This window comes from Numenius arquata, chromosome 3, assembly GCF_964106895.1.
Source record: "Numenius arquata chromosome 3, bNumArq3.hap1.1, whole genome shotgun sequence".
Taxonomy (NCBI): Eukaryota; Metazoa; Chordata; class Aves; order Charadriiformes; family Scolopacidae; genus Numenius; species Numenius arquata.
In genome coordinates this window covers 14,437,111-14,581,289 of record NC_133578.1, presented here as the reverse complement: position 1 = coordinate 14,581,289, position 144,179 = coordinate 14,437,111, and the positions used below count along the sequence as shown (strand labels likewise).

The following is a 144,179-nucleotide window of genomic DNA, read 5'->3' as shown; positions in this document are numbered from 1 at the left end:
AATATAAATAGTCGATCTTAAACAGGTAGATAAGAAAGTAATGACAGGCTGAGTGCATTCAGGAATTAAAAGAGGGAAAGGGCAGGGAAAGATCAAAAGCAATCTAAGGAGTGACAGTCAGTGGAGTTAAAGACATATCAACCAATATATAACCAGTGATTTCATATTTCTAATCTTTGACTCATTTTTTTTTCTCAGTTTCCTGTTTCTGTTATCTCCATTTTGATCCCAGAAATATTGTGGTAGTGTAGAAACCTACTTGTGTGCAAGAGCTTGCATGTCTGAAGCTAAGACTGTAAGTATTTCACTATGCTTGTTTATTAGCCTAGACAGAACCAAGCTCAATGAATAAATAACAATAGTTTATCCTAAGGAAATTGATTTTGAAATAATTATTCAATGGAGGAAAGTGCCAGTATTTCAGTCCAGCATTTGCATGACATATCATTTGCAGAGTATCATTCAAACATATATTGAGGCTTTGAATAAGGAAAACATTTATCCATAATAAGTATTTGATAAAAATATTGCTCAGATTTGCAATGAATAATTCAATCTGCGTTAGTAACGTGCATGACTGTGCACGTTATTCATACCTTTATAAATGCTGTGGTAAATTGCTACAGGTTAATGGGTACTTATATCCTTTTCTGTGTAGAACAGCTGTTAGGTCCAATTTTTCAGAGATGCTGAGACACACAGAAGTTTAAATATGGTAATGAGTTGCAGATACTAAATGTGTCTGTAAATTAGGCCATGGCAACGTTAGTCACAGGGAGGCTGTTTGGGACTGGCACAGAGGGATAACGCAGCAGCCTGAACTAGGGGCATATTCTGTAGGGCTCTGTGGAATTACCCATGTATTAATTGCACCCGAAATATTCTTTTCTCTGCAATGCAAAAGACATATTTAGAATGGATACAATTAAGTTTTTAAAGGCTGATTAGAAACCAAACAGATTGCTGGTAGAAATACCTAAAAGATGGACAAGACTGATTACCGGACACTGCAATGAAAGATGACAAACCCTTGTGAAAAACAAGACACAGTAATCTAGAAAGCTCACTGCAAAATATCTCCCTACCATGTTTCTACTCCTGTTTCCTTATAATTCACATTTAGGCAGGCAGTGGGAGTCAAGCAACGTAAATAGCTGTGAATCTGGCATCCCGTTGTTAAGCTCTGGATGGGCATTGAAAAAACCCATGCTCCAAGTTGCGGAGTTGTATATGAGGCATGTATAAAAGAAGAGAGAAAAATACAATGTGAAGCAATAATAACATTTTCTTTAGCTTTAGCTTTGTGCACTGATCCAAAAAGCTCATCATTTTAAAGCAAACCAGAGTTGTTTAAGAAAATGTGTGGTTTCTCAGAGGATTTAAATCAATTATTCACCCTTTGACTTCAAAGAGCTCTCCAGACTGTATCAACCCATATGTCTGGTTAAAAGTTCACATATGTTGTAAAGCAGTTTTGATAACACAGCAGTAATATTGCCATAACCAACAGATATTAATAACAGACCGTTATTAGCATTGCATATACAGAAAGCATTGTATGTATTTATATCACACTCTCTCTCTGTTTATCTTTATACACATCCTAACGGACCCTTATTTCTGAACATTGAGCTAGCCAGTGACCCTAGAGCAGGGATGTACGATTGTGCTAATAAAAACATTGGTTATTTTATCAGGAAGCCATGCCTTGAAGTCTGTTGAAGAAAAGCAGGGGATTATAGCGCAGGGCACCAAGAGCAGAAGAACATGATGATAGCGGAGGCCTTGAAGGTACTGGCACAGGATGTTACCAGAAGCCTTAAGCGCAAATCGCAAGTAGTAAATTACTGATCACAAGAGAAACGCAACGTTGAGAGCTGGGTAGAACCAGTTTTAGGGCCGAATTGGGACATGTGTTGAGTTGTGTAACAGCCTGTTGCAGCTGGCTGGCAGCACAGGTGGGGACGTCGTCAGATGGTACACAAGATTGCAACAAAACCAACTAGTTGCACAGGAATCTTATTTCAGAATTGGGTATGAGAATTGATCGCTCTGATATCCTGTATTGATACATATGTAAAATTATTCATCATCATATTTCCTCTAGAGTTGTATTGCTTGTGTTTGGTTTGAGGCTTTTGTTGTAATTTGGGTGCAACACACAGAAAGTGACACATTTTGGGTTTCCTGGAAAAGAAACATCAACACTAACAACGGCTCTCTTTCTTAAAACACCTTTGTTTTAAACAAAGCTTGCAGACCTTTATCATCCCAGATGATGTCGTTCCATATGTCCAATTCTAGCATAATCTGGCATTGTAAATCTCTGAAAATGACTTCAAGAAACAGATATGTATAGACAGAAAATATGAGCTTAGAGCCCGTACTGTCTTTACAGCAACAAGATTATGATCTTGTGACTGATTTTTAAGCTAAAGAAAACTGATTTGCCTTGTCTGCCTGCTATTATTTTGTGCTGCTCTAGGCCGGTAGAACAAAATCAATAAGTAATGTTTACACAAAGCTGTACTAGAATCATGTAGGTTTTATAACATGGTCACACCTCAACAGCTTGATGATGTTGAGTATGTAAATTAAAGATGTTCCTGGTGCATAAAATGATGCTGCATGCTGTAAGTGAAAGAGCTGAAATACTGGTTTACAAATTAGCTGTACCATCCGGTGAGCTCGTTGAACAGCATCCCTCCAGAAGACAGCGGTAAATGTGAGTGATCAGCCATGAATCCACTTAGTAATATCCTGTAAGAATAGATTTTTGAGCCCACATTTTTTATCTGCAGACAGTTCCGAAAAACAGTATTTGTGAGATGATTCTTAGTGCCCACATTTGGTACAGGGCTGGTGTTACAGGTCCAGGACCCCCTTTTTCTCATAAGAATAATAAAGCATTTGACTAGAAAATAATGTCAGTGGGATTATCATCCACCATACGTTAACAGTGCATGTCAGCTGGGTGTCACGGGCAGTGAACCTCCCTTGGAATCACACAGGACCCTGAAGGTTAAGGCAAATCCACTTTCCTCCTCCTCTGGGACAGAAGTTTCAACCTGCAGAAACAGCATAACTTCATTCTTCAGCTCATATTCACACCTCATTGCTAGAGGCATTACTCTTTTGTTTTGAAACCTTCTTATCTCTTTTCCAGATTGACCTGCTTTTCTTTTTCTTTCTTTTTTTTTCATTTTTGAGAGCTAGTGTTACAGTGCTGTCCTAAAGGTGAGAGAATTACCCTTAAACAGTCTCTGAGAGATGCCTTTCCAGGTGGTTCTTTCCAGCGTTATCCCTGATGTTGTCTTCACCAGCTCTCTGCATTTCTAGGAAATCGTTGATCTTCGCTATGTCAAATCTTGGCATCTCCCTTAAGGACCAAGAGTTTCAAACAGGCAGAATCCTCTCCACTTCCCTTTTTTGTTGATGTCCTTGGTATGTGGCCTCCAGCTGATGTATTCAGGCTCCCCACGCTGCCTCCCCTCAGCATGCTTCATTCTGCAAAGCGTCATTTCGTAAGTACCTGGCTTCCTCTGAGGTGCAGGAGTGCTTTGCTTTTCCCCTCACTCTAGGAGAAAACGAGGTGCCATTGGCAGCTCTCGGGAATAAACAGCTGCAGCCTCCAGGCTGAGATGGAAGGATGCAGTGCCTTCAGACCAAGCTCTGGAGCAGCTCACGCTATGGACCTGAGCAGGTCTAACCACCCGACACGGGCTGACGTGGGCCCAGTCACGGTTCTTGCATGCAGTTTTACTATTAACGCTTCAGTACCTGATGGTTTAAGTTGGTCACTTCAGATGTAACAGCTGTAGGTTGCACGATGTAAAAGCACAAACGCATCTGTTTTGCTGAATGTCTGCGTGGTGGTATTTTAGATATATTTTTTCCATTTATATTTTCTCTCGAGAGGGTATTCATGCAAGAATTACCTGGATCGGTTTTTAATGAAAAGACCTAACTTAATGCCATTTTTCAGCTTCAGAAAAGATGTTTAAACTTTATTCTAGCAGGATATAATTCTTTATTTCACTAAAGCAAACCCAAGCTGTTCAGGCTGTTGAAAAAAAACCCCAAACCCCAGCCTGGCAGTTTCAGCAAAAATTTAACAGCATTAAATGATGCATTAGCCAAGACTTCATTACTTTTACCAGATGCAGCATGCTGCATTATAAGTGTTATTAAAACTGGCCTTCAGTTGTTGAATTAAGTTAATAGATCGGAGGCCCGTTTGGCCAGACCCTTACACCGAGTTTGGCAGGACAGAGCCCTGGGCTTCTCCGAGACACGCAGCCCCTTGGCAGCGCTGCCGGCCTGTCAGAGCTGATTGCCCAGAACTGGGCTGGCACCTCCTGCTCCTATGGAGGGAGGTGAAGTTAGAAATCACAAGTGATGGGCTCTGGGCATCTCTCTGCATGGAGCTTGTGCCAGGATTAGTGGATTTAGGGCCGGAGGAGGCCACAGGGAGCAGTCAGTTTGACTGTCCACCTAGAGAATTTCACCCACTGTAGCTGATAAATTTGTGTTGTACAGCTCAGATTACTGCATATGCATTGCATTTAGTTGAGCACTGTATTAAAAAATAAAAATCCCTTTTTGTTTGAGGCTTAGCTTTTGCAAATCACTAATATACAATGACAAAAAGCTTCAGGAAAAATGTTGTGAGCCTTGGGTTAGAAGCCGAGAACTAATTACTGATGCGCTCAACAAGCTATTGCACGTGTGGTGAAAGTGTGATCCTGGCATTGATTTTTCCATTACTCTATCAAACTCCATGTGTGAGGCGTTATCAGCGCTTCAGTGGGTGTATATAAAAATCTGTCATTTGCTAGAGCTGCCTCGGTGCCTGCCCTCTAACAGCCCAAAACCTGCCCCGTGCCCCCCACCGGGTATTTCAGCTGTGTGAGAAATGATCACTCATGACACCCGAGAACGAGACGGAGAGAGGGGACATGGCAGCGCATCCCCTCTGCGAGATCACACCTGCCGCAGCGCCCTGAACGATGCAGGAAGGGGAGTCGGGCTTCTGCAAAGAGAGCAGAAATTAGAGGAGTAATTTATCCCCCGAGAACAGGAGCTGCTGGTGCGTGTGTGCCAACGCGCCCCAGCGCTGCGGTGCGAGCCAGCACCCAGGGAGCGACCTCCTTCGCTCGGGGCTGGGTGAAGCACTCTGTCTTGTCCTCTTATGAAGCCACTGATCCAAAGCCGATGTGAAGAAGAGCCTTTCTGATTTGAGACTTCCCACAGTTCCAAATTTTGTGTAAGGACATATTCCAAATCCCCAAGATACAACTGCTGTGTTACCCACTTGATCCACCAGCCAGCAAATTTGGTTTTCAAATGCAATTGTTAAAATGGTTGCCCTGTGTGGTGTAGCCATCCTGCGCAAAGCCTTACTTCCCTCTCTGCCCCACCGTCAGAGATTCTTTACTTTCCCTAAAATGTGGGTGAGGTACCTTACTAGGTCCTCAGGGCCACACGAAAGGACAGCAAAAGGAGTCAGAAATGGCACATAGGAACCGCCACCTTTTAAAAGGTGGAAATTTTGGGAGGGAGCAAAGTATAACAAGGGCTAGGGAGGTGGTGTCAGATGCTGTGGTTGGAGGGAGAGTGAGTGGAGGCAGGGGGATGCATCAGGATCGATGCAGTGTTTGGATGAATCCAGTAATAATGATCTTGTACCAGCCCTACATCTGCTCAGTCTGGAAAAACTGATCTGAGTTCAAGAGGTTACAGGCGAGAAGACAGTAAGTGAAAGATAGAGTGGAATTGGGAGAGAAAGACAGGATCAGAGGAGCGCGAGGGGATAATGAGATAAGTTGTCACAAAAGCAGTGCAGTGTTTCTCTAATGTGTTACATAGAAAAGACAGTGAAAGCCTGGTGAGATTTTATATTGTAGGGTCAGGCTCTCTGGTTTTGTTGCTGCGTCGTGTGGTTAACTGGTGCAAAAAGGCCTACAGAAGATTTGGGGTCTCTCCTCACAACTAGCGAGAACAAGCTCCAGTCCAGAGACCTGGGAAAACTAAATACCTCCTCTCTGGTTTTCCTTAGCAAGTAAAATTTCTCCACCCACAAATGCTCTGACACTGCCCAAAGAAAGAAGTCGTCAGTAGAGGAAAGGGAACATGGGAATATTTTTTACTTTGTTTTGGAGTACTTGCATATAAAGACTAACATTTCTCTGCACCCTGAAGCTTCTTTTAACTTTTACAATACTCCGTCAGACTCATACTCCTCGCACCTGCCCCCTTGGCAATAACGAGCCACAAAATTAATTCTGTAAGAGTCACCCTGTCAATTGAACCCCCTTCCCACTCTGGTCAGGGAGCATAGTGTCTCTCTGTCAGTCTGGCTCCACGGGAGCCATCTCTCTGGTTCTGCTTGCAGTTCCCCACAGCTTTACCGAGGCACTGGGCAGGCAGGGCTGTGGGGGAGGCAGCCTGGCTCTGTGCTCTTTGCCATCTCTTGCAATCACAGTGTCTCTCTGGGCTGTTCACTTGCCAGGAATGGTGTTTTACAGGGGAGACCTTGGAGCCTTTCTTGTACCCACAGATGGTGCTGCTCCCCCAGCATCTGGAAGACTGAAGTCCTCTGCCTGACCACCAAAGGTGTGTATTTTGAAAAGCAGACGTGAAAACCACCTGCGGCCCTGCCGCATTCGCCTTTCCCCATGGTCTGTGCCCCCAGTACACCTCCAGCTTGGCCGGGAGGTATTCCCGTCTTTAAGGCTGCTTCCCAGCCTGACCTCTCTGTTGGAAAGCTGACAGCAAAATTAGAAATTAATTTCAGGTCTAGTGGTGGTTTTATTTGATGCGGCTGCTTGTCCGCTGGGAACACGATTCGATCCCAAGATAAAGTCGCTGGGCACTGAAAAGACTGTGCAGAATAACAGTTTTCAATCAATGCTGAGCTGAAGACGAACCCATCCATGAGAGACAAGCAGCTCTGCAGAGCTCCCGTTTACAGTTCCCTTCAGCACGCTGAATCCCTACCAACACCAGATCCCTTCTTGCCCTGGTTCATTATGAAGCAAATTCCATTTCATTTAGGTCATGACACGTTGTTTGATTTTTCAGAGAATTAGGACCTACTTGGTGGCACAGCTTTGTGCTTGTTTTTAGCTCTTCAGAGAAACTAATAAGTAAGCAAAGTACCAGAGCACAAGCGTTTATTTTTAATACTGGACTCTCAGTGTAACCAGCCATAAAATATTTAGGGTTCTTCCTTGTAAATCTAACAGCTACTAGTTCTGAATCTGCTGCTTTTTCTCCTGACCTTGATGAAGTCTCTGATACCTCACTGCAAAGTATTACGTGAAATTCTGACAAAGTGAAATCTCTGGCCTGAAACACAGTAAAGAGTCCATAGCTTAGAATCACGCCAGCTAAACTGATCTATGCATTACCGTATCTTCTAGAATAAAGATAAAAAAAACTGAGATTCCCCCACACACTTTCTTAACCTACCTTTCTCTATACTAATCTGAAGATGAGCTTGTGAATGGTCAATAAGGAGGCCAGGGCTCAATGATAGTTTCTTGATCATCTGGTCTAGATCCTCAGCTGATGTAGATCACGTATATTTTGAAACTCATCACACCAGCAGCAGATTGGGTTCCTGAACAGTAAATATTTACTTCTGTAAGGCCCTATTCAACTTTAACAAGACATCGTTTTCTATTCCAGCTCTTGTCCCAGATTAATTCCAGATAAGCAAATTTTATAAAGCATGTTACAGCAAGACAGGGAAACATAGCAGTGTTTTGAAGCCATGTTTTGATTTTTGCTGGAAAGGAAGCATGTCAGTGATGCTGTACCTTAACCAGGTGATACTGAAGTTTCCCCAAATCAGATTTGCTCCCTTCCTGAAACAATAAAAGTGCTAGCAGTTGGGCTGTAGCACACAGTGCATTTCTGAATAGTGTGACAAATGGCAAGGTACATCTAATAAGCAGACCTCTAGGAACAGGGGGTAACCAGCGACTTGGTAGAGACACAGCCCTGAAGCCCTTACTTTGCTAAAACAGTCTGCGAACTTTGCTTTTCTTTGTCCAAGTGTAGACTCCAAGACAGGCTGTAATGCGTTTATCCGATAAACTTGTCACACAAGAAAGGCTGTGCAGAAGTGCTTGGTCAGGTCCGCCTTCGCTGAAAGGTAAGAGGATCCCAGGTTGTTTACTAGAAGGTGTTGCACAATTGGCAATGCAAGTTAAAAACCAGGCTGGCAGGCTCTGTGGGAGCCATGCGGGAGAGCACTTCCCCAGCTGCCTGGGTCAAAGGCTTGCATAACGTCAGGAAAAATAATGTTTATCTATCTGTGATATTATTTGAAGTGTAAGCTTCATTAAAAAATATCATCTGTTGTAATTTTCTTCCCATTAATTATGTGATTTGGGATTTCTAAGATACAAAGGGGAAAAAAGGGACTACCTCATTGTATTGACGAATATTGTTCAGTTAATTTTAGATTTTGTGGCACTCTCTTGGTAAACCATGTCACACTTCAGGTAATTACCTGACCCAATTGCATGTGAGTAATAACGCCAGGATGCACAGACTTGCTTTATCCCTCTTCCACGCAGCGCTAAGTAAGAAGCTCGGGTGAAGTCGGTGCCGTTACTCCAGTGTGAGATGCATTAGTCTCATCTTCACACCACACAGACACGTAAACAGAGCGATGCTGTCGCTGTTTTGTTTTAAACACTTTATTCCGTGCTGAGTCTTCAAATTTATCTTATTTGACTCGATAAATGTTTGATGGTCTCAGTGTAGCATCTAGTGGAGAAAGGGTAAATAACAGAAAAAAACCCCAAAGCAGAGATGTGCTGTTAACCCTTGCGCAGGGCAGGGATGAAAACGTGAACTGTTGGGCAGAGGGAACGCTCCCTTCCCTGGATCCTTCAGCGAAACGCTTCAAGGGTTACTCGAAGCGGCCGCTGTTAAATGGGTACAATGTGGGGCTTGCAATCCTGGCAGAGCAGGATGGTATCGCTGGCTTGAGTTCAGCTCAGGAAGGTCTCTGTGTCTGAGGTGCACAATTGCTGGGAAGACAAATCGTCCTTTAGAAACTTCCCTACTTAGTTTAAATTTGCTCTCGCTCCGGCAGTGGCGTCTATGTCCTGGCTTACTGTCAGTTTTGCATTTCTTCCGTTGTCTCAACTACAGAGCCAGAGCCACGGTTCCCCAAATTCCGCCCTGTCTCATTCCCTTCACAACTCAAATGATGCTGGTGTTGCTGCAGCGGCTGTTGCACTGGAAACAGCGCAGCCAGGTCTGGCTCAGAGTGGACTTGGCTCAGGACTAGCCCTGGACCCAGGGTGCAGCCAGCCCTGGTGGGGCTCGGGGAAGTTGTGAATGCGCAAGCAAAGCAGGAATTGTTCCTGCAGCCTTTCCGCAGATTTAATCTGGGATTCAAGTGCTTAGCTTTTGAGATATACCAAATCTCAGCAGGTCCTGAAAAATGGGGTCCTCTGTGTAATTATTTAAAAACAGCAAAAAAAAAAGCTTAGAGTTACATTTTAAACATTTTTTTTCTGAATGTCATTACTATATCCTGTTTATAAACAAATTACAGTAGAATATCCACAGCAAAGGAGAAGAAAGCTCAATTTTCAATAACTATGAACTTAACAGAGTAAAGAATGGAAGGCTTATTTTATAATTATTTTCTTCAAACTTTATTGGCACTTTTTCATGTGCATGATGTCTTTAGCATTTTATGGGGAGGTGAACAAAGCAGCACAAATCCGTATGCCAGACTCTGCCTCTAGGCACAGTTCATAGTGGAGAGTCCTCCAGAAGCACCACTGTTAGAGGAGGGAGACAGCTATGAAATTAATGATGGGGCTGCAGAGCCAGTTCCTCATGATACGGCATGGAAATGTGCTGCCTTGGGCAGGAATACAAAGTAGAAGGTAAGTATGTCCCTCGTTAAGAGCACCTCTAGAGAACACTGTGATTAATCCAGAATTATCTGAGATAAAATTTTTTTGCAATTCATGAGGACTCTGTATATTGCCACATACATGTAGCAAGCAATTACAGAAGCATCCGCATTAGCCTGGTGGCACCGACCAATAAGTAGCAGGAGACTCAAGAGTTACCCAATTCTGTATTTGTCCTTGCTAAATCTTCTAAGCAAGATAGAGATCTTGTTCAGATCTTAAATATCTTAAATAACTTACTCGATGTTTTCCCATTCCTCTGAACCACTGGGGATCCCATCCGGTGATCCCAGAACAGAAGCCCAGTGGAATCAGGATAACGACCCTGTTTTCTGAGAACTTAAGAAAGGGCAGCAGACATCACTGAAAAACTCTCTCACAGCAGTCCAGTAAGTGACTGAGCCTGGAGCTGGAGAGAGCGAGCTACAGATTTTTACCTTTTTTAAGTGGAGGGGAATCACTTTATGAACGCTTTCCTCTGTCCTAAAGGTAACTTGGGAGTATCAGTAGCAACTCTATTGGTAAAGGCAAGCGTTCAAAAAAGAGTTTGTTTCCAAGATTGTGAAATACAAAATATAGTTGCAAATACAAAATATATACAAAATACAAAATATAAAATATTTTAATTTGCATTCTGTTTTTTTCTGGCTTTTTCAACTTTCATTTTTCCAAGTCCCCACAACTATTATGACTGGCAACATCATCATTATCATTGTTACCATCAGTACTATGGCTGCTTATAACAGCAGTACATGAAAGCTGAGATTCTTAGATAATAAGGAAGTCTCATGAGCTGTGGGCAATGTTACAGACCTGCTATAGATCAGATAAAAGCCACATTAAATCTGCAAGTAATTGGTAGCCTTGGTGGCGGTGTCACCAGAGAGATGAAGCCATCCTGTCCTCAGTGTGTGGTCCCTTTGCGGTTGGATAAGATAGTGCAGGTAGAATAGCGATGTCAGTGCAATCCAAATGCTTCATTATTTTCAATGCAGTCCATAGGGCTGACACTTCACCCTTGATTGGTTTCTCTGTTCTTCTACATCCCTGCTAACCCACAAGCCAGTATCGTGTCTCTGAAAGCATCTTTTCAGGGCTCTATCCACGTAACAGCAATAAAATAGTTTGAAAACTTCCATTGGCTCTCTGGTCCTCTTGTCTTTGCTGGTTTTTACGAAGTATGTCACCTGGTGTGCTCCAGCCACACTATGTGTATTTTACACGTACCACCTTTTTGCAGTCTTGATCTGAAAATAATTTTTTTCACCCTATTAGAAAATGCACTGAGCTGAATTTTGTGTAAAAGGTGATGCTTTTTCTGACAATTAACCTGGCTAATTTCTATACAATCAAGCCCAAGCCTTCTAATCATTTTTGCTATTTATAACATGAACTTTGGAACTACTTCAGGAAGCCAGAACGTGAACATTCTATGAATCAAGAATTCAGAACGAGTTGTACAGTTCCTGGAAGAACTTAACCGGTCAAAAATCTCTCTTGACAATTTTAATTACTTTGCAGGGAGGCCAGAATGTGGGTGTACCAGGAAGTAGTTTGCACATATGTTTTGTTTAGCTGAGTCGCTGCTCTGCTGCCTTTTGTCTTTTTCTTAGGAAAGGAAAATTTGGCAGTTTTCTGTACTGCGCACTCAAATAGATTGTTAATCCAAGGTAAAAGCAAACCACAACAGTCAATAAACACTCTTTTATTTTTCTCTTTAGAGATACTTGCGAAGAACGTCTGCTTCTGAAACACATCACGTTATATTGCAACGAAGAAAGATGTTCTTAGGACTGGAGTTGCATTTCTGGCTATGGCTTACCAGCGGGGGAGAAGCCTTTCACTGGTGCTTGCTGTTGGCAGACAATGTCAACCTCAAAAACCTCAACTGTGAAGCTGTGGAGCGGTGAGAGGTGACATTCGGCCTCCTCTGTGTTTCAGATGAGTGAGTAGTTCTGTGCAAACTTTTGTAAAGAACCCTGTGAAAGGCCAAAGTAACCAAACACAACAGTATTTTTTTAAATGCCCAGCAACAAGACGGGAAGGGATGACAGAGCAGCCATTTTCTCCTCCCTTCTTTTATATGTATTTGTGTTTTTCAAAAGGTTTCCTGATGTTTTACTTGACATGGACCTGAAATATGAAAACTGCCCATCTGAAAGCCTGAGCTCATTCCAGTGCTTGCCTTGCAGATCAAGGAAACAAAACCAACAAAAGCAACTTCTTTACAGAAGTGGAATGTGTATTGCTTATCTACACAGGCTGCGTCAACTTAAAGAGAATAAAATCTCGTGGCCTTTGCTCACAAGGGGAGATCTTAGCAACAGAAATGTCAATAGCATTGAGTACAGAATGCAGCAACCTGTGCACATACGGCATCCGTATTGGAATCACTGCTGTCTGACTTTTAGCTTTGAAAGAAAACTCTCTACCTTCCTGAAAGTTACCTAGAATTCAGCCAGATACAGGTCAATGTAAAGTTAGAGTGATTTCTCAGTATAGATATTTACAGAAGGAAAAAAAAGTAAAGCCTGCAGACCTGGAATCTGCATGCCTGAGCTACTCATTTCAAAATACTCATTGGATTTTAATTTTTTTTTTCTTTTCATTACAGAAAGAAATCACTTGTTCAGCAGAGTTGAACAAGTTCCTTACAAATTGAGCCCACCAGTACTCTCTTGTTTTTTTGAATGTTACTTTTTCTTCTCTCAAATACTCCAGAAATTTTCTGTCAAGTTGCAAAGCCAGGCTGGCTTTGGTGGCAGTTCTTAGCTGGATTGCTTAATGATGGACCTAGAAAAGGCAAAAACTATTTTAAAACATGCAACAGTTCAAACCAAAGTTATAGGCTTGCTGCAGAAATTACTGGGTGAGGTTCTTTGGGCTAAGTCAAAGTGAAAGTCTAATTAAGTGGTCATTTTTGGCTTTATATCTATGCAAGTGGTTTGTCTAAAATAAGATCACTATGGATCTCATCTCAAAAGTTTGATTGAATCCCTTTTAAGTTTCTAAAAATGTTCATTAGATGTTTCATTCGTTAAAATGTTTCTCATGATTTCTCATGCTCAGTACCCACAGGTTATGATAGGAAGCAACTAGTCTGAGACAGACGTCTTTCTGCTCCAGCTGTAATGTAAAAGACTGAATCAAGTCACACCAAAGGTCTAGATAACCTGGCGCCCTGCAGTTGCCTATAGCAGAAATAGAAGGACAGAGCAGTTACAGCTCCATTTCTTCTCCTATTTACCATCTCAGTTTCTGGCAATCTAAGAACAGAATCGGAGCCTCTGCCCTTCTCTCTCAGATCAGTCTTTTCTTCCATTAATTTCTCTAGTTAATTCTTGCAGCCCATAGTATTTTTGGCATCTAAAATATCTTATGACAATGAATTACCCAAATTAAGCAGATGTTGTTTAAATAGTACTCCCTTTTGTTTGTTTTACACCTCCATCTGAAAAAATGTTATTAGATTCATCCTAGTTCTTGTAAGAAATGAGTAATTGCTCCCATTTGTGGTCTATCTTCCAGATAGTCCCAGAGCAGTTGATCTGTCGTACTTAGAAGGCGCTCTATCTTTCTGATCAATCTGGTCACTCTTTTTTCTGTCTTTTCCTATCTTATTCTGATGCTTAAGATGCTACCATGTGTCCAAGTGCTATAATTAGAATTTTGTGTTGTATTAAAGGAAAGAACATGATTTCTGAGAATTTATACAGTAGCATTATGTTTTATGTTTGCTTTTTCATTATCTTCTTTCCTTATCAATCCCAACTGCCTCACTGAGCACTGAGATAACAATTTCAGAGAACTGTCCATAGTGACTCCAAAATATCTTTGCTGACTGATACGAACAAGTTTACAGCCTACTATATGGCACAAGTAGAGAGGATTTTTGTTTTCCTCTCATGGACATCTGTGATCATTGCATTGTAGCTGCTATTTTATTGCCTATTCAGTCTTTATTGTGAATTTTTTTGCTATTTTGTGCCAGAATTTTTGGGTTTGGATTTCCTGAATAATTGTGAATCACTGGAAAACACTGTCGTCTCACTGTTCAGTCCTGTTTCACTTACCACTGGAGAGCATGTTTTAAAGCATAGGTCCTTTTGGAATCTCACTGGTTACTCCCTTCTTTGTGATGATTTACCCATCCATCTTCCTTTCAAAGCAGGAACTAATCACAAAAGGAACTCCCCTCTTGTGCTTTGTAAACTGTGTCCAGTTCTAGGCTCCACAGTTCAAGGACAGGGAACTGCTGGAGAGGGTGCAGCAGAGGGACTACAAAGATGATTAAGGGCCTGGAGCATCTCTCTTATGAGGAAAGGCTGAGGGACTTGGGTCTTTTTAGTCTGGAGAAGACTGAGGGAGGACCTGATCAATGCCTATAAATACTTAAAGGGTGGGTGTCAAGAGGATGGGGCCAGTCTTTTTTCAGTGGTGCCCAGTGACGGGACAAGAGGTAACGGGCACAAGCTTGAACATAAGAAGTTCCATCTAAACATGAGGAGGAACTTATTTACTTTGAGGGTGGCAGAGCCCAGGCTGCCCAGAGAGGTGGTGGAGTCTCCGTCTCTGGAGACATTCAAAACCCACCTGGACATGTTCCTGTGCAACCTGCTCTGGGTGGACCTGCTTTGACAGGGGGGTTGGACTAGATGATCTCCAGAGGTCCCTTCCAACCCCATATCATTCTGTGATTCTGTAAAAATGTTTGGGGAAATCTGTGTACACGATTGCTTAATCTAGGCTGCATGTTAAATGGTCTTCATGTCGTGCCTCCAGTCCCCTTACTGTTCAGACTGGGAAGATACCGAACACGCTCTGTCTCCCTCTGGCCCGTACATTTGGATTTCCTTTTTGTGGAAATCAGACTAAGAGTAAAGGCAAGCTGGGAACAGAAAGAGAGGAGGCAGGAGATAGCAGAAGATGGTACATACTTGGTCTTCTTCCAACAGGGAGTTGGATTAGGGCTGAGAAGGACTCCAATGTCCCAATGTTTATAGAAAGTCTGTATGAGCCAGCTCCTCTCTGTCCATGTTTGCTGACATTGCTGGCGTTTTTAAAGTGCTTCCAGATTTGCAGTTTAAATCTCTTCCCATTATATGGTGATGAGCCATGTGTTAGACCGACTGGTCTGTCTTTTCTAGGTTTCCCCTGAAGTCTCTTCTAAAAACTGGAATGTCATATGCCACTTTTCATTCCTCCAGAACGGAGGTCACTCCAAACCATAAATTACAAAGTACAGTTAATAGTTTGGCGATTTCAGATCCGAGTTCCTTTAGAACCCTGGGGTGAGAAACAATTCGTCCTGGCAAGCAGGTACCGTACAATTTACTGACTGGCTCCAAAACCCTACATACTAGGTTTTGTGAATGTGTTTTTTTCTGACTGTGCCCCTAAAAAAGATTTTGTTGTGGCAATCACCTCAAAATCTGCCATAAGGAACAGTGGTAGAAAAAAAGTACTTAGCTTTTCTCCTGTGGTTTCCTTGAATACTTCTGATGCACCTCTGTTGCCTGCTAGTTCCTCATGTTCTCTGGCAGATCTCCTGTTCTTGATGTATTTGGAAGAGTTGTTATGCTTCAAAATTGTTTTTTTGGCCTTCTTTATTATGGTTTTATATTTAACTTGCCAGAGTTTTTTCCCATTCCTCTTTTGGACAGAAGCAGAAAATAACAGTATTGCACAAGTGTGAAGGCACAGATGGCATTCACAAAAGGCTCAGGTATTTGCAGTGGGTATCTAAAAATGTTACCTTGTGCTACTTTGATGCGTGTTAAAGGCAAAGGAGTTTGTTGAAGGCTGGCTGGAGAAAAAAGGACTTGTCACAGCGTGGTCTAGCGGCTGTAGGTACTGATGTTTCCATCAGCTTTCATTCTTAGTGTATTCCTAGAGGGTTATCTTTTAAATATATTTTTAAAAGAAATGCAGCCAGCCTCCGAACTGGATAATAGCTGCAGCAAGCTTATTAACGCAAATTATTTCACAGTATTCTAACAACTAGTATTGTGGAGCCCTATTGCAGCTGGTGTTGCAGCTGATATTGCAAGTTAGTCCCTGCCCCAAACAGCAACGATTCTGTCCCCGTAGCTCACCTAGGACATTGCTGAACAAGCACGCTCGGTATTTATGTCAATACTACATTTTAACAGTGATCCCAAAGCCATGTTCAAGCACAAACTTGCCTGCCATTCACACTGCTCGGTGGCATGCTCCGAGCCAATCTCACTTTAAGGTTGTGCCTGTGCCCCTGAGGTTTCCCTGCACAAGGCGTGTATGCCTAAGTGTTTTGTTTAATCAGGAGCCCCACTCGATAGAAAATGTATCTGCTATTAAACATACATTATGCTTGATCTTAGTGTTAAGTGCCTTGTCTCCAGCCCCTTTCCCAGCTAAACTCCACCTGTGGTGAGAGTCATTCATCCTGAATTGCTTTAATGCAGTGTTTAAGTGTGTCATCTTGGCAACAAAGCAGTTTGCATGGCATTTCAGTGAGAGGTTTAAAATCCCATTCACATTTTTAATATACATTTCTCTCACATAAATTATCGCAGCTTGGTTGGCAGGTCTTGCATGAGTAATAAGGTTGTTGGCACAAACACATACTTCTAAGTAAAGGAGAAGCTTTTGTTTATTCCTATGTTTATATGAGAGCTGTGAGGTTTAATTTGTACAAAACGGTTTAAGATACTGGCATTTTACTAGCAGGACATTACTAGTCATGAGACAACCTATCCTCCCCAAAATGCATCAGCGGCAGTACAGATAAATCCCCATGCACGGGTTTGAAAATTAAGCTCTTGCTATGGGAAATATCTATGCAAAAGGCAGCTTTTGTTGCTTATGCGCACAGGCAGACTGTAGCTCAAAATTTGCTCTTATATAAAAGACCCACCCTACTGAAAGAGAAGTGAGCTGAATGCACTTTTTACATATGAAAGGAATGTGCTCTCCTTCGAGTAAATAATGACAGAGTCACATTTCACTTTGCTTTCTCTCATTCATAATTTTGGGAAGCGATCACTCAGGGTATATAACACGTAACTCATAAATCAGAATTCTGCAAACTAAGTTCTCTGCTGAACTCCACATTATAAGGTCTGAGCAAAGTCTGTACACAAACATCCTGCAGTGCAGTTTCGCTCCATTGATGTTGTAAGAGCATGAGCTGGAGAACTTTGTCTCAATATCTATTTTTAAAACATTTAGTGCTCTGCAATGTGGGCCTGACCTGAAGTACTTTGCACACGGTGGGAATCTTTCACTGCCTTTATTTAGGGCTGTGAATCAAGCCTTCTGTTAACAACGAATTATAGGAATAATAATGTATTGTGAGGAAATAACTTTGGAACCTTTGGTATCTGTATGTGTCACCAATTTTGTGTTAGATTAGCAAAACATATCCTTTTATAACAGCTTAAGGTTATCTTTGCCAAACGTTGTGTAGTTCTGCAGTCACATTGAGTGGTTTGGATTGCTTCTCTATTACATGCTTTGTATAAAGTAATGTATTAATTATTGTTATTCTCAGATTGAACATAACTGTATGTTTGGTACAAACCAGGCACAAGCAAAGAAAATGATATGAAAGTGCGAGAGGCAGACTTTGAAGCTTATGTGCAAATGGATTAAAATGCATCTGTGCAATTTGAGAATAAATATGCCATGATCTGAAAGAGAATCATCAGGAAACGGAGACAAACTCTGCAGCTAAGGATCCCTTTAATGCACAAAAGAATGTACCTTGTCGGGTGCTTGAGACGCTGGCAGTAGTTCAGAATTGCAGTTACTGGATGTCTCTAGGTGGACCGCAGTCAGTTTGTCAATATAACTATGGAAATGTTCGAGAAGACCCGAAGCAATAACAAGTGGCATTACCGATACAGTGTGTGTTATTTTGGGGCTTTATGAAATCATCAGCCTAGGAATTGTTCAATCCAGGAGAAATGTTCACATTTCAAACTTTGTCATCTTTTTTATAGACTTTCATTAATAAAGTTTAAATAACAGCAATTTATGGGTGTTTTCTAGTCGTAATCATTTAGAAGTCTATTATTTAAAATTGCTCCAGAGATTGTCCATTGTCAAAAATGCTTGCTTGACTGCCTGCCCCAAATTCAGTCTTCCAACCCCTGATTCAAGAAACAAGAGACAACTGGAGAATCCTGTGTGTCCTAATACTCACTCTGGAAAAGGGAGAGGAGGCTGAAAGAGCTTGGATTATTTAGCCTAGTAAAATAAAGGGGGTATTACTGCTTTCTTAAAAATAATTGGGGGTAAACACTGCTAAAAGGGAAGAGCTATTTAAGCCAAAGAACATAATTGGCACAAGAAAAATTTATGCTGGAAATGTACAGAAGGTTTCCAAACATCAAAAGAATGACATTTTAGAAAGCTTCCTAATTAGAAGAGGACACGCAACCTCCCTTAGTAGTATGCAAACTCCCTTAGTAGTATTCTGCATCTTGCTATGGTTAGGAATTTAATTGTGAAATCCAAGAACACATTCCCAACCACATATTCTATGTGTCTGTTATTTGGTAAAGAGCTCATTGTGAGATGTTGTCTTTTAATAAATGGACATTAAAGACATTTTAAACCAAACCCTTTCGAACACAGTGTAAATACACAAAAGCACCAAGTTGTGTTAAACCAAGTCTTGCAAAGCCCACCTTCCTACACGCCACGTATGGAAATCTTTACGCCTCATACCTTGGAGAACTCTGGCAAGGACTCACAGACAGAAATGACTCTTTAGGACATTTGCAGGGTGAGGCTGGCTGGACATGTGAACAAGACCGAGGACTCCTCAGACAGCCCCATTCCCCCTCTCTGGCTCATTTCCTTTTGCCATAGGGATTTTGGCTACCTGGCAGCCTTGTTGTCAATGCAAACTTAGCTGCCATTTGAGGAACATTGCCCTGGCCTGGCTGTTGTGAGCCAGCCCGGTGAAATCGAGAGGCACCAGTTAGCTGCCTGTCGCTGAGGCCCATTACTGTTGCCGTTCGGGTGAGCAGTAGCTCACCGCCCCTGTTCAATGTTTCCCTCAGCTCTGCTTTCTCACTACACTCCTGAGTCCCTCCGGGCCCGACCTGCTGCGGCCCTGGGCCTGCCCTCCAGGGCAGCTCCGACCCTGTGCACCCCGACAGAGGGTTCCCAGGCTGCACCCGCGTCAGGGCCGCGGTTACACCCCGCCGTCCCGCAGCCCCGCTGCTGAAAAAGAAGGCGGGGGGGAAGGGAGGAGATGCCCACTCTCCCCGGGCTTCGCCGTCCGCGGGCACGCCGCAGGCCCCAGAGGCTGCCTGCGCTGAGGGCGGTGGGACCGGGAAAGCCGCCCGGGGCTCTTACAGCCACAACATCCCTCAGGAACCACCCCTCCTCCCTCCGAGAAAGGGGAAAGCGGTAGAAGGCGGCGGTGGCCGCCGCTGCGCACGGAGCAGCTGAGCGCACCGGAGCACTACCGCAGCCGCGACCGGGGCCTCAGGTGACCAATCCATGCTCCCGGACGGAGGTGGAGCACCGCCCCCTTGATTGATGGTAGACCCACCCAATCACGCCGCGGGGTGGACTCTCAGCCCCGCCTTCTCTCTTTTACGGACAAGCAGCTGGGCCAATCAAAATGGAGATCACACTTCTCTTTAAACTCTCGCGAGCTTTCCTGGCCTGGCTCCCGTCCCCCGTTCCCCCCCCAGGTGACTGCGCAGCCGCCATGTTGGTTGCTATGCTGCCAGTGCTGCCCGTATGAGGCGGGAGGGCGGCTGCGAGGGGAGGAGGCTGCTGTTCCGCCCCCCTTCTCCCCCGCAGACGCTCGCTCACTCGCCGGCAGGGAGGGCGCCTCTGCAGAGCCCCGCCGCCTCTCTTCTCCTCTCCCCGGTCCCCTCCGCCACCCGGCCGGGGCTCCGCGCTGCTGTGTGTGAAGCGGCGCCGTGCCCCGTGAGGGGAGCCCCGGCCCGCGCGGCACCCGCCCGCCCCGCCGCCCCCTCGCTGTGAGGAGAGGGGGGAAGGAGAGGCCGGAGGAGGGGGTCCGCCGCCGCCTTCCCCCCCGCAACACGCACCGGGGCTTCCCCGTCCCTTCCTCCCCCAGATCTCCCCCCGGCTCCCTGTCCCTCGGCCCAGCAGCCGCAGTACGATGTGGCCCTCGCCGCTGCGGCCGGGCGCGGGGCGGCCGCTGTCGCTGCTCCCGGGGCTGCGGCCGGACCGGTCGCTGCGGGGGAACTGAGAGCGGCGCGCGGGGCTGCGGTGCTGCGCGCGCGCGCCCGCCCCTCAGCGCGTGCCCGAGTGTCTGCGGCGCGTGCCCGCGAGAGCGCGCGCTGGTTTTTTTTTTTTTTTGGAGGGGGGGGGGTCGCGGGGCGGCAGCGGCGAGCGCAGCCCCCGCGCCTCTTCCCTCCGCCGTCCCCGCTCCATCTGGAAGGACGTGGCTGTTTTATGAAGGTAAGGCGGCCGCCGGGGCGCCCGGGTCTCCGTGGTGGGGGAGGGGGGAGAAGGGAGAGGGGCGGCAGCGGGAGGGGGGTGCTGCGCGCCGCGTTCCTCTGCTGTGGACCCTCACCACCCCCCCCACCACCCCCCCCCGGCCGGCTGTGGGGGCCGAGGCGCCACCGCTCCCCCGGTTCACCCCGGCTCTCCCCCTTTCAGCCCAACTCTCCCCCCCCCCCCAGCTTTGGCCCGGCTATCGTCACCCCCCGCTTTTCCCCCGCTTCAGCCCCGCTCCCCGCCCCGATCTGCCCCCCCCCCCCCGTCCTCAGCTCCGCTTCCCCCCCCCCCCCCCCCCCAACTTCGCGCACAGGTCGCCGCTGGCGGAGAGCGGCTCTGCCGAGAGCCCTTTTGGTGGAGGGGGGCCGTGTCTGTGGGCCCCCCTTCTGCCCCCTCCTCCGAAAAGAGAGGAGATCCGGCTGTGCTCTGGCGAAGGGTTATTGGGGGGGTGGGGGGGGGTGGGGGTGAAAGCGATCCCTGGCCCGCGGAGAGGGCTCGTAGACAGCCTTTGGGGGAGCGAGGGGGCTGTTTGGGGTCTGTGAAAATGTGGTAAACTCAGCTGAACGCCCCAAAGGGATATTTTTAATTTTTTAATTTTTTTTTTTTTTTTTTTAGTATGTTTAATGTGAAAGTTTGCGTTCCTGTGCTTTCTAGGCACATGTGCTCGTTGCCCTGGTTATGGGCAGGGAAAATGGGTTTGAGTGCTGTCGCTGCATTCCTCTGGTACATTTTTAGTATCTCCCGCAAGCAGAAGGCTTGTATAATCGCATGTGTCTATATGCGACAGAGGCTTTGGGTGTACCTGGTGATGGGTTAACGCGTGTATACTGTTGCAGCACCAGCTGGAAGAGGAATAACGTCTTTTTCCTTTCAAAAATCTCCAAGAGCTAGTTGGTAAAACTAGGTAGCTGCCCGCGTAGGTGAAATGTTCCCACCACTTGCCTATTCAAAGAATATATGTCGTTCAGATGTAAAATATATGTGAATGAACTTTTTGCTGCTATTTATACCCCTCCGGGACTTCAGTGTGGCCAAGCTGTTACAATTTTTTTTTTAACTGTGAGATAGAAAATATTTGTGCGATTTGTGTATTACAGAAGTGCTAATGGATCTCAGCTGAAGAATAATTGTTAGACTACAGTATGCACATACATTTTCTCACCCACAGGGCATTTCTCTTGCCCTGGGCTAAACTCTGTGTGAATGGTAAGGGGGTTTTGTGAGTGCACACGTTTGCCTGCTTGTTGTTGGCAAATAACTGCCCTGTAATGTTGGGAGCCGCTGGTGTGTTCACACACATGCAGACATTTATGAGCTTGTCACTTCGTAGACGGGTTGCAGGAATACAAGAACGAGTTAGATGAGAATTCGTAAAACTATTTTCTTATTAGATATGTATATCATAGAAAAGTTTTCCAGTTCATTGCCTAAACATAAAATATTCAGTATCGTAATCTTATGGATGCCATTTTCCTGACAATGGATTTCTTGCTTCACTGACCTAAAAAGTTGTTTTTGCATATTGGCATGACTCTGGCTTGCACCATGTTGATAAAATATGATTCTGGGTGATAAGCTTACAAACACGTAAGTGTATGTCTATATGTTTCCCAGGCGCGTTTATGCTTTATAAACTCAGAAATGTAACCAGTGGTCTGATTTTTTTTGAGGTAATTTTGTTGTCGTTACAGTTTCTGGATATTTTTAGATTGTGTTCATGTTTTTATTTGTAGGTTTTTTAAGTTAGATTGAACACTGAAATACAAATGCATTTTCCTCAAAAGCAGAAATGTATGACTGTTTTACCTTTTGGTACATTTTTCTTCTGTTTGCAGTTAAGTTTGGAATCAGGTTCAGCTACTTAGGGTTTAGTTTGATGTTTCTTTCTTGTTCAGTAAAATTTCCCAGGAAAAGTATTGTTTGTTGCCATGCTTTACAATTTTGTTGTCCTGCTAATGTCTAATTTGGGTTGTACATAGCAGTATTGATTGAACACCCTTGCTAAAAATACTTTCAGGGCTGGGTATACTTACAGTGTAGCAGCAGGAAAGCTAAACCTACACGGTTTTTCTGTGGCTAGAATTAATTTATTATTAGCTGCTACATTTGTAAAACATGAATAAAAGCAAAATCCTGTAGTCTTAGAAGTAGTGCTAATTGCTCTGTGGAGTGGACGAGCTCTATTAATGAACAGAGTTTGTGGAGCACTGTTTACATGTTATTGCCATTGGCATATTGGGAATATATGGTAAGTTAATACCCAGCATACATCATTTTGGCTCTGATCCTGCGGTGACCCCTGTTTGGGCAGAGGGATCCACCTACACAAAACTCTGCAGGAACTGGAGCTCAAACATTCCTTCTGTAGACACTGGGCCAATGTTTATCATGAGCATTTGCTGCGTGTGAATGTTTTGTACGTTTTGTTGTCGGCCTTTGTGTTTGTGTGGCGTGTCATATAGGCTGTGAGTGCAAAGAGCTGCAGGGTTGATGCCCAGAGTAACAGCCTAATAAAATAGTGTGTGACATGATTATTTTGTGAAAAAGAGGGGATTTCTTGAAATTGCTTTCATATTGTAACTTAGTGCTGCCGAAAGGTCCTGATAAGCATTTGGGGGTTTTGTGTCACTAGGATCTTGTTATCCTTGGTGGGTTATTTTATGAATGTTTTGTTGAACATACATGGAAGTTTTGTACATTGATTTATGCTCATATATAAAAAGTGGAGTGCATGCTCTACAAGCATGTTCTGTAGAACTGGGTGGAAGTTACAAGTTTGAATGTGCTGGAGGGGAAGATACTCAGATGGTTCATTTAGTCCCGTAAGCTAACCTGTACAGGGGAAGACGGAATGGCTTCCTTGTGGCAGTTTAGATCTTTGGACGAGGTAAATGGTTTGGGTTAAGTGTCTTCTGAAAATTATGGATTAAAAATTCTGACAAAAACTTAATTAAAAGAGGTAGTAGGCATGTGCATGCTTTTTCGTTGTTGAAGTCAATGTTAGATTATTTTTGTAAAACTGATAAATAGCACGTTTCAGTGGTCTGTCTTCTTAGGTTTTCGTACTACCATTAGTTAGATCCTCTGATACATCATGATTCTGCCTTGTCCCTCCCTGCCCCCGCCTCAGTTTGGGTTTAAATTGGGTACAAGATCACATGAATCCCATGCCTTCACATCCTGTTTTTGTGTCACCTCGCTTCCATTCTCACCAATTATAAAAATGGTCAAACAAGAGAATCTTTCAGCAGATGGTTGACTGTGCTTTTTTTTTTTTTTAATACCACACTTTCACTCTTGTGCTGTCACTTTTCGTAAAATGGCCAGACAAAATTCTCATGGGTTTTATTGTGCTCCAGCCTAAACAACTGTAAAAATGGTTTGTGTGTGCATATAATATGGAATTGTTTGGAGTGGAAAGAGGGAACTGTGAAGGTGGAAGAAAAAGGGGAGGGGAGGATGGCCCAAGCAGGAGGCAAAACCGAAAGAGCTGAAGAGTAGCCTGGTAATACAACAGCAGGTCTTTGCCGTCTGGGCCAGCTGTTCATATACGCTTGTTTGGGAACAGAGGCTGTTTTTCCTTGAGGTCTTGTAATCCATTGAATTAGCACAAAAATAGTTTTATGTAGGCTTTTGAAAGCCTACACAGAATAACATATGTGCGGGTACATATTCAAAATCTCCATTCTTATTTTGGAGAATTTCAGAATTATTAGAAAACTATTTCTCTTTGTCACGTACAAAATAAATTACTTCCAAGTTTGCAGTAGCTAATGTGTTCACAGAAGTTTTATTGACGTGTCGACATACCAGAATTAGATGTCCAGATGTAGGTTACAAGAATATGGTCTTTTTATGGTCATCTGGGTTACAGCGTACTAAAGTCTGTGCTGATTGTACACATGGTGTCCCAGTACATGCTGCAGAACATTACAGCTGATATTCACATAGTTACTCGGGTAGATCAGATGGGCATAAATAGATGAATTTTTGTTTGAAATGCGAGAGTTGAACCAGCTTCTCCTTTCTCAGCTTATGCACCTTCAAAAAAGACTTAGTAGGGTGATGCAGTTAGACCTCTCTTGGCACACTTCTTTGTCTCACACTGCAGTTACTTCTTGGACAAGTTATAGGGCGACTGTTGGATGATAAATGCAATTCCATTTGTGTGGTTTATGAGATACTGCCATGTCTACAGTTACATGAGGAAGGGGGAAATGGCTAATATCCATTTAAAAATAAACAGTCTTTTAATTATGAGTACTTAGGATCTGTAATGAAGAATGCTCTGGGAAATATTTTCACTGAGTGGGGAATGAAGTTGCCACTTAAGAGCTTTCAGACCATCCATAAGATTTAAGAGGGAAAAATTGATAATCCACTTCCTGTGGCATGTGTGTTCTTACATTGCCTTCCTGGGTATTCCTTGTCTTCTGAAGGGTAACTAGCTGAGAGAATAATGACTGAATTATTCTGCACAACCAAAAGCCCAAATCTTCAAATGAAAATCGAGTGTAGTGCTGCTAGAGATTAACATTTTCATACTTGGATTTTTTTTTAATTAGAATGGTGTAGACCAGATTGAAGGAGGATGTATTCAGTTCTCTTATCAATTTGGCATTTATACTTTAAACTAAAATTCGTTAAATATCTGGTATTAAATGCTAAAAACCGTGTTCCAACTGGTGATTTTTTGGGGTTGATGTTCCAGCCTGGACACCTTAGTTGCATATAATTTTGCTACTTTTTTATCAGTTAAATGAATTTTGATAATTTTTCATAAAGTGTAAGCTCTTTTTTGGTATTTGTTATGAGTAACGGTGTAAATTGTTTTGGGTTTATGCCCATTAACTGTGTTTGGGTTAAACAAATGATCCTCACTTATTTTGTCTCTAAAAGGATGTTAACTTTGAAGACAGTTGAGTGTGCTTTAGCTTTTCCTGAGTCCTTTGGCCAGTTTGTTGCATTTGTGCCCTATGAAAAAAAAAAAACTCCACCAGCCAACCCCCCCAAACAGTATTCTGTGTGTGTTGCAAAAGACAGAAATGAGTAACAAATTATATCAGTACTGCACTGAAACTGTCTGTTGAATGCAATGAAAGTTGCATAAAAAATGTTTTCTCAGATGAGAAAATTATCTAAGTCTTAAAATTTTTTCAGTTTGTTATTTTTTTTCTTTTTTTTTTTTTTTTCCTAAATGGCGTCAGTCAGGTTTAAAACCAGAAACTGAAGCTGTAGCTGCAGCAGATAGCTCTCCATGTAAACCAAAGCAGCAGCTGGTAAAAGATAAGAGCCTGCTGTGGCTCCTTTGTCTCAGAGAGATGTGCTAACATACTTTGTCTTGGAAGAAGGTTAACAAGCAAGATTTCTGTGTTTTCTTTTCGCAGTGGAAGGTGGTATTTGCAAGAGAGTCAAGCAAGTGGATTTGGTACACTGAAAAGATGTGTTTTTAAAAGAAGAGAATCAAGTGTGACATACCAGAGACTTGTGCTCCCTCTTGTCTGTGCCAACAGAGATACAATGCTGAACTAACTTCACAGTTTGCTCAGCTTTAAATAGAAATATTGTTAATTTCCCTGTCCTCTGGGTAGAGAAACAAACACCTTTTCAATAAGAGCACTTAGAAATATACCGGTCAGTGGAAGGACAGTTATTGCTAATAATGCACTCTGGACTCCCAGGTTAGCACAGTTTTGCCTGGATGAACAGATAATTTTTTGATGATGCTTTGCCATGTATTTTCCTGAGCCATGTCAAATAGTTGTAAGTTGAGAAACATGTTCTTTGTAACTCAAAGCTCTTATCTTAACTGATTTGAACAAAGGAAAGAAAGAATCCAAAAGGGGGATGTATTTCACTCGGGATAGAAAAAGATGATTCCTATGTCTTAAAACTGTGATTCGGTGCCTTTGCTTAAAAACAAACCCACCCAACCCCCCAGCCCCTCAAAAAAACCCCCTACCTAAAAAACCAAACAAAAAAAACTCCAACAAACCCAAACAAAAAAAAAAATGACAAAATTATTTTGGAGGAAAATCACATGGTAAAACTGTGGATTTGGTTTTTTTTTACCACAAACCTTGTCAGTGAATTCAGAAGTGTTTTGGGAAAAAAAAACCTGGAGAGAGTTAAAATTAACACGTCACTTAGCATTTGTCTGTCTTGATACTTGCAGCAAGCTTTTAGTGGCATCTGAAAATGTAAGGAGACATATTTTTTGTCTTCTGATGTGCGAATAGGGTTAAAGATGACCAGTGCTGATGACCAACGTGCTGCATTGTAAGTTGTTTTTTTCCATGTGGATTGTATATATGCATTGTATATGCCAGCTTTGTGTTGTGTCTCTAAACCGCATATAGCCTCAGTACTGTTCTTGATGTTTTACTCAGTTTTATATAATGACCCTATTTAGAAAAGGTATGCTTCAGGAGAAGGGATGTGTACCAAGTAGATTGACTTCTTAAAAATAAAATTTTATAGAACTTGGCATTTGAGTTTTAAATCACTGTGGCCTGTAACCTCCAAACTGTGAGCTGCTATTAAGGCTTTCCTTGGAAGAGGTTCTTGGCTTTTTTTGGGAGGCAGGCTGCTGTTACGATTGATGCCACAGTCTGTTTTTAGTACTTGAGTGCAAATGAGGCTACGGGTGAGTCTTGGGAACCCTAATCTGCAAGTAATTCCCTACTTACTATGTTTTAGACCTGTGTGTTGACTCTGTAAGAAGATACTGCATCCTGTTAGCTCATCTGAATGCACCTGCTTTCTGTGGAGCCGATCTCTTTAAATCTAATGTTTGGAAGGACCTTTCCAGATGTACTGTCTATGAAAAAGGGGTTATTTGGAAGATTAAAATGTGGCTACCTCTTTAAAACTGAAGGGATGCGTCACCTTTGTCTGAGTCTGGATGGAGAATAGGGGAAAGAAGAAAAGGACAGCTGCCCTGTAGTGATTATAGAACATACAAGGTTTTGAGAAACATAATTAAGAAGCAAAGGTGAATATGGTGTTTGGTGGGGTTTTTTTTTTGTGTGTGTGTGTTTGTTGTTGTTTTTTGTTTGGTTTGGTTTTTTTTTGGTTCACTATCAGCAAATCTTCTGACCTCATGGGAAGCTTCTGCTGAAATAACAGTGGTACTTCCAACCATAGGAGGGGGAAACTAGAATACAGAAGTGGCATTACAGTGGAACAAATAGATCAGTCACTGTATTATGGGCTTCTACCTCCAAATTAATTGGATAGGTTTTGGCTCACTTGTTTTCTGTGAGCTTGAGGTAAACTACCGATTTAGATGTTTCAGTATAGGGCTAACAGTTGCTTCTAGTCGCGCATCTAGCATCTTTTCTCAAGTTCACTATATGTGCAATTAGGTAAGGAGGGACAGAACATTAATTGTGGTAAGAGTTTTTTACTTCACTTTTCTAACCCTTCACTATAATATTTTTCTTCTATTTTCATTTTATGATGAATTAAAATATACCGTATAAGTCAAATTCATAAACTACTCAGTTTGGAAGCGGCTTGTTTTTAACCCATCAGACCTGCATATTTGAGACTAAGGAAATAATTTCATTTTGGAGATCTTTGTCAGGAAAACTTTGCTTTTCTGTGTGGTGTGATCTGCTTACAGTTTTTTTGGCATCTTCGCTTAACAGATTTGTTACTACTTTAGAGACTTAAGGCATTAGCAATATTGTCTTTTCCCTTAACTCCTGGTATAGATTTGAGTTCTTTGTTCTACAGCTCTTAAATCTGCTGGGGGAAGTGACTTGGTGTGAATGTGTGTCTGGGGAGGGGCAGAATGCGGTGAATGCTATCTGGGTTCTTTTTGTAAAGCCATTTTTGACTTTTTGCAGTCCCTGTGCTTGCAGAAACTGGATTATTTTCAAATTTTGCAATAGTTAAGTGAATTTTATTTAATTGAATAATAGATGTAATAAATACATTAATTAAAATACCTCTGCTTTCAGAAACATGCCACTTAGAAGGCTGAGAGAGATACAATAAGAAAATGTGGCATGGGTAACCACTAAGGATATATACAGTTACACTTGGAACAGAATTCCTCTCTAGAAGACTAGGAAGTAGACTGAAAATTATCAACTAACAAAAAGTCCTCTAAGAGGTAATTCCTACAGGAGAGCTTCATTCTTGAGATTAATTAAATGAAAGATTAAAAATTCTCTAGATAGCTGTAAGCTATTTAATAAAACTGAAGTAAGCAATTAAAAGACTCAGTTGTAGTTACCAGCAGAAGCATTGCTTCCTTTTTATATGATCCTGGTCCTGCACACCACCCCCACCCCTCCGTTACATATGTTCTCCCTCCTTTTACAGGAAAGCTGTATGTGCAGCTCATTAATGCTAGATGTTTTCTGCAGAAGGATTTTCATAAAAAGCATCCCTCTCTGAATAAGGGTGATGTAGATAATTTCTTTGGCATTAAAAACACATACACAGTCCTGAGAAAACAGAAATAAAAGTGCTTTGTAGGAATTATACTAATGAAATGTATGTGAGAGAGTAGCTTGAAAGAGAAACCTGATTAACATCTGAAACTTCAGCTAACATTTAGCCACCTTTGAATAGAACGTAGCATTGCCAATAAAGCTACTTTGTCAAATCTCTGCTTTCTCTAAATTACATTGATGTAAGCATTTTTCAATCCACTGCTTTCCAGTATGTTTTTTGCTATATCTTCCAGACAAACAGATTAATCCTAACTGTTCTGGGAAATGATTGTAGTTACTCTGGTATCTGCAAAAGGCATTTTAAATTTAAGTCTTTCATGTTCATTCTGAATATATTTTGCATTCTGCTGCACCTGGTATGCTGTGACAATTGTGTGTACTCTAGCAGTTGTGTACAATAAGCTGGGATGTGTTATATCCCCAGAGATCCATCCCTCGTCTGAGGGCAGTGTGTGATAGCAAATCATATCATCATGTTAGGGAGAAAAATGTGTAACTGCAAATGGGCACTGGATTCCCCCAAATTGAAGTAGTTACCATAGTGCAATAGAATTACTGTGCTATGAGTAAGTGGGAAAAAGTGAATCCTTATGTGTACCAAGTGGTGCTATTATAATACTTATAAGTTGCTTCAAAATAAGTTACTGACTACTTAAGTTGTTAAAGAGAAGAGCACTTTGTGGTGTGATTTTTTTTTTTTTTTTTTTTTTTGGAAGTGTTCATTACTTTCCACTCTAAATTTATGAGAAAACATCTGTGGTCTTCAGTGAAAATAAAGATAGACTGATACAGAAGTTCTGAAGGAAAACTTCTTAATGCTATTATTTTTCTGCTGCAAACAGCCACATTCTAAAAATCTGCTTTCCAGACTTAAATAACTATAATAAAACCCTTTTTCTTTTGGCAATATATAGATATCCTTATTTTAATATCATTTAACATTAAAACTTAATCCATTGACAGACTTTAATACATAACTCCAGAAAGGAAGACATGCCTTTCCTAGTGGCTGTTTATACTTTGTGTCTAATTTAAAATTAAGGAAAAAAAAAAAAAAAAAAAGGTTGACTAATGGTTACTAAAACAAATTAGCATTATTTTTGTTGTAGCTTCCAAAGTACAGGGATGGGCTTGAAGCCCACTTTGCTATGTACAATTAATAGAAAACAAATTGTGTTTTGAAGTCGGGGTAGGGTTCCTTGTCAGGTAACAGACTCATCTCCTTCCAGTGTTGGTGGGATATCTAGTTGCCCTTCAAATGCTTTAGAGTGTGTTAAGCATGGCATAAAAATGAATGAATGCATATGAACGAGGGCATTAGCGACCCAGATCTCAAGACTTCAGTGCACTTCCAGCACTTGCAGAGAATGTTTTACGATATATGTATTTGTAATAGCTATAATAACTAATATGGCCTAAAATCAGTAGGGAATTACCTTTTCAGAAATGTATCTGTTCAGTGTCCATAATATAATTAACATGTATGGTACACTTCCGATGTATCCATACACATGCTAAATAAAATACCTCCCTATTGGTGTATAGGGGGCAAAAGGATGGAGTGATAACATTTAAAAATTCTGTAACAGTAAATCCCTGTTTTACTATAGAACATATTTGAAGAGTATCCCAAGATTTTTTTAAATGACACTTGAGAAGCAAACACCAATGTTCATGTTTCCTCTTCAGGAGTGATAGGGAAATGTATTTTGTATATTGTTTTTGTAATAGACTTAATAATTTCTGCCAAACAGTGTTGTACATGCTTGCACTTAAAAAAAAAAATGTTGAAATGTTCTGTTGACTTTTTAAACTTTTTTTGGCAACACTAGGCTTTCCATTTATTTTGTCCCTTGTTTAACAGTTTTTGTGTGTGTTTTCAAAAGCACTTCCATTCACCATTCAAGGAATTCAATAGAATTCTAATAGGAACTGCACATAAATAACTACAGAAATCAATGCTTCAATTCAGCCAAGAGTTTTTTGTGACTTCAAAAGCCACAAGAGCATTTATTATTAGAAACATACAATTGACTTTTCTTGTATTATCATTTTGCATAGTGATTTGGTTTTTACCACCACAACAAGATGTTTGACAGTTTCATTTGAAAATGATGTATTTACATTCAGCGTTCCAAAACAGTGTAATTTTTATCTTTTCTGTGAAGCTCTATTCATGTTAATTTGCATGTTCAGCTCTGTGCAAAGATTGTCAGTGAAATATTCACTGGTGGGTTTCTCCCCAAAGGTCAACCAAATGTTAAGGGCAGTCTCTTATTCCTGTATTGTAAAGAAAATATAAAAGAAATCTAAAGAATGGAGGAGTTGGGTTAATTTTTGTCCATTCAACTCATACAATGTGGAGCATATCCTCTGCTCTGAAATGTTCAATTTCCCGAGTATAATGACCACAGAAGTAACCAACCTGCGACAGCACAGCATTATCTTGGAAGTACTTCTAGCTTTTAGTATTCACATCACACCTCATGCTACGTCAGCTGTAACAGTCGTTTTGATCCTGAGGTTTTTAGGTTATAGAAAGTGAGATGGTCTTGAAGGAAGTTGTTTCAGCACGCTAGAAGCTTTAGAAAATTGGTGGTGCTTTTCTGTTGAAACAGCCTGAAATTGATAACAAGATGTTGTGACATGAAATACAGCACTCTGTGTTCAGTAGTGCTTACTGCATTGTAAATGGACCTCTTGAACGCTGTGGCTTTTGGGCAGCTCTTACATTCAGTTTCTGTCAGGTAAATAGTATATTGTTATCACCTTGGGTGGAAAGCACAGAAGGAAACAGAGTTTTGTTCTGTTTGTCAGGAGGGTACTCACAGATTAATGTTTTTTTTTCTGCATTAATATTTTGGTTCTCACTGTTGCTGATAGTTTGAAAAACAAAGTCAAGTTACCAGCAGGGGCTTTTAGGTGGCAATAGCTTTCTGCCACCTTCCCAATCCCCTAATTCCTTTTTACCAGTCAGTTTGGTTCTGTGTGAGGAGGATGTGGTGATGTTAGGAACTGCTTGTTGGAATTTCATCTTGTGAATCAGCTGGTGCTGAGACTTGTCATCCACCCCTCCGGTTACTGTGAGATGCAGACCAGCAGTCCCATCCTCATCTACCTTGTTGCATGTGCAGGTGCTGGTGGTGTATGCCTGTTTTGGCACTTGAGAAACGTTTCAGGTAGGTGGAGAGGTAGGGAATCACAGAATGATATGGGGTTGGAAGGGACCTCTGGAGATCATCTAGTCCAGCCCCCCTGCCAAAGCAGGTCCACCTAGAGCAGGTTGCACAGGAATGTCTCCAGGCGGGTTTTGAGTGTCTCCAGAGATGGAGACTCCACCACCTCTCTGGGCAGCCTGTTCCAGGGCTCTGCCACCCTCAAGGTAAAGAAGTTCCTCCTCATGTTTAGATGGAGCTTCTTATGTTCAAGCTTGTGCCTATTTCCTCTTGTCCTGTCACTGGCACCACTGGAAAAAGGCTGGCCCCTTCCTCTTGACACCCACCCTTTAAGTATTTATAGGCATTGATCAGATCCTCCCTCAGTCTTCTCTTCTCCAGACTAAAAAGACCCAAGTCCCTCAGCCTTTCCTCATAAGAGAGATGCTCCAGGCCCCTCATCATCTTTGTGATCCTCTTTGTAGTTCTGTTGTAGGGAAGCATGGCTTGTCTCTAGTCCTTCCCTCTCCTAACATACAGAGTAGAAAGATTATGCAGGTGAAACTTACACTGCACCTTGAGAAAGATTTTAATGGTGATGAGGAGGAAGTGAGGCATGGTAGAGAATGATGAGGAGCAAGACTAGTAGCACAGACAATGCCATAACTGCAGTTCCATTAGTGTTCAGTGTTGTCACTTGCAATTGTATGCATTTAGGATAATTGCATTTGAGTGCTGTCATGGTATTATCTTTAAAAAAAAAACAAACAACAAATGATGAAGGAAGTGAACTCAGACCTTCTGTTGGTTCCTCAAAGTTCTTCCCCATTTCCTTTTACCACTTCTGTCTAATTCAGATTGCATTTGAGTCAGCTGCTTTCATCTTGACACTTATGTCATTCAAGCATCCACGAAGTTAGTATGCTAATGTCTGCATTTCAACTGACTGATAGGTACACCAAAACCTATCTTATTTTTGTCACTGCAACATGAAGCTTCTTTTAATTTCCCTGGCTGTTCAGCATTTACAGAAACAAGATAATGGAACGTTGCTGGCATAATTTGTAAGCCTAATGTCTGAAGCGTATTAAACATGGTTTTCTTCCTGAAACACACTCTGTCCCTTCCTGTGTTCTTGTAGATGCCTGGTATTTAACTGGTACGTAAGCTGGAGTAGAAAAAAATAATAATGGACATCTAAAACCCATGGTTTTGTAAGGGAAACTTGGTTCTGTAAAGGGCAAAAAAGGCTTTTCAGATTTGCCTGAAAGCAAGCATTCCTATGTATTTTTAGGTTTTTGGGGTTTCTGCTTCTTTATGAAACCCAGCTTATGACAGTAAGCAATACAAACCAGACACCTCACATTTTTCTTGAAACCATTGTGGGTATTAGCCATCCCCCTTGCACTGCTGCTCTTAAGTAGTCAATCTCCAATGTATTGGTGGAAAGGTGAAAAACATCTGTTTGTTTTGAACGCAGAAAGGAGAAACAGAAAAGAAACAGAGAAGAGAATTGGGGAACACTGGGAAAGAAACCATATTCCCAGCTCTTGCAAGTAGTTGCCAGAAAACCTGAAGCGTGGAGGTATTAAAATGCACTATTGGTATGGAGCAACAAAGACTTTATTGCTTGATACAGTACACTGTGTTTCATAGCTCCACCTTATCATGTAATCCCTTTTATTGAACATAGTTTCAAACTGGTTGAGGTTCCTTATGCCCTGTTTGTAGATTGGGTCGTTAGAAATTTACCTCAGACAAAAATACAGTCCTAAATTTGGACAAAATTCTTCCCTGACCACTTAATTTACTGTATTTTGTACTCATCATTTCTTTTCCAGAAGTGCTTTCTTCTCCTGCCTGGGCAGTGTGTCTGTGAGAATGTTGTTCTCCTCCATATAATTTAAAAAATAAATCTAGTATCTAATTTGTGTTACACTTTAAGCTTCATAATAAATATTCCATTAGCTATATATGGAGAAAAAAATGTGTTTTAAAGTGCTTGAAAACTTTGAATACCTACAGGTTTTTTTGCAATCTTAGCTGAAGCGATCTGAATTCTTTCTGTTTTGTCATTATTGTGCCTTTTCAGGTATTTCATTTTGGTACTGCTTGGTACTGGAACGATCTCTTGACTGTTCTTAATTGATCTATGTCTGTTTTTGGAAGCTTAAAAGTGAATCCATTTGAGGTTTTGCAATACTGAGCAGCGTGAGAGGGGACCTTCATTATCCTGTGGGCTGTGTGCCTGACTAAGCGTCCTCATACGAGGAATTCCCTCTCTACAACAGCATGACATAGTTGGTTTATGTTTGTATCTTATGACCTACTAAAAATATCCTTTCCTTCCCACTTACCTTCTAAGTTCCTCTCCTGCAGAATTGGTGTATTACCACTTTGTATGTGATTTCTGTATTTTTGCAATGGATTATGTCTGCTTGATAAAAGTATAGAAATTGCCCAAATTTATAAAAGAAATGTATGTTTTCATAAAATAGTTTTCTAACTCAATTTTTAAGAATAAATGTTGTTCTTATGTTCTGAAGACACAAATGACATGTTAAGAATACTTCTTTTTCCCTAAATTTACACTTTTGTTAGTGGGAACGAGGTAGATCTTACCTAAATTTCAGTAAATGACTGGATACTGTGTCCATGAGGGGTTGTGGAAGCTACTGGGATTAGTAGAGAAAGCATAAATTGGATCCAAAGCTGACCAAAGAGAAGACTGCAAATGGCTATGCTGTAAGAGCAAGTAACAGGATGGAGAGAGATTATTAGTCATGCTCTTCAAAAATCAGTATTTAATCCTGTCTCATTACATTCATTAATAACCTTGGTGCAAGAATTATGTCTCCTCTTATTAAAAGCTGAAGATAACATAGTTTAGAAAATTTTTTTAGTATTTCAGAGGACTGGATTATCCTGTAAGGAAAATAAGATAAACTCATAGATTTGAGTACTAAGAGAATTGATACAACTTAATAATACAAAGTCAAGTATTTGAGGCATAAGGACATTTATTTGGTTTTAGGAATCATGAATTGGTAAATAGGAGAGTAGTTTGGGAATGCTGCTAGTAATGTAAGTAATGTAACAGCTCCCAATATGAAGCACGAGCAGGGCTAACCCACCGAATAGTTATCAGTGGTCCTCGGTCAGAGCAGAATGGACCTAATATTTTCTGCACCTGGTCTGTGTTGGCTAATGATTTTTATTACTGGTTTGGATAACAAGACAACTGGGGATACCATGTCTTAAGTTTCACCCACAGCACCAGCTAGGGGTGACTGCCAATGTAGAATCATAGAATAGTTTGGGTTGGAAGGAACCTGTAATAGTCATCTAATCCAACCCCCCTGCAATGAGCAGGGACATCTTCAACTACATCAGGCTGCTCAGAGCCCTGTCCAGCCTGACCTTGAATGTTTGCAGGGATGGGGCATCTACCACCTCTCTGGACAACCTGTTCCTGTGTTTCAGCACCCTCATTGCGAAAAAATTTCAACCTTATGATAGAGAAAAAGTTTCAGTGCAGAATTTTTACATGGTACTTTGTAAACTTGTCAAGGTAACTTAGGGCCCAATTCATTACTGTCTGTAGAACATAAGAGTGTGTTTTTAAAAATGTATTTAGAAAACTGTTTTCTAAGAAATAGATCAATCTTTTAAAAGTTTAGACAGTTTCTCTTGTGCAGTTGTTTTCCAGACTTTCTTTACTTTTTGTATGAGCATGCACCTGGAAACAAATAACATTCTTTAAGAGTTCTGAAATGTCTTAGTTTTTAAAAAGAATCAAGTTCCTTTTATGTACATTAGATTTCAATTCATAAGATTAGAATATTAAGATTATTTAGAATATAAGATGCCAAATAGTAGTCACTTATTTTTTACAGTAATCTATATTATAGGTAGATATCCTGATTTACCAAGTTCATGGCAAGAAACTGAAATAATGACCTATTCCTTCAGATCTGTGCTGAAAGGAGCTGAGGTAGTAAGAGAACATCTAGTTTTGTCCCCATTTTTCTGAAAACGAATGCTGCTCCTCAGTGCCCTGTTAGGGCAGACAAAAGGCTGATCAACAGGAACATCTGGATCCGACTGTCCTAGTGTGGCAATACAACTAATTGCAGCTTGCTCTTAACATTTGTGTCCTAGTTCAGATTTACAACATTTGCAACAAGATTAACAGTCTGTTATGCTTTTTTTTTTTAATATGTTTGAAAAAAAAAAAAAACAAACCACAGGAGGGTGAAAAATCTGTATTTGTTTCTGAGCAATTGATGTAACTTTAATAATTGTGAGGAGTACATAATGTCCTTTAAAGGCTTTAATACTACTACTCTATGGACTGGTCTGGCTGTTTTGAACACATTTTTCAATGCCCGCAATGTGCCAGGGTGAGCTGATAATATGTGTTTTTAAACCTTTAGGATGTTTGGAATGCTTTTGATGGTTTATACGTCTATGTGTTGTGTATACCAACAGGATTTGTCAAAATATTGTGCATCTTAGGTAAATGCTGAATTTCCTTTAGGATTTCTGCCCCCGCTTGTGTTTAGTGCTTACTTGGATCAGGTCTATTATGACATAAAATAATGCACAGGATTTGTCTACATAATAATTTCTGCTAATAAGCAAGATCATTATTCCAAGCCTGTTCTTGTGGATGCTCTTACTCCGTATAGAGTGTCAAAATGACTTTTTGGTTGAATTCTCTTCTAAAGTGAAATAAAGGCAGTCTTACTGTTGAATAAATGGGTGCTATTTTGGATTATGTAAGAGAAGGAAAGAAGAAAAGAGAGAGGAAGAAAAAGGTGTGTTAGATTTTTAGTCAACTGGATTGAAACCTGAACATCTGAAGTGATTTGTCTTGAGTTTTTGAGGGAAGGCATCTTTAATTTTTTCTTTCTTGAGGAAAAAGATTTTGTGGAATCTGTTATGCATCTTAAATGTCTAAACTATCAACATACATAGAGACATAAAATATCAATATGTATAGAACATAAAATTGGAACAGGAAAGAAGTGAATGTATTTTATGGGATAGTTCAAAAATTTTTTATGACTTGGACTTCTAAGCACTAACAGAAGTTCTGAAAAGTAAATTTAAAATATTATTTCAATGTCAATTGAAATATTTGCATTTGTTTTAGAAAGAAAACTTAGGTTTCTAAAACAATTAAATGGTTTTCAATAGTTCATTTGCCATCTCAAAGACATCTTAGAACTCGTAACCTAAAGTTCACAAAGCTGTCTGGTAGATAGGTGCAGCTAAAAATATGTAGGGCATCTTAAGACTTCTCCTTTCCCTATGCCCAATTAAACATTGGCTACCATGTCTAAATATTTTTCTTCAGTAGCAATTACTGTTCCAAGATGTACACCAGTGCTTTGTGTAGTCATTTTCCAGAAGATGTTAACTCAGCTGCATATAGTTAAGCCTATGTGTCCTTAACTCTTCTCACTGAGTGTAGCAGTAATACATCCCTTGAGCACCATAAACCCTCTGAAGCAAGGTTCTCTATGGCTATGCAGATTCCTAAGCGTATTCTTAAATGGAATTATTCTAAATGTTATTAATACTTTGTCTTTTCAGAGGAGTGTGTACGCTCACTGACATCTTAAGGGTTGTGTTCATCATCAGAACCTTTCTGAACAGTAATATTAATATGTTAAATCTTTCACTTGCAAAGGTTTTGGCCCTTACCATTGAGAAGAGAAACTTAAGAGCATGTGTATAGGTGATGCAGCTTCACAAACATGGAGGTATTCTGCAGCAGTTCCTAGAGGCAGATTTTTTCATCCATTTTTAATTGCCTTTGCCCTTCTAATTCGAGTACCACCATCGCAGTAGTTCTCATGATCCTGTGCTGTAGCCAGGGTGTGATAAAGGTTTGTGACAGAAGTTTGGAAGGGAAGGAGCAGATCCCACTGTATATCTTCTGTCCGCTGTTCCGTCTTTTCTGCTTTACCCACAACTGGGCATAGGTGCAGGTCTTTGGAGTCCACCCCTGTACAGCTACATGGTATTTTCATGTAGGAGAGGTGTCATCAAGCATCAGCTACATAATCAACGGCCTTGCTTACCCCACCCCCTACTGCCTGAGCTGAAAGCTCTATACCAATTATAAAATTCTTTATAGCAGAACATCTTTAATCTCTCTTGTATTTTCATACATCAGAATATCATGCTTTGTCTTTTGTTGGCAAAAGTGGCAATGATTATTTTTAGTATGCGTTTATCTAATTGCACTTGGACATCTGCAGGGTAAGAAAAAATGATTGTGAATTAAAAGTCTATGCTCCAGCAATATTCTGACAAATAGTAAAACTGAACATGCAATAAGAAACTTTCATTTAAGTTTCTGCTAGAGAGACTAATTGTAGAAAAGTGTATCGGCACCAATTACAACAGGAAAGTCTGTCTTTCTGGAAAGGTCTGCCAAAGTCATTGATGAAGATAAAATCCAGCCTTTCCTGAGCTGCTTTGTGTGATTGTGTGCCAAAGATGATATGCTAAAGGGATCATAGACTTTATGCCAAGTTCTGTGGGATTTAAAGATTGCTTGTTAACTAGAGGAAATTTTTTCTTTGAGTTGCATAAATTAACCTTTCTTGTAACAATTTATCTTTTGTTTATGTATTGCTGTTTCTTGTTCATTTGTACTGTCATCATCCTTCCCCCCCCCCCCACCCCCCATAGTGCACTAGTCACTTTTCATACCAGGGGCAGAAGAATTCTGCATCAAAAGGACTGGCACAGCACGCGCTGCAGATAAGAACCCGAATGCTGTGGTTGGATCAGATTAAAGATCCAGAACTCGGTAATCCTGACAGTGATGAATGACAGGGAGAAGTATAAGACACAAATCCTGTATGCAATGAACCTTCCTGGGTGAAGCCACATATGAACTGGGTATAAATCAGTTTCCTGGTTTTGTTTGGTTTTAACCTGTAGGTACTGATGACTGTAACTTTCATTCTGTAGAAGGTGTAACTATCTTTATGTGTTCATGGTAAACCCAAAAGCATTTCCAGTGTCTTTAAGGCAATGAAGTGCTGGACTGAAAAAGGAAGCTACTACAGTGTTATCTTCTAAATAGTGCGTTGTATAAGCTTTAGTGTTCATTTTCATAGCAAAAGAAAGAACAAGCATAAATTTGAAATTGTGAGGATCATGTTGTTAATGCATATGGCATGTAACTATTATAAAAGACCTTATTCTAATGCCAGTACCTGATAAGAACAGCGAGAGATGTATGACCAGTGTGGGCTGCTGCCACTGAGTCACTGTGCAATGACAGGCAAATTACTCAGTTTTCTGCATCTCCTTCTACTCCTTTATAAATGAGAAATATTGTTTCCCAGTAAAACTCTTTGAGATCCTTGGATAAAAGGAGATTTTTTTTTTTGTACGCCTACTGAGTATATAAATTTGAAGTGAGAAAGTGCAGCAAATACCAGGTTCTATGCAAGTCTTTCACCAGTACACAGTACGATGCATCTTGCTGCTCATTATGGATTGTATTGAAGCTCCTTGTACTTCTGAAGACCTCTGTAAAGCACAAGCAGAAAGAGGTGTTTAGGCCAGACTTGGCACTTGAGTCTGTGTTCTGTTCAAGCCTTTTTATAGTTAAGTACAGCTTCAATAAAACTTCCTGACATGTGCATTGATAAACTACTATTCAGTTTTCTTTGATATGCCAGACACTGTACCACCTTCAGATGAAATAGTACAGGGAGCCTTTTACAGCACTTTTCTGTCAATCTCCATCACCTCTTTCACATTATGTCTTTGGCTATGTTTTATCACTGAATTTTCATAATGTTTTGGGAAACTTGACCTTTTCAGAATCATCTGTGTTAACACTACAGTCTTAATCTTTCCCCTGGTACCTCCTGAAACAAAGTACGAATTAATGATTCAGACACCACAAAACAAATCACATGCCACTTGTTTCTTCCCAACTATTCTTCATTGTCATTGTTTGCTGTATTGTATGCAAGTCCTTGTGTATTCTGTGCTGAAAGGGACCTAAATAATGCAGCAGATTTTAAAGGGGGTCAGTAGCAGATAAGTAGAGAAATGATGCAATAGTTTCAGGTATATACAGAAAATTATTTGGATAAACATGAAGAGAATGCCATTATTTCAGCACTGTCATGTGAAAGTTAACTTAGGTTTGATGTATGGTTTGGTTTGTAATAAATTCAGACTTATTTTGTGATAGTCCCTAAATAGCTGTGGAAGTGGTGGAGGGTACATGGAATTTCTGTTCTTTGGTGCTTCAAGGTAGAATATGCTGTTGTCTCTTTTTGTAAATGATTGCCCCTCTGGTTTTGCATCTTTATCTCATTCCATTTATGATCATTCTTCATCCCTTTCTAATTTGTTGACTTCCTTAGACTTTTTCTTCACAAGAAGTGCCCAGTTTAGCTTCATAATTTAAAAAAAAAAAAAAAAGATTTCATCCTATCAATTACTGTATCTATCACTCCATTTCATCCGGTCGTGCTCTGCCCCAAATTCAGTAAATATACAATGTAAAACTTCGGTTTTGCATTTCTCTTTATGTTTTCCCCCACTTTTTTACCATTTTCCACTCTTTTATTCTTCTCTTGAAAGTGCTTTTACCAAAATGAATGGTCTTCTCTTGGCTGGATGCTGATACCTTTACTCCTAATTTTCCTTGTTTGACCACGAAAGAAGCAGCTTCCCACTGTCGTGGTTTAACCCCAGCCGGCAGCAAAGAACCATGTGGGAACTCGCTCACGGGAATGCGAGGAGAATCGGAAGAAAAAGGCAAAACTCATGGGTTGAGGTAAAGGCAGTTTAACAGAGCAGCAAAGGGAAGAGGAAAACAGCAACAAAAATACTGATAGAGGAATATACAAAGCACAGTTAATGTACCACCGCTCACTCACTGGAACCCAGAGCCCAGCCCACTCCCAAGCAGTGATTTCTGCCCCCTGCCTGCCTTTATAAGGGGCATGGTATGGAATACCTGTGTCCTGTCCCAGCTCCTTGTGAGTATTAACCCTATCACTACCAGAACCAGGGCACACTCTTCATGGCCGCCTGCTGTCCTCCTTGTGCTGCTGTAGTGCTTACGCCACTGCAGAATGAACCATACTGGGGAATTGGTCTGACTGAAAATTAGTTTTGCCAAAATTGTGTTCTTTCTTTATTCCCCACTCTGGTTTACCATATGGCTGTACAAATGGCTATGTCAGCAGTAGGGAGAGGATGATGCAAGGCTGGAAATGAGTGGCAAGACTCAGGAGTGGGTCAGGAATGCTGTGTTGCCAGGTTATGTCAAAATAAAGAGTTCATCAGAGTAAAGTCTCTAATTAAGTCTCTGACTTGATCCCATCCTACTTCTAGAAAATCTGATCTCTGCTGCTTTTTTTCCCTTAACCTCTCTCCTTCTCCCCCTTATTGTTTAACATATGTTCCAAAGCTGCTTGTTTGTCTCTTTCTTATAATGTGGTCAATAACAACATCAGTAGAAGCCTCCATTTCTCAATGTGCGCGGGAGGTGGAGTCTGACATCCTCAGGACACGTTGAAAACCTCCTATTTAAATCATTTGGGTGGACATCATTAGTCAAACCTGTACCATGATTTGGAAATACCTATTAAATAACTACCATGAGGATTAGGCTGATAAGCTCTTGGAGTTGGATACATATAAGTTTCAAAAAATTATTTAAATCAGTAGTTTCCAAGGCAGCACAGTATGATACCTGTTTAGTATGAAATTTTAAAGACTTAAGGCATTTTGGTAGAATCATTGGCATCAAAAAAGATGTAATATAACTGTATCTGCTTTCATAGTGTCTTTCCAGCAGGGACTGGATACCTTCACAACAAATAATTTTGTTTTCCGTGTCCCTGAAATCACAAGGCATTCTTTGTCTGTAAACAAATGCACTAAATAATCCCACCCTTTTCCTTAGTCTACAGAGATGCACTTTCATTAGTCTGCAGTCAAGTTATTAATAGCAGCATAAAAGTGTTTGTGGTTTTGTTTGGTTTTTGTGGTTTTTTTTTTTTTTGTCAGGGAGGGTGGTTTGTTTTACTCTACAGATTTTAAATTGAATCTGAAATGGTGAAATTCTGAATTTAAGTTACCTGCAAAGATAGGCGTTTTCAAATCTGAGCCTAGGTTAAGGCCCACAAAAAATATGAATTCACATCTAAATCCAGTTTTGCATACTCCCATGGTGCTGGGTAAATAGACATTCTGGCTCAGTTCAAACCTGTATGTAATGGTGCATCTGCGTGCGATTAAATCTCAAAATGTTTAAGCTAACCTAAAAATATACTTTTGTTGTTGTTGTTAAAAAAAATTCATGTAAATTATGTTCCCTTTATTAACTTGGGAGAAAGCCATAGAAGAAGTGACATTGTTTAGCGGTGCAATGAAGACCATTGAGATGATTTCTACGGCTTGGCTTTCATATTCAGCTGTGTACGTCCTTTCAGAAAGGAATGATATTAATTACCCTCTGGTCAATCATATGAGCTGTAGTTCACTGTGTTGTCCTTGCCTTCTTTCTGGTCATCATAATCCTGATTATTGACTTTCAAAATTTCCATTTGTTTCTAGGACAAAAGGATCAATCTTTGATTCTTTCAAAGATCAAACCACGAAGTCAAACAAAAATCTAAGCTTAATGCACCGAAACAAACATGAGCTCACTCAGGCTACAAATGATCATTCAGTATTAAGGGGTTTTTTTCAGTAAATAGGTCATTTTCCAAACTTTTAATACCGGGATTTGATGCACTGCCCTGATGAAGGTGAACTGTTTTAATTCCAATCTCTTGAATCCCAAATCAGAAATGGAAAACGGACTGTTCTATGGCATGTAAAATATAAATAAATATGACTTTTTGTGGGGTTATGTCCCATGATCTCTACGCCTTCTCCCAAAATGTCCTAAGACCTTATTACGTGTGCACTTGGGGATCTGATGCCCATGTCATAAGGCTGGCAACGCTCCTCTGCCTGAGACCTCTTACTGTTGCCTTCCTCCTATTCTCAGTAGTCCTATAATGTCTTTTTAGCCAGTATCCGTTCTGTACTGCTGGTACCTGCCGGTAACATGGATCCTACCGCCCGCCCTTTTCCATAAGCTCTTGAATGCTGTTCTCTTTTTCCCTAGTGAAAGGAAGGCGTGCTCTTCATTCAGGAGTTGCTCTTGGATTCCTGAGGTAATATTTTTCTTGAATTGCTGCCAGTGGAGATGGCGGTTGTGTTCTCTTTACCTAAATGTTGCTGTCAGATAGTCAGCTTTCTATTTCTCCCTTGTTGCCTTGCCTAGATTTTACGTAATTTTCATAGATGTCACATTTTTATCTGTAAGTGTTCTGAAAACAGGCATTTCGGTTAGGCTCTCTGATCTCCCTTTGATACAGTTATTCTGGAAAGCGATTTTTGTATTCTCTTAAATTCTCTATCAATCATATTCAACAGGAAACTGAAAGGAGCTTCTTAGTGAAGCCAACAAAACAGGAAAGCAAGCTAACTGCAAAACTGAATTTCGGATAAATATTCAAACAACTATAAGACCTTTCATGTCCCTTGTGGTTCAGACTGAAAATTCAACTGTCCGTGGAGTTGCAAGATGAGATGCAAGAACCAGATTTGTGGTATTATTAAAACTTGCCATGTAATGGTGGCACGGTTACTCCTCCTCCAGCTACTGATATCTTCCCATATCATGTTTCAGAGCAGTAATAACAGTAAGTTCACAAAATGGCTTAATAGAATATATAGTGGCAAAAATATTAGTGGTCAGTCATTGATGTAAGTTATTTTGCGGTAGTGACCACTGTGTGCCAGAGAGATGTACATGTAGCGGAGCCTATATATCTGTTAAACAACAAAGCCTACTGCAAAGTATGCATAAGCTGTAGGTTTGGGTATCTGTGCTCTTCAGTTACTTATTTTGGATTTCTTGAGAGCTAGATGAGATTTTTCTGCACTTTCATGAGCTCTGTCAGCACTTGTTCAGTCTAGTTGGCACCTCTTCATTTCTCTCTGTTTTTTTCAGCAGATTTTCTTAGAGAAAGGCGGATGATCTAACACTGTGAAGAAATTCTAATTTGTGTTTCTCTTTATATACTTCCAGAGGACAGATGGACACGTCTGTTATTTAATAAAGCTCATGTTACATCCTTCGTAAAGATTCAGAATAGCTCCTAGCAGTCTGCCTGCCTGTCGGTAGCAGACACGAGCTTCTTGCTAGTTCTGTGTTAAAGAGCAGGGATTTCTGCTCTCTGGGCTCCAGCTTTCAGAGTTTTGAGAACAGCACATTCTCGGATGGGCATTGTAGATTCCTCATACTCTTGGCTGCTGAGAAGTTCTCTTTCTTTGAGAGATTTTTTGGGTCACCTTCTGGTAAATAAACATGCTGTGCCGGTTCCTGGAGAGTGGGAGCTACTTTTCAAAAGGATGGTGGTAACAAACTCTTTACCTACCGTTGCCCCTCTCTGATGCACGTAACATCACGCTCGTTCTTAAGAAATTGCCAGAGCATCCTGACACCAGCTCCTGAGTCTGGAAAGGACAAGCTTTGTTTCATTTCTGTCCTTTGAATACTCAGAACTGAAGAACGCTCAGATACTCCTCGGCTTGCCTTCTGAGCCACCCCACTGTTGACTAACGCTGAAGGAGTGGCATGGTGCACAGCACTGGCTACCTGCTGTTTCACGAGTGGTGGGTAATGTTCCCAGCAGCCTCAGCTTGGTAATTTTATTTTTAATAAAAATTATATTTTAGGAATTATTCCACAGTGACCCTGCTGGAACCATATCTCTTGTTCTCTGGGTACACAGTCTCCAGTTTTGGACCTGCTAGCACTGACTTCAGAGGAGAGGACCTTTTCCAGCACTGGACAAAGCTGAGACTTTTCAAACCTTTACTGGGCTGTAAAGGGACGCATCGGTCTGTGTGTTTCTACTCTGCAACTTCCTGAAGCCACAGAAATCTTTCCAGCCATGGGTCACCGGGGTCTCCTTGCCGTGATCTAGGGGATAAATTATATGCCATTGTCGCACTTTTCTACATAAGGTTTCAACAGTTTCACAGTAGGCCAGGATGTTATTGGTGTTACTTGGTTTCCTGACAGTTCTGAGACTGTTGAACTCTGATATTGGCAGCCCATTTCAACAACTGCATGGTCGCGTCTAGATGACTGGTCATCATAGCCACAGGTTCTTGCTGAAGCGTACTGGTTCGGAAGTCAGTTTTGCTAATGCCGATATGGTGGCTGGAATTCAAAAGGGATAATCTGGACTTTGTCAGCTAGAATGTTCCCTATAACCATAATGCAAGTGTAACGTATTCAGATCTCCTTCGTATGCTATTAAAGAATGCAGTTTCTGTATCTGCCCCCAGGTTTATTATTTTGTGATGGGAACAGGAACCTCTCCATTTCATTGGTTGAAGTTTTTTGCTTCTTCATAATGTGGGAAGCTTTTTCATCTTGTCATGGATCCGCTAATTATATCAGGAAGAACTTAAGTGGGAAAACTGAACTAAGTGGCTAGTGGCTTGGTTTTAGCTTGGCACTCTGAATCTTTGTAAGCCTTGCTATTCTGGGTTGTCTCCTACATCTTTGTTAAGATGAAGCTTATTGATAACGCGGTTTCCCATGGCATTTTCGGAAATACTGAGTTTCCTAAAGTCCTTATTTAAAGTACTTGTAGTGAAAGACTTGGTCCCCCAGAAGAACTGATTCTGATCTGTGATACTGGGATGAGAACGTGTTGCTATTCAGAAAGAAAGTAATCACGTCCCGTCAGCGAATATGGCTGGTGCTTGTGTGATGGTAGTGTCTTCATTTTTGGAAAATATCTCTTCTGAACATGGGTGGGAGTGTGAGGAAGAGCTTTGTGCCCTCAGCTGAGCGTGGTACCACCGTGCAGAGAGACGCTGCTCTGCAGAGCAACACTCCTGGTGCTTTTGCCTGTGGCTCCTGCAGCTGCTTCCAGGGGAACTGGGCTGAGCTGCAGAGCTGCCGGCAGGGGAAAGTGTGCGTGAATAGGCATTGGAAATAGAAGAACCCAGTTTACTTGGTTTCTTTGTTAATGTTCGTATTCCATACCCTGCCATGTTACCCTTTTCTTTAGCATTTGAATTCTGGGATGTTATAGATGATGCCTTCAGAAGTGCTTCAGTAATGTTAGACTGTGTTCCTGTTTGTAAAACACGATTAGAACATATTAACAAACAATTTTTTTTGAATGTTAGGATAATGTTGGTGTTAATACAGCATGGAAAAATTAACTAAAATCAACAACAACAAAAGGCCGTTTGCTTTTATACTTTATAGTGGTATTAAATGAGACTCCTTAAATTTCTTACCTAAATGCCAAGAACCTATCTTTACAGCGGTTGGGAGGAATAATATTTTTCATAGGCAATATAAATAAACTGCACTTCTAAGATAATATAGATTAGCTCTTAGCTAAATAGCTTTTTAGCTTAGTGTATTCTTTTTTTAAGGATATGAATTCTAGATAATGAAAAAGTGTTGAAATAAACAGTCCAAGGCAGTATTACTGATGCTGCCTTATAATAAAAGAAGTCACATAATAGCATAATTTTTATGATATCGTGTCTTTGCCTCCAGGGAAAAAAAAATAGTGATTCTTTGTATGAGGTAGAAGTTTCACTTTCTGTCATGTAACGCAGAAGGCAGCGAATAGTTTGGGGAAGCCAAGTTTAATTATAAAAGAGTGCCTAAAGAAGAGGGTGTAAGAAAGCGATTGTGCCTGACTTACAGAGGCACACGAATGAAAAGAGTTTTTAAACATAATGCCCAAGAAGAGCAGTGCAGGTGTCCTGACCCGCACAGCTCATCTCCTTTTAATGCCATCTTCATAGAGTCATTTGTATGTTGTAAGACTGTTCCTTCTCAATGCATTTTGAGATACATTGAGATGTTCCTTCCCAGTGCACTAAATGTTTTCACTTTAAAGAAAAAATGAATGTAATCTTTTATCTTCTGAGTGTCTCTTTGTGCTTGATAGAAGCTGTAAGTTTTCTTCTCTTTTTATGTATCAGAAAACTTAGCTACTGGAAAGCTGTATCGTGTCACTGTCAACATGTTTGTGCATGTTGAGAATAGACTTGTACTTAAACAGTTTTCCTGCAGGGATTTCTCTCCTCCTGAAAGTCTTGTTTTGAAGGAGGTCGTCCCTAAGCATTACAGGCGTTGAATTAATTCTGTTGGTGAAGATGACAGAAAAATGAGGCAGGGCCAAGTTCTGAAACCCAGAATTAACTCATAATTTGTGCATCTGGGAGACTGTTAGGTGGAAGACACTTGACTATGCAGGTCCTTTACAGTTTTTTCTGATGGTGTGGGAATCTTTCTGTACCTTGTGTTAAAATCTGTGAAATTCAGAAGCCTATTAATGACTTTTAGTAATGCTGTGTAGGTGATGATTTTGCCATCCATCCCTTCCATTTATAACCATGTGGAAAGCATTTTAGCAGAGTGCATCAGGCACCTTACGCTTGTGGTGTTACTCTGACTATAGATGTACCTGGCATCTCTATTTTAAGCTTGGGAGCAGACTTGGGCATGGTTCTTGTCTCTTGGCTACAGTTCTTCATCTTGCCTTCAGGTGGTACGTGTTTGGTTTTCTGTGGTTTTGGGGGACATTTTGGGAATTTTTATTGCCATTCCATCTTCTGTTAGAAGAGGGACTCTTAGAGTCATGAGAAGTGAAGAAGGGACATGGAAGAGATCTGGAGTACTTGAAGGAGCGGAATGGTACAGAACTCATGGTTTCACTGAAAATAATTACCTTTACAGTTTCAGCATGGCTACTGCATCAACCTCTGAATCTGTAACCATCAGCTTGTGAATCTGACCCATGTTTGTACCTGCCTTTCCGGGGAAAACAACAAGAGCCAGGCTATTTTAAGATTACTTAATTAGTAGATTATTTAAATTGCCTAATGACTTCTAAAGTGCTATTAGTAGCCACATTTAAATGTCTGAAAACATAAACTGAATGATGTGCTATCTCCACTATCCACTGTTATCTATTATTTTTCATGTACTTGCTAAGCGACAAAAAATCTTGCATTTTATGTCAAGTATTCATAGAAGAAGGGTTCTCCCAAGAGAGACCATATCTGTCTTCATAAAATGAGAAAATATATTGAGAAAATGTTCTTGTTTAGATTGTCAACTTGATAGGATTTTTTATTGTCTATAATGGTATTCATAAAAGTAACTTAAATATTCATTATTGTAACTTGTTTTTATTTCTCTGCAAGTCTGTGCTGATACCTTTGCCTATAAGCCGTAGCCTTTTATTGTGACTTCATGAACTCTGAATATAAGCAAAAATTGTAATGGGAAATTTTAGAACTGCATTTTCTTTTAAATAAAACATCAATGCGTGGAGTAAGCTCTTTTAGAGCTTTTGGGAAACTAAGCTAGATTCTTGCCTCATTCGTTATTTTTGAAGTTTGGTTACTGAGTTGATCTTTCAGGTGTGATTTCTCATTTGTGCAAGCTGGCACTAGTAGAGACTAATCACATCTGATCTAACGGTCCACTTTTTTCTAAGGATGGCCTGTAATTTTGGGATGACTGACACCAAGTTGGATTGTAGATGGTCCTTCTACCAATGACAGTTTCTGCACATGGTATTATTCAGAGGGAGACACTGCACAGATACTCATTTGTGCTCTGTATTTTGAGGGTTTGGTTGGTTGTTTTTTTTTTTTCTCCACAGTAGCTTCTGTTCCCTGTTAGAAGAGGGAAATGAATCTGTCCCAAAATGTTGACTGCTTGGCAGTTGAGCAGAAAAAAGTGTTCAATGATGGCCTCAAAGGAAAGGTATTTAAGGAAGCGATGATTTTACTTGCTGGCAGCTTCTCCTCCACTGCTTTTATAGAAAACAGCAAAGATTTTAATTCTCACCTTTACCAAAAGGACAAGAAGCTGAGAAACTTGGGTACATTTTGCAAATCTTTTCCTCATTAGGAGACTTAAATTTATCATTTCTGTCAAAAGACTTTAATCTTTTTGTCTCCACAGGCTTGGAGGAATTTCAGAGTTTCTTTGTCAGAGATTCATGTCTCCATGTAGCAGTGCACACTGGAAGTATGGGCCGCTTAGTATGTATGGATTCTTGAGAGCTGAAATGCTGGGCAGAAATATGCCTACTTATTAAGTCCTTTACTGTGTTTGGCACATACCAGAATGACACCTGAGGAAGTAATTACTTCCTAGATTTAAGAACTGCAGCATCATTTCCATGCTTAGTTTTGACTGTGAGGAGTTATTGCTCTGTCTTTGATAGGGGTTTTGGGGTAAATGTCAGCTGTCTATGTAATAGCTTGTACTGAATTTCCAAATACTGCTATCATAAAAGCACATTGACTTCTTGGCTTACTGAGATGCTTGTCAAATAGCCTTGGAGACAGAATTTCACCCTTGGTACAGGGTGGGTTTTATACTGTGACTGTTGCTTAGGCATTTACTACAGATTGGCTACTTAAAGTGTATGTTCCTTGGAAATTGTTTGTATTGTGAATAAGTTTGTTTTTTCTTGCAGATTTACATTACCTTTTTGTTTTGACTATGAAATCCCTTTCTGGCATTTGTAGCATGCCAACTTTGCTGAAAACATGCTCACTCAGCCTTGTGTTAGGTCTCTGCTGTCAGGTTTGCATAGACTACCGCGTGCTTCAAATGCCTGTTACAAATTTGAAACAGATAGACATTTAGCATAATCATTCATTATTACTTAAAGCGCTTTCTCAGTAGAATCAAAGGAGAACTGAGAGCACTGAGGGACTTTGTTAGAATCTGTCATCCAGACCTGCTGCCTTGCACAGTCCCTGGCTCAGAAGAACTAGGTATTGGGAGCTTCACGCTTGCGTGGAGGAGCAAAGAGAACTGACTGCCATAAAGATGGAACAGCCTTGCAAACTTCTGGTTTCTACCAGCCTGCGGATTATAACTGGTTTTGTTCAGTTCCAATAGTATCTGTTCACTGCAATATAGCAGAAGACACTATCCAAATGGGTTTTTGCTAAGCACTTTGTAAATCTCCTGTATATCAGAAAGTGAATTAGTTTGGATAGAAGGGTCTTAAATCAGTCTGCTGCTTCAGTCATTTGACTTCAAAGGGAAAAATAATGCTATATCCTTATTTTAGAACAGTGGGGAAGATTGTTAAAGGCCAGGATGTCTCAGTCCCTCCAGTATACAGTTGAACAGTAAAATAATGTGTTCCTTTTTAACAGTAATATTTTTGTGCAAGTAGCGTGAGCTTCACTGTTGCATATAAAGCTAAATTACTCATTTAATTAAGACTTCGTTGGAGAGCAGCTTTTATGGTTCGATTATTTTAGTATGAATGAGTAGTTGTCAGTTACAGGCAATGTAGTGGAATAGTTGATTTGTGTTTCACTTACTCAAAGCTTAGTGAGTAGATATCTATAACCACCTCTGTCAGCATGGTTTTCTTAGAATTAGGCTCTTGTTTAAAAAAATCAAAATAAAATTGGTCTGAAATTTCATACCACAAGTTTGAGAAGGTTTGTGGTGTTGACGTGTGGACTTCCCTATTGGGCTGTGGCTAGAGTCAGGTTGGCATTTATGGTTCTGGTAGGAGAAAAAACCCAAACTGAACCGTCCCCCAGGCTCTCAGCTGAGGCACGGGAACTGTGTGCTTGGAGACTGCAACTCGGAGAAGAGGCTTAGGGTGGGGATTTGAATGATCTTACAGTCCTAGTGGCAGAGCAGATATTTTGGCAGGATACTTCCAGACCTCCGGTTGTTTTACGAAGAAGAATAAGATGTAATTTGATTACTGTCGAGGTATTGTCGGGGCCGATGGGCTCTTCCCGTGTCGGGTTGTGGCAGGAGGAATGTGGCAGCTTCCTCTCAGGCAATCGATTTGGCCAGATGAAAGTTCTCAGGAGCAGCAAAGTAAGTAAGTAAATGAAATTGAAGACCCTGCAACATGCAGGTGATAAAACTGCACTCAGGGCTTTGTTCTTACTTACAAGCAGTAAATATGTGAGAGAAACCCTGAATAGCAGTGTGATAAATAGTACTGTGACGTTAAGCCTATAAATAGCCTTTTATAATTTTGTCATACTTTCTCCTTTTAATAGTCTGTTGCTCTTTAACTTCAGCAAACACTAACTCTGCATGCGTGTGTTCATTTGCCCTTCTCGGCAATTTTTTATCCCAGATGGAGCTGTGATGTTTCTTTTATTGCTTTGTTTTTAGTTGATTAATTGGCTTGTAACATGGTTACGTGCCTTCTTTTTCAGTGGGCATGAAACTTCGTACTGAACTGAGCCAATATGATAAAGAAGCATTAAAGCCTCTGTTGTGTTCCTGAACATGCATACTTTGGAGGAGATTGTAAAAGTTGTTTTCCTACTAAAAATAAATTCAGTAAATTATATAATAATTGAATTAACTCATCTCAAACCAACAATATTGAAAGCTTCTTGCTGATTCTGAATTGCAGCTTATTTTAGAAGTTCTCAGCTCCAAGCGAAATGGCCAGATAATTTTTCTGTCAGATGTTTTATTAAATGCAATGACACTAAGTGTTTTTATACCCTGTATCTGGAAAATAATTCAGTATTACGTTAGTAAATGGAATCAAACTTCTCATTAAAGGTTTGAGATGTAATTTGGTGAGCTGAGATGAATAGTATATAAAAACAGAGTTTCTCACCGAATTTTAGTTTCGCTTGAGTAACATGGTGTGACTTTATTTTGGTGCTCTACTGCATTAAAAAAACCCTTCTTTATTGGTTTTGTGCCTGTTCCAGTTGTGTTCCTACAGCTTTGTGTCTTTGCTTTTTGGGTAGGGATTTGTTGTTGTTGTTGCAGTATATTCGTAGTTAGCCTTGACAGTGTGATACTGCTTTTCACACCATTAATAACATCTGCTATTTTTGTTAACTTAATTTTGTGGAAACTTCCAAGTCTTACTGTGTAATTCTGTAAAGAACAAAGCTATAAGGAACAAAACAGTCATATTCAGAAACAAAAAAAGTTTCTGAAAAAGTTTTTTCAGAACTCTACTTTGGTGAACCCTGGTAAGAATTGTAAGCTTTCATGTAAGTTTCGATCCTGTTTTTCCTCTTGCATTACGTTTTCTTCCAATACTTTTTTTTTTTTTTAAAGAAGCCTTATATGCTCCTGTAAGTTTATCAATTTAATTTCAAATGAAGGAAATGAATCACAGAAGGAAAAGCATGTTTAGATAACTCTGTTAGAAATACAGGTGAAGGTAATTTTTCTTCTTACTCATTTGTGTACAAAATTGAGTATAGTTTAACAATTTACAAAACTCAGAATGTATGAAGAGAAGCACACGGAACCTGCAATCTGGCCTTAACGTTTTGTCATGTCATAACCCCTGATGAGGTGCAACTGTTGAGGTCAGTATGCCACAGTTTTGGAAAACTTTTGGTTGAGCTTTGAGTTTCACTTTGTAAGAAGTACAGGTAGAATTCTCCTGTCATTTTCAGGTCAAGATCTTTGAAAATTGTCCTTTTACAAAGTAGGTTTGTTCAATTTACAAATCTGGGGAGCTTAGACCTCTTTAAGCTACTTTGCTAAAGAAACTAAGCCCCCAAAATTGTGATTTGTTTATTTTTTTGATTTCACTGTATGTGAATTATTATCAGATTTAACTGCTTAATCACTTGAACATGAGTGATGTTCATTGCCAGATTCACTCATATAATTTTGAACTTCTAGTCCTCTTGAGCTGGTTTGAAAATGGAAACTATTTCCTATAAAGATAATCTTTGAGAGGAGGCAGAAGCGAGTCAGAAAAATACTTGAGCTAAGCCAAAGTTGTAAAAGTATGAGAGCTCTTAATAATAAATAAATAAAAGGAGAATTTAAAATTTGGGATGATATGAATAGGATGATTCTTTTGCTACTGGTCAGGTCCGACAGCAAAGCTGCTCTCACCCTGTGTGGAGAGCTTTTCACTCTAGTGCTCAGACGTGCTTTGGGGTCTCTCTCTAGTGTACACCCCAAAAGCAGTCAGAGATGACCTGCTCCGCTCTCATACCCAGGGCTGAGTATCCGGGGGATTGGGGAAGGAGCATGAGGCAGGGCGGCTGAGAGCCAGGGGCATGGATGGAGTGAGGTCACTTCTCTGGGCAGTGCTGCTGGAAGACTTCCCTCGGTTTGTGTTCTGTTGGAGGAGGAAGCGGAGTTGACAAGCGTTTTCCAGGCAGGTAGCCAGGCAGGCATTATTGTAATGTTTCCAGCGGAAAAATTGGTGTTTTTTGGCAAAACTGAATTTTTCCATGTGAAAATTTCTTATTTTGTGGAAATGGTATTCCTGATTAAAAACTAATTTTGATGGAAAGTGTCCAATTGCTTATATTCAGCCTTAGAATTAGCATCTGCTATGTTTAAGTCTATTGAAGATCATTTGGCTTTGGTTTAGCAACTCTGAACAGAATATACACAGACAACTTTCCTCCCTCTGTCTAATAACTTCAGTTCTAGTGCCAGCCAAAATTCAACTTGAAGTTGGCTACAAGGAGAATAAAAGCTTTTTCCGAATTTTGCCAGTTTGTTTTCAATTCACACTGCCTTCAGCTTCAAAGGCTTCACAACACAGATGCCATGGCTGGAACTAAAGCTGCCAGTTCAGCCAACTGCTTTGGACCTGAAGATCCTGCTGCGTGCACAGGATTGATCTGTGGGTGCTCAAGGGGCTAATAGCTAGCCCACAGATTTTCTCCATCGGTACGTTTTCTGTTGATGTCTTCAGATGATGGTGGTTGAGGCTTGTGCGGTGTACAGGATGTGGGACTTTTTTTCATTTACAGTCACACCAAGTTAGAACGTGTAACTTTTCAGTATTTGGTGGTTTACCCCAATTTTATCCACCTAGTTGTATACGACTGTTGAAGACCAGCAGTTATTATTTACATGCAATTTCTTTCTCTTTCTGGCTTCTTAAATTGTATTAAAAACCCCTCCTATTTGTAGAGGGAAAAGCTGAAGTTAAAACCTAACTCGCTTGCTCCATTTCCTTGCCTCAGTGTGTGTCGTCAGGCTGTTGCTCAAGTTTAGAGCTGTTAATATTTAGTGTCCTGAAAGGACTGTACTAGGCTATTCTAGCTGTAGGCAGTTGTACATTGTCATTAAAGGCTCGAAGATTACCAGGCTCCTTTTAGATATTAAAGAGCTTTTAGTTTCTACTAGGCCTGTAGAGGATGGTAAACTCCTTTTTTAATAGGTAAAGAAAACTTTTTTGGAGTCATATAGCAAAGGGCAATCAAATTTAGTTACCCCTTGATACTTCTGAGGAAAACTGTATGAAGTAGTTTGGGTTACTTTGGGGTTTGTCGGGTTGGGTTTTTTTTTCCCTTTCTTAAGCAAGATATAAAATACTAACTTGTTATTATCACCTGGTGCTTCTGGGTTTAGTTTGTGTGAACTTGCACTGATTTCAGCCCTTTTTTCTTTTTTCTTTTGGTGAGTAAATATTTAGGCTTCCTAATCTTAGAGTTGTATGGGAGCCACAATTTTCTTTTAATGAAAAATCTATTTAAATCTATTTAAACTAGTTCAGGAACACATTTAAAAAAATTACTGCAAATTTATTTTGAGAAGTTTCTATCAAGAAGGTATTTCAGTAATATTTGATTATAGTCTCCATTTATTACATCTTATTATAGCATTGAGTCATGAAACCAAGAATAAGAGATCCAGCTCTCCAGGAATGGGAAGACTTAGATGTAGTAATCATCTGCATGAGGGTCATGGATTGCCATTTTTTTTAGGCTATTTTCAAGCAAGGGTAGGTTATGAATATAATCGAGTTTAAAATATTGGAGGTGGAACTCACTTGGAAAACTTCTTTATTTATTCCTGGTAATATTTCCACATGATAAATGCCTCCAGATATCATGAGTTGACAGCTGTGTACTATGAAACAAGGTGGTTTTATGTCTTATCAGTGTATTTGCATATTTGTTTAATTTATATTTTTTTTTAAATAGAAAGATAGTTACACTCACCATTTTGTGATATTTAAACAGTGCTCCTCTTCCTAGTTCTTTTTCCTGGCAGCTTTATCCTTTTCTGACAGCTTCAGCTATTTGCCCTTCCACAGGGTTTGGTGTGCATTTTTTTTATATAAATAGATTCATTTTTTTTTCCCTACTAGCTTTGCCATTTTCCATCCTAAACTGCTTATTCCAGTAGCATGGGCTGTTGCTATACCGGGTGCAGTGTTTCTTTGCTGTCCGTCGCGCTGGCTGAAGTGCTTATATAGCGGTGCAGGGACTCTTCCTTCTGCGTGTCTTCACTGGCTCACAAGGTGGCCACTGCTGTAGCTGGTGGTTGCCGTCGACTTCTGTCTTCATATTACAGGCCTTAAACTATACCAATATCTTTACTTAGTAAAGGCATTTCTAGCTGCAGCTGTCTGCTGTTTCTTCACACCATGGCATGCCATTCCTAAACCATTCTATAAAGTGGTTGCACAATGTTCCAGGTGACTCCCGAAGATCAGTTATAGTTTGTTGCTTAATAGAGGGATAGGTGGTTTTTTTCTGGTTTGTTGAGATGCATATGGGAACATTGCTGTCATATAGGAACTTTCTAGACTTAAGCTCAAAATAATCTCTGAAACCTCACGTAAACTTCTTCACACATCTTGTTCAAATCTGTGTGTGACTGTTATTTCATAAAACTTCCCTTACCCCTGAGTATCACCCGCAAATGAAAGGTCTCCGGGTCAGAAACAGTATGGTTGCTCAAATTCATATGATGTTTCAGGGTCTGTTTGTGGCTTCAGTGCATCAGCTGTAGGACAGATGGGTTTGTATTTGTTGTGAATAACCATAATCACTCAATATGAAGCCTTTTCCTAAAGGCAGGTGGACATTTTTTTTCCATCATTTGGAAGTGATGCAAAAGTCCTGTACTGTTATCGTCAGGTCAGTGAGCACTCAGCCTTAAGCTGGCAGGAGCTTGCTGGCAGGAAGTTTTCTGTTGTCTTTGAATTCGTTCAAATTATGACCAGTAAGATTGTTGCAGTGAAAAGGGAAATGGGCTGAACCTGCTGAAGTAGATAGGTTAAAAAAAAAAAAAAAAAAAAAAAGGTCTGACTATTTTAATTCTAGCTTTTTCTTAGCTGCAGACTTCTAGTGTATTGGGTGTATTTCTTCAGCCTCTCTGAAGCTCAGTTCCCTATCTAGAAAACTGGTCAAAAAACTGAAAAAAAAGATCTGATTTATTATGGAAGGATGGGCTATGGAAACCCAGTACGTTTATTAGGCTGCCAGTTGTAATGTGGTGTGGACAGGTATTCACTAAGAATAAATTTGAAACTTAAAAATGGGTTTGAAATGAACCATATTGAACTGTTTGGAATCTGTAAGTCCATTTGTCTTTTTTTGGTACCTTTTTTTTCCTCTCCAAAAATTTTTTAATATCTTCTTGATCTGTATCTAATTTAGAGTCTTGGATAGTGAAGATGGAAGAGTTACTTTCTTCAAGTGAAAAATGACTAGGCACAGAAAAGGAGGACATAAAGGTTTTAGGTTCAGAGTAATTGGCAGTCTTGATGACATGGTTTCTAAGAACTACTTTTTTTAATGAGTATGAATTCTAAGTATTGTAATCTCAAACTAATGAATTTTATCTTGCTGTTTTTGTGTTTGCTGAAGTGTTACGTACAGAAGTGAAGAAAAGCAGATACCAGACTTCCTGCCCTGTCCTACTTCAAACCCGAAGCAGAGAAAGGGAGCAGCTGAATTTGAGATGCTCTTTTTTGCAGTTGTGCATACAGTTCAAGCATAATGAGTATTGACATTTAATTAGATAGAAGTGTCATTTCGAATAAGCTTTTCTGTTAGCTATGCTCTTGTTCTTGGGGGAAGGGAGGAACAGGAAGGAATTGTCAAATTATCAAAATAGTTTATTTTTCCATTAGATTGCTGCAGTACTACCAAACTAATTTGCTTTCTTGAACAGATTGGGCACTATCCTGGGTAGAGTGACCGAACACTTGCTAATTACTATTTTTATGTCGGAAAGACTGAAATTCTGGGAGTGGTAGAGCAAGGTGTTTCACCTTTAACCTTTGTCTCTGTTAGTAACGATGTGATTAAAACAGTGAAAATCTCACTTGATATCACACAGCAGTTGTTCAAATTTGAAACCCCTATCCAAAAAAGTAGATAAAAAACTTTACCTATGGAGGTCTTAATTTAAATAGAAGACCTCAAATAATTTTTAAACTGAGAGTTATTATTAATTTAGTTGTATAGCTTGGACTGAAATCCACAGCCAGCTCCATGAAATTCTCATGTTTATAAAACAAGATGAATTAACAGTATTACAAATTTATCTGAATAAGTGGATAGAATATTAATTCTCTGTTACTGGCTCGTGTATAGGAGAAGCTGATAGTGGGGGAGAGAGGCTAAATTCATGTTCTTTTCTCTCAGCTGTTGAACTGCAGGCCCAAAATTTTCAGAAACTGTCAGATGTACTTTAAGAATTAATGCTTTTTGTGTTGGATTTGACTCTTCGTGTGGTTGAGGATCGAGGGTGTGGAAAAGGAGGATCTAAGAGTAGCTCATTCATTGAAATGCAGGTGAGATTATGGACATTTTTGTGGGCATGTGGGTATGTTGCTCTTTATTGCTCTCAAGAGTGAAGTACCTGCAGATAGGAATTTCTTTTGCTTTTCTGTATTTCTTGCATCTGTGAGGGATTTAATCAAGCGGCTCAGAGTGCCCGCAGATAATAGAAGTCTTGAGGGAATGTATAAAAGCAGCTGGAGATTAGATAAGTTTCATGTACCAGTTTTGCATATGAAGCGTGGAGGCTGCTCGGGGCCAGGCTGTGAAGAAGGGTGTCGGAAGCCCTGACGAAGGAGAGGGGTGAGCTTGGAGTCCTAGAGCTGCCAACCCCATGCAGATACCTGGGCTAACAAGAGCACAATCTGATTACCCACCAGTGAAGAGAAGTTGCAGTGGTTTTGGAAACTTTACTTTCCTAACTTCCAATGCCAGCGTCTCCTTGTATCCAGCGCTCTCTTTTGACAACTCTTTGGGAATGTAGTAGCACTGAAGGAATAGTGCCTGTAGTTACCTTGTGCAGTGACCGTAACTGTCCCAGTTCGTCAACAGGAAAAATGTGATAACCCTCTTTTCATAGAATCATAGAATCATCCAGGTTGGAAGAGACCCTTGGGATCATCGAATCCAACCATCTACCCTACACTACAAAGTTCTTCCCTATATCATATCCCCCAACACCACATCTAAACGGCTCTTAAACACATCCAGGGATGGTGACTCAACCACCTCCCTGGGTAGCCTATTCCAATGCCCGACCACTCTTTCTGTGAAAAATTCTTTCCTAATGTTCAGTCTAAACCTACCCTGTTGGAGCTTGAAGCCATTCCCTCTCGTTCTGTCATTAGTTACCTGTGAGAAGAGACCAGCACCAACCTCTCTACAGTGTCCTTTCAAGTAGTTGTAGAGAGTGATGAGGTCTCCCTTCAGCCTTCTCTTCCTCATACTAAACAGTCCCAGCTCCTTCAACCACTCTTCATAGGATTTGTTTTCCAGGCCCTTCACCAGCTTCGTTGCCCTCCTCTGCACTCGCTCCAGCACCTCGATATCTCTCTTGTATTGAGGTGCCCAAAACTGGACACAATACTCGAGGTGTGGCCTCTCACCAGTGCTGAGTACAGGGGCACAATCACCTCCCTAAAAACTTTCAAGTGGAAGTTTTAGGAAGAGTTTAATAAGTGGCCATATGATAGCTTTACAGGGGTATATTATTTTCCTTAAGCAGGATAAATTTCACTGATTTATATATTACAGATAATTAGTAAACTTCAAAAAGAAACAGAAGATTTTGATAGAGCCCAGGATCGTTAGTGATGCTGTTGCCTGGCTAGAAGTCTAGCTTGAACCTTTGCACCTGGTGACAGCAAAGTGAACTGACCCAAAGTTTACATATCAACTTTCAAGAATTATGGATACTTTCCATTGTTTGGTCAGCAGAAAGCAGGAAGAAATGAATGAAGTATGAATCAATGGAATGAGTTCAGGATTGTAGTGCATGGGTCAATTCACTTAAATGAAAATGCATTTCTACTCTCATCTTATTTATAAGGAACGTCCTGAAGCTGTGTGCTATATCAGAGTTGCTGAAAGCTTTCAAAACAAGTTTTTGAAAGAAAAAAAAACCTGAACTCTCATTTGTTGGACTCGTGAACTTCCCTCAAAGTAGTGCATGATCAACTACTGTTTAGCATTTTCAAACTGGTTTTGGTTAAAACATTTAAAGTTGTTTCACTAACATGTTTTCAATAAATGTATATGAAGACATGTTCTAGGTATAACTCAGTGTTGTTTGAAATGCATTATGTTGTATTATTCTGTTTAAACCTTCAAAATTGTCCTTGTGGTTTTAATAGGGTTTTTTTCCTCCTAATTCGATTGTCTGGATAATTTTAGTAAACATGGGGTCTGCAGTCTATTTAATGTATTCAAGCTACAGCGTGTTATAAGGATGTGGGTTTTCTATGAGTCTGGCCTGCTTTTCCACCTCTAGAATTTGTGTAGCAAATTCATGTACTGTGTTGGGCCCAAACCAGCAGGTGGGCTACAGTGGAAATATATGCCTCCCGGGTTGCTAAAATACCAGCTTCTAAACAAGTGGAAATCCTGGCAGTGCATTAGCTTCTTAGCTGCTTTAGATTAGCCATGAAAAATGGCATTTCTCATGTCCTTGCATGCGCATGTGCACACTGTACTGTGCTAAGGTGGTTGTCTTTGTGTACAGTACGTGATGTGAACTCTCTTTAAAAGAACTTTTTACTTCAAGTCAGCAAATCTGAAGGTTGCGCTCTTGGATAAATTCCATTTCAGTTAATTACCCTCTTAACCAACTGCTTATTTATTAAGCTGCTTAAAATTGGTTAGTTTATTGTAAGCCCAAGCAAATTGTCGTTTTACTGTATATATTTACATAAAAGAATAGAGGATGCCGAAAATTCACTTGTAAAGCTTCTGTACACTCTTTAATGTTCTAACCAAGCCAGTATCGCAGGAATGTTCTGCCCTTCGATAGGGAACACTCCCTAGAATTGCTTCATCGCTTGAAACCTTAGCTAAGGCAGGAAATGTTCAACTTAGTTCCTCCACAGACCTGAGAGGTAAGTGGAGTTTAATTGCACAAGTTCTGTCCTTCTCCAGTTGCTGTAGCAGCACGTGCTTTGGGTTGTTAATTCAAGCATCTAAATATTACGTGCTTAACAGAAGATGCTGAAAAAGTATAAGCAGAAACCTTCTTCATATACAGAGGTTAATCCAATTTAAATCCAATTGCATATATAGAAAGATTTTAGTATAAGTGGCAATTCACGTCCATGACATGAATATGCAGACACAGTAGTACCTTGCTTAAGTTAAGCTGCTGTTTAAACCAGTTGTTGTCAAACTTTTTTTGGTTGAATCTCACCTTTTGCCTTTACTCCTACTTCTTTTGGGGCTTCAGATTTTACCTGGGAGCTTGAAGTCAGTCCTTTATTTGTTCCATAACATATAACATAGCTAGAACATATTTTCCTTGCAGAAGTTTGCAACCAGAATAGCTGAATTTTTACCAGTTTTGTCATTTTATATATCAGTATTTGCTGGGAAATCAGATAGTTATGATTTATAACTTCATAAGCAATAGCTGCCCATCTCACTATTTTACTAGTATGCTTTCAAAATGTATAGCAAGAATGGCAATACTTGGTCAGGAGAAATAATAGTGTCTGTGTTCTCGGTGTATTTCTGGAAGAAAGGAGTAGTAAAGATGTCATGGATACAGTTCGGGGCCAATTATATTGTAAAACAAGTGTGCCGCAGTAAGACCAGTCATTGCAGGGTCTGTCTGAGCTCAACAACTGTGTCCTTTTTGTATGTGCATATGCTGATAGAGGTTGTGTACGCAATTGGCCACAAAGCAGTTACATGGAATAGCTCTGGCAGATTTTAGGAGTGTGTTTGAGAGAGTGTGTGATGGAGGCATTTTAACATAATCTCTACATACTACCACAGTATCTTTGCTGACACATGAGGAAATAGTAACTTTGCGTGAGGTTTGCAGAAAATAGTCTGTCTTTCGTCACCTTCCTCTGTAACTTTGATGGCTGTTATATTTCCATTTTGTAGAAGTATTTCCATTATTATACTTAGTCGTAAAACTGTATTCTGTATTTGCAAAAGCCTCTTAGTTCTATGGAAGAAACTTGTCTACTACAAGATGACTGTTCAGGCTACTACGTATTTTATATGGGACATGGAATATAATGTTTCATTGCCTAACCTGGAAGTTCAAAACATGGTTTCTGAAGTCCATGAAGAAAACATTCATGAATGACTGATGTCCAGCATGATGTGAATATGAGCTCTTCACCAGGAAGGTGCTAAACTCCAGCCTGTGGGAACAGTATGTGAGAAATATCTTTATGTGTGTGTTCTATTCGTTTCTTCCTTCCGTCAAGAGAGTGAGAAGGCATTGCCCTTCATGTCTGCCAGCTGGATGATCTCTTGTTCTGACCTGATGCAGCTGGTCCTGTTTCCTTACCGAACTCATAATACAGTGCCTTTTTTTTTTTTTTTAACTTGACCATTTCATTTATCTCCATTGAGAAAGACCCAAATCAGTGTCTGTGACTATTCGGTGTTTTTGGTTGGTTGGAGTGAAGATCATCTGTGTTAGAGCAAGAGCCTTGCTGGATCTGCAGGTTGGGCCTGTTGAAGGACACTGAATGGTTGCTTGGTATTAAAGCATTTTTGAGGATCAGAGGGCAGATTTTCTCCTTGCTTACTCTTTTGAATTTGTTGCTCTGTTTGAAATCCAGAATTCTTCTGTTCAGTTTAAGGCAGCGATGAGGAAGGAAGCGATGCTATCGGTCTTGATCAGCAAATAAGACAAAAATAGGGGAGAGAACAGGAGGCAAAGATGAAATGTGCCTTTTACTTCCCTTAAGGCGGGTGTGATGGTTTCTGGCCTTTAACAAGTCTTTTTTTTTTTTTTTTTTTTTTTTTTTTTTTTTTCTTCCTTCCTGCAGCAAAATTGGGGGTTGTTGAGTTAGACCCTCCTATCTCACTACCAAATGGTTTTGTGAGGACTGCAATACTTATTTGGAAGCTAAACAGTCCTACTTTGTGCACTGGTGTTTGTATTCATGGGAAAGGACTCTAAGATAAACCCTCACTGTGTCTTGGCTGATTTGTCACTTATTCAAATCCTTGTAAAATATGCCTGTCTAAGGGTTGTTTCTGTGCTATGGATAAATTGGTTTTAATCAAATTGCATGCTTTTCTGAAACCACCTTTGATTCAGCTCACAGGCAAGTACCACTCTAAAGTCTTAGCTGTAGTGGCTGGTTGTGTAGGTGCACTGATAAAGATGCTGATCTTTAGGCTGTTATGGCTAGTAAGGTGACTGACTTTTAGATTGTGTCTACGTGACAAAATACTGTCTGTAAAATGTTATGTTGTTGGTTCAGATCACTGGTTTGGGGGTTCGCTTCCTGTTCTTCTCTGTAAAGGTTTTCTTCTGCCTTTTATTTTTGGGACTTGTAGAAGTCACAGTGGAAGCAGTCTCAAGGAGTTGTCAGACGTGTACTTTCTTGTTAGGCTTTACTTTGGAGTTTTAATGTTTGCAACAAAATTTTTTATTATTTTATCATTAAGAGAAAGTAATGAGTTTAGCTTGCAGCTGGTGGGTTTATCTAGTATCTTTATCTTTTCTCAGTTTGTCATATTGGTTTAGCAAAACAAAAATAAACTTGCTGTACATCTACATGAATACAGTTCTGAAGCCAGAGTGACTGAGTAGCCAAAAAAACCCCCAAGCTGTCTGCTAAAGAAACAAGTACTTTTTAATCTGAAAATGCTGGTTAAGTCAAAACTAAGACATTTTGCTAGGATGGATTATCATCAAAAAGATTTATTTTTTTTTATGTCTGAGATGTCTGGTCATGCTGAAAGAGCTGAAGATGTGCTCTAGAAAAAGCAAAATGCCGTAGGGTTTTTTAGGGCAGTCGCTTGGGAGGTTGGCTGCAGGTGGTGGGAAGAAGGTTAAACTGTTAAGTCCCAGCCCTCTCTGATACAGACAGCTTGGGTCTCGGTCTTCTACTTTTCCACAAGGGTCTAAGTGTCTAAGCGATCAGCTATTTAGGAGGAGATTGATCTTTTATTTGTTACCCCTGATCATTTGTGTTTATTGGAGCACAGATATCTCTTTGTGATCCAGGCAAGCTCTCTAATCACTGCTGGGATATTTGCTGTCCTCTGCTAAACTCTCCTTTTTTTATTACGATACACACCCATCCCCCGAAAGGTAGGAAGCAAACGACTAAATGTTTTGGAAATCTTTATAATTTTTTGCAGAATAAGGAAAATCAATCATTTGCTATTCAGTTTTGAGAATACCTGTTTTCTTTTACCATTTTTAAGATATTTTAATTTTCTATCTCAATATGTTCTCTACTTAAGTTATGAAACTTTCTGTTTGCTTGTTGTCAAAGGATGTAGGAACAGGTTGCTGAGAGTGTAATTAAGTGAACCACAGGCCCTGGTCCTGTCAGGTACTTAAGACAGTAATTAGTATCGTTGGACAGGGCTAATAGCATCAGGTGTGCACATAAAGTACTTTGCTGGAATGGGGTTGCATGATAATCATTAGGATCTTAGTTTTGAAAGGTGAAAGTCACATTTCAATTCTTGCATTTTATTTATCAGCTGGGTGTAGGCTTGTGTTGGTCACGGTTCCTTATTTGGAGAATAGGAATTGCTTGTGCTTGCAAACTAGATACGTAAATCCAGTCAAATTGACCTAGACCAGAGGAAGATTCAGTAATTTGACAAACCTTTATCTATTCATGTTGTAATTAAAGAAAAAAAAAAAAAAAAAGAAAAAAGCAATACTAGTATTTTTGTTATCGCCATGTATTCGCATTTCTAATGATTATGCAGTGAATGCACAGGCTTTGCAGAATAATGTGTCAAAATATTTTGTGTATTTGCTATTTCCTTTTCTTCATGCCTTTTCTCTATAAAGCTTTTTGGTGTAAATAATTTTTTTTTTGCTGTTTTGCACTGAAATTAATTACTTAAGCCTCTAATATTGGGAGCCTAGTAGCCATGATGCCCAGCGATTACAGTGCTTTTTGAAGTGAAAATATTGTTCTGAACCTTTAAAAAAAGCCAAAACAACCTTAAAAATAGGGAGGGAGTGGAAAATGGACAGAAAGTAAAGGACTTCTGGAATTTTGGAATAAGGTTGTGTTGCAGTTTGTAAGACATTGTTTTGTTATTGGATATCATTAATTTAGTACTCACTTTTCTTTTGTCTGTAACAGAGTTTTTTAACAATGGACTTGCTCTTTGTTGACCTTAATTTGAAGTATGACACTCTTGTATTTGCATTTTTTGATCTTTTTAAATTTTATTTCTGTTTTGCCTGTAGACCCTGTGTGGACAGTAATGACCGCACGTTTCCGATTGCCTGCTGGCAGAACCTACAATGTACGAGCATCTGAGCTGGCACGAGACAGGCAGCATACGGAGGTGGTCTGCAACATTCTTCTCCTGGATAACACTGTACAAGCTTTCAGAGTTAATGTAAGTAGTTAGTAATTTGCTTATTGCAAATCAGTATCACTGAGCTTGCTTTCCTTTGCTGGTTTTGTACGATTAGAGTTTGACTTTCAAAATAGTGATAAGTACAGAAGGGGGAGTTGTGCTCAGGCAGGCATGTTTGTACGCGTACTTACTAAGTCACTGTGAACTTCGTCATTCTGGCATCCTCTGTAGTACTAACACATCTTCATTTCAAAATTGAATATACAAAGCATAATTTATTTCTAGTAATTGTCTTCATGGAATAAAGTTGTATAGTGGAAATGGAAGGCAGTTTTGCCACCAAGTTGAATGAGAAGCGAGCTTTTGTTTTGCTCCATTCTGATTTTTGCATTTTGAGCATCGGTAAAGTGTAATGGTAACTCTTTTCATGACTGTGTAACTGACCGTGTTAGTTGTGTGGATGGCTATATTTGGTTACAGCTATTATCTTAACGTATCTCTTTGCTTTTTTTTTTTCTTAGATTATATTCTTGTTCTGTGCTTTCCCTCACTTAAACTCGCCACCTTCTAATGCACTCATGAGGATGGCAGGGAAGAAAATAGGAAGCTGTTTGCTGAATGCTGAGGACTGTTACTGGGAAAAGTGAATAACTTTTACATATAAGCTTGGAATTTAAAATAGGTTATTCGTCAGATTTTCTAATCTGTAATCCTTGATAAGGAGTTAAAATGAAAATGTTTATGATTTTGTGCATATGTTCGCACAAGTGCAACCATTTCTTTCAACTTCTTGATGAAAAGAAACCCACAAACAACAGGCAAGGACCTCATTTTATTTAAACATTAAAGCATTTGAAGTGATCTTTATGTGAGAAGAACCAGAACTCAACAGGAACGCAGCTGTTGGGTGTCTTGGGGCAGGAGAACTCAGCTGTTACTTTATAAGCTATAGAATTGATGACGTATGCAGAGAAAGGTTCAATAATGTGATGGTGAAAGTTACAGGTGGCATGATTATTACAGTTTTTCAAGAGGAAATTGAACTTCAGCGAACTGTGAGAAAGAGTAGCTCGATATCAAATAAGGCTGTGGGACTTCAGATGGGAAGCGAGGGAGAAACTGAAACAGTTCTCAAGTCTATATGAACAAGTTTAATTTGGACTATTTGGAAAAGTTCTAATGCTCAGTAATTATATTGAATTCTGATACCCAGCAATCAGTGAGGATATTGATACATTTGAATGTTTTAGGGCAGATTTGCGAGAGTGAGCGCGTTTCTCTGTAATCCTGTGGTTAGAGCCTGTGCAGCCTGCAGCTGCCTGTCAGAGGAGCACTATCTCTATTATCTAGCAAAAGCTTGCAAGGATCCAGTATCGAGTGGCTTAACCACCAAGTCTACCTTTAAATCTTACTTGTTTTAGATGTTTCAATTAAGGTAGAAGGTTTTAAGATGGTCTCTTAAGGCACTTTTGTAGTTTGAGCAGGAGCTGTCTAGCTTTATGGGATTTCTGTGTAGTTAAGAGTGGGAATTTTAGTTGATGGAGTTGGGGTAGGAATGACCAAAGACTTTAATTTATCAACATCAAGCCTCATTTCCTTTCTGGGATAATTTCTCCTATATCCCTTTTCCCTTTTTCTTGACAATATTCCCCTGATCTTCTGTATCTTTTCTCTTTTCATCCTCTCTAACAGTTTCCAAGTCTATACTGCCTGCCAAAAAGCAGTGTGTGCAGAATGTGGTTGGACACAAAGCATTAAAAGTGCATGAGAAATTGTAATATATTCTTTTTCCCTTCAGGTGCATGAATTTTCCATTAAAATATCTTTCTTGCAGTTTTTCGTTTGTTTACAAGCATCGGCTGAAATAAGGAATAATTGTTGTAGAGTAGGTATGGGAGATTATACTTCTTTTTGATCTAGGTGTTCAAAAGCTGTATGTTGTTATAGAATGGTAGTGCCTGTCTAGAGTAGAGTCACCAGTTATAAATCCTCAAATGTCTATTCTGTCTCTCCCACGAAAAAATTATGTAATATGTTCTCACCACTTCCCTGGTGTACTAAATATTTTAGTTGCAAGGATCACGCTTTAGTGCTTATACAGATCAGCCTGCAAACTTGTCTATTAAAACTGAGTTTAGGGAATAAAACGTTCCTTGGTGCTCAACATTTTGATCTCGGGTCTTAGCCTCAATCTGTATTTTTAAAAATAAAGTGTTCAATCATAACAAATGTATACTAACCTACACGATATACAGGTTTTCAGGGTTTATAGCTGTGTTTTACTTTATTGTGGTTGACACAATACTTGGTAATAAATATTTATGGAATTGTTTTCAAAATAGGAAGAACAAAGATAATATCAAATAAATTAGCGAGGTTTTTTTCTCCTGGTGATTGCTATAGGTGTTCTGTATGCTACTGATTGTAAAGCTTAATCATCTGGAGTATGCAGTGCTGTATTAATAAAAAGGTACTCAAATGCTATTTCTTTTCCGACAGCAAAGTACTGATCACAGACAGTGTCTCTTGATAATTCACGTGAAATGTTCTAAGTTCACATTTCAACCAGCCTTTGCCATTGATCTACAAAATAAGCATTCTTTGTACTAAGCCTTACCTTGTATAGAGCGTAAGAAATCAAATCAAATAATCCCTGTGGATTGTAGCCAGACAAGGGTTATTTTGGGTGCTGGCAGAAATCAGTTGGAACTAACCTGTGCATATATTTGAAGAGTAGAAAACCTTTCTATAAAATGCTCTGCTTGTTAAATGAAGAACTCCTGCTTTGGGCCTGAAAAGCGTATTTCAGAGAACATGTATCTGGAATAAGTGAGGCTGGCTTGAGTTAATTATGTGATCAGGATGATTTGCATTAACGTAAACCTGCTGCTTCAAGATCAGATTGCTTTAATTGTTTTTAATTAAGTGTTTAAATACCTCAAATTGTATCTTTTCTGTGCAGGCTGACTTTACTGTATTCCCTGAAAGCCAGTACATAGATACAGAGAACACATGAAACTTGAGCGGAAAACTAAGTCAAGGTAGATGGGATAAGTTGTTCTGTGAACGAGCCTAGTGGGCTGGTGGTCATGGACAAATGTTCAATTTGCAGCCTTTATTGTCTCAGAATTCTCCTCAAAGTTAGTGAATTTACACTCTAATGGAAGTAAAATCTAGAAATCTGTAAAATGACCCAAACCAAAACAAAAAAAACCCACACCAACTAATTCTAGAAGTGAAATTTTCTATAGAATTCTAATTCTAGAAGTGAAAATTTTCAATAATCTAATCTTCAGCATTACTTAGTTGCTTCCCTTTTTTTCTTTGACCAAAAAAAATTAAATAACCCGCTTGGAAACTTTTTCAAAACAAGATAAGTTTTTGCAGAGCTCACGTAAGATGTAGAAAGGAAGGAGGCAGTAGTGCAGCACTGGCTGTTTGGGGATGTGCTAGCTTGACTCTCAACACGCGTATTGTGGTGAGGTGGGAGAAGGGAGGTTCCGGTGTTGCCATTAGTGAAGGAGCCCTGCAACGTCCCACAAACCTGTGAGCAGCCTCTATAGCCGTCTGACCTCCTCCAGGAAAGCTTGGGACCTGTCATCCCATACTTCGGTCATCAGAAGGCCAGATTTGTTTGGAGTGACACGCCAGCAGTGTCCTCTGGCGTTTGCTGTAGATTCCACTAGTTCTGTAGGCCACCAACGAAACCAGAATGTCACCGATATGAATTGGGATGATGGTGGTTGTTGGTAAGCAGGCATTAAACCATTGTCATAGCAGATCTTTTCTTAAGTTTTCAAACCCCGATGCCTGCAAACAGCTAACAATCATTTTGCAATTACAAATGAGTGCGTGTGTATCCAGTGGTACTAGGTGTTAGCCACTAGATGATAGATACTTCATAAAGTGCAGTTAATGTATTGATGTCTGGTGTTAATGTCAGATTTGTTCTGAAAGGCCAAAATTTGTTAGATGTTTTGCCTCCAGCAATGACTAATGAGAAGTAGGCATAACGTTCTAATACTCCAATTCAGAAAAAATGTTGGTATGTTTTGTATCTAACTACTGCAGTTGTATGTTAGATAGTTCTCATTTTTCATATATTTTTCCTTTATTCCCTGTTTTAAGAGGAAATATTGATATCTAACTTTATAGGAACAAAGCAAGTTTCTTTCTATGCTAATCCCCTTTTATTGGTTTTGGTTTTTTATTTAAAAAAAAAAAGTAAAACTAGAAACTTGTCACATACTTTTTATAATTTATAGCAGCTATTCAAATGGTTGTGATAGTATTACAAATATTTTGGACCTTTCACAAGAAGCAGGATTGTGACCTTCACCTGCTCTGGCAAGCTGCAACATCATTATATAAGTATCAGAGACAGGTTAAACTGAGGTCTGGTTTTACTAGATGCTTATCTTTATTTTGCACTGAGAGTAAAACATCGTGATCAAAACAAATGCTTCATGTTGAAACTAGTCTTCTCTTACCAAATCTGCTGCTCTGTTGCAGGAGAAATACCTTCCTTGCGGTCGTGAAATGACGTTCTCTATTACTAAATTCAAACTGATCAGCAAGTTCTAATCTTTTATCATTAGGAAACATCTATTCAGATATTTAAGAAATAGTATAAATTCTCAGGTTTAGGTTGGAAAAAAAGCAACAGAATTGATGTCTGCATGTTGTTTGAAGAAGTAACATGTCAGCTGTGGTAAATGTAAGCCTAAACTTGGGTTCCAAACGTCTCCTGTTTTCTGATAGTTACTGTCATAAGTTCTTAGTTTGAGTTCTGATTTAAATCTACATGGGGAAAAATGCCAAGAAGCAATTAGTGTTGCTATGTAATTTTAAAATTAGTTTTATTTGCTGAAAAAAAGGTACCGATTACAGGTTTATTTCAAAATATATCAGAAACTTCTAATTTAGTAAAAATGGGTGACTATTTTTGGATTGCACACAAAAGTTGCCTTATGCATTTTTATAGTTGTATATTTCTTATGTTAACATCTGGGTTTTTTCCTTTGCTTGTTTTTAGTTATTGGAAAGTAAATTTTTCAGTAGTGAACTTTTTAACAATGGTGCTCCTACTGGTTGTTCATTTTGTTAAACATCAAGAAATTTTCTCTGTATGATTTTTTTTTTAAAAAAATCTTTTTTCAAAGTAAATGTAGCAATTCTTAGATCACTTTAACTTAGCAAAGTTTATATGGGATCTGAAATACATGCCTTTTAATTTCAACTTACATACACGGAGCTATGGTTGTGATTGTCCTGCTGCGATCATTTCTAGCATAATTTGTTGATAGCAATTTTCTAATTTTTTTATTATTATGAAATAAATTATCAAGCTTCTTGGAGTTTTTAGCCCCCAAGACATGGTTTTGACAGTTTACTCAACTTCAGTGTAATTTCAGCTGAACAAAGAAAAGGCTTTCGGTAGAATGCTCTTAGATGTTAACAAATGCCTGAATGTGATTTGTAGATTTTCCCACATATGGATATTAATGAAACTCTTGCAACCTTCTTTTGGCCTTGTAGTTATATATTTCTGTTTTAACAGCTGTAAAAGTAAACTGTTGTGTAATGTCTATGAGAAGTGAGGTCATTTGGGAGCAGAACAGCATTTTTTTTGTTTTAAAACTTTAAAAATATCTTATTGTCTACAGTAAACAAGGCAAGATGTATCAAATCCACTCTAGTATCAATAATACTCGGCACCTAGAAGATTGTTAGAAGCTTACCTGGTGCCAGAGAAGTAGAAAATCTGGTTGGAAAATGTATCAATCATCTCTTTCATAATTTTTTTTGTTGTTTGACAGTTGTTCTTGCAGAATTTTTCCTCATCTTTCGTACTTCAAGAAGCTATGACACTTCAGCTTCTTGAGAAACTCCCTTCGTATTTTACCAAATGTATTTATTGAGTCCTGTCATAATGGTACATTGGCGTTTCAATTTCTGTGTTGGCAGTATTTTCAGGTTAGGCAAAAAATCGCTGGATACCAACAGCTGCAGAGTCTTTTTATATCATTTTGTGGGTAAGATTTGTCCCTGTAGTAGAAATCAAGTTTGTTCACTTGCTCTGAAAAGCAATGTGACTGTTATTCCGTTCATTTGAATTAGTTCATTTAGAGTGAAGTAGTATCTTTGATAGAATGCATTTAAATAACACTTCTCAGTTAGATACTTGGCTGCTTCAGCTGTCCATGACATTTAACTTTGGAAATATTTTCAATATGCTGGTTCATTTAGATTCAGAAATAGATTTTTCAGGTAAAATAAGGAAGAATAGCTTGTACAGACCTGTACTTTTAAATTCAGTGACCCAAACAAGGCTACAAAGTTCTTTGTCAAATCCTACCCTTTTTTCTTTTCTTTTTTCAGTATTCCTTTTCAATATCAAATTTGGCTAACGACTGGCTTTCAGGAATAATCACATAGCTAGCTGAGAAGTGAAAAATTCTTACTGTCAGAAAATGACAAAGAGAAAAAATAATAATTCCTTATATATGTTTTAAAAAGAGAGATGAAACTCCTTTAACAATAGTGCTCTGGGGATACACTTTGTGGTATTCAAATCTAGGCTGCTATAGCACATCTGAAAGAATGTGTATGTTCTCTGCCTGCCTGAAGTCTGTGTGTCTGATTATATATTTGTTCACAAAACAATATATGTATTTGTTCTCTGCAGAAACATGATCAGGGACAAGTTCTATTGGATGTAGTCTTCAAGCATCTCGATTTGACAGAGAGAGATTACTTTGGTTTACAGTTGGCTGATGAATCTACTGATAACCCTGTAAGTTTGCTCTGGTTTATAAATACATAAATAAATGTTGTAAGGCATGAGCATGTTCGTCACTGCATCATTGTTCGTCACGGGCTCTGTATCATTGTAAAGAGAAGTAAATAGAAGCCATTGCAATATTGTGCTATTTTCTCCAACTGTGTCATTTGAGTGGTTCAGTATCACCTTGCAGATATGATAAAACTAAATGTAAACGGTTACAAGTTTGGAGTGAAATGTTGAGATCTGTGCTTATGAAATAATACCGTAAAAGGATATTGCTTATTTTATTATATCTATTTACTAGGCTACAGGATCATTGTTGTATGAATTTTTTTTTTTTTCATTAGGACTTAATGAAAAAATGAAGGGGTTTTAGATTGTCCTGTATGGTATTTTTGTTTCTAGGCCAGATACCTGGTAGATCTTTTAATAGTGCTTCATATAGTCCATTATCTATCAAGGGCTGTCAGCTCATCACCTTAAGAGGAAAAAGAAGGGACTCCTTTGAAAATGAGTGTTTATAATAGTTCATGCATTTTAATTGAAAGGAAATTCCATAGGGCTGAAGCTTTGTAAACCATTTTATAATTCACCAGTAGAAATAAATAGATCCAGCTCTAGTGTTCAGTGGCTGTAATAGTTATAGCTATACTGCTGAGATCATCATTGCTTGAAGAATACTTCTTGAATACTTCCTTTTATAGGTATCAAATGTTTAATACTTGTTTTAAAGTGCAATTTAACTAAGTATTATTCCTTATAATGCAGTTTTTACCTAATTCCCATTATATGCATGTCACAGTGATGGGCTCTAAATTTATCTCCCGACTGGTGTGTCAAAAGTAATTTTTGTTCACAAAAAGTGCAGAATGTAATCTATAGAGATAAGTGACACAGTAAGGTGTTAATCATTCAGTAACTAAGGTGAATTTCAGAAGATAGTGCAACTTCCTTTGGTAAATGCAGATTTGGTCTACTGTTGTTTTTCCATCAAGAGTGACTGTTCTAAATAGGAAGAATGCTTTTTTTTGATATTACTAAAAGGTTGGGGTTTTTTTCTTTTTACTATTTTTTAATGTCGAAGAGGAAGAAAGAAGTCACAATACAGCCGTAATTTTTCTTCTGCCTGAATAGTGAACTACTTCCACATTTCTTTCTTCTCTAGAGCAAATTATTCTTAATTATATTCTTTTTCTAAATTCCGGTAACATTAAGATTATTAATATGAATCAGACTGTATAGCACAGTTGTAGATATTTAACAAAGTTTTCTTTTGTAGCTTTGTGGATAGTTCTGTTAAGACATTGGCAAGCTGGCCTCATTATCTTTCTATTCTAGACTTTGTTTCCAAGCTGAAAAGACATAGGCATGCTGTAAAAAAGGCTGAATTATTTTTCAGCTTTGCTTAAGAAGTATTTAATTGAATATCACTCAATATTTTACTCAACTTCCAAAAATTTGTAGTGTTTCACATTTATCTGGCCTTCCAAAGCTTAGACTTCTAAGATCTCTTTTTTTAGTTTATCTATCAGCAGCTGAACACAACACTGTAATAGAAGGATCTGGTTAAGAGTTAGTCCAAAAGAAGAATGACTTCACAGCTATTTGATATAAACACATGCTTTAAAGGTTTAGTATTCTTTTGATTTCTAAATATTTTGGCTTTTCAGCACATACCTAGTTGCCATGAAAACAATGTGTCAGAGCTAAATAGAAATGTTACCAATATTAGTCATGTAAGCCTGAAGAACTTAAGGGTTTGACTAATTTCAGGTTTTGGTATCAGTTTACTTTTACGTTCGATTCTTTTGAACAAAGAAACTGGATTGGATTCACAAATATTCTAGTTACTTGTGAAATCACAAAGCAGAATATTAGTAGGATATATTCAATACAGCAAGAGATAAAGGTGATGGGGAAAAGGGAACTCTGCTAATTGAGTGTGAAATCTCTGACATTGTGTCTAAACATGGATTTCGTAAACTGCACAAGCTTTATGTTTTTCTTTTAATATTAAGTCACAGTAGAAGTCAATGCAAGAAAGCACAGATGCTGTGTAGAGCTGAAGTGGTGTATTTGGTGAGGGTCTTGGGCTGTGAGTACCTGGAGCAATGCTCAGGGGGTAATGGTGCATCGTGGGGGTGAGGGTGCAGCGAATGCTGTCAGTGTGGGTGCTGGAGCACCCGTGAGAGGAGGGAGTGAGGCAGGGATTGTTGCTGCAGGAGGAGAGAGTACGGAAATGACCGTCCAGGGGACTGGGGTACAAACTTCATGGATCCCTGAATCTACCTGCCTCTCAGACTCAGTGGGATGTAAATGGGATAACACGTCTCACTAGCAGCACATTGATTCGTAAAGTTCTGGTACTTTTGCCTAAATCCTGTCGACTTCAGCTTCTTTACAATATTGAGTGGTTTAACCCTCTGCAATTTCCCAGAGACACAATCACCTTTTGCATTTGGATCTAATAATATCACTTGAAAACATAGATATTGCCTGTTAAATATGGTTCAAAAAAAGTTACGTTTCTATAGTTTGAGCTGTGCTAGTACATACCAAATTGATCTTTACAGCCAGAAGAAACTGTAAATACAAGCTTTTCTGCTTTGCATTTCAATTCCAGGTTTTCTGGATTAACAGTAATCTCAAACAGTATTTCCCACCAAGAAAAAAAAAAAAGATTATCAGTCAGATCTGTGTATTTATTAGATACATTGGATCATAAACCCTTGCTTAAAGATACTCAAGTATCTTTCACCATGTTTTGAAAGGTTCTTATATAAAACTCATGTGTGTCCCTGGCTGGAGAGTCCTTCTTTAAGCCTTTACATTTGGTCTTAAAAGTTAATTGATCCTATGTGAAGTCTTTTTTTTAAATAATCACACTCTTTAAGCTGTATCACACCCTTTTTTTAGTTCCTCTTAAGTCACCTACTACAAGGATACAGCATTTGGATGTAGTCATCATTGTTTGCTATTCAAAATGAATAAAATGACTCAGAACTAACTTCAGATCCATATAGTGTGTCAGACAGCTCAGGTACCGCTGTGTATTGGTTTCCTCCTCCCTCACGTGAAAAAAAAAATAAAAAGCCCTGTGATAAATATGAGGTAGTTACATGCCGTAACAGGGTTAGGTCTCCGTCACTTCATAGGAACTGTGGCCATATATCCGTCTCCAGAGGGTTGTGGGCTTGCATTGCAAGGCAGGATGAGGAATCGAACAGTATTTGTAACAAAAATAGACTTACCAGTTAACTGAACTACACTGGTACGTGCAGAGTCTCCTGGGTTGCTGGTGGGGAGTGGTTTTAACAGCTTGTAGGAGTTTCCAGAGAACGATACTTATCTCTGAAATTTGCAGCATTGATTTCTATAAAGATCTGTCTGTACTTCCCCACAGCAGCGTTCTCCGGTAGGGACGATTGAGATTGGCTGCCATTTGGTAAAATTGTTCTGTAGTCCTTAATACATTAGGCTGAGTGCTGAGCTTCTGCTTTCCAAGATCCCAATTAGCGACTTACCAGAGATGACACTCGGGCTGACAAGTTGAAGAAAATCTATGAGCCAGTGGGAACACTCTCTGGATGTGTCAGACCTGCAAAGTGCAGAGTCAAAAGTACTGGAACTAGTTTAAGCAAATTAACTTCTGAGTTGGGTAAATTAGCCTGCTTATAGTTCTTCACTGCCACAGTTGGTTCACCTTAGACCAATTTGTAGAGCTTCTGAAGGTTGTTAAACACACCATAGTTGAGTTCTAACCTCTCTCCGGCTCACGTGACAATCATAGAATCAAGGTGTAGTCGAATTAGCGTTCAAAGAGACAGCTATCCCGACGGCAGAGACTAATTTCAGGGGAAGAAGAACAATAGCAACTGTTGATGATAATGTTGGTGTCTTTCCAGAATCAGCAAGAAGACTCTGTATGCCATTAAGACATTTTGGTAAAGGACCAAGTAAAAAGTGATAGAAAAGCAACAGTGACTTAATTTATGAGTCTATAACTTGTACTTTTTTTCTGTCTCTAAAGTTGGTGTTATAATTTGTGTCTTTCCAGAGGTGGTTGGATCCAAACAAACCTATCAGGAAACAATTAAAAAGTGAGTACATGTATGTATTTGGTCAATTCATATATCATTATGATGCTGTTTTTCCAGGGTACCCTGATTAATTAGAAATAACTTTTCTTGACTGTAGGAGGATCTCCTCACAGTTTGAACTTCAGAGTTAAGTTTTTTGTAAGTGACCCAAACAAGCTCCAAGAAGAATATACAAGGTACGTCTAGTTAATTTATCAATAAAACATTTTTCTAGAAGGATTATGTTTAAGGGGAAAACTATTATTAATTTTTTTAAGGTATAACATGGAAATTTTCTTTTAAATAATTTTTGTGTCATATTTGCGAGCATCTAATTTTTGCCTAATAATTACAAATATGAACTGTGCAGTTGTACCAAATCAATATAACAAAAAGCCTCTGTGAATAAATTTACAAACTTATATGCAAAGTGAAGTAACTATGTGAAGAAAATACTACCAGAAAAGGGAAAGTAGAGAGAGAGGAAAAACTTTAACCCTACTATTCACCAATGAGTACAAATTTAATTTTATCCTTACTTGTGTTCTCCTTTATGATTAAAAAATTCCTGAGCTTTCTGCATTTTCTCTTGATTCCTCCCCCCCACCCCCCCACCCCAATTTTCTGCTTGGCACTAATAAAATTAATCTCTGTTTGTACGGTTGTAGTCCTAGTTTGAAGCATGTAAGCTTTTTTTGATAGCAGTGTGTTGAAGTCAGTTGAAGAAAATGCTCAGTGTGACTCAAGACAGGAGGCTCGGGAATTGCAATTAGTCCCTGAAGAAATGCCTCAAATTTTCACTAGTCTTAATTAGTTCTGGTCCTCTACATAACTGGCATGAGTTGACAGATTGGAATTTTTGGATGTCAGCCATTCTGAAAACAGGTCAGCCCCACTCAAAAAACAATATCTAAATCATTAAGGATAGCTTTAGAAGCGTAAGTACCAAAACTGTGAAAATTGGAGTCCACGTTTGTTTATGATTTCTTTGGATTTGTCATATTTTGGACAAAATTTTGGACACATCTATGCAGACAAAATTTACTAAAATAAGTCCCAGAGATCCTGGATCAGGCTTTGTTTTATTGAAATATTTACTCAGAAGAAATTTGGCAATTTACTATATCTAAATAATGAACAATGTGTTATTTAATTAAAGGACAACATATAAGATCCCTAAGGAGATGGGAAAAACAGTAAATGTTGATCAATATGAAGTAAACAGTAAGGAAAAGAGATAACTGTTTACTTTAAGTGTTCTGCTGTAAATACAAAGCTATAAATACAGCGTTCATTTAGATGAGAATAATGTACGTTTGGTGTATGTAGGTCAGCTCTGCCTTTTTTGCTAATAGGCCTAATTGCCCCTGAGAAAACTCATTTGTATTTGGAATTATTATAAAGAGATAATAACTATCTGTGGGGTTTTTTGGAGTGAAGTTAGGATGCCATGTCACAAACATGGGGTCATTTCATGTGATCACCATTCACCCCTTTAAAAAGAAACAAAGCACAAAGTTCTGACAATTCCAGCTCAAGCTGAGACCTTTTGAATACACTCAATTTTTATAAATTTCATTAAAACAGAGGAATGAGCTGACATATGAGGCAGTATGAATGGATGTCAGGGAAAGGTTCAGCGCAAGCTCGTGTAGTCTTAGACCTCTGTGAATCCGTGATGGGGAGGCAGGGTATGAACACCCCAGGTCAGAAGAGGTCAGCGGGAGCCCAGCTTGTGTCGGAGAGTGTAGCTTTAGGAGCTCGGCTTGGTCGGAAACGGAGCTTCATTAGTTCTGCTCATGGTGGAAAGACTTGCTTATTAACGTTGACTCCACTTAGCAATAACTCTGACTTACGCTTTTCTAGGTGTGTATATATATATATCTATATATGTAAGGAAGATGAAAGCATTGTAATGCAGTCCCACGTTTATTGTTTTAGCTGAGTTTGTTGAACAGGCTTTTTCAGATCTACATTGCGAACGCTTCTATCGATTTCTAGTTTTGCTCAATAGTATGCGAGGCTCTGTGTTCAAACTGGGGTGGGTTAGCTAACAAGCAATTAACTTCACTGTTTGCTGAAAATAGCGGATAGAAAATGAACTCTGCTTGGTTCCTTAATCACAAGGTCCCTTAAGTAACATGGAATATTTCTAATAAAGTGTTGCACCATAAAAAGTAAAATAAAATGAGGGTGCAGCTGCACGTACAGGATGTTTTTGTCCTACATTTTTGCAGCCATAAATGTTAACAGGAAAAATAGAAAAAAATTGCTTTATTCAGTATACTTGTGAAGAGATGCTCAAGTGCTCACCAGGTGAAGCATATCCTTTTAATATGTAAGTTTAACTTTTCATTTATTGCTTTTTTTAACAGGTAAAAAAATTTTGCTTTGTCTGTCCCCTTTTTGGTTTCAATGTGCATTTTAAAGTGGAAAACGAAAAAGTATTTTGAGGTCTCTAAAATCTGGCTAATGTCTCAGTTTTAATTTCTTGAGGTTAATACCCTAAACTAAGCTTCTTGCCATTCTGGTCAGTTAAAGAACCTCCAGAGGGTTTTGTAGGAGTTGAACACATGGGCTAACGTCTTTGCTTGTCAGTTTGTAATTATTTTCCCTCATTTTCTTTCAAACATGGAATGTTTTACCTTTCCACTATATGTAGCTTATAAATGATTGGATTTCTGGGTGTATATTTGTAAATGTTTGTGGAAGTCTTTAGAGTGTTAGTTAATCCACTTTCTGAAGGCTACGCAATTATAAGAAGTTATATTACGTGTAATAAACTATTATATTTTATTTTTAATTTCTTAGTGCAAGTTAATATCGGGAAATATTTGATGTTTGGTTTCAGTTGAACTTGAACTAGGTGGTTTTGATAAGTAATTTTGAGGAATGTTTATAATGAATGGGTATGGCTGACTCTCTACTTCGAAATCAGAATTACAAGAAGGAAACCAGATGATTTTTATAATAACAATAATGTAGGAGGTCCCAAAACAGAATAAATTTATAAACAGGAATGATGTTTAAATTTTCCACTCAGCAAAACTTTTTTTTTTTTTTTTTAATAAAAAGGCATTAGAACCTAAATTTTGCAGCTGCTTTTGTGCCCTGTTAATAAGGGCTTTTTGCTGAAAGTTTAAGCTTTTGTTAACATCCTGCCATCTCAGAAGGTCTTGTTTGTTACCCCGCTTCGGTCTCTGTGTCGGTGGAGGTTTATAGCAGGTGTGATTTCCCACTTGATGTAAACATTTATACTTCTGTGAAATTGTCTAAGACCTTTGAGTGAAATATGAAGGAACTAAATTGAATGAACAAAAGATTCATTCTGAGATGTTAACAAAATATTTGGGTTTTGTTGGAGAAACAAAGGAAGTAATTTAGAAGGAAATCTGTTCGCAGTTTCAGGTTTGTTGGGGTTTTTAAGTCCCAGTGTTTCTGCTGCTGCTGTTTGGTGGGAAATAGTTCTTGTTTTAAAGTGTTCATCTGTTCCTTTTGCTGTTTCCATCTCCTTCCTGACTTGAAAGAGTGGGCATGGGAAGACTAAACGAATTTCTAAACCAAGCTTTTCTCACATCATAATTAAAGAAAACTTCAGAAGTTCCAGGGAAGTCAGTTGGAAGGCATTTGACATAATAGAATCCACAACTTTTATTTAAGAATGTAGCTCCAAAATATTAAGAGAAATTCTTTTAATTTAAATGAAAGCAGAGTCATAACAAATACTCAATGAGGATAAGTTAATTTTATCAGCCTGGAGTACAAATCATTCTTACTAAGGTACCTCCATACATGGATGCAAACTTCAATTTTTGGTTGCTGTATTGAATAGTTCTGTTGTTCACATTCATCGTGAAGGCACTTCTTTTTCCTTTTTTTAAACTTTAAGTTCAATATAAATACTGCAAAATAAAGCAGGTAGAATGTGAAATTTGCAGCCTTTTAGTGAAATATAATGTATAACTTCATAGCCTGTGACCAGTGTAATTTACGAAGTTGTGTTATTATTTTACTAATCACAGTTAAATTTCTTTCCCATAGGAGTTTAAGAAATAGCATGCAAAATGTCAAGATTTAGTTTTGCACTAGCTGAGAGTGAAATGCATTAAATTGATGAAAAATGACTACATAATTTTAATTTTAATTATAATGTTTTTTCTTTGTTTTTTAAATAAGGTACCAGTATTTTTTGCAAATTAAACAGGACATTCTTACTGGAAGGTAAGACCTTTTTTTTTTTTTTTTTTTTTTTTTTTTTTTTTTTTTTGTGTTAAACATTAAATGCAACTTTGGTGGAGAAAAAGTTAATGGTGAGGGAGTTTTCCTGCAAAAATAAAAATAAATTTAAAATAAATTACTTTTTATGCAAATGGAAGTGTGCTTATAATAATTAACTGTCCAATTTGTTCATGGACTATGAAAGATTAGACTTTTCAAAATGACCAAATTTCATATGATATATGTAATTTTATTTGTTTCTTATTTTAAAAACCAAACAAAACAGATTGCCCTGTCCTTATAATACTGCTGCTCTTCTGGCTTCCTACGCTGTTCAGTGTAAGTATAATTAGTATTCACGTACATGTTAGTACTGAAATACATAAAAAGTAGCATTCGTTAGTTTCTAAAGAATGTATTTTGTATAGCATTACAGTGTGAGGTTTGTGGACATGATGCTACTTTTCTCATGGATTAAGGAAATATGGTTGGTTGGTTTTTCTCCCCCAGCATGTTTTGCTAAATTAGATATGGAAAAAGTACTGGTAACGCTTTCCTTCTTCACACCCATGCGGTTAAAAAAACCTGAAACAACCCTCTTGTATTTCTCTGTGTTCTGAAGTGTGGGGTTGGGTTTTTTTGCTTGCAAATTATACTAAAGCATTTTTTTAAACACTTAAACACTAACATACCATACAGTGAACCTCTAAATAGGTGTGGAAAAGGGAATTCTATTCATATCTTGCCAAAAAGTTGAATACTCTTGTTGTCAATTTTAAGCCATCCAAGGAGTAGATAAGTCTTAAAGACAGAGATTTAGTCCTCTGCCTCTTTCCCCATTTTCCTTCATAAAATTATATTGTCCAGTGGAAAAAAAAAAAATGCCACAAGAACCACCCAGGAGTCTGGGCAGCACTTAGCTCTTGAAATTTGTGGTTGTCAGAAATTCAGTTTTCTAAGCAATCCTGGTATATCCATCTATGTTGATGTGTTTTTTTCTGCTGTTAAAGATACCTTATATCTACATCTAGTACTATGTATACTTTTTACGTATCAAAGAAATAATATTTTCAGGGAAAAAACATACAGGAATGTTAATATAATGTTTTATGTATAGGTTTGATAAGTGCTCACCTTTTTCCAGATCAATCAATAGAGCAATTTCTCTTAAATAGAACTCCCAAACTCCAGCTACTTGGAAATAGATATGTACTGCAAATGCTGTCATGCCTTAGGGATTTACCTTAAAGAAATGAAGTATTTGATAATGAAGTAGGCGCTATGAAAGTTTATAACATTTTAAGCTATTAAGGGTGCAATATTTTTATTTTTCAAATACTGTAGAAGTGGTGGGTACTGGCAGTGTATTGTAGTTAATATATATATGCGAGATCCTGTTGTCCTTAATTTCTTCAGTGTGCAGATCTCTGTCTAATGATTTTCTTTGTACATGCCCTTTACTAAACTCTCTCTGGCCTTAGCTCTTGGGATTCTTTATAAATATAGGTAAATAGCAGACATGGATCTCACAGTCCTTTATTCTCTGTAGTGGATTTTAACAAGGCTTGCACTCTGTTACAAAACCCGGTCCCATTTTCCAATTTTTAAATTATTTAAGATAGGACCTGTTTCTGATGATGCAAGTGCCCCAGACTTCTTTCCTACCTTCCCTTCCCTGGCTTATCCTCCTGCTCCGTAAATGCCTTCATCTCTCTCGTCAGTTCTTCCATGCCCCATAAAAGTGTCAGTAGCCCTGCTCAGGACCCCACATCATGCTGTGTTGCTGTGAACTTCCCAGTTTTCACGTTATGTTACTTATCTGCCACTGTAGATCTGTTACATGGATTGCAGATATTTAAAGCAAATAAAATGTTTTTTTGAATTATAGTTAGAAAGCTCAAAGCCTGTCTTTTTAGCAAATGTTGTTGTTTGTATGTTTTTTTTTTTCTGACAATAAATGTGATTTTAATTTATTTCCTATAATGTTAAGAAAGTGTTAGAAATCGTGTAAATGCACTTTTTAGTAGTTTCAAGTAAAGTAGTTTCAATGTAGGTGTATGTATGCATACTTTTTTCCCATACATACAATGGAATGTGCAAAAAAATATTTTTCTAATGCTTCTGAATATATCTTGGTACAGAATAAGTTGGTAGGTTTTGCAGATCTTAATGAAGAAATAGCAATTGTAGTGTTAAAAGTATATAGTGTAATCATATGAAAGCAAGCAAAGGTAAAATAGAAAAAAGAAAAAAATCAAATACCTTGAAGTATATTATTTAGTCATAGCTATTATGACAGCATTTATGAATTAATTTGTGTATTATAAATTAAACACTTCAGAAACTTCATTCATAAGTACCTACTCAAAGCTCTCTAAATGATCTCTGATATTCACTGAGAACGTGACTGTTTATTCGTAAGGGAAAAGGGGATTTCAAATGTCTTCTTTATTTCTGTTTGCTGTAGTTCATAAAGTATGTGGGAGCAGACTCTTGTGATTGGGGGCATTGCACAATGCCAAGTACATCAGTGATAAACAATAACCTCTCTTTTTAATATTTTAGCCGAGCTGGGAGACTACAACCATTCAGAAAACTTGCCAGGCTACCTCTCAGACTATTCTTTCATCCCTAGCCAGCCTCAAGACTTTGAAAAAGAAATAGCAAAATTACATCAGCAGCACATGTAAGGATTTACAGCAGAAGATATTGACTGACTTTGTCAAATCCTGACTGCTGGTGCTGTGCTATTATATTTTTAAAAATGAGTATTTTGTCTTAAAGGTTTCTGGGGTCTCTTTGGGTTTTTTTTGTTTCGTTTTGTTTTTTTAAGAGTACATTTAATGTGATTTTTTTTTTTGGAAGATTGTCTGTATAATAAGTACCATTGATACTCTGTACAGATAAAATATCTATGACAGAATGATAGGGAAAATAAGTGAAAAAATGAATGTGTTAAAGGTACACTGAAAACAGTATTTGTGTGTATTACATAGAATATTAACTTAGCGGGATATAATTTGAGTTTTTTCAGTCTTTGGGAATGCTCTGTGCATAAAGACTTTTGTTTTCATGGTGCTCTCACCAGTAAACAAGAGTTAATTTAGAAGTAACAAAGTCCTTTTCTTCAATATCTGCTCTTTCCTGTGTGCAAGTCTGTGACCTTTTACTATAGAGGAAAAGGCGATGAAGCAATGGAAAATATTTTTTTTTTCAGTGTGTAACATTGTTGTACTTTTTCAGTGATCGTTCCTTGGTATTTTAGGACTTCAGTGCTTTTTAAACAGTTAAATTTAACAAAATGTAAGCTATGTTTCCAAATACATTTGCTTAACTGGGGCATGTCGTTGGCCTTAGAAAATACTGATGTTATGTTACATTTCAGTCAATGGCTTAGCAAATTCTGATAAGTGTAGGGTAAAGAAGTTAAAGTGAGTTGATGGTAATTTAAGCTTTAAGGGTGAGCCTTGCAGAGAAATTGCTGTTATCAATACAAAATACAGGACTTTAGAAGTAATTTCCAGATTCCAGAGCTCCACAAACATTTAAAAGATGTGGTGCGTTAGAAATAAAACGTGTGCATTTGCAAGCTGTGTTGTGGACTCTTGTCAAGACTTTTTCTATGCGGAAGCACAAGTATTTTTCTGTTAAATTTTTTGGGTTACAGTCTGTTTATGGTGAGAAAGGAAATTCAGATTTCAGGGTGGGGGTAGAAGTAGTAAAACAAATGCAGATTTTCTGTTGGAGCTCAGTAGGGAGCCTGATGTGGGGGGTTGTGTTAGGATGTTTCTGATTTAGCTTCTTTTTTTCAGAGGGTTGTCTCCTGCAGAAGCAGAGTTCAATTATCTCAATACAGCACGTACCTTAGAACTTTATGGAGTTGAATTGCACTATGCAAGGGTAAGTTTGACTGAAGTAGTAATTTAAAAATGGATTCCTCTGAGATTTATAGAAAAATAAATATTTATTTTTAGTGAGCCTTCCTGGCTGCTGCTTACAAGATAAAAAAAAAAAAAAAAAAAGAAAATAATATTATCTTACTTGGTGCCTAACTGTGATTTACCAATTTCAGTAGGTACGGTTTCACTCTAGTGAGGTTATTTCTTTACTTGAACTTGAGCTCAGTATACATGTGTTATCCAGGTTGCGCCTTGTCGGCCTGAATGCCAATTCAGTTGGCTGCTGGTGAATAAGAAAAATGTACTTGTTGAATGCGCTTTTGATATTTAAGGATCTGTCAGCTTTGAAGTATATTTCATTTGGTTCCAATTAGAATGAAATTATAAATCATTATCATTATGTAATGTGAACTGTTAATGTAAGGTGAGTGTACTATCATTTGCTTTAACATCAGTTTTACCTGGTAAAGCAAGTAGCTTGAGGTCTTGACTCAAATGATCTTAACCTGTCAGTACAGTGCTACCATTTCTGCAAAGCCTCTGAATATAATTATTTTCAGTAACTAAGACACCTCTGTTTTTTAAATATTCTTGTCCTACTCCCTAATATTAGAGAACCTTGCAATAGAATTTGAAATGTACCTCACTTCACTGCTCTCTGTGTCCGGCTGTTGTTGCACACATACTGAGAGTTCTATAGCAGAGGTGTTTGATTAGAGTGCAAAGATATTTCAACAGAAATGTGCTATTTTAAATATGCTTACAATATTGTTTGTTTTAGAATCTCTGCTCTCTGTGTTCTGAGATTGCAATTTCCTTTCAGGTAGGAATTTCAGTTGCTGGTTGTTTTTAGTGTAGCAAACATCAAGCCAGTCTATTAGTGCTGTTATTCGTAATAAACTGCTAGAATACTCTGTATGTATATTTCTTCGACGTTGGTGAAAGACAGAAGTTCTATCTTAAGAAATTAAAATTCTGTGGTATCTTATAAAGAACTTGGAGCAAACATTCAGGCTTGTCCTAAATAGGAATGAATAATTTAATTCTTACATGTCTTATTAAAAAACATTTTCTTCCATGTTAATTGAGAACTGTTTTACTATGGTATTTGTGTATTTAGAGAGATGAGAATGAATATATATGAGGTTTCAAAAATATTTATATTGTTCTTCAAGTAATTTTCTCTTTTCTTTTAAAGGATCAGAGTAACAATGAAATAACGATTGGAGTGATGTCAGGTGGAATACTAATTTTTAAGAACAGAGTACGAATTAACACCTTTCAGTGGTAAGGACAACTGTTTAAGCTAATGTTTTGTTTGGTATTTCAAAACTTATTTTTACCACTAGCAGTGTCACATGCTTTAAAAAAGACTGAAACTTAATTGTAGCATATCAAGTTGAAATGATTTACCTCATGCTGCGCTATGGGTAATCTTATGATGGGGTTTTGTCCTATTCTGCATGCTGTGCTGTTAAATGATTATGGTGCAAACTATAATGAATTTTAATACATTTTTTCTTCAGGAGTTTGTTAGCTTACTTTATGTTTAATTAAGCAGGGCCAGTGTTATGGTCCAGCTCACAGTCTTTAAAGAGACAACTGAACATAAAATATTAACTTGGAAAGTGATTGCTCTTATCTGTTATGTCACCTACAACTTACTTGAGCTTTGTGTGTTAAAATGTAGATTTGGCACTTGGGCATAACTGAGGTGGAGCACTCAGGATACTGTCATCTATTCATCCATTGATAACCATTTTCATTATAAGGATCAAAAAAAATGTATTTATTGCAGAAGATGCTTGTATTTATTTCTCCTCTTAACTAAAATAGTTTTTAAAGCTGTTCTGTAAACATGGAGTTATTCTCATTAAGTAAGTTTACTCCAGTTATCAGTCCTCTTAAGTTGTGATCCTATTCTTATTTATTCATATAACAAGGGGGAAGAACTAAGAGAAGTCCTTTTCTGCACTATAACTTCTACAGTGCTCTATAGAAGTGCTCTGTAACTCTATGGAAGTTACATTACCTTCCCCAATGCTTTTTTTTTAGTTCCCTCAGAAGTAACCTTCCCTTGGTTTCCTTTGCTTGCTTGGAATCTACTTTGGCAGCCTTACTTATTGCATATGTTGTTGAGTATGCTGTAACAGAGTTCTGAGTGGGTGAAGTGAGCCATATAAGATTATCATAATAGACATTAGTTTACGAGGCACTAATTTTCACTCTAGAAAAATGATTAAAAGTTTTGCATTTTCATTTGCTGCTGATGTGTGTGCTTGGGCAGTGCAGCACTGACTCTTCTAAAGTTCTTGGCTAGTCTGTCATCTTCTTATAAACAGATTCAGTTGATTTCCAGTTTCAATCGTGGCAAAACTTTTAATGGAAACATAGAATCATAGAAGGGTTAGAGTTGGAAGGGCCCTTAAAGATCATCTAGTTCCAACTTCCCTGCCACGGGCAGGGACACCTCCCACTAGACCAGGTTGCTCAAAGTCCCATCCAACCTGCCTTGAACACCTGCAGGGAAGGAGCATCCACAACTTCTCGGGCAACCTATTCCAGTGTCTCACTACCCTCCCAGTAAAGAATTTCTTCCTAAGGTCTAATCTAAATCTGCCCTCTTTCAGTTTAAAAGCATTACCTCTCGTCCTATCACTACACTCAATGATAAAGAGTTCCTCCCCATCTCTCCTGTAGTCCCCGTTTAGGTACTGGAACACTGTTAGAAGGTCTCCCCGGAGCCTTCTCTTCTCCAGGCTGAACAACCCCAACTCTCTCAGCCTGTCTTCATGGGAGAGCTGCTCCAGCTCTCTGATCATCTTCATGGCCCTCCTCTGGACTCACTCCAACAGGTCCATGTCGTTCTTATGTTGGGGACTCCAAAGCTGGACATACTACTCCAGGTGAGGTCTCACGAGACTGCAACAGAGGGGGAGAATCACCTCCCTTGACCTGCTGGCCACGCTTCTTTTGATGCAGCCCAGGATGCGTTTGGCCTTCTGGGCTGCGAATGCACATTGCCAGGCCACGTCGAGCTTCTCATCCACCAACACCTCCAAGTCCTTCTCCTCAGGGCTGCTCTCCAGTCATTCTCTGCCCAACCTGTATTTGAGCTAGGGATTGCTTGGCCCGTGTGCAGGACCTTGCCCTTGGCCTCGTAGAGTTTCATGAGGTTTGCATGGGCTCACCTCTCAAGCCTGTCCAGGTCCCTCTGGGTGGCATCCCTTCCATCTAGTGTTGTCGACCGTGCCACACAGCTTGGTGTCATCTGCAGACTTGCTGATGGTGCACTCAATCCCACTGTCCATGTCACCAGCAAAGATGCTAAACAGTCCCAGTACTGACCTCTGAGGAATGCCACTCATCGCTGGCCTCCGCTTGGACATTGAGCCAGTGACTGCAACTCTTTGAGTGTGGCCATCCAGCCAATTCCTTATCCACTGAGTGGTCCGTCTATCAAATCCACATCTCTCCAATTTAGAGACCAGGATGTCATGTGGGACAGTGTCAAATGCTTTGCATAAGTCTACGTAGATGAGTTTTGAAGTGTCAGAGCCATTTCTGGGTTAAGGCTGCTTTATAAATGCAATGCTGTAATAGTCAGGAAGGTTTTCATTCAGGCTGCTTTTACTGCTTTTATTTTTGGGAAAACAGTAATAGTAGAAATAAGTTCTATAAAACACACCAGTAAATTACTGAGTACATACAAGTCATAAGTCATAATTAAGCCACATGTCCCTGCTGGAAGCTAGAGGTTTCTGTGAGCTCTGCTTCGTATTGTTTGCGTGCCAGGGATGCTGATCTGAATTCTTACTGTGGTTTCTGTGTGTGTGTGTAATTACCTAAACAGTTCTTTGTATTCAACCATATCAGCTGACATCAGGGATATTAATTTCTTCCTGTGAAGACTGTAGTACTAACATAATTGATCTTCAAAAAAAACCCCAACAATCCACACACACACCCCTCGTTTCATCCTACGATAGGCTTTCTTTCACTGTGAGTAAGGATCTGAAATGTCCGTTCGCACAATACAGCTCACTAGTAGACCTATTACCTTTCCTTTTTATCCATAGTCATGCAGCTGCTCCAGTGACGCCAGTACTGATACTTTTTCTTCTTGCTTCTACGTATTCTTGCTCCTGTGCCACTGGAGCTGTGTAAAGACTTCCCAGAGCTTTGTGGCTACAGTGAATGTTTTTCATTGCTGTCCTTTTTCAGTACTCCTGAGCTGAGTTTTGAGACTAGTGAGAGGATAGACATGTATGTATGTGGGAAGAAATCAAGCTTTAACTGTATTACTCAGAGAAGAATCAATCAAGTAAAATGTCTTTGCCCTCTCCCTCTTAATTTGATATTATATCTGAATTGCATATTAAGAACCTTAGGATCATGGGGAGAAACGAAACAGGAGACAGGGCAGGAATAACGGAAAACAAAGGAGACTGCCTTTTATCCAGTGTGTCCTAACTTGATCTTCCTGTATTGTGGATAATTCCTATTTTCCCCAAATGGTGCTAGCAAACACAGAGACCTGGGAATCCAGGGAGTAGATCTTGTACTTGAAGACCAAAGGAGAAGAGAATGGCATACCTCAGCCTTTCCTTTGTTACTAGATCACCTGTTCAGCAGTGAAGACACACTTTCCTTTGCCTCTCTTTTGTGATCAGTGTACCCCTGGAAAGCTTTGTTACCTTTCGCGTTCATTGCCGGTTGTAACTGCAGTTGCGCTTTGGATTTCCTAGTTTTATTCCTGAATGCCTAGGCAGGAATAGTTCCTCCTTGGCCATCTGATCCTGCTTCCATATCCTGTACACTTCCTTTTCTGTTTGAACTGTCAGTACTTCAGAGTTCATCCAAGTTGGCCTCCTTCCATGCTTGCATGTTTTCTAGCACATCAGGATTTTTCTGGATTGAGAAGATTGTCCTCTAAGACTGGCCACCTCTCCTCAATTCCTGTGCCCCAAAAGGCAGCTTCCAAGGGACTTTTTCCTTCCAGAGCTCTGAGCAAGCTGGAGTTTCTTCTCCTGAACTCCAGGGTTGTTTAGTCTGCTCATTCCTCCTCACTTCCCTCAGGATCTTTAGCTTCACCATCTCACAGCTGCTGGAGCCAAGTTTGTCTTTGACTACTAAATCTGGACAGTCCTTCCTTGTTTGTGAGTTGTGCTCCTGAGAGCATGTTCCCTAGCTGACCAGTCCAGAACCTGTGTCGAAGTCATCTTGGTCAAGAAATTTGCTAGGTTGCTTGCATTCTGCCTTACCACCATCCTGGCAAGGGTTGGGGTGGTAAAGTCTGTAGTGAGAACTGGTGCTTGATATCATGAGACTTTTTCCACATTAGAGTACAGTCCTCACTTTAGACCAGGACTTTTAAATATCTCTTAATTTAAAAAGATATGTCTTCTGATTTAGGATGTCTGAGAGAACTTGAGACTGGAAAATCATACCTCAAAAATATTGATGGCTGCCTGTTCTTACCTTTTTCCTTGGATATGCACCATTGCCGACAGTCAGAGAAAGGAAACATAGGCAGACATCCCTTTTGCTTTGGCCGAGGACGGATATTGTCATTTAATGACTAGCAGGGTATTAGCAGTGCATATTAACTCTCTTATCTGCTGTATTTTTTTGAAAATAGCTGAGATTGAGCTTTGCTGAGTCATTTCTGTGTACTGGAATGGCGACTCTTAGGGGTTGAGTTAGACCTTATTGGCTAATGTTATAATTTTGAGTCTGTTCCAGATGGTTTCAGGCTTAAGAGGCAGCTGACCTCACTCTGCCTATATTATGGGGTGAGATTAAAAACCAGTGTGTACAGCTTTCATCCTTGTCATTCTCCTTGAGTCTGTAAATCATCAAAGGCAGTAATTTATTTTTTTTTGCGGAAGAGTGAAAAAAAGAGTAAAAGGTAGTAGAATGTTTTTATAAATGGAATAATTTTCATTTATTTCCAGGTTTTCTGTTGGCATGCTAAGCAAATCTGATATGTTGTAGAGTTCTGTTTTAGAAAACATATATATTAAAATGTTCTTTCAATTGCCCTGTGCCTCAAAATTTTAGAAAATTAGTCACAACATGATTCCGGTTAACTGCAGCATAAATAGTCTAATAAAACTTTTTTCTGTTTATTCCACAGTCCGAGTGCTATAATCGGTAGTGTCTATGCCACTCAGCAAATTTAGGACCCATCCCTAATTATTCTTAAGCAATTGTTTGTCACAGGAGGTGCTAAGAAAATTGCTGCATTGCCAATGGAATAATTTGATTTCAGTAGATAAGTTGTGGCCCCCTTTAAAATTTCTAATCCTTGAGAAACTAACTTCAATAGCAACAATTTGTTAAGAATTGGAAAAAAAACAACAAAACAAAACAAACAAAAAAACCCACAACAAGACAGAGCTATAGCTGCTGCCTTTTTTTTTTTTTTTAAACTAACAGCAAAGTTAGGAAAGAAAAAAGGAATTGGAAAAGATTTAAGTAAGCAAAATTTATATTCACAGACTGGCTTTATGTTACTTGAGATAGAAACTCTCTCAACAAATTAGGACATCCAAGTGAGGTTCCTGCTCTGAATGATGCCCTGGAGAAAAAAGTCTCCATTTGATTTAGTTAAGATAATTTCTATATACAGATATCCAGCTTAGGTGTCTGCTAATGTTTTGCTTCTCATCCTTCCTAGTCTAGAGGGTTTTTTATTCAACAAGGTGATTAATATGCAAGTAGTAACTCCAGTCACTATTGAGGTCCTTGCATATTCTTCATGAATAAGTTTATAGCAAAAATTTTAGCACTGTCTTCACTGATGTAGGTTTTTTTGGTTTTGTTTTTGGTTTTTTTCTTTCTTTTGTAGCTTTATCAAGCCAATATAATAACTTGAAGTACAGGGATATCAGAGATGACAGTTCAGATTAGTAAGGGTGCTCTGTATAAACATGCCGTGTAAAGGGTTGATTGTAACCCCTGAAGAGTTTGCTGTGAAATTTCCTGCAAGTGATCCTGTGTGATCTAGATTCTCTTTTGCTTTGTTTCATAATTGTCAGCGAAATCTCCTTTGAGTGGGATAGCATTTGAATTTAGTGTTCTACAGTTTGCAGTATCATATCAGTTGCTCCTTTTCAAAGTCACAGAAGTTAACGCTGTTTTTTCTTGTTCCGATTGTAACCTTCATTTTATTCTTGACCAAAATAATACTCCTTTAGTAACAATGTGCACTATTCTAATATTGCATTTCTTTGAAAAAGTAAATCATTAGATTGTGATGGAAACACGGCCTGTCTTTTCCCATTTAACATAACTAGCATTGCAGCGGCCATGCAAAATTATCTGGAATTACTGTCAGCATCTCCCATGTTTATAGATAACCTGCAAGATTAAAAGATCTCTAGACTGATTTTTCCCTGTTGTGATATTCATATATATATATATATATATATATATATATATATATATAAAAAATGTTTTTTTCCTTCTCATAGTGTGGCAATTGTTCTGTTGTTTTTTGCTTATATGTTGTCTTAGCTGTTTTACTAAAACAAGTTCTGGTTGTATTTAAAGACATGTAAGAACATAGAGAAAGAATGTCATTCAGGAATCGGGTGAAGTTCAAAGTATTTTTTCATATGCTAAGGGATAATGAAAGCGGTCTTAGAAAAGAGAACATCTGGTTGGAATGACCTCGGGATAGAATAGGTCTTTACACTTTGGAACTGGGAAAAGATACTTAAATTAGCAACTGCCTTGGGTTTAGGATGGAAACCAGTGAATTTGATAATTTAAATATGTGGCTCATAAATTTCAAATTATACAAGTTATTTTGTATTATCTTTGATATCTTATTTTTTGTCTACGGAAGTTTCATGGAAATTGAAAGAAATCTCTTCTGTCTAGAAAGTATATTTTCAGTAGATGTATTTAAGCCTTTAACTGGGATCCAGTATACTAAGTGTTTAAATGTTGTGATTTTATTTTTTTTTTCCCTAGGTTGAAGATTGTAAAAATTTCTTTTAAGTGCAAACAGTTTTTTATTCAACTTAGGAAAGAATTGGTGAGTACTGTCTTAAATTTCATCTCAAAAAATGAGAGCAATGAAATTTCTCCATACTGCACGTCTGCAATATACCGACTGATGCTATGTTGATTCTTGCCTTTATCTGCAATTAAAAGCCCAGTTTCACAAACATTCTGGCTATTTCGGTTCTCAAAAGGCAATTTATAAGACTTTTTTTTTTCATTTGATTTGCCTTAGATACATTTAGTCTTACATTAGTGGGCAGGAAATGTAACCTGCTTATATAAGAATTGAAAGGTTGAAAGTAAATCAATTTTAAATTTAAATTTCAGAGTAAACTAAATTAAAATTGAAGGTAATGCTTAATGGTGCTTTAGTTGTATATGTGCTTGTAAGTAAACATTTGATTAAGACATGCCGATTTGTATTATTCAGATTTAGTAATACAAGTTGGCTTTAATGCTTACATTTAAACAGAACAGATAAGAATGTCTTTGCAGTTTTAAAATACATACGATAATTTTTTATGCCTACTTCTAAATTTGTTGGGGAAAAAGTTGAAGCTTTCTGTGAAGAACCTGTATGTTTCACTACTTGTGTTGTGTGTTTGGTACCCTGTAAAGCACCATAGGACCACTGCACATTTAATTCAGCAAGAAATGGATTGTTCCACACCTCCAAGAGATCAGTCTAAACCCATCACAGACATATTACTAAGGAAAGATGGAGGAATTAATTAAAAATACAACTATGATTTAATTCACCAGATCACTTAAAAGGTTTTGTGCAGTTCTTACAGCTGAAAGGATTTGGAGACCAGAAATGCAGAGTTACTGATTAGATAAAAAAGATGGATGCTAGGCAGAAAGGCATCCTGAGTACTATTGAACTATTCCAGATTTAGAGACAACGTGGTTAAACAAGAAAAATAGAAGGAGGAACCTGTTGTGTCAGATCAGGGCAACGGCTGGTGACTAGTACTAGTTCTGAAAACAGGAGCCAAACTGTATATCTTAAAAGCTGATCCTTTAAAATAAGGCCCAGGAGTTTGCAATTTTCACAAATGAAACCACCTGTCCACATGCAGACTCTTCCTTTTGTATTAGTTGGCAGGAGAAGTTTAACCCATGTGCTTGGAGCAGCGTGAGTAGCTGTCAGTTCAGAAATGGGGTAACAGGAGTTAGAAGATTTGGGAGTAATTATGTGTAGAAAGAAATTACCTTTGGCTATTACATGAAATAAATGGGAGTATCTGTCAACATGAGCAGACATCATGTACCATGAGCAGAAAAATGGTAATGATCCGAAAGGGGGAGGAAGATTTCATAATCGTGACACTGCAGGAGCTATCGGCTAAATCTCAAAGGCAAACTGATCTCTGACAGCGCAGAGGTCAAATTTTGTCTTCATATCAGTGTGTGTAACTTCCATTAGAGTTGCAGACAACATGTATTTAGATGTGCGATGAGAATTTGGAGTTTTATTTGGAATTCAGAGGTTATGAACTATGTTTTCTAAATCAGAACTTGAGGAAAAGGCTGTAATAGCAGAGTTCGGGACCTGGAAGATTGAGATACCTGAATACAAAATTGGATTGGGTACTGTACTTTAGTGTTTTTTCTATTTTCTGCAGAAAAAAAAAAAATCTGCATATAATTGAGGGTAATATAAATGTAGCTTTCTCATCTTGTTTTTTTTCTGTTTCTTTTTAATACTCTGCATATTGTTACTTGCACCAGAATGTAGTATATGTAACTAATGTAATTTCTCTTCTGAGACATCTTTTCCAAGCCAACAAATTAAAAAGTCTTGTACTGTTTTTCTTTAAACTCTATGTATCAGATGAAAACTGATGGCAAGAACTTAATTTTCATTCATTCCAAGTCATGAATACCTTAAGATCAAAGCTCAAATTTGGCTTCCAAAGAAGGTTTACTTAAATTCATTTTTTAATCAAACCTAATATTAAAATTACTTCCAGAGTTACTTTCCCTGAGTAGACCTGTAGGATAAGATTCATCTCACATACATTCAGCTTCAGTTAGGTTAAAAGAACATGTTTTCTGTTTCATGATAATTAGCTAACGAAAGCTAATCATTAGACTTCCTCCAGTAGTAACCAGACATGTGCAAAGGGTGAAAGATCTTGCATGAATTGGAAGCACATTTTAGGATGGATTAAGTTGCTCTTTGTTGGTACATGCTTACTTTTTGCTTTCACTCCCATTAACAATAAAAGGAGCCTAAATGGGTCTTTTTAGGCAGCAGAAGGTAGGTGAGGTGACTCGGTGATTGCATGTTTGGTATGTAAAATATCTCTGGTCTAGTGCTTTGAGTGTATATTTAAAAGCAGCAATTTATGATATGGCAGTGAAAATACATTCATGGTATGCTGATGATGTGTTTCAAAGTCCTGTGTAAATACATAACATGGTACAGCTGAGTAACCCTATTTATTCGGATGTAAAGCTGAGATGTTATAGGATATTAAATTAGTGGACTTGGGAGAGGAATTTTCCAGTGTATTTATTTTTTCCAAGCTGGGCTATATATGCTTTTAAGTAGTTCTAAACAGATATTTTTCAAATACTGCTAATGAGTGTTGAGAGCTTTTAATTGCAACTGTCCTCAAAAGTGCAAGTGCCTTATCTTTTAATCGCCTATTAAATTTATTCCCTTACTTGCCATTGCTTAGAGGCATCAACATAAGTAAAGGATTATTTGCCTACTTCCAATAGATTATATCTGTGTTTAAATAAATCACTTAAAGGAAGTCAGATGAAGCAGTTTAATGTCAAAGTCATTTTCCACTGGTAGTATAATATAATCTTGAATGGAAGCCGGTTGTGTATTCTGACAATTATACAGCTGGAGCACACATCCATTGGAGTAGGTTTTCTTTCCATTGTTTCTTTATGATTTTGTGGGGGGAAAAGAATGTTATATGTATGACTCCTTCATCCGACATTAGAAGCCCGCGGAGCCATAACTTCAGTGGTGGTTTTTTTCAACTTTTTTTTTTTTTTTTATTCTGCCTGTTTCACATGCTGTTTCCCTTACACACTTTGAAGCTGTTTGAGAATAATTCAGTAGTTTCATTTTTCTAGATGTTTCCCTGAGCTGCTCTGGTTTTACTTAGTTGTACTTTTAGTTGTACCCTTGGCTGTTCTAATGCCAATAGCATCAAACTCTTAATGCTGTCCACCATAATTTAGTGGTCTTGATTCTTTGACAGGCAAATAAACTGTTCAGCATGTTCTTGTGCTCTTTTAGGGCCCAGATTTCCACTGAAAAATTACTTGAGTCCATAACAAAACAATATCATAGGTTTTGTCCATGACTAAGACCTGGTTTCAGTGAGAGGCCAAAATGATTATTTTTTTTTTTCTAATTATAGATTATATATCTGAAGTTTGTGCTTTGAATTTTTTCTTGTTACTGACTTTTAGAAAGAACTTGGGCTAGAATCACAAGGTGGTGTATGGGCTTATCTGCCTAAGCACATACTTGATCTTAAGTAACGCTGCCATTCATTAGATGCCTGGATGATTGTTGCCTAATCCTATCAAAGTTTCTGCTGTTGGAGTTTTGTGGGAAGAGCAGATAGTGTTGGCACAATCTGTGTTGCATTTAAGCTTTCACGTGACTTGTCCACTGTTTGTGGAATATCTTGAGTCTCTGGAGCATCTGCCACTTAGAAAGCACAAGTCTTTTTGTCTCTCTCAGAGATAGGGGTAGGGAGTATTTTCTTTGTTCTGGGATTTTTCTTTGTTTCTCACTTTAGGAAAAGTGAGAGAAACCCACTAGAGCATATGGTTTTCCAGTTTCTCTGGGAACAAGAGATCTGCTCTGAAGTGTCTTGTTTCAAGTCAGGCAAAGGTGGATTTGAATGAATGTCCCCACCCAAGTTGAATGTTCAAGGGCTGAGCTGTTGTATTTTCAAGGGCCAACAATATCCACTCTGATTTTTGTTTGGTTTTGTCCTTTTAATAAAAGGAACCACAAACATGAATTAGACTTTACTTTGCCCTATCCCTCCAGTGTTTCTTCTTGGATTCTATAGGTAGCCTGCCACATACTGTACATCTGTAAGGTTAGGATTTAAATTAATGTACATGGTGGTTATTTGGCTTACTTGTAGTTTCACACTTGAGCCCTGAGCCTCGTCACTGGTATTGCATTCCAGCTGCTTCACTCTTCTCCCCCTCCATAGCAAGCAGACTGTTTTCCTTTCTCTAACAGGAACCATGGACACAATTAGTAAAATAGTCATTTCAGAGCAGAATCCAACTGTGACTCCCTGAGGCTGTCTTCTAACACTGTCTCAACAGAGCTAAAACCCTGAAATACCTGTACGTCATACCATAGAGCAGTCAGCATCTTCCTGGAGCCTTGTGCTATAAAAACATTCTCATAGGCTGCAGTATAAATGCCCTGGTATTTTATGTGCTTTTGGCTGAAGTGTTATAAATGGTGCCTTGAGGTCTCAACGCTGAGCCCACATTGATTCAAGCCTACTGTTTTCGGGGAAAACAGGGGCAATCTTATTCTAAATCCAGCTACCAGACAGCAGTAGAACCAGGGTTTGCACCCCAGAGTCATCAGCAAAGATGAATTTGAAGGGCCAAACTTAAGTTTGAATATTACAGAACCTGCAAGGGTGGATAGGAAAAGGATGGGTGAACTTAGGAGCCAATATCTTATACTCTTCTTTACCTTAAAAATTGATTCTAGCTGTAATTGAGATGAAGGGTAGAGTTTGAGAATCAGTTCTCTCTGCACTGCAATGAAAGCCTTAAAAGCTATGAATAGAACTATTGTTAAGGTACCTTTAAAGCTCTAACACACCAAGTTCCTGTGAAAGTGCTGTTTCGCATTACAATTAAGCTGATCTAGCTGCAGCTCCTCATCCTTCTATACCAGCTCCTCCTTCATGCTTCATGCCTGATCTAGTGATCAGATGGTGGCATAAGAATCAGATCAGCTCATTCTCTGGAATACAAACTGGGGGAAAGAACAGGGTATTTTTTTTCTCCCCACCAACCCATAATTATAATGCTTTGAGTGACATGAAAATGCATGATCATCAGCTCATACAACTTGTCAAATTCTCTTTCCCAACAGTGTAAAAGGCTGACAGAGTATTAAAACTTGCTACATCATGAGAACTTTTTGCTGGAATCTAAAAGCTGGTTTGTCTTTTACTGGATCCAGATGAGGCAGTTCATATTTTGACATAGTTACTCTCTTGCAGAATAGTGATGTATCTTGGTTATATTATTGTACGTTTACATTCTTGATAAAGCCTTTTCTAATGGAATGGGTAACAGACTTAGTTTCTGTTACCTTCTTTGTGACTTTTAATTTTTAAGTACTTCTGTTAACATGTCTTGAAAATACAGGGAACGGTTAGCAATTCTTGGAAATTAAGATAAGAGATATAAGTAATTTTTGTAAATTGAAGTAAAATATCAGGTTTTAGCTTTTCGCATATAATTTTGTGAATTTCATCAATAGATACTCAGAGTTTGCTGTTTACTTCTAAATCCACTTTATTCTTTACCCTAAATTCATCTCGTGGCTGAAATTACAGTGTCGTTCTTAGCTGTTAGACAACTTCTCAAACACAAGACTGAGAGAAGAGTTTCAGGTCTATGCCCCAGTATCTCAGCAGATCTAAAGATGAGCTGGCCAGCAAAAGCTTAACTTGGAAAAAGAGTTTACTGCTGAGTGAAAACAGCTAAGGTGTGCTAAGTTGTGGAGGATTTAGTACTGTGAAGAGAAAGCAAATTGCTGATGATGTTTTCTTACCTACAAAGGTTGTAATCAAGCTCCCTCAACAGGCAGAATAGCTGAGCTTGCTTTGCAATTTTGCTTCTTTCCTTCACCAGGAACCTAATTAATCATTGAGAAGTAGATACATCAGTTGCTCTTGAGATCAATACCTGTTCCCAATCTCTAATTGGCACATGTGCATGACAGTTCTTTGTCTTAATTGTAATCTTGAAAGAGGGAGGTGTGTTGCCTTAGAGTTCTCAAATCACATAAATTTTTTAATGTAGCTTGGGTGCTACCTTATGGGACCATTTCTTCCCATCTAGTCTTGTTTCAGTATCACTAAACAGACTGTTAATCTTTGAGTAGGCTCTTTTTAAAAAAAAAGGGGGGGGGGGGGGGGCGAAATCTTTAAAGAAAATTTAAGATGTATTGTAAAAGGGTTTATAATACATAAATTTAATGTAAAATTGGAGAACCGCTTCTAAAAGCATAATTAAAAACATGCTAACAGTATTTATCTTAATTTCAAAAGTAACTGTGAATAATTTTTATCTGAAATACATTTTTCTTACTTTTAGCATGAATCTAGAGAAACATTACTGGGATTCAATATGGTGAATTACCGAGCATGTAAGAATTTGTGGAAAGCTTGTGTTGAACATCACACATTCTTCCGTTTGGACAGACCTCTCCCCCCTCAGAAGAACTTTTTTGCACATTATTTCACTTTGGGTTCCAAGTTCCGGTACTGGTAAGTGCTGATTTGAAACGTATGGGAAAGAATATAAAAGAGCAGCAACTCGTCAATGAACATAGGGAATTATTTAGAATCTATATTCAAAAGGTGCCATAATTCAATTAACTTCTGAATCCTGCAACTGTTCCCCTTCCCTGTTGACCTAAATTTCAAATGTTGTCAATAATTTTCTAGGATATCTTGGACATATAATTGGTGCATTATTAGTGGTCATTGTTGAGCTAGTACTCTGAGACTGTCTCTCAGGCTGCATTTCTTTACCTGCTTACCTGCTGCATTATGTTTATCTTGAAAACGTTATCTCAGAACTTCAAAGTCTTTGGCCTGGTGTTTTTGAAAACTGATGGATCTCAGATCTTGCGTGCAGCTACAGCAACAAAACAGACTTAAATAAAGATCAAGTAGAAATGAATGAAATGAAGCTTGTACAAGTATAAAGCCCACTTTAGCTAGATGCATACAAATAGGCAACTAGGTGAAGACAAAAGACATACGTGTTCTGCACCAAAACCAGAAGTTTAGAAAATATGGATGAAATTAAGTCCATAACTTTTAAGAACGAACTTGACATAATAGGCAAAATCTTGGAGGTGCAAAGAATACTGTAGAGTAACTATAATCCCCAAGTATAATTTCTGTTCTAATGGTGGAGTGGGTGGTGTCGCTTTTTAAAGTGTTTTATGCTTTTTATAAAAAAACCCAAACTTCTCAGTTAAGTAACTGAGTTAAATGCCTCTGCAAGTAATGCAGAATGCTGGTGGTTTCAATCATGCCTGGAGTAGAGTATAATGGAGCTACTACTAATCATCCGTCTAGAATGGCAACAGTGTCTGTGACGTACAAAGGGAGATGATGAAAAGCTAGAAAACACAATAACAGACTATTTCTGTTACACTTGTGAATTGCATAAATGTATAAAAGGGAAAGTAATTCAGTGGCTAAATTTTTACACCATCTGCTTTTTTTGACCAGCATTCACAGCACCCATTTGAGAAACAGCATTCTGTGATCCTGAACAGTGTTTGAGACTTGCTTCAATGTTATTGTAGTGAATTTGAGGCAGCTTTTTCATTTCTGTAAAGACTTTGAATTCGAATCACTGTGGTTACTATTACAGAATAGCTGTTTGATGATGACATTCAACTTATGTTAATGTAAGATGAAAAAGGGAAGCTGCATAAAAATGAAGAAGGTCATTAAAGTTAATGAAGCAGCCAAAAGGCTAGAATTTCTGCAAGTAGTTTGAGAGTTGTTTAGAGGCAGCATAACTGTAGTAACATGACACACAAGGAGAGGTTAAGGGCACGGGGCTCATTTAATCTGGCGAAGAGGAAGCTAAGGGGGAATTTAGTAGAAAGCCTAAAGCTACTTCAAGGGCAGTTTCAAAAATGATGGAGCCAAACTTATGCTGATAATGGCAGGTGATAGAACAAGGGGCAACAGCCATAAATTTCACCTTGAAGATTCTAGCTGGACATCAGGAAAAGTCTCGGGGTTTTTGTTTTTCTAGGAAAGTAGTGCATTATTGGAACAAGTTACCCAGAGAGGTTGTGGGATCTCTATTTTTGGAGGCTTTCAAAACTTGGCTAGACAAAGTCATGGACAGACATGGCCTAGTGTTAACAGGAAATTGGACTAGAGGCTTCTTGCCAACATTTCTATGATTAAAACGAACTAATAAAATACTAAAGTGCCAGGGCTAGACAGAATTATCTCCACTTCTGAAAGAAATCAGGGACATGAAATTGTTGAACTATTGTGTTACATAATCTGTTACTTCCATTGGACTAAAAGATTCTAATGCAGCAAATTTTAAAGCAGGTTTTTTTTTTTTTTAAACAAAACCAAAAAAGGTTCCAGGAGGGATCAAGAAGACTACTGATGAGAAAATCTGACTTCTGTACACTGTCTGTGGATTTTCAAAGTGGTTCTAATCGTATTCCTCACTAAATACTCATTAAAGAAGTTAAACTGCCAACATATGAAGAGTTCTAGTGTATTAGCAACTGTTTTAACCAGATGGGAAACAAGTAGGTCCCTTCTTCACAACAAAGGGAAGTTGCCACTGAAGTGATACAGGTTTTTGTAGTAAAAGCTGAAGTTGGCTGGAGAAAGTTTCGGTGGTATGTCGCAACGATGGGTGAGCAGGCAATAAAATGGTAGATCGAGTTCCGTGTCCAAAAATGCAAAATAATCTACGCAGGGAGAGAAAAGAGGAGGAACATAAATAGGCTATTACTGTCTTGGAGCTTTGTAGTTAGTTCTCTGAAAACATTAATTATTAGTAGCTGTTAGAGAAAGGCAAATATAGCGTTAGAGTTATTGGAAAGGAACAGAGGAAAATGTGGACGGCTTACTTCTTGTCAGAGTTAAAAATGTAACTCCAGGAAGTCAGCAGGCAGCAGGTTTGAAAAGAGAGATTTCTTAGAATCGCAGCGTGGCAGAAGTTGGAAGGCAGCTCTGGACGCTTGTCTGGTCCAATGCCCTGTTCAAACAGGGTCCACTGTCGCAGGCTGCCCAGGACTGTGTCCAGCCAGGTTTTGAATGTCACCAAGGATGGAAACTACACACCATCTCTGAGCAACCTGAGCCAGTGTTTGAGCACCATCGCAGTAAAAAAAGTTTTCTTGTTTTGTGTGGGGTTTTTTGTTGTTGTTTTTCCCCCGCTCTGTTTTAAGCAGGATATCTCGTATTACAGTTTGTGCCCATTGCCTCTTGTCCTGTCTCTGAGCTCCCTTGAGAAGAGTCTGGCTGTCTTTTTTTACTTCCCCTTCAGGCATTTATATTGCACTCATTTGATCCCCCTGAGCCTTCTCTTCCTAAGGCTGACAACAGTCCCAGCTCTCTCAGTCTCCCCTCATATACCGGATGCTCCAGACCCTTGATTGCCTTCATGGTCCTGTGTTTGAATTGGGGGCCCGTTTGACTTGAGGGTCCCTAGAACTCGACACAGCACTGCAGATCTGGTCTCCCAGTGCTGAGAAAACCTGCTTTCCAGCCAGTTGGCCCTCAGCCTGTGCATGGGGTTATTCCTCCCCAGGTGCGGGGCTTTGCATTTCCCTTCACTGAATTTTGTGAGATTCCAGTTGGGCCATTTCTCCAGCCTTCACGCATCCAGTAGTTCTGTAATATGAATGTGAAAATTGTATTCTTTGATTTCAGAGTGTAAAAGTCCCTTTAAGTGTCGTGGTTTGGGCTGGGCACCAAACGAATGACAGATTCTTAATTTCAGAGAGTGCAGTTAGTTGGAAGAGACTTAACCAAAAACTAAAATTACTGAAAAGAAAATTGGTTCTGTTTTACCTTAAACCAGGACAGTAAAGGACAGAAAAGAGCAGAGTTTTAAGTATCAGTATCCTTTTAGGACATCTGTCCTCTGACTCTGTGCCTTGATATGAAGTCATAAAAAGAGGGAGTTTTGCTGGTATCTTGCCACCAATTCTTAACTCCTGATAGACACTCAAAAAAAAAAAAAAAAAAAAAAAGGTATTTTTTTAAAAAAAACAGGCATTATGAGACATTATAAAGGATCTTTGATTTGACAGAAGACATCTGGTCTTATGTGAAAAGTCAGCAAGTTCCAAGTTCTAATCTTGGTTTTGACAAGTTACATAGAAGAATACAATCCTGATCTGCTTATCGTCTGATTTCTTCATGATAGTTTGCTGAACTCAGTAGCGACTAAGTTACTAGCAATTCAGGGAATGGTTAGGAGGAGTACAGAGGAGATGCTGTAACCTTTGATTGTGGCTATGACAGGAAAGATTATAGTGTTGTTATTCAAAGATCCAAGCAGAACTTTCTTATTGCTTTGGATAAGAAGAAAAAGGAAGAGAAGAGAAAGCTTTATGTAATTATACTCTAATGGGAAAGATGACCTACGCTTACCCGAATGCTGTCTAACGTTACACTGTACTGAAGGTAGCACAATTGCTTGATCATGACTGAAAATAGGATTTTGGGTTTTTTTGTTGAGATGGTTGAATTTTAACCAAGAAATCGTTATCCTATGTTTGTTGCATTTAGTGGTTTGCTTATGTTTTGTTTTCCAGTGGGAGAACAGAGGTCCAGTCTGTGCAGTATGGTAAAGAAAGAGCAAACAAAGACAGGGTATTTGCAAGGTAAGCAATTTACATTTGTACAGGATCAGTAAGTCTCCTGTTTGTATCTTTTAAGATGTTATGGGATCATTGTTTTCTGTTTGCAAACATGTAAAATAAAGAGCAACTGTTGTCAGCTGTTGCTGGTGGCTTGACTTAACCATATTAAGGAGTTTAATTTTGATATGGAAGGCTGTCTCTTTGAAGCAGCCAGCAATGGCAGAGCATCTTAGGACAGAAAAGTTAATAAGGGTATTCTTTAATATTTCCCCCTTTATATATTTTAAAAATTCAGAGTTGCCTTCCATCTGTGCAGTTTGTTGTTACATGTACTAGCCCTCTTTGTGCTGTCTGTTGCAAAGAATGGTCTCTTTAGCTATTCCATTGCAATATTGAGTTACTGGGTATGTTTTATGCCTGATAACAACGTACAACTGTACACGCATGTTGCCATTAGAATAAGGTACTGAATGTCTGACTTGGTGGGAACAGCTTTATCATCCCTATAGTCCCAACGAGGTATTTTATTATGAAAAAATTGACTGGGAGTGAGCTGCTTCTGAAGGTATTCTGTCACAGAGTAGTTGGCTAATCATAGAACCTATTACTTAATTGTGTTTCAGATTCCTGAGGGGTTTAGACCTAGATTTAGTTGTTTGTTCAGAAATTATGATACAGTATTCAAAACTCCAACTGCTGCTGCATCTGTTTAGATCATTAATAGAAAGGATCCTCATGAGCAGGGAGCATGCTCCAAGCTTTTTTTATCCTTATACTTTTACTGAGATGGGGAGTGTCTTTTAGCATAGTTAAACCTTAAGGAACTCTGGAATTCAAATTTATGCTCACAGACTTTTAGTAACAAAAACAGTTTAGCAAACACTGTTTTTCAGAGCATTGGTGAATTCTGCCTTGATTTCCTGCCCTTCCCCCCCCTCCCCCCCCCCCCCCCCCGCTTTCATTCCCCCATGCAATATAACATAATTTGATTTTTTTAGCTGGTCACACTGTAAATACCCAGCTCCATATTAGAATGATTTGAGGGGAGAAGTACTGTGACATGTTTGTTCAACGGGTAGATTTTTTAAAGACCCGTTTGTTCTGTGTGCTATAGAATTGGGGTTTTTTTTACTCTATTTAGTTTACTTTGGGAGTCTGGTTAGATTTTTACTTGTCACAACACTGTGACAACTGAGTTTTATTTATTTAAATGGCAATTATGAATCAGTTAAAAATTTTTTTTCTTTGTTGCACTCTGAACTTGGCAGTTTCCCACAAGTAAGTATGGTGGAGGAGAGTCGATACTTGGTTTTGAGGAGGATATTCATCATTTTAGAAACTCTTATTCAGTAGATGGCAGTCTTCCCTTTGAGTCAAAACTGAACAAGTGGTTCTGGGGTCACTTGTATTTTGTAATATATACTCTGGATAAAATTGACAGCCATGGCTAGAATTGCTCTGATGTTTTCTCAAGTCTTTCTGGCTTTTTTTAGCTAATAAAATACTTGGCTCTTCTGTCATCAGTAATTTTAATTTCCACTGTTGCTTTTAGATTAAGGGATACAGTATTCATCCTCACCTTTTGAGTTATTTAGTAATGTTGATGACTGATAAATGTGTGAGGCGTATATGCATTCGTCGATGAACTGAAATTAATGGCCTATTGTGACAAATAAACCTTGAAAAGCTTTTAATAGATCATCTGTTTCTTCCTTTGTCCTCCCTATCACAGTGTGCAATTAACGTATTTTCAATTTTGAAGACTTTTTAGTATTTTCAAGGGTGAAAAAACTTGAAATATATAAGAAGTTTCTAGAACACCATGGGCTTCAAGAAGATTAACCTAAGAACATTATCCTTAATTCCTTGTCTTCTAAACATTTATATTTCAAGTTGAAATACCGAGTAGATGTTACCCTTTTGTATTCATACAGAGGATGAATTTTACTTTTTAAGGTTTTACAGATATAATGTGGTTTTTGTCCCTGGAACCTGTATTTCTCTTTCTCAGCGCGTCCTTCTCAGACAAAGTCACTGTGGTGTTGAAAAGCTTTTTAAGCTCTCAATCGGGGGGCTTGTTTCACTTGCTTTTGAAAGTTCTGTTAGGTATCGGTTGCCTTTTGTTCTGAAACCAGGAACATGCTAGCATTACAGTCAGGTCTTCCTTGAGAATTAAGTGGACACATAAAAAACCTTCAATAATTACTGTTGCTTTTATTATTACAACATCAGAAGATTTATTCAAGATCAGTTACAAAAAAACAAAGTTTTCAGGTTTTTTTTCTAGAGCTATCCAAATTTACACTCTGTTTTCTTATCAGTATCTAACTAGAAACCTCCTTATTTGAGCTAACACTACCTAAGCAAATTTTGAATCTTTTCATTTTCAGAAAATAACACTGATAAGCGATCAGTGCTATTTTCTTAAAATGAAATTATTCAAAACATTGAGATGTTTTGAGTGATCTATTTGTTCTAAATTGGGAAGTGGTGATTACCACAAGTAATGATCATCTAGTCTTTGCACACTGAGGAGAACATAGATACAGAGCACAAAGCATGGAAATAAAATTTCTCAACAGACAGTTGAATAAAACAAGCAGCCTACGATTAGCAGGCTTAGCTGTTTGTCCTCAGGTTTTTACTTTAAAATTAGCTGAAATAGTATTCAGGGATTATTTTTTTTCCCAAATCATAAGAACGTTTAAATATTAATTTTAAAAAATGGAATCTATTACTATGAAGGAGATAGTCTGTAATATATTTGATACGTTTTGTAGATGCTCTTTTCTTGATCTTCATGCAGCACTAACTTCAGCACTTAGAAGACCGTTGCTGCAGTTGTTTGGATATTTTTTTAATCCGTTTTCAGTATAGCTATTCTCTTGGCCTCATTTGTTGCAGGATATTCACAACCCAAGAAAGACCCATAGGAATTTCCAGGAGCATAATAAAAGTGAAAGTAGATAATAAAAGTGAAAAAAGTTTGATCAAATCATCAGTTGAGGGATTTCTTAGGAGAGCACTGTTGTCTCTCAGAGTCCTTGCAAATAGTCTAATTCAGCCTAGTTCTGATGGTGTGTACTGTAGCTGAGACGAGGTAGTTCACGTGCATTGTATGATAGTGAAGCGGGTATCTCAGTCAGTCATTTGTATTTGCAAACTCCCTATCATTAAGTTGCAATCTCTGTTTCCAAAAATCTAATCTTGCTTCAGCAGTGCATTTATTCATATTAATTGATTAATTCCTCAGTCACTTCAAATTGCATATGTCATTTGTGGTGGATCTGCAGATTTGTGTACAGGTTGGTCTCTTGGTCTGAAGCAGTAGTTGCCAGTTTTGCTGAGAAACGCATTCTCTGTACTCCTTGTCAAAATACAAAGCAAGGCTGTGGCTGCAGATTTTATTTCTTTTGGGGACAGAAATTATTTTAAAGATTCCCATTTGTATTCCCAAACAATACCCTCTTTCTTTCCCAGCTCCTGTGAGAATTTAGCACTTCAGGTGTGGGACGCAAAACAAATTCTGTCTTCGAAAGCTTTTGCGTACTGTAGCTGAGCTAATGTACTTTGTCATGCTTTTTTCTAGTTGCATGATGTAACTTCATACCTGCTACTTGTTTTTTTTGTCTTTGATGTATTGCAGCTTGTAAGATTGTTCTTCATTTTGGGGGCAGGTAAAGTTTGCGGTCTCTGTTCCCACTCAGGTAGAGAGGAATTCTAACTTTTTCAGAGATGTCTCTGCAGATAAACAAAAATTAATCTGAAAATAGTTTACTCTCTTAACCAGCAGTGCCCTGCGCTGGGGTGCAATGGAAACATCCAGACTGGGCAGACAAACGTGGAATTTAGAATTTCAAAGTTCATCAAGGCATTTCAAAAGTTTTTCACAGCTTGCTTCCCCCCTCCCATCTCCATCTGCACTCTGGTGTGAGAAAGTTATCTGAATATTGTAAAGAATTAGTGACAGAGGAGAAATTTGCAGGAATATCTCAGTACATATCTTAAATGTTAATAAAAAAATAACTTCTTGTTAGATTTTAGAAGTGTTGGCAGGAGAACTAGTATCAAAAAGCCACAGCCCTGAGAAGTTCGGTGCTGCAGTGTGGTAATTTTTTCTTTGAAATTTCTGCAAAGACAGGAAATGGAGGCAACAAACATGAGTGGGTGGGACTCTTGAGGTTAGAGCTGTTAATAAAATAATTGAAACGAACCTTTGCTGATAAACGCTGCAGCTGTTTATCATGGTAGTAAGGTGTTATTTCTGAAAGATCAGACCCTATCCACAGTAAAAGGTGAGTTTTCTTAACATTGGATTTTTTTGATAGGGAAGAAGGTGATGCTTTTCTCATTTCAGAGTTGTGTTCAGTTGTTGCATAGATTGAGGAAGCTTTCAAAAATGTTACGAACTATGACTTAAGATACAATGCAGTGGGGTTTTTTTTGAAGCAGTCAAAAAATGTGATTTTTGGAAAAACTTAGGCTTTTACCTCTCGCCATGTACTTTTGTATCTCTCTTTGTAATTTAATTTTTCACTGTTGTTGCGCATTGAAAAAAAAAACAACCACCAACCAATCATCTATATTCCACTTGTTGCTTTTTCACTGAGGGTAAGTAAAGTTCAATAGCTGCCTTTACATGTCTGTCAGAAAATATTGTATCAGCAATCCTGTGTTTACCTGATTTAGCATTGGCTGTATTATGTTCCTCTACATTTTTCCCTCAGCCTGTTCTTTGGTTAGTAGAAACCACCTCTTGGCAGAGCTGCCTCATAGTGCTAATCTGCTGGCTGCATACGTGCTGTCAACAAAGTCTAGCTATTGATGGCTTTGATTAATAAAAGAATAATGAGCGGATGACATGAGATACACATTTCAGTTCTGCTGGTTTCTTGGTATTTTACCTGTTCAGAACTGCTCAAATTTGCTGTTTGTGAAGAAGGATATCTGAAGTGGTTTGTTTTGCTCACAGCTGAAGCAAATTATAGAAATTTAAATGTTGGTTTAAATTGACATTGACATATCAAGCTAATTACTTTCTGAATCAAATTAATATTGCTTAAATACATGCTAAGAAACTGGATGTGTTTTTCTTCAGGAATTAAGTAATTGATATTTTCCCTGTTTTCAAATATCAATATACTATTAGTTTTTTTCACAGGTGGAATAAGACGTGAGACAGTAGTATTTACAATAGCCCATCTGGCTTAACTGTCTGACATTTGTTAGCTGTAATTCAGTAAGTCCTCAGAGCAGCAAAGCAGCATGCAATACATGTTCAGAACTGCTTGGGGGTGTAAAAACAAAAATAAACCCTCCACACACAGATCACCCCTCCTTTAGTATCAAACAAACACTGTTGACGTCAGTAGGACTTCTGTATTTCTGCATGTGAAGATAGGTTAATTGATCCAATGCTTGGTTGGTTATTGTTGTAGACTTTTTTGATAATATAGTCTGCTTAAGGTGGTGGCTTGCATTGAGTGTTAAGTTCCATGAGAAGCAAAAATGTATTTGTAACTAAAGTTCTCATTTTCAGGAGGATGTAATCTGTGTGCGGGTAGTTCCTTAATTTCTCAAAGTTCCTTCTTTCTGGACTCGTACTTTCAGTAAATCAGTAAGGTGATAATAATGAAGATAAAGAACAGTTACCACGTGTCCCCAGGACAGCAAAGGCAGAAGTTAGTTTGTGATATGGGTATGTGGAGCTGGGGAAAGAAATGGAGGAGTTATGCTCATACAATAATATGTTGTCACCTCATTGTGTAAAGCTGGAGAGCAGAGTATAGTGGTAGAATATAAAGGCAAATGGGAATGAAATGATCATGGCACAAAAGACTGATGAAATGGAGTTATCATTGGAACAAGAGAGCGTTGGGTAATGATAGAGGAGAAATTTGAACTGTGTAGCACCATAACAGTAGTAAAAGTGAAGTAAAAACCCAGTAACACAAAATACACAGGAAATCTGTTTAAGAATTGCTTAAAATCATTTCTGTCGTTGGCTGAAAAAAATTCAGTTGAAAACAACAAACAGCAAAGGTCTGGGTATGTTCAGTCGCAGGATGACTGAGCCATCTCGTGTGATGCTAAGAAAAAAGCAACCGCAGTTCTTGGATGATTCATTTGATGATTTCCAGTATAGAAGGAAAATATACTATTTCATGAGAGATTGCAAGTATGGTCTCATTTGTGCTTAAGAAATAGGTGAAAGAAACATCAGAAGGGGATTATAGTTATCCTGGGATGACTGAAAAATGAGAAGAAAAAGTTTGCTCAATATTGAGAAAGGGCAACAAGTAGAAAATACGATTCCTTCTGTATAAACAAAAAAAAAAACCCTGTCAATAACAACCTTTATCCTGAAGGACATTTCTGGCACAAAAGCAAATGAAGTTTGGTTACCCACATAGAAGTTTAAATTGGATGGTTGCATCTGCCTTATAGGTGACAGAGGATGTTCTGGAAGAAAGCGTGTCACCTTGATGGAAATCCCTGATGAGTAAACAAAACCCAGCAGCTCTGTTGCCATGTTGAAGATTACTCCACTTTCAGTTCTTCAAAGTCTTTGGGAGGTTTTTTGGGCTGATGTTTCCACCACTTTATTTTTCCTGAGATGGCTGAATAAACTTAAGAGGGATTTTGGGTTTCCTTTTTTTTTTATTTTTAAGTTCAGACCTCTCTGACTCTTCTGTTGGAGTCAGATTCTCTTTGAGGCATTAAAAATGCGTAGTGAAGTTTAGTGGGTTCCCCTTCCATCTTGCCTGTTTCCCTCCCGGCCAACAGTATTTCATGACTGTATTTCATTGGTGTTCTTGTACAAAGTACAGAAAACGAAGTACAATATATTGAGAAAATACAGAACTGCCTGTGTAAATATAGTTTTACATTATTGCATTTCCTTTCATCTGTATAATTTGGTTTCCTACAGTAGAACATCCAGTTCCATTGTGGTGAATTTTATGTAATTTTATTCTTACCTCATATAATGTTTGGTTAGTCATTTTACTTTATTCTTCCAGATCCCCCAGTAAACCCTTGGCACGGAAATTAATGAGTGGGATGGACTGGGAAGTAGTGAGTAGGAACTCACTGTCTGATGACAGGTTGGAAACACAGAGCCTACCATCACGGTCTCCACCTGGAACCCCAAATCAGTAAGTAGCATCAAATCTTCTCTCCCTAGAAGTGACCATTCTACCTCTAATATGAGCAACCTGCTTGTGTAATAAAAGGATTAATGCGTTACAGGGACAAATGACTTCACAAATTATATGCTGAGTGGTTCAGCTCCAGATAAGAGAAACTATATGGGAGTCAATTTTAGGTACTTGTCACTCAACCTGTAAAAAGTGTAAGATGTAGCACGCTACCCTAAATTTGAGATTGTGAGTTTCTCAAGCACAATTAAAACTACATTATTCATTTGGCTAAGAGAAAGATTGATAATAAAATCTGTGTGATGTTTTAGAAATAATTTATTCTGGTTAATACCACTTCTTAAATCATTGGGAAAAATTACTGAATCAGAAATTTGGCCCTCCAGTACCTGAAGGGGGCCTACAGGAGAAATGGGGAAGGACTCTGTATCAGGGAATGTAGTGATAAGAGGAGGGGTAATGGTTTTAAATTGAAAGAGGGGAGATTTAGACTAGATATTAGGAAGAAATCCTTTACTGTGAGGGTGGTGAGACACTGGAACAGGTTGCCCAGAGATCCTGTGGATGCCCCATCCCTGGAAGTGTTCAAGACCAGGCTGGATGGGGCTTTGAGCAACCTGGTCTATTGGGAGGTGTCCCTGCCCATGGCAGGGGGGTTGGAACTCGATGATCTTTAAGGTCCCTTCCAACTCTAACCATTCTACGATTTTAAGTCCTTGCAGGTTTATTCCCCTCAATTTTTCTGTATTTCCTTTCAAAGCTCACTCTTTTCACATGATAGAGCTTTCAGGTTTATGTTTATAGTTAGCGAAAAATCATTCCTGATTTCTTTTGGAAAATGACCGATTTTTGTCAGTGTACTGAAACTGGCTTAAGAATTGGTATTATCCAATTTTGTATTGTATAAACCAGAAGGTTTTAAGAATCTTTGGCATTGCAGCGTATTCTTGAAAAGGCGGCTGTTGTAAATATCTGTAGCATTTAAAAATTATTGCAAAAATTGTGTAATAATGATGCTTATAGTATAATATAACTTAATCATGCGTGTTTCAAAGCATTTTAAGAAAAATGCTAGTTTTCTAATTTGAAAGTTTTGGGTCACACAAATGAGAAGACTCTCAGTGCAAAGCTTATGATCTTTCTGGGAGAACATGCAGGGGATAAAATGTTCAACTTAATGAATTCAGGTTGCATTCTGCCTTGAACAGAGCCAGGATTTTTCTTCTTGGGGATTCATTTTTGTTCTTATTGACAGGACTGTCAGTCCAGTAGCCTGTTCATTGAACCATAATACTTTCAGTCTTCTTTAATTGAAAAAGAAAAAAAAAAAAATTAGCCATTTGGTGTTTATGAAAATATTTTTGAACGCTTTTTTTAAAAGAAAATTATGAAATATAGCATGTTGATCTGACAATGAAATTGTTTCAGTGATTTTTGAAACATTAAATTATGTAGTAAAAATATACATATGAACATATGCTCACACTGAGAAGAAATAATTATTTTAGCATTCCTTTGTGGTGGTGTAAGCAATGTAGGTTAATAATAATGTTCTTTTCACATTGCACTGCTATGCTTTCTCTCTTAGTCGCAACTCTGCCTTCGCTCAAGAAGGAGCCCGGTTACGACCTTCATCAGTTGGACATTTAGTGGACCATGTGGTTCACACTTCCCCGAGTGAAGTATTTGTAAATCACAGATCTCCATCTTCCACCCAGGCTAATAGCATCATACTGGAATCATCGCCGTAAGTTCTCTTGGTCCTTACTGTATGGTAGCATGTGGGGCTTCTGAAAATAAGTCAGAAATCTTAGCCATTAAGAAATTAATGTTAAGTGTTTGGGTCAGGGAAAGCCAGAAAAATCTAATAAAAAAGGTAGCTGTTGTTTAGGGAGAATTAGGATAGGTTTTACTGAAAATTAAATGAGACAGAAGTGAAGACCTATATCTGATGTTCCTGGTGCAGGATTACAATACTTTTCCCACCCACACATCCAAAATGTTCGTTTACTGTAATGTGACCATCAGTGTCTGGATGTGGAAGTGAAAGTTATTTTTTTTGATAGAACTGAAGTACGTTGGTTTGTGATAGAAGTTTTTCATTCCCATGAGTCTGGAAATTTTGGGTTTTGTCAAGACACAGAAGTATGAGTGAGCAAAATACCTTTCTAGCACCCCAGAGTTCTTAGTTTCCTAGTCTGTTTTGTATATTGTTACAGAGTATAATTTTATTTTTTTAAGATAGCATTATCAGGCTTTTTTTCTGTTAGCTGAATATTCTTGAAACTCTAAGTTCACTATGCTATAGTGGGCAAAGTAAAAACTATTATTGTGTATTAAATCCAGAAGGATGACAAAAAAACATTGAATTATTCGAAGATTTGAAATACTCAGTAACTTGTGGCCAAAGTGCAGATTAATTGGGGACAAAAGGTGCACAATACACTTACTGACAGTGCCACTGTACCTTCGTATATGTAGCTATACATGTAATGCTAAACTTGCCCTCATAATTTTGTAAAATTTCTGTTAGGAAGGAAATTGTGCAAATGGTTTCAAAGCCATTTGAGAACTATAAAATAGCACATACATAATTACATATTTATAAACAAATTGTTTGTCTCAGGAAAGATTACTCTGGGAAGGTATTTGAACGTAATCTTAAAACCTTTAACAACTCTGTGTAAGTTTGGGGAGGGACAGAGAATACAAAATATTTTAAGTTTTTTGTAAAATAACACAAGGTGCTTTTTATGACAGGGTACAGTAGTCATAATTTTGACCATCAGCTAGTTATTTAGCTTTCAGAGTTATAAAACAGCAATTTGGCCTAATTATACAAAATCCCCTTTTTTGGTGGTCTCTTAACCTACTCATATTGCAGGGAAGACTCAAAACTGGAACACTTGTGAATCTTTGCCCATACTAGAGTTCTGATGTGCAAAGGCCCCACAGGGTCAGGTTCCTTCTGTTCCAAGACTTCCAACTGAAGTCACTTATGAGAAACACTTGAATGGTAGAGTGATACAGCGAAGTAAGCGCAATTCTTAAATATTCTTTTATTTGTGTGCCTTTAAGTAAAGTTATAAAAGTTGTTCCTGAGCGTCCTTGGGATTTGTTTGTTTAATACCTGATTTCTTGCGTAAATCACCATAGAAATCAGTCTTAAAAAGAAAGGAAGTGGTTTTGTAAATTAGTTATGCAACTATGGTGCTTCTTTTTCATGATTTTACATTTTTTTTATGCCCAAGCAGAAAACTATTTTGGGGTTTTGTTTTTATTTTTTCCCTTGTTGGAAGCTTAAAAGTGGAATTTGGTCTCCCAAGATAGATATCTAGCATAAGATATTTTTAAGAATTAGGACATTGACTGTCAAAAATACGTGAACCCCGTTAGGGTCTTCTGAAATTTTCAGTTGATGTTATTGATTCGGGATTGGAGATTTATGAAATAAAGTAGTCATGAAGTTCGTATTAGCTATATAACTTAAAATTATACTGTTTTACAGTCCAGAAAGCTATTTCTTAAGCAACCTGACCTTTCTGGGTGACAAGATTTGAGTAATCCATCTGCTGATTTGTTGGGAATTTTTATTTCTTGATCAAATCTACACGTGTAAGAAAGTCAGAGGGGCTGACCTGGCAGGCAGTAGTTTACTGATCTCTTTGAGTCAACATAGCAAAAGAAATTAGAGTTTCAGTGCAGTTCAGAGCGATACTACAGCTTAGCTAATACAACCTTTAATTCCACATCTTTTTTTCTTCGTCTGCATGTGCTATTCAAAACTAAATGGAGAGATTTCTGCTTGTAGTTCCCTGAGGTAATTATAACCTTAAATTCCAAAAGCATGTGATGTGTGTTTAGTTTAATAAATTTATGGGGGTGTGTATGAAACTTTTGCTTAGTCTATTAAAAGGTCAGACCGGATATCTGTAACAAAAATACCCAAAGCTTGTCAGTGCTGAGGTTTGTGTGTTATTTTATTGTTATGTAAATCGCTGAATGCAGTAACAGAGGCTGCTTTGCCTGCAAAATAGGCTGCTTTCACTGCCATTGTCTAAGCATTCATAAGGAAATTCAAAGCTGACTGGGCAAATATAAAGCAATGAAGTTTTTGCCCAAGGCTTGATTGTTAGTTCTCACAATTCATTATGCTAATGTATTACAGTACTTGCATTGCTGCTTCTAAAACGCTCTTTTAAGTAACACTTCAAATCTTTTCTATTAGTTTGTATGTTCGGTAGGAATTTATTTGTGTTTGTTGACATGTATGTACAGACATCTAGTCAAACAGAAGATCCCATCTTTTATCGGAATGACTTATTTTGTGTCTCTCCTCATGGTTTCTGTTCCTTTTTTATTCAGTTTAAAACTCTCAAGGGTAATTTTTTGCACGAAAATACGTAACTGTTGCCCTTCACTCAAAAAGCTGAATAATCTGTGCTGGCCAGACTTGAATGAATAAATACATAGGGAGTTAAAAGGCTCCGGGTGACCTTTGTAAGTCAATGTCTAAATAATTTATAGCTGCCTTGAAAATTCATTTTGCAAATGTTGGCAATCATGATATTTTTCTTTTTCTCCACAAAAAATGAATTTAGAAAAGCTGTTTACCCTGAAAAATAAAATATAAGGATGCTTTTTTTTACTGCCACTTGCATTGAAAAGTGTTAAGAAATATTATTTTTATTCCCTAGTGCTTTTTGAACATGAGATTATTCAGACATCAGATACTGAAAAATTAGTACTTTTTTTTCTTTTAACACTGCACGAAGAAAACCCCACTATTTTCTGAAAGTTGAAATTAAGCAAAAACATACAGAAAAAATATTATTAGGATCTCTTCAAATGTACTGTTTTCATACATTGACAAAATATCAATATTTTGTTTTCTAAGAAAATGGACTAAATTTTTTTTAAAACTGAAATGGAAAACTTGTGGTTTTTCAAATGAAGTGTTCCATTCCCATTCAATTTTCATGCATTTTGAAAGAGGCTCATCCTTTATTTGAAATAGCTGTAGACAGTTGTGATCTGATTTTGTTGTTGTTGTTGTTGTTGTTTTTATTTGAAAACATGTATCTGGGATCTGCCTTTCTTTAATTGCATAGAAACAAATTATACGGTATGGAATTTGATGTGTGCCTTAGGTTTTCTAACTTGCAGCGACTTGAAATGTTGTGCTGTCTCATAACGAGTCTGACTCTGCTAGCAGTTTACCGTGGCTGGACCAGTTAAACACAGTAGGGTTACTCACGTGGTTACTCGGGCTTTTTAGAGGGATGTTATGCTATGAGTTACCGCTACAGCTTGCTAATAACGAAAGGGGCACCGTCCTATTTCTGTCTTCTGGGAGTGCACCTCCCCGACCTTGTGATGAACCATTCACCTTCTTGAAGCAGCAGAGAGCTACCCGGCCTCGGCCAAAAAGTCAATTTATTTTTGCTTGCTTGGTAAGCTGCCTCAGCCAAGGGAGGAGCGCCGGGGAGCTTCGGGGAAGGGGCTGTGGGTGTGGGTGAAAAAAAGAACAGACGCACCCATTTCTGGTTGTAGCGTTCTCTTTAGATTCAGCTGCAACCTGTAACTTCATTCCTGGTGGTTTTGGGATTTGCCACCGGTATCAGTGGGCTGTTGTCATGAGTCGTTAAATTACTTAATAATACTTTTTAATGTGGTTCATGGGGAGGAAGGCATATATTGTCGCTGGTATTCAGAAACTGGCATTCACACGAAGTTAATGGGAGCTGGGTGCTAACTGCCCTTTTGGGCCTCTCAATGTTCTTCTTAATTCTTAAATATAAAGCCATATAATGAAAGATGAATCATACATTTATGTAATACAAATTATACAGTTAAACTTTTATTCCAAAAGGACTAATAAAGGAAATTATCCGTATTATACATAAACACAGAGAACATTTTCATTAATCTGCAGCAGAGTGCTTGCAGACCTAAAACAGAAATAGAGCTTTCTGCTATTTCATCTCCAGTAACGGTGTTATAGCTCAAGTGAAAAAGGTACGCAACGAATGCCATTTGTACAAATGTTTCACAGCTGCACATGTTTCAAAGGGGAATATGTTCAAGAGCGGGGGAAAAAACAAAGTTTTCTTGAAATGTATACATAGACTTTTAAATTGAAAAATTAAAATTTAACACTATCATCTCCAGTGGGAATTTCAAATAAATGGAGGGGGACAGTTGAATTGTCTTCAACTTGCACTCCTATTTTTAGATCAAAAGCTAGTGTGGAAGCAAGTTATTATGCCGCTTGTGTCTGTTTTTAGGATTTAAATGGCAGGCGTTAATTTAATATGCAAACTAATTGATTTTCTTACTGAGGAAAACATACTGACATATCTATTTTAGAAATATTTTTTTAGCAAGAGTGCAGTGTATAAGTGCAACGAATTTTATAATGTTCCAATATAAAGTGGGTTAAGAGTGCTAAAACCATTTAAAAAAAAAAAGCACCACGTGTAAAAGATGAATTTACTGGTTCTGTGTACAGTTGCTTGTCAAGAAAAAAGCAGTAACGTTTCCAGACATACACTTCCAATATATTCCACCACAGTACATTTTTGAAATTCTAAGAATACATACCGATATGCAGCTCTCAAACTCTTACGTTTCTTCTAGCATTTTCAATTTATTTGGAACCCTGAAAAAACTGCCAATATCTCATGATCGTTCGACTTCATACTTCTATTTTGGTATTTAGATCTCAAGAGACTCCTATAGATGGGCAGCCTCCTGCGTTACCACCCAAACAATTTAAAAAGAACAGTTGGAACCAAATTCATCATTCACACTCACAGCAAGAACTGGATAACCACATTAATGAAACATTTGATGTTCCCGCATCACCTGAAAAATCCACAGTAAGTTTTTTGGATCCAGTTTGACCGTTCTGCTTTTTATCGGAATGATGGTCCTACTTTTCCTGAGCTTGATTCTGATGCATTTCAGGGAATTGTTGTGTTTGTGCACTACACTGTAGCATTTCCATTGTACATACTGTCTCTTCGTCAGCTCCCACTACTTTTTATCACCTGCTGGAGTAGTTCTTTGTTAATTGTCATCGAATGACTGCTTTGGGATGGATTTGCAAACATTTTGAACATTAGCTTTCCAGCACGTGCAGATATTTCTAACTAACCTCTTCTTTGAGAAGTCATTTATCATCGATTTTAAAGAAGACATTGCAGACACTACCACTGGTGTTTAATCTCGCTTTTATCAAAAAGCTGAAAGTAAAAGTGCCTCCCAGCTCCTAGAGCAGTTTTGTCAGGAGAGGCTTCTTCAACCTGTGATTGCATTTCTCATCAGAATTTCCAAGAAACTACCAAGAGACCTGTGACAAGGCATGTAAAAATCTGAGTGAAAGTTCCTTTTCCACACTTAAGCACGTGCTAGATGAGTAACCTAGTCAGTTGATTATTGCCTGACTGAAGTGAGATCTCACTGACCATTTTTGTGATTTTTTTTTTTTTTTTTTTTTTCCTTCCAGAAGTTTTTGAATGGTTCTTGGTTTTGTACTGATGTGGGATGAGAAATGTTTTGCAGGATAGGATAACTGTTTTAACATCCACATGTAGCAAATACTGTATAAACAGTTTTACCGACCTCAGACATTCAAAATTATGAGTCAGCTCCCAAAATTGACATTTTAGAAATGCCTTTGGTTTATTTTTATTTGCATTCTGAACTCTAAGCCTAGGGTGGTCTCTCAGACCTTATTACAAAGTTAAGATTCCCATAAACCCCATATTTAATTTTGTAGCTGCGGTTTTAATATAACACGCAAAAGGGAAACTCATTAATTTATAAACATTTTGAGAATGTTGTAAAAAATTTTGCTTTAAATAAACAAAATTTATAACAGCTTTGTCTTCTCTCAGTGCTTACCTGGGTCATATTAAAGTACTGGTCCGTTTTGAAAGATAACACTACTTTGCTCATCAAGTTTTTCTGCTCTGTATTCAGTTATCTCTACCAAATTGACAAAAATAACTTTCAGTTGGGTTTTTTTTTTAACTCCTTTTAGTTCTGCAAAACCAACCCAGCTGCCTGAGAGTGAGATTCTTTTTTCTCTGTGCATTGTCGATGTGATTGTTTGCTGTGGGCCAGTGGGCCACATTTATGCAGCCCCGCTTAAGGCAGTCTAATTTGGTCTGCTGGTGTAAATTGAGGATTTGGAATGTGTTTTTTTTCCCCAAGTTGCTTTTCTGATCAGAACGCCCTTCAGGTTTCTGCACCGCTAAAGTCTCTGCTGCTGCTCAAACATTTTAAGGAAAACCGCTCACCATTTTGACTTCATTTAGCTATTGAATTGCCTTTGTCTGTTGTTTCTATGGAGAGTCTATTTAGAAAGGTAGTAGAACATATAAAGGAATGACAACTTTTTACTCCATGTGCAATTCCTAAGTGTCCAGTCTGAGAACGTCCAGAAGTATTTGGAAACAGGTGTGGCCAGGAGTCCCTTCAGTCACACAAATTAATGATGATACACAGTGCTCTCTTCACCACTTCATTGTAAACCTGTCAAAATAGCCTGTTAAAGCAGGAAATTATTATTCCCTTTTTGTCTGGGGAATGCAATGGCACAAAAGTTGCCAAACACTGCAGGTGAGCGCTTGGTGGTTGTTCATCGTGCCCAGGAACCCGAGTCTGGTCTCCTGTGCCAGTGAACGTAGGCTAAAATGATTTGCATATGATCAGGCTTCCTAAGCACCCTTCCTTCTCATTAATGTATCTTATGCTATTACTTTCCTCTCCTTCCCCAAATTTTTAATTTTTCTTTGCCAGATTTTAAGCTTCCTTACGTATAGAAATGTTTGCTCTAATAAGTCTTACGCTTTGGCTGTAATTAGTAACATTGAGAACTTCCTTGAAACAAATTTCTTTAATAATACTTGATATCCTCACCATAGAAACAGTAACTAATGTTCAGTCTGTGAAATAAATACTGATGGGAACAAACTAAAAATCACTTCAATGGCACTAACTAATCGACTAAGTTGATTTTTCCAGATTAAAAAAGTATCTGGTGTTCTCTGGTTTATTGGTAGTTCCTCTAACAGTGTTGCTGTGATCAGAATGAAACTAGAAAGAAAACAGCTAAAACTGTCAGAGCTTGATCAGTGCAAAGCACGTGTCACACCTCATACTCCACCACACTGGAAGTGGAATAGGGGATACGGAACCAAGATTTTGTTGCTGAACTTGTCCTTGCTTACTACTGTCATATTGCTATTAATAGAAACAAAAAGGATACTTTCAGTTACCTTATTTTTCATCATGTTACATTCTTACTGCAGTGGCCTTAATTAAAACAAATTTAAGGAGTTTCTATTTAGTAAACCGTTTTTCTTAAGACTGCTTGAAGGCAATTAGTCTTTTCTAATACTGCTTCTTCCTTTGAGCGTGCTTTGACAGAACACGCTTTTAACTTAGTTACGTCCAAAACTTTTAGATGTGTAACTTTTCCCTTCTATGCAAAACTGAAGATAAGACATTTGCACTATTACCTGATGTTTTTCTCAAGTGTCCAGGAGCAATTACTTGATGAGGAAACTGCAAAATCATTACATACGATATCCTCCAAGTGTAACTATGAACAAAATATATATTAATGTAATATAATTTTTGTTTACTAGCCCAATGGTGGTGTCCCTCATGACAATCTTGTTATGATCAGAATGAAACCAGATGAAAATGGAAGGTTTGGCTTCAATGTAAAGGTAACAGTACATCTATTCCCTTCACATCTATTAAGATTATTTTCTGATGTTTGTGAGTTCCTACTAATTTTATTTGTTTTTAAAGGGTGGATATGATCAGAAGATGCCGGTAATAGTGTCCAGGGTAGCTCCAGGAACACCTGTAAGTTATCAAAAAAACCAAACTTGGTAGCAATATCTGTGTATCTTGAAGTATGTATTCAAAACTGTAAATTATTTCATAGTTGCCTATGAAAATTAGTTTGTGTTATAACATTATCCTAACACAGCGAATTACGTGCATTCAGAATTTAACAGGGCTACAGATTTTAAAAGTTCTTCGATCCTCAAAAAATTTTTTTTTTACTGAAAAAAAATTTAGTTCCTGAAAATCACAGGGTTACAGATGTTCAGTACGTTCTGTTTCTTGAGCTGTGTTATCCTAAAAATACATTTGCTTTATTACTTTTTTTTAAATATAGACATTAATTTAATTTCACATAAATTATATATTGGAAGAGTCTTTTAGGATGTTAAAAATAACTAAAACAGCAAATCTCTCTTATTTTAGTGACAGATGTAGCTGAACAAAGGCAAGGTTTAGTTTAAAATCAGACATCATGAATCATTCATCAGGTCTGATTGTCTGTTGTTACTGGTGTTTAGTGACTATCAATAGCGTCTTCAAACCAGGCACAATATTTTGTCAGTTGATTGCCAAAAATACTGACCTGGTATTCAGCTGATTGGAGTCAGCTCTGTTTATACCTTTTAGAGTAGAGTGGACCGTTTATTTGCTAACATTTAAGTAGTACAGCTTGCTTTTTTTTTTTTTTGTTGTTGACTATTTGAAACTATTAAAATGTTTGCCAAGAACATTGTTCTTGTCCCTATTAATTATTATCTCTGAAATAATTAGTAACATAAATAATTTTGGCTGAATGCTTTAGACATCCACTCTCTGGTGGTTGTCATTGATGATGGCGTGTGCTCTTTCTTTTCTGCAACGATGCTTAGACTATGATTATTATAATGTTCTTTATTACCCGATTCCCCTCTCTGGGATTACTGAGTTTTGTACATTGTTGTCAGTCCTTGTCTTATCGCAAACTGTAAGATAATACAAGACTATTTCACACCTGAGGCATTTCAGCCTGTGAAATTGATTTGGACAAGGCTCTGTCGTGTTACTCCCTTCCCTTCAAAGATAAGAACATCCTGCTTTTTAATTGCCCATACGAAATGTGATTCAAACAGAGGAGCTTTCTACTTCAACCAGAGGAGTGGAGTAACAGCTGCCGAAAGACATGTTACAACGACAGTCGCCTCCCAGTTGCAAATTGATTAGTTCATGTGAATGGCGCTGTCTTATGTATTGTGTAATGCTTTAATTTTATCATTTGAATACAATACAGCAACCATAGCAACTAGGCTGTTAGGATTCAAGTCCCTAAGTATAGTTACTTTGAGTTGCTATTTTAAGGTGAGAAATTGGAAATGACTTGTGTTACAGATTTATTTATTTATTTATTTTCTTCCCTTGCAGGCTGATCTCTGTGTCCCTCGTTTGAATGAAGGGGACCAGGTTGTACTGATTAACGGCAGGGATATAGCAGAACATACCCATGATCAAGTTGTTATGTTTATTAAAGCTAGCTGTGAGAGGCACTCAGGGGAACTTGTGCTCCTAGTTCGACCCAATGGTGAGTGATTTGTCCATAATAATAATTTAATAAATAAATAAATAAAACCCCACACCTAGCTTTCATTTTCTAACCTCCATTTTGTGTCCTGAGACGGAATGATTAACATCTTTGTAAGAAGGAGCTCCCTTGCTTGAAAATGAATTGCAACAACACAGTGTATTGTACTGTACATAACTAAGTGTTGGAAAGTTAGAGATCAAATATTTCTAACAGAGACCTAGTTTAAATTTTGTTCTTGCTCTCATTGATAGAAGTGTCCAGAAAGCTATATGGGTATTGAATGCAGTTTCTGTCGTTGCTGTTATTCCCTAAAAAAAAACAAAAACCAAACACAAACAAACAACCCCTCACGAAACACTCAGTGTTCGGATGCCTTTGGAGGTCGATATATGCAAAATCCTTCCATATGTTTTTAAAACCATCCAGAACGACTGGTAACATTTCTACTTGAGGAAGCTTAATACAAGAAAGTGCTAAAAATGCAGTCTAAATAACAGCTTGTGTAATATAGTCATGAAATGCACTGTTGAAGCATTGCCAGCAGATGGTCACTGGTTTTAATTCTGCTGCACATCCCGATTATAACACAGTTGCAGAGGAAGAAGCAAAATGATAAGTAATGATGTTTAATCGGAATAATTGAAATTACTTTAGGAGAGTACCTCAGCCACCTCATAAACAATTTTTACTTTATTCACTTATTTGCACTCCCCACTTACTTGTGCTCTCATTCTGTGTGTAATTACGTTCTCTTGCAGCTTTTGTGTGCTTACTTTCTTTTTCAGATAAAATTGTTAGCTTTGTTTACAAATTTACTAAAACGGTTTCCCATTGTGTGTTAATTATCTGTGTATTCTGGATAAAAATATTTGAGTTCTGGGTGTGAGGAGCTGGCAGTTTCCTTCTTCATGGTCATGGGATATCATTTAAAAACAGACTTTCGAACAGCATACGTCTCTGTTATGGATAGTAGAAGATGCATATTTTCGGTTTGTTTATTGGTAGGGCACACATACAGCATTGATAGCATTATAATGGCATATATTAATGCCGTTTTCTCAGTTGGTCTACACATCTTGTCCTAATTACTGCAGCCTAAAATCAGTTCAAAGTGAATTAAAAGTGAAAATGTAAATGCAACTATAATGACTTGAAAGGCATGTGATGATGTGAGAATCTGAGATTAGGGAGTTACATCAGACAAGGTATGGTGTAACATGAGTTTTGATCAAAATTTTAGCAGTGATGTGCTTTCACTTAAAAATACTATTAAACCAAAAATATAGTTTTGTCATGGATTGTAACAGTAAAGGCTACTGGCCCTTGCTCATGGGGACTAAAATCAGCGTGTTCATAAATGTGGATTTTTCTACAGGAGAAACACTTGTTTTTTCTGCTGTTTTAAATAAATGACTTAGAGTTAACTTTACTTGCCAAACAGTATACTGACAGAGGGTTCATACCTTTATTTGTTATAGCTGTCTATGATGTTGTGGAAGAGAAGCTGGAGAGCGAGCCTGACTTCCAGTACATCCCTGAGAAATCTCCGCTTGATGGTGTCCATCAAGATGATAACGCTCTGAGGGAATCCATGATTCAGCTGGCAGAGGGGCTCATCACTGGAACTGTTTTGGCTCAGTTTGATGTGAGTACCTTGTCGCCTGTAGCTGTGTAAAAGTTCCAAGTCTTTTGGCGTAGTAACTATTTTAAGCAGAGCAGATTTCAGTTAAATTTCAGTAGAGTCAGCATCAGCATCTTTTAGCAAAGCAATTGTCTTACGTTCTCAAAAGAAAAAATAAAAAAAAAAATCCAATCCTGTGTTGTATGTGCAAATTTATGGCATAGAATAAACCCAATACTGGTTTTTAGTATCGTTTATTATAAATACCTGTATTAATTACTTACCGCTTCTTGTGATTATCAGGGACCTATGCTAATAAGATACTTTCATAGAGATGAAGACTGAAAAATGTAAAACAAAATGTGATCTGTGTTCAGACTTTCATTCCGTATTTGAGTTACTGTAGAAACTGAATGACAGCTGAACTGTTGACATTTTATGGACAGTCTCAATGAGGGAAGGCAAAATTACCAATGGAAAATACAACCCTAATCTTAAGGGAAATAGTTGATTTTTTTTTCTTTTATGACATGTTTCAAAAGAATGGTGCACTTGTGGGATCCTGAGCTGCTAATAGCTATAGTCTTTCTTTTTCCTCCACTTGTGCCATGATGATATTCCATTTCTTTCATCTCTTAAGCATGAGATCAAGTGACTTAAAGCAGGAAGCAGTAGGTTTGTAAAAAACACAGCAGTGTGAACTCCTCACTAAATGGAGACTTAGCATTATGTATTACAACATATATGTATAAAATATATTTATATACTATTATTTAAGAACTTTGGTAAAATTTACTTTTATATATAGAAATAAAAGATTTTCTCAAAGTTAGTTAAAATCTCTAATTAACTATATGTTTTCAGTCTCCCAAATAGGTTCAATATTTAAAAGTTTTTAAAATGCCTTTTATAGAACCTGGATCATTTCAGTGATACAGCGTTGCAGCACAAGGGTTGTGGCAGTGCATGGCTAAGGCATGAAAGGGCAGGAACCCCTCGAAGGTGATTTTGTGCAAAAAGAGCACAAGGCAGCTCAGGATTCGCTCTAGTTATTGAAATACAGAGGGACATCCAGAAAAAAAAAATAAAATTGAAACGACTGCAACGTGGGTGGATTGTACGCAATACGATCTGCTTGCCCCAAGTCATGGTGGGGAATGTCAGTCAGTTGCCTCACCAGTGTACAATATTGACTTTTCTCTGGATCAGCGTCCTTATGGAAGCTTGAAGTCTGACGTTCAGTTTGTCTTTAAACAAATTGTGATGAGGTCTTGATTATTTTCAGTGATCCCACAGCATAACTAAATTGATAGTGCTTTCTTTTGAAAATTATTTTCGTATGTGTTGAAGTTACCGTTGCTCAGTACTTTATGTCCTAAAAAATGCCTCTGGGCAAATAATATAATAATGGGTCTTTTGCATCTATTATGGTCTGACCATCAGTTTTGTCTTTTAGCAATTGTATAGGAAAAAGCCTGGAATGACAATGTCTTGTGCCAGATTACCTCAAAACATTTCCAAAAATAGATACAGAGACATTTCGCCTTGTAAGTATGTGTGTTTGTATATGTGTTCTAAAAGTGTTACTGTGGTTAGTAAATAAGTAACATCTTTCTAAAAATTTTTTCAGATGATGCTACACGGGTTATTTTAAAAAGTAATGAAGATTACATCAATGCAAATTATATAAATGTGAGTAGTACTTTTCAAAAGAGCTTCTGACATTAAGTAATTTTGCAGTTTTTTAATGGAGAAGTTGATTACAAAAAAAATAGCTTTTTCATAAATCTAGTTCAGACGGGAATGGCTGATAAACCTGTAGTCAGATGGTTTGAAATTGACTGTAAATATACTTTTTATGCTAGTGTTTTGTGGCAGGTATTTTTAGAAATCAAACCAAGAAAAAGAAAAAATGCTAAGAGAAGCTACCCTTCTACCAAAGGAATTAGATCTTCTTTTCTGCTTACTAATGTGGTAGTAGTGTTCAACATCAGCGAAGTTTAATCTGGCAGCACTTTCTTTAACATCTTCTCCCCTGTCGTTCTGCCTCCCCTCATCACTAACAACAAAATTGCAGCTACTTATTTTTACTTTCAGGAAGAAAAAACAAAGATTAAATTGTTCTAAAAGCTAGTGTCAGAAACCCACACAGCGTGAAACATTTGCACGTGAATTATTTGCCAACTGGTCTATCATTTCTTTTTTCAACCATTAATCTTGATTATGGTAACTACATAACTGTCAGTTAATATGTGAAGCGTACTTAGATCTCTGTAATAATTTTGGGTGTGAAACACTTTGAAGAATTTTTATCTGTGTCATTCTATATTTACTAATTTATAATAAATAGAATTAATGTAGTTGATGCTTTTAAAATGTATTAGTTATTAAACACTCAGTCTCTGATGCCTGACTTAAATTTTCTGTAAGAATTGAAATAATGACTTTTTCTTCTCTTAGATGGAAATCCCTTCTTCCACAATAATAAACCAGTACATCGCTTGTCAAGGTCCATTACCGAACACTTGTCCCGATTTTTGGCAGATGACTTGGGAACAAGGCTCCTCTATGGTTGTAATGTTAACAACACAAGTTGAACGGGGCAGAGTAAGTAAAAGATTTCCTTAAGTACTGCTTGCGTAATCTTCTAAACATCTGTTGGTGATTAGCCTTTAAAAGATTATAGGAATATACTATTATGACATATAATATGACATGGGGTAATGGTTTTAAACTAGAAGAGGGAAGATTCAGGCTAGATAGAAAGAAAACTTTTTTTTATGAAGGTAGTGAAACAGTGGCACAGGTTGCCCAGAGAGGTGGTAGATGCCCCATCCCTGGAAACATTCAAGGCCGGGCTGGATGGGGCTCTGAGCAACCTGATCTAGTTGAAGATGTCCCTGCTCATTGCAGGGGGGTTGGACTAGATGACCCTTAAGGGTCCCTTCCAACCCAAACTATTCTGTGATTCTATGACTTTTTTTTATATGGGCATTGCTTTCCTAGTACTGTTGCAATGACGACTGTTATGTTTTAAACTTTCTGATATTGTTAATGTAGCTAATATTTAAACTTTGTTCTGAAATACACTGAAGTCTTCACATATTCCTTAAAATATTTTTAGGCGGCTTTGTTTGATTTTTTTTTTTTTTCCCCAAAGTAAAAAGCAACTAGAATTTATCTTTATAGGATTTTTTTCTCTAAACTTCAAATGAAGGAACTCCACGAAGTTTCATGAGTTTTTTGTAGATTAGTTCTTTGATATGTAGAGAGATTAATTTTTTTTAAGGCAGCCTAACACAGCTTTGTAGTGTTAAGATCCCACGCCTGGATGGCTGTCTATAAGAGAGTCCTTAATAAACTTGAAATCCAAAATTTTTCACAAAATGTTCTACTGTAGCTATAAACGTTTGTTTAATCATGTGGAAGAATCTTTGTCCTTTAAGTCATTTCCATACAAAAATGTGTAAAAATAGACTACTAGTAATAAAGTAATCAGAGTTATAACTTACTACAAATAATTGTGTATCATGCTGTGAAAGGTCTCAAGTGTATTTAGTGGTTTGTTTGTTTGTTTGGTTTGGTTTTTAAGCTACAGTTTCTCCTATGTAGCTTTGTTTGTTACGCAGCTTTGTCCTTTGGAGACAGGCAGAACAATCAGATCTGGTCATTCACACAGTGTAATTCCAGAGTTACTGGGTTTATAGTCTGGAGCATTCACAGTAGCACTGGCTGGATGAGTGTGTGGACAGAAATGACAGTTAGGAATAATAGTTCAGTGAAATTTTTCCACAATCAGGATTTCTTTGAAGGTGGATTTATAGTAGGTTGTGGGTGTTCTGGTCAACTCGAACTGTATTTCAGCTGTCTGTATATATTCTAACTTTTTAATAACCATATATTGCTGGGAGGCCAGGCCTCTAAATATAATTAAAATAATTGAAGGGGAGTTGCGGTGTTTTTAAACCATTTTTCAGTGACTCAATATTAGCATGATGCTGCCTGCTCCCAAATAAGCATGATTAGAGGGAATTTCAGTACAAGTGCCCTTTTAATTTGAGTTTTCTTTGCAGATCTGCTAAGAACAGACTTGCAATAGCAGTTCTCTGAGGTTCCCCCACCCCTTCAATAATCATATTTGTGGAGTTCTTCTTCAGCGGAGAGCTGCTAAATAATGAAATAAAAGGACTTATCTGTCTTATACCCATAGGCAGACTCCCTGCTCTAAAGCTGATCATGAGGCTACCGACATCACTATCCCACTGCATGCCGGGATGTCTCAGTGGAGCAGGAAGTCTGCAAATCTGGCTGCTCTTAAAGAATCGCCAGGTGGGTTGGAAAAACAAAAGTACACTTGAGCTGAAATGACCTCTGTAATTTGGCATTTAAGAAATATATCTGAAAATCTTAGCGTTTGAAGTTTTCATTCGCATTTGATGACTTGATCAAGAGTCTTACAAATCCACCATCTGCATCCCCCTAATTTCTGCATTAGTTTAGCAACTTTTGTGTAGCTTATCGCGCTTTTTTTCATTTGTTCTTTTCCCATATAAATGTGCTTTGAGAAGATTAGATTAGGATTTTGGAGGTCAGAAATGTTTATAAGCAGCATCTTTGTCACTCAAGTGTTAAGATGAAATATTTATAGATACACTTTTTAAAAATTGTAACGACAATTAGAGGCATCTATCTTCAGTTAAATTAATCTCAAGAGCTGGTGCATGTGTCCTCTTGAAAAGAGAACCAGGAAATCTCTGCGATACCTTATTTTATAAACAATAATTAGGTAACACGGTCTATTGGGTAAGTAAATTAATAGTGATTACAAAATGATCAAAATAGTCTTTAATGAAGCAAGGTGTAAGGAACTAGAGATAATGGAAATAATACTCTGTGAATTTAAACACGGGCATCTTTAAAAATGTGTTGACTGTAGGTTAAATGCCACCAGTACTGGCCAGAGCCATCAGGAAGCTCATCCTATGGGAATTTCCAGATTACCTGCCATTCAGAAGAAGGAAATCCTGCTTATGTCTTTCGAGAAATGACATTGACTAATCTGGAGGTAAAATCATTATATATATTTTAAGTATTAATCTGTGGAATTCGAATTCTCACAGACTAGCTAAAACTTACTTAATCAGACTTTCTTTTCATCTTGGTGGCGTATCCACATAAATAGAACTGTTTCTTTCTAGAAGCTGTTAGAAAAATACTCATATTGTCATGTACGTACCTAGCATAAATTCTGATAACAAACCTTTCACTAGCAAAATACCACAAAGATTCAGTTTCCATAATCTTATTATTTGGTTTTAAATTACATAAAAGATGTCTTAAAGGTCTTTAATGGTGTCTTTCATGCCCTGGCCAAGGAAAAAAAATAATTAACGAAGTTGAGAAACTTGTTATTCCCTTGATGTTTTCAAAATATGAGATGCTGGAGGTATTTCGTTATTGCAACTGAAAACCTGTCTTTGTAGAGGCAAACAGTTCTTAATAATTCCATCATGGAGAATATGTGCAAGTAGATGGAAGATAAATCCTGCTCAGAGAAAGATGAATTGGGATTGGTGACTACACATAAACAAGGACCTTCTTGAACATGCATTGCATGATTTTCAGGACACGTGTAGTTTTCAGAGCCTCCCCAGCCAGTATTTCAATCTCAGAAGTGTTTGGAAATGAGTATCTAGAATTTAGTTCACGTACTCATTTCTCACTGCTTGGGTTACCAGATGAGATGCCAGTTTTATAGAGCTGCCTTTTAATCAATTTGCAGTTAAAATTCCTTCCCGGTGCCCTGTTGAGACAATTGCTCATTTGTTATCAGCAGTGGAACTGCTGTAAATGACTCCGTGCCTAAAGGTTATTTAAAGTGTGGTAACTCCTGTTCTTTAAAATGCTGCTTTTACACTGATTGTAGGGCCTGTCCCCTCCACTAACCAGGGGCAGATGTTTGTGATATTAGAGCAAGGGACAGGAGTCAGTGGAAAACAAAGGCGTTATGCATCTTATGTGTAGTACACTGGATAAAATTAAGAGGTGCAGGTAAAGCCAAAACAAAGCTGCTGTTCACACGGAGCCTGAAGGAGAGCTTTTATCTCTGAAAGTCCTGCCTCTCCCATCTTAACTCAGTTCTGTCATTTGATCTAGTAAGATACTACTTCTCTCTGTTAAATTTATTTGCTAAAAATTTGACCACCTTCTTGTATATCTAGTGTTCAGGTAGATCATTGGTATCCTTGAACTGGTTGCTATTACATGGAGTGTAATTTTTTTTAACCTCTTAAAGGTGTAAACATACATTGCATTTTTTGTTTCTAAGAAAAAAAAGTAATTATAAAATCCAGGATGAGCAATGATTAACACTAATAAAGTACTGCTACTTGCCTAGAGCCACTTTTATTACAGGTGCAAGTTGCTGTAAATGTACCGTCGATATTTTATTTTTTATTTTATTTTTTATTTTATTTTTTATTTTATTTTTTATTTTATTTTTTATTTTATTTTTTATTTTATTTTTTATTTTATTTTTTATTTTATTTTTTATTTTATTTTTTATTTTATTTTTTATTTTATTTTTTATTTTATTTTTTATTTTATTTTTTATTTTATTTTTTATTTTATTTTTTATTTTATTTTTTATTTTATTTTTTATTTTATTTTTTATTTTATTTTTTATTTTATTTTTTATTTTATTTTTTATTTTATTTTATTTTTTCTGCCTTTTTTTTGCCTTTTTTTTTTTATGGGACCTGAATTATCCTTAAATAAACTTCATGTTTCTGCTTAGAAAGAGGAAAGCCGACAACTAACCCAAATCCAGTATATAGCATGGCCTGATCATGGGGTTCCTGATGATTCCAGCGATTTCCTCGACTTCGTGTGTCTTGTGCGAAAGAAGAGGGCTGGCAGAGAAGAACCCGTTGTTGTTCATTGCAGGTATCCATTTTTTTCCAACTTTATTAAATCATCAAACAGAACTTATTTATCATCAAATAGATTTTCTGTGCTTTGTGGTTGAAATAAACATTTAATTTTATCTGCTTTGGGGATGACAGGAGAACTCAAGATTTAAATGAAACAATTGCTTAAATGGTAATCACGTTTCAACAGGCAAAAGTTTGAGTGTCTACACGCATTGATCTGTGCAGGGGTTTTGTTGGTTTTGAGGTTCTTTGTTTTGTTAACAGTTTAAATGCTTGTGCTAACAGCCTATATAATAGTTAAGGGAAATGCCAAAAGACGCTTTGGAACCTTTTCCTCATGGTGACTATTCTACAAAACTCCATAATAGCTGTATAAATAACCTATAGCAGAAAAAGCGGGTGGTATATGCAATGATCAAATAAAAGACACTTTCTCTCAAGTCTGCAGTCTTAGGCTACATGATACTTTGATACATACATTAAGATGACACATTTTTCTCAACAATTTACTTTTGGCATGAATTAAAATAACTCTGTTATTCATATTTTTATGTACACATGAAATGTGTTTTTCTTGTTTTTCTTGTGCAATAGTTTTTAATAACATTCTACATTCTTGTAATAAATTTCAAAATCTTAATCGTTTAAAATGCCTAATTAGTAAACTATAATAGTGCATAATGCCAAATGTCTTCAATGGAACATGTGCTCTACCTATTCTTGGTGAACGCTTCTGTGAATAAAATTTGACCTCTAAATTCCTGGATACTCCCCAGACAGTCAGTGTTCCTGAGTCAGGTGTGCATCCTTCCTGTTTCAGAGAGAAGCTAAGAGGTTTAAGGGATAAAATCAATTTTAAGACTACATAATCTACAAGTAAACTAGACATTTACTGAAGAAGATCAAAGAAGAATGTTTTTTCTCTTTAACACTTTGTGTATCAGAAATTGTATTTAATTGGTTTTGCTCTTTCTTCTGCTTTATGCTGGTCAGGGTGAATCTTATTAACTAGGGAAACCAGTACCAAAATGCCACTGTCTTAAATGATACTGTTCCTCAACTTTTTGATACGGTTTTGGTTGATATGGTTGTGAAAAAATAGGGAAAATACAAAAGACAAATACAACTTTTACAATATAAAGTGTGTAAGTCTGCAGAGGGACTGGAGCAAGTTTGGAGAGTCTGAACAGTTCCTTTCATCTCAATGAGGCATCAATTCAGCTCCACACTCATAATTTCAATACCAACATTTATAACAGTTTTATGCTTCACAGAAGAAAAGAGGGGGAATATCACAGTTCAACATAATTTACTTCATTTGCCTAACTTTGTGGCTTTTGGGAAGTATAACCAAATTCCATTTGTGAGACAAGCTGAAGTAGCCCAGGGGTTCCTCCATATGGTGCATGCACGCTATTTTTAACATCGGTTCAATTTAATAGGACAAGGCATTAGTGCAACAACATCATAAAACTTGTTTTCAAAACTAAGCCACCAGCTTTAGTATGGAGAATCCAAGCAGCCAGTAGAGCAGACTTTTGTACAATAATAGTTTAAAAACAAAACAAAAACCACAGAGAGATTATAAAGCAACAAAACCCTTAAGAAATTGGGTAGGTTTTTTGTTACATTAACTACTTAAAACACATTTCCAAGCTTGTGTTCATTTTTATTTTTACAAGGTTCCTACTAGTTTAGTTGAACAGTTTCTAATTCTTGTTCTAGATGAGATGGCGAGCCACCCTGTCCTGCCCGTGCTCTTTGTGATTTTCACATCCTGTTTCGGTGTTCCCCTCCATCGGTCAATGATTCCTTTTTCCAGGCTGAAGAGTCCTGGCCTACCTGATAGCTATCAGATGGAAACTATCACACTTTCTGTCGTTGTTGATGCCCTTCTCTGAATCTTTTGAAGTTGTGAAATGAGCCATTAGGTTCTTTGGCAGATACTGTTCCTGTTTGGGTTTGATAAAGCATTCTGCATATAAATTCTATAAGTATAAATTCTGGAAATACAAAATGCTATTGAATAATTTTATATAACCAGCACGTTTACATCTTGTCATAAAATTCTTATGACATCACTGAAATATATAGTAGCTTTAATGCCACCTTCTGGACAAAGATTTAAAGTAGTAGTTTGGCCAGGCTTAACTTGAAGTTATGCTTCAAAATCAGAACAAGTAAGTTTCAAAGTTTGGAATGTTTATATTAAATAATTTAGAAGGAAACACTTTCATTTATTGACTGAAATACTAGTTGTATGAGTTGAGATAATGCTGGTGTTTGAAAATATGGATTTGGTCCTGTATTCAAATGTGGAGAATCATTGGCTTTCTGTTTCAAAAGTGCAGCATAATTTTCTTGAATATGAAAAATTTGAATTTGAAACTGATTATCAAGTTCAAGGTGAAATATTCAGTTTTTGAGGATTGCTACTTGTGGAAAAGTGTATGTATATGTAAAACAAGATAGATACATCTTGGAATGGCAAAATTTTCAATCATCTTTAGCTTAAAAATAAAACAAATCTAAAGATTTATGTGTTATGGTTCTTCCTTGTCTTGAAAGGGATTGCTATTATGTATTCCTTTTCAATCTACACAAGTTACATCTCTCTTGTACTTTTTAATACTAAGAAAATTATCATTATTGTTGTCCTCCAAAGGTTTCTAGTAATTGTTCTATTCCTTATTCTGAAATATGTAGGTATGGATCACTTCAAGAACATAAGAAAGGTTTTATTGAATCAGCCCAACATTCGAGTAACGGTCATTTCAGCAATGCTGAAATTGGCACAAAATGCACAATGTATGCTAGGTATCTCTGTGTTTTATTATCATCTAGATATTAGTATGATTTATAATATGACCTGAATAACTATATGTGTGTAGATTCTGCTCAAGTGAATGGCTGGATTAAGATAGTCCCTCTTCAAAGGACCAACAAGTCTGCACTGATTGTTTTTCACTCTGTTTAGGCAGGATGGAGGCTTCCAGTGACTTGGACACAATATCTCTTAACTCCTGCTCTTAATAGTATGGGAATCATAACGATCAATCATGAGAATGCTTGAGAAGGAAGGTCTTTAAGTATGAACTATATTCCAGACACTTTATTTCATTTTTCATTTGAGGTCTTTTATTGTTTTTTTTCAGTGCTGGGATTGGGCGGACAGGAGTTCTTATCACTATGGAGACGGCTATGTGTCTCATTGAGTGCAATCAGCCTGTTTATCCGTTAGATATTGTAAGAACCATGAGAGATCAAAGAGCCATGATGATCCAAACACCTGTGAGTATCACACTTCCTGTTCTATGTTGCAGAAGAATAATTTCTTATTATCTAGTCACATCATTAGATGGATTTTTAATATACTTGCTGTTGATCATATGGCAAAGAGGTCACCATTACTCAGTGTAGCTGCAGCCTTGGCTTCAGACAGGAATAAGTTGCTAAGGAAAGAAGCAATTCCTTAAATTTCTAAAAAGAAAGTTTGAAAAAAGCAGCAGCTGTTTCAGGGGCACCTGGCAATTAATGTCAAAAAGGGCCAGTTTTCAACACTGTAAAAATTACTCAGTGGAGAAAGGAGGAGCCTAATTCCTGGTGTTAAGAATGGGAGTAGTATAAAAGGTAAACACAAAAAGACCCAAGACATGCAATTCTGTGATGCAATTCAGTGATTTTGTTGCCTTAGTCATTATGAAAGCAAGCTTTAACTCTGCCCTGTAGTGACTTAATTAAAAAGAAATAATCAGAGAAATTAGTATTTTTTAAAAATCAGTATTTTTTAAAAATCAGTGTAATTAAATCTGATGCAAGATATATCAAAGTAATTTTAAGTGTATTTAGTCTAAAAAAAGTAACTTGCTACCAGGATTTTTTTGATGCTCTCTTCACATTTGGTGTATCTTAAGATGCTAGAATTTTTCCCGAATCTATGATGTTGGGTTTTTTTTGAGATATTTGCGATGTTGCTTGAATGTTTTATATTTCAGAATTGTAAAAGTTTTAGAACAGATTTAGAAACCTCTTATTTGTATCAGTCAGGTGTTGCATCTCTCTGAGAACAGTTTGTGTTTACATTTTTGGAAAATATGTAAACAGGGTCAAAACACTGAGTTATGTTGTCTTTAAAAAAGAAAAAAAAAAAAAGGCCTGCACTCTTGGTTGTTCCAAGCTTTGACCAGTTCCAGGTTTGGGTTTTTTTTTTTTTAAACTAGTAATCAGTTGTATAGTTTTACTTATATATAGCATTTAAAGAGAAAGTATTTTGAAGGAGAAAAGGCATTAGATCCAGTATCAAATCTCTCCCACAGTTACCTGAAGGCAGTTACTCATTGTAGTAATTTTAATGTCCCTGCTGCTGTGCCTCTAATCAAATCTGAATAAACCTTTTGTGTTCTTCAGAGAGTATTCAGACTGACAAAAAGTATATATTGGCCTCCATTTCTAGGTCATCTGTCATTCAGTGCTGCTGTCCAGTATTCATGTTCTACTTAAAAAAATGTATTATTCAGCTAGCACAGGAAGGATGAGGAACATGATGATACACTGAAACATAATAAAGGATGGCCCTTGGTGTTTGTGATGACTATACAGTATGAATAGAGAGGGAGAGAGTTTTATTAGTAAAGGTGGGAGACAAACCAGAATTTTCAGCCTTCAGTGAAAGGCATGTTTTTATTGCATCAGAGGGAGAAGGGATAATAAAAGACTAGAAGTGTGGGGTTTTTAAAATTTCATAAACACTAGCTATTATAATTTCTCCTTTGGCGCACTCTGCCTGATTTTGTATCTCCTGGAAGATTCACTCAGTGTCCACAAGATGGCCCTGTGCATGGGTGTCTGCTCTCTGTACTGTGTGAGGAGAGTTCAGTCTCCTTCAGGAAACACTGGAGGCAAAATAAGTATTTTACATGAATGTGTATAAATTTAACTATTTTAATATATGTGCAACAATACAGTAAATAATGATTCTATTACTTACTGTACCCATTTAAGGTCCGATGTCACCGGTTACTGCATAGAGAGGGATATTCCATGACACAGAAGAGGCAGGCGTGCTGGCTTTCTGACCAGCATATACACCATTATCCACTATTCGGTGTCAGTTGTGATGCTTTACAAAACAGTTATTCTATTTCATTTTATTTTCATTATATTCTAATTTGATTACTGTTGGCGTTTTTAGCTTTTACTTGTTTAAAACAAAATATTAGAGGCCTCTATGTAGGCAGGTGCTAGGCTTGAATACATTGCAGAGTTAGTGTATTATGTTGAGAAACTGGAGTTCTGGCTTTTTAAAACATGAATCAATTTTCTTTTTCATCAAATTCTGAGAGGGAGGTGCCAGTAACACGCCAGAATTAATGTAAGTATGAAAAAGTGCTTTGAAACTATAGCTTCTAAATCCAAGTGCGTGGAAACCTCAGGTCAGTGAAACTTCAGCAATGAAACAAAGAGCGGAAAATGACTAAATAGGTGATGTTGTAATAATAGTACTGGTTTTGTGGGTATGACTTTGGGTATGTATTTCAAAGTGCCATTCAACCCATTCTTCTGTTGAGAAACAAGATGTTCTAATACAATGTTCCTGTTGTTTTTGTATTTCCTAAACTAACTTTGAAGCACAGTTCTTGGCCTGTCAAGGGAATGGGATGGGAAAAACCTTAGAGGCCTTTTCTGCTTCCAAATGACATGGTTTGATTACGTTTCTTTTCTATTTACTGAATCTACTTTCCTTTTCAGAGTCAGTACAGATTTGTATGTGAAGCTATTTTGAAGGTGTATGAAGAAGGATTTATTAAACCTTTACAACCGTCACTGCATAAGTAAAGAGCTAAAACCCTAGGATATCAATTGAGGAATCCTGTCCTCTCTAAAGAACTGGCAGCGTTCTGTGTGCCATAATACTGCTTGCGGGAAACGATAGTGAAGTACAGCAAGGAATTGACAAAGGACTTTGAAAACTTCAGCACTGTTGCACTTTACGTTGAAACAAAATCAGTCTCTGAAACTCTTCTAACTTTCATCTGTTTGAAGACTTTATTTTCGTGCTTTGCTCCGAACAAACCATAAACTGAAAGAACTAATTGTGTTCAGGGTAATCTACGATATTTCATTGTAGTGCCATATTCTGCGCTTCTGGTTGAATTGCTACAAACAAGGCTTGGAATTATTTCACTCTGTTTTACACCCATGTCTCTTAAAATGAAAAACAAATGAAAAAATACACTAAGCCATGGTCTTTTTCCAGTGCTAGGTTTATTTACTATGTACAGACTCTCACTGTTTTGTTTTTTACAACATTAGCAATATTGCCAATACTAGATAGATACACACTGCCTACTGATGCAGCACACTTTGTCCTACACCCTTTCTAGAGACCAGCTGGTTGTTAGAGGAAAGCTGGCGGCTGTGTTAACCCAGCGGTAGCTGCATAACGCCCACTTACCAGCATCTTGTACGAAATAATAACAATAACAATAAAAAAAAAAAATTTAAAAAAAATATAAAATAAATAAACAGCATTTCTTTGACACAGCTTGTGTGTCATACACTGGTGTATTCTGATTCGTGTGATTTAAGATTACATGATGGGAACTAGTGCATGCTTGATGTCTTAACCCCTTAAGTGCCTTGAGACTTACAGTGTACATCCAGTGAAAGGCACTCATGATTCTGTGGGGGTGGTATTGTCCTGTCATATTTATCTTAATGGGTTCAGATTTTAAAAACGGCCCTTGGTGCTTGGAATGTGTTACCGCAAGGGGTCATGGAAATACCGTTCCCTCTTTTCCTTACACAAGTACCTGAGTGCTATTCTCGGTAGCAAAATCACCTCTGCCAACTTAATGAATGAGCATTGTATGCTGCTGTATTGTAATTATGTGAAAAATCTGACACATTCCTTCATTCCTTCCAACTAGTAACTTACTAGCAGCTTACTATGAAATGCTGGTAGGTCATTAGAAGCTGATACTTTGTTTTATCCTTTTGCTGAGAATAGCTGTCTTACTCGATTAGGACATAACTCTTAAATAGCACTGATAATTAAGTTGAACTTACAATCAGATGTGATTTGATTCCATTATCTGCTAACCAGTTACTTCTTAAGTCCTCATAGTTGATTTCAAGCCATGTTCGTACAGGTCTGCCTTCTATTTTTTTTTTTGTTTGTTTGTTTGTGGGGGGAGGGAGGAGAACACTATGAAGTTGTCCCAGAACTTTATTTTAATTCCATAATGACCCCAGTCACCTTCTGTTATGCTTGTGCAAAATTGTTCCAGTCGGTATGGGTTGCTTCTTATTTTAGTAGGTAGAAGATTTGTAAGAAATGTCTGTTTGATACAGTATCTGAGCTCATTCTAAAGATATGTAAATGTCCCAGTTTTTAAATATTTTTCCAGTACAGGAGAAACCAAGTCAGAAGCAAGGTGTCCAGTGTAATATACTGTAAGAAAAAAATCAGTCGCTTCTTTGACTGCCCTGTGACAACGCAACTTTGTGCCCTCTATTTAAAAGTTTTAATTTATTGTATTGGTTTCCTGAAAATGTTTATCCAGAAAATTTTGTTGTAAGCTATATAGAGCATAGAATTAAAGTGAAAAGTTCAACGCTAGATAATTTTTAACTATTGAAGAATTATATTATATAATATACTGTGTTCTGTGGACATTTGAAAGAGATCAGCTATGAACTATGAAGTGAAAAGGGATTCAGGCGAAGTGAAGTCCTGGCTTAGGACTTAGTAATAAACGTGAACCACAATGCCAAATGGAAGACAGAGTTTTAAATATTTTTAGAAAACAATATAGTATTAGGTGGCCTGTGGCCCTGTTACTTATATTTCTAGATTTGATGCTTAAATCGATGTTATCCCTCAGTGAAAAATGAATCTCTCAAGAATCTCTGGATCTGATAAACTGAAAAAAAGTGTAATAAGGTAGCTTTAATCTCAGATTTATTTTAAGCCATTTGCAACAAAGAAAATTCTTCTTTAGGAAAGTATAAGCTTTAACTTCCATATGATGAGATTATTAGCTGAGATGCTGGGTAGTTGGAAGGTTATTTTTAAACTCAGCACTTACTGTCTAAAAATTAAAATAATTTATCCATTATATTGAAATAAATTCTCCTTGTAGTCAAATTGTAAATGAAAATAGTATTTGCCCTTTTTTTTTCTGAGGGAAATCAGAAACGGAGTTTATAGCAACTTATAGTGTTGGTATGTCACATATTTAAATATTCTTATGTAAAGTTGCCAAAGCAGTTTGAGTTCAAAAGACCCATTTATACCACAATTAAGTGTGGGATATTTATTGGTCGTCTGTCGTTACTGTTTTGATTACAAACACAGGCAAGAATAATAGGTCTCTTCAAAATCTTCCTCTGCACTGACTTAAGCTGATTTGTAGTGTATTAACTGGTTGCACTGGGAAAAAAAAAAAAACTGGAACAAAGTAACTATTCTTAGATAATTGGCCATCAGCGACTCAGTGGCTTTTTGGCTTCTCCAAAGCCAGGATAGTGGTAACCAAAAACTGATTGGGAGAGAGAACAGCATTGAAGCCTTTCTGCACCATAAATCATTCCTTCAAGTGTTTCTACCTGTTGTGGTATAAATGGCCTTTAAAATATTTTTATATGGCCAAAAAAAATAAAAAAAGCAAAACTGCTAAATATTTTACTTTGGGTTATGAAGATCTGTATCATCCTTAAGAGTTTTTTAAAAAAGTTTTTGTATGTTTCATGCTGTACAAAACATGAATGTATCTTTCAGACATAATGACCTATAGACCTATATGTGATTGGTGTTACGACTGTTGGATTTTATGAATAATTATTTTCATACCATTTGATTAGGAAAAAATGTTGGCTGGATGTGGGAAAGAGTATGTTTGTAACGCTTCCATGATACAAATCCAGTTTAAAAAAAAAAAAAGTTTTCATTGTAAATAAGAGCAATATTAGAATTTTGTGCCAATGTATAATGTTAAGACACTTGTTTTCCTTTTAGGTTCAGATTGAAAACTACCACTACCATCTCGTTTAAAGTGGATTTGAAGGTTGTTTTTTAATTTTTTTTTTTTTTTAAGTAGAAAGACATGGGGCTCTGGCGGAGGCTTTCAGTGTTTTGGGGGCTTTTTTTTTTTTTGTGCTAAATATGAAATAAGATGAAGATATTGTTTAATAAACCACCTACAGATTGTCAGCCAATCCACTTGAGAAACACTGCTTTAGATGTATCAGATAATTGAGAAATGAAGAATTCATTTATTCTGAATTTGGAAGCAGTTAGTATTTTAAATAACTTGCAAGTCTTAAGCAGCAAAATACTGCTTTTATGCATTTTATTTTTATATATTCTCTCCCAGTTATGAAGAAGAGCCTGATTTTTTTTTTCCTTCTCTCTACATTTAATGCTAGCTGACATTTCCTCCACGTTTCTCTGTTAAATCTCAAAAGCTCGTGTCCCATATAGGTAAAGTGGTAACACTTCCAGAATATCTCATTACCGTCTGGCACCCCATCTATTAGAGAAAGGGTGAGAAAGCAGTTGGGAGATTGAGGAACACGAGGAGTTTGTTATGGAACCTGTGTAGCCGGCAGCTTTCCCTGGAGAGCTTCCAAAAAGCGTCATGGTACCCGTGGAAGGGCAAAAAACGCAGCGGACCTGCTGCAGCTGTGCTGCCCAGGGAGACGGGGAAGTAGGGAAGGTCTGGCATGGAGATGGTGGAGCTCCAGGTATGCTGTGGAGCTGAATTACGTGATATTTTTATGCTTCTGCAGTGTGTGTGCAGGTGTGTGGGCGATGTTTGATGGCTCAGGGAGTTAGCATGCGCGTGAAAAACTCTACAGATCCACCAATTTGCAAGCGAAAGCAGGTTGTCCAGTACGTACGCTGTAGTTTTGACTGTAGAGCCACTCTGCAGGCAGTATTTGAGACCCTCAGCCCCGAGGACAAAGGGAGGGATTGGGTTATGGTCCAAATTCAAATTTTGCGTATTTGGTCTTCCACAAAGTACAGGAATAGGGCCGTTTAAAGTCATTTGTAGTCTTTTTGTAGCTCACATCTCAGGTCCCCGGTTGGCTGGGTGTATTTGCTAATTTAAGTACCCACCTTCTGTCTTGAGACTGAGAAGTCTCCTTTCCATTGCTACTTTTACTGCAAGGATCCAATATCAAAATCTGGTAAAAACATATTCATTGATTAGACGTGGATCTTGCTTGGAATTGCAGGGATTATAATTAGTGGTGATTGGGAAGCTGTTGCAAGGGGGGAAATGGTTTGTTTGTTTCAGTGTAACTGTTCTGTCCAGTCTCTGGTATCCCACTGCAGTTATCAATTGAAAACTGCTATTTTTTTTTTTAATTGGTTCAGCAGTCTGCAGAGGAGGCCGGGTTGTTATCACTGGATTTTATCTCTGTGCTGGTAGTTGCCACAAGTGTGCATCTTCCCAGTTCATAGAGCTTCTCCAGCTACGCGTTTTCAACTGGTGCATAAGCTGTAAGCTCTGGCTATTGGCTTGGGCATGTTTTGTTCATTGAGAGCTCAATGGTAAAAACTTGAGACAAGTCACTTTTTAAAAAAAATGCTGACATTTTAAATTAAAAAAATATGGGCTTTTTGATTTCTTTGAACCGGTAGCCTTTTTTTTTTTTCTTTTTTAAAAAAGCCACCAAAATATCTCTCGTTCTAGTCTGCTGTAGCGTGAGTTTCACAGACTGGCTGACAATTTGTTGGTTGTATTTATTTCGTATTTAGCAAGCTTACACATTTAAAAGGGTGATTTGATTTTTTTTTTTCAAAATGTTTTGATGTTTAAATAGTAGCACTTTATCTCATGCTTACTACTGACTGAACTATTGGACAAAATAAATTGGGTTTGGAGAGAGATGCTTAATGGGTTTCTGTACAGAGATGATTAGGATGACACCCTGGTACGAATGCTTTCTGTTGTTCCAACCGTTTCTGTTTTATTGTGCATGTGTTTCTGAGGGACTTTCAGAAAATAGCTATTATGAAGATATTAATAATTCTATCATCTTAATTTTTCTGTCTTAACAAGAATATAAAGCTTGCATAAAAAAAAGGTGCAAATAGAAACTACAGGGTACTTAAATTTCTCTCTGTGATCTCTCTCAGCTAGCTGCAAATTAGCTATGTTTACTGTAAATCTTTCTGCTAAGCATTGTTTTTAACATTAGATCAATTACCTGGAAATCAGTATTTTTTTTTTTTTTTTTTTTACTTAACTTATTTGAATTTTGATAACTAAAGATAATGCACAACGAAGTTTAGAGAAGTTGTCACCCTTTTACTCCTAGGCCAGGGGCCTGAGACGTGAGTGAAAGGGTTAAACAGTTTACATTAAGCTGTTTTCTTTAACTAGAATATATCCACAAAGACTAGACTATAAACGATCCAGTGCAATTATCTCAGTACATTGGGGCACCACAGTAACAACCCTTAATAATTTTTTACGGAAAATTAAGGTAAGAAAAGGTAAGAAAACAAAGGTTTTATTTTACCCAGATTTGTTTTCCGTTTGGTTTGATTTGTTTACCAGCAATCCCATTTTAACCAATCCATTTGGCGGGGCTGTTTGTGTAAGGTTTGGGGTTTTTCTGTAACAGGTGCTATACTATGTGTAAATACAAAGGGAAAGATATTATTTAGATCATTATTAACAATCAGATGGTGGCAATATTTTTTGCTAGTTACTTCTGGTAATTAATTTGCATTTCCAGCTGTGGCTTTCAGTTGTCAGATTTCATCTCGGTTTCATACTGCTGAACGATGGACTGCAAGTGTGAAGTAAATCATCTCAGAGTTGAATAGCTCTTCTGTTGTTTAGACTAACTCTTGTGTATCTTTATTAACGTTGGAGGGATGGGAAGGTTCTTCCCATAAGTAGACTTTTGCCTATAAATTTGTTTAAAAGCACATGAAGGGGAGGAAAAAAAAAACCAACCAACAACAACAAACAAAACAACAAAAAACCTAAATGCAACGTCTTGGCTCAACAGCCGGGGATGGTTGATTGAAAATGATGGAAACTTGAAATTGGTCAACACTGGACAATGTGAAAATAAATTCAGCTTTTGTCACTGCAGCTACTGTATGCTTTAAAGGGCCTTATGTATTTGTCCTCATTTTGATAAAATGAAATTTCTTGCCATTAAAATGATACACTAACTTCTACCGAAAACCAGCAGTTCCCAGGATAAATATGCTAATTAACATTTAACAAGTCTTGTTTTAGTCTTAAGTAAAATTTCATTCTATTATGTGAAAAAATGCTGTTATGCATATTTTGTGGATATATTTAATTTCAGTTGACAAATAGTTGTCTAGGTACAGACTTGAAAATATATATATAGTTTACTTGTGGATCTTAATTGTTTAATTGCAAAATAAAGATGTGCTTTAGTAATTTAAAGTTTAAATTTTTTTGCGATTTTCTTGCTACTGTACACGCGGTTTTGTGCTGCTACTTCTATTACCCTTCTGATTCCAGGTAATGTTCATCTTATGTTTTATTTTTGGGTGCTTTATGCCATAAACGCAGCCCTATGGATTGAGCACTAGAAGAGGATGCTAAAATTGCTTGGCTACGGGAGAAGCATGACAGTATCAGCCAAAGGTGGTTTTGGGGGTTTTTTTTTGGAAAATACTTACTGCAGATTTTGCTGTAATGGAAGAAGAACTCTTTGTTTATCTTTTAGACAGTGAGTGTTTTGGAGACAGTGTTCAATAGAGATTATAGTCTGATCATAAAACTGAGGGCGTGAGGAATATCAATGTGAAGAACAAGAATTCCAGATGGAAGCTTGTGATTAAGTATTTCCTGCCAAAAAGTGAGGAGACGTTCAAAGCAAAAGTAGGCAAAGAAGATGAAAGGACTCGGGAGCCGAGACAAAAATCTCAGGAGGGATAAGAGTCTAAGAAGAGACCCATATGTTCTTAATTTGACTGATTAATTTAGGACTTTGCAGACAAGGTGTTTGGATTTGAAGTACAAAAAGATAAACTACAGGGAAAAACATTCAAGGAGAGAAACAGAAGAAAGAGAGATGTTAAGTAGGAAGAGATTTGTTTAATCTGGAAGACGGGATAGAAGACAAGTCACAGATACCAGTTTCATGGGCTTGGACCGTATCTGAGTAGCAAACAGTGAGGAAGGAGCAGACTGCAATTACATGAAGAGTAGCAAGAGGCTGGTGTGAAGCAGAAAGAGCAAAAATGTTTGTGTCACTGAAGCTACAGAAAGGAAGCTGGGAATAACAGAGTTCTTGGTGGTGACAAGGGAGCTTGTAGGTGACAAAGTGAAAAGCAGCTCAATTTGAGGAATCGGTTGAAGATGGGCAGAAAGTTTAGAGTCAACCACTAAGAATCAGGTAATTTATTCTCCAGAATGTTTTGTCTATAACAGGAAAATGTAAATTGTTGTAGACTTAGTAGCAAGGAGACTGCCATTTATGTGACCAAGATCTCCACTGAATCCTAAGCATCTAAGCATCCTTGTTATGCAAACGATCAGTTGGTTGATCTGCACAGAGAATTCATCTGAAAACCTCCAAGTTATTTTTTTCTCTCTCCTTAAATATTACAAGATTTTGTACATTTCCTCTGGGAACTTCATTGGAAGCTCCCACATGTATTTAATGACAGACTACCGGGAGCAAGCATAGTACCTGCTCCTCTGATGAAAAATATGTAAATTCCCCTATTTGGTGACTTGTGTTCCTGAAAAAATAACCAGGCATGAACCTGAATCCCACCGTTCCCCGAGCTTGCCTTGTTCCTTGGGTCTGTTGCCAGCACAGGGGTGCTAAATTAACTGGCATTTAATATTAAAATCAGCCAACATGTTGCTTTGTCAGAAAATACCGGGCAATTACCTGGCAGCTTTTTTTTTTTTTTCCCTTTTTTTTTTGTTTGTTTTTTTTGTTTTCTTATTTCAGCAAATGACGTTAAGGTAACGCGATGTATATTCGGGCACAGGAGCTGATTTTGCCGTATCGGTGTCCGAAGGGGTGTTTCATTACTTCGGTTCCTCTGCCTGGCAGGTGAGTGACCGGTTTTCTCACCCGGGGGGGGGGTTGGTGGTGGGGGTTTCGTAGCCGAGGGTAGGAAAACGTCGCGTTGGCGTTACCAAAAGCGGTGCCAAGATGAGAAGCCAAAGCCTCCGCTTTTCTCGGCCCGTCGGATAGGCTGGATTCCCCCTTTTCCTGGGATTCTGATGGAGCCTGGAGCAGCGTCTCCGTTAGCCGGCACGAGGCTTCGCAAGCAGAGCCGATGTTGTCGTGGGTGAGGTTTCCTGTTGGGAGATGTCAAATAATATGAAGTTTCAACACGAAGGGTTGGGTTCCCCGAGCGGCGCGGTGAGGGGCAGCCGGTGGCAGCTGCTGGGGGTGACGCCAGCGAGCGGGGGGGGGGGGGGGGGGGGGCTTTTGCCCCTCGCACTGGAGGGAGCGAGTGAGAAAAAGTATAAAAGCATCATCGGTCGCCGGCATTAACTGAACTTGTTATTTCCAAAGGATTTTCCGTTACAAACCGCGGGGTTTTTTGGTCACCGCAGTCTCTGCTGGCAGTGTCAGTGCAGGGCCGCTCCGTGGGTGGTTCTGCTTTGCTGAGCACACGCTGCGCTCACCCCCTCAGGCGGCGTTTATAGAGGGACGATTTTTTT

At 38.0% G+C, this 144,179-nt stretch overlaps 1 protein-coding gene across 1 annotated transcript; it reads left to right on the top strand.

Moving 5' to 3' along the window:
- Positions 1–64,605: 64,605 nt before the first annotated feature.
- Positions 64,606–135,951, top strand: PTPN4 (protein tyrosine phosphatase non-receptor type 4). The gene is made up of 26 exons (XM_074144707.1): positions 64,606–64,752; positions 71,402–71,509; positions 75,558–75,600; positions 75,698–75,776; positions 79,756–79,800; positions 80,084–80,136; positions 82,363–82,483; positions 83,610–83,697; positions 84,895–84,983; positions 91,680–91,743; positions 98,064–98,236; positions 102,295–102,363; positions 109,365–109,499; positions 111,091–111,249; positions 116,224–116,383; positions 119,162–119,245; positions 119,331–119,387; positions 120,771–120,927; positions 122,409–122,575; positions 124,008–124,098; positions 124,182–124,243; positions 125,012–125,158; positions 127,488–127,616; positions 129,348–129,496; positions 132,639–132,774; positions 135,232–135,951. Exons 1-26 carry the CDS (start codon positions 64,615–64,617, stop codon positions 135,316–135,318), a joined length of 2,790 nt encoding a protein of 929 aa, XP_074000808.1. The 5' UTR covers positions 64,606–64,614; the 3' UTR covers positions 135,319–135,951.
- Positions 135,952–144,179: the final 8,228 nt, after the last annotated feature.

Excerpts from the sequence above, each read along its gene's own strand:
- PTPN4 (XM_074144707.1), top strand. The coding sequence starts at position 64,615 with ATGACCGCACGTTTCCGATTGCCTGCTGGCAGAACCTACAATGTACGA. Across the intron at positions 71,510-75,557 it reads ATGAATCTACTGATAACCCT|AGGTGGTTGGATCCAAACAA; the intron begins GTAAGTTTGCTC and ends GTGTCTTTCCAG. Across the intron at positions 129,497-132,638 it reads CCCGTTGTTGTTCATTGCAG|TGCTGGGATTGGGCGGACAG; the intron begins GTATCCATTTTT and ends GTTTTTTTTCAG.